This window comes from Eulemur rufifrons, chromosome 7 (assembly GCF_041146395.1).
Source record: "Eulemur rufifrons isolate Redbay chromosome 7, OSU_ERuf_1, whole genome shotgun sequence".
Lineage (NCBI taxonomy): Eukaryota > Metazoa > Chordata > Mammalia > Primates > Lemuridae > Eulemur > Eulemur rufifrons.
In genome coordinates, this window is record NC_090989.1 from 70,437,991 (window position 1) to 70,572,492 (window position 134,502).

A 134,502-nucleotide genomic window follows, 5' to 3' on the forward strand; every position below is an offset into this window, starting at 1 on the left:
ACTTTCACAAACCGATTCCACAGTCTTTTATTCAGTCATATTCTGATTCCTTTTATTCTGGGAATTCCTATTACACATTTCCAGGATCCAATCAAGGTTCGAATATTGCATTTGATTGTGTTTTGCTAGTCTATTTTATTCTGAAACAGTCTCTCCATGGTTTTGTCTTTTGACTATTTGTTTTCATGATGATAACTCTTTGGAATTGTTCAGACCAGTTGTATTATACAACATTCCCACTTCCTGATTTGACTGTTTCCTACTTGTGTCCTGTAACTCATTCCTCTGTCCCTGGCATTCTCTGTAAATAGGATATCCAAAAGAAATTTGTGAGTTTGAATTAGATTAAAGTACAACATAATCCGGGAAGGAGTAATCCCTTCTCTAGGCATCTACTGGATTAAACACCGTTTTAGGTTGTGGACACTTTAGAAGACTGTCTTTGGCTTTATAGGACTCCACCCTTAGGGAGGATCACCTAGGGAGGGACATGTGGTTATCGAGAGATAGAGAGACAGGGGCACGGTTTCCCTAGCTGTGAGAGGAACAACACTGAGTTTGTTTAGTCCTGAAATTCAACTGTAAGAACAGATACCACATTTGATCTTAGCCAAAGGCCGAGTAGCGGTAGTCCTGAAATTGATCGTTTTTATTCTGTAGCCCTCAGTGTCCTCATTTAAAAATTGGAATAATAATAATTTCATTTTTAATGGATTGTTGGGCTCAAATGAGGTAATAGAACATAAAATGCTTTTTATGTAAACTAAGATGGAAGCAGCTCTGGTTTAGGGACTGTAACCAAGTGCAGATATGCCCTTAATTCATCTCATGTAAGTGAGCAAAGTATGAATCTACATACCTTTATTTATCTATCATCAACCTACCTACCTACCTATGTATCTGTCATGATGAATTTCTTTTTTTTTTTTTTTTGAGACAGAGTCTCACTCTGTTGCCCAGGCTAGAGTGCCATGGCGTCAGCCTAGCTCACAGCAACCTCAAACTCCTGGGCTCAAGGGATCCTTCTGCCTCAGCCTCCTGAGTAGCTGGGACTACAGGCATGTGCCACCATGCCTGGCTAATTTTTTCTATATATTTTTAATTGGCCAGATAATTTCTTTCTTTCTTTCTCTTTTTTTTTTTGTAGAGACGGGGGTCTCACTCTTGCTCAGGCTGGTCTCGAACTCCTGAGCTCAAACCATCCACCCGCCTCAGCCTCCCAGAGTGCTAGGATTATAGGCGTGAGCCACCACACCCAGCCCTGTCATGATGAATTTCTGATAGTCCCAAGAGTTACTGGAAATAGTGGTAGGGTTCAGGTTCTTGACGGTGATTTAATGTAGTGGTTCTCAGCCAGGGGCAGTTTTGTCTTCCAGAGGACATTTGGCTATATGCGAATACTTTTTTTGGTTGTTACAATTGGGGAGCTGCTACTGGCATCTAGTGGGTAGAAGCCAGGGATACTGCTAAACATTCTAGGATGCACGGGACAGCTCCCCACAAAGAATTATCTAGTTCAAAATGCCAATAGTGCTGAGGTAGAGAAACCCTGATTTAATATGAGGCATAATTAAATATTGGATCTTAGGCTATAAGTAGTTGCTATAAGTTGCTATAAGTAGTCACATGGAACTTATTTCTGAATTTTTGAAATAAAAACATTGTCCCATCATCACATCAATTCCCTGAATTTTTATAAAATACTTTATGAAAATTTTATTATAATTTATTTTAGGAAAAGCAATGCCCCTTAGGAATGATCTTTTCTGTAATCAAAACTATACAATTGATTGCAATTTCATATAAGCTTTGGAGGAAACTCAGTTGAACCATAGCAATTATGTTGATTGAAATGGTTAACATTTGTATCTCCATTTTTTCTTTCTGTTTTTCTACTTCAATTCATAGTTTGCAATTTTATTGCATAAAACTTTGGTGTAAGTCACCTCAATCCCTGATATGTGAGGGCTTGGTGTAGGATTCTGGTCTAAGATCCAATATTTATTTATTTATGAGACAGAGTCTCACTCTGTTGGCTCGAGCGATCCTCCCGCCTCGGCCTCCCAGAGTGCTAGGATTACAGGCGTGAGCCATCTCGCCTGGCCACTTCATTCTTTTTATTTTCAAATAATATTTCATTTATGGATATACCATTTTTTATTCATTGATTAGTTGATGGATATTTGAATTTTTCCCACTTTTTAGTTATCATGAATAATGTCACTTTCAACATTGGTGTACAGGCTTTTGTGTGAACATATGTTTTCAATTCTCTTGAATATATATACCTTGAAGTGTAATTACTTGATCATAGGTAACTCTGTTTAACATTTTGAGGAACTACCAGACTTTTTCAAAGTGGCTGCATAATTTTACAATCCTACCAGCAATGTATGAGGTTCCAATTTTTACACATCCTTGTCAACACTTGTTATTTCTATCTTTTTTCTTTTAGCCATACTAGTGAGTGTGAAGTAGTATCTCATTTTGTTTTTTTAAATTTGCATTTCCCTAGTAACTAATGGTGTATCTTTTCATGTGCTTTTTGTCCAGTTGTATGTTTTCTTTGGAGAAGTAGCCATTGAAATCCTGTTTTATTTTTATTTACTTTTTTTTTTTTTTTTTTAGAGATAGGGTCTCACTTTGTCACCCAGGGTGGAATGCAGTGGTTGATCATAGCTCACTATAACCTAGAAGTCTTGGGCTGAAATGATGATCCTCCCACATTAGCCTCCTGAGTAGCTAGAACCACAGGCACGCACCACCATGTTCAGCCAATTTTTTATTTTTTGTAAAGACAGAGTCTGAGAGTCTCGCTATGTTGCCCAGCTGGTTTCCTACTCCTGGCCTCAAGTGTTTATTTTTAAATTGCGTAATTTCCTCTTATTGTTGAGTTGTAAGAGGTCATCATATATTCTGGACACATGTCTCTTATATATGATTTACGAATATTTTCTCCCATACTGTGGGTTGTCTTTTCACATTCTTGATGGTGTCCTTTGAAGCACAAAAGTTTTACATTTTAATGAAGCCCAATATATCTGGTTTTTTCTTTGTTGTTTGTGCTTTGGTGTCATATCTAAGATACCACTGCCTAATCGAAGATCATGAAGATTTACTATGCTTCCTAAGAGTTTTATAGTTTTAGTTCTTTCATTTAGATCTATGATCCATTTTGAGTTAATACTTGTGTAAGGTATGAGGAAGGAGTCCAACTTCACTCTTTTGCATACGGATATCTATTGTCTGTTGAAAAAATTAATCTTTCCCCCACTGAATAATCTTGGCACCCTTGTTGAAAATCTGTTGACCAGAAATGTAAGGGTTTATTTCTGGACCCTCAATTCTATTCCATTGACCCACATGTCTAGCTTTATGCCAGTACCCCACTGTCTTGATTACCGTAGCCCTGTAGTAAGTTTTCAATTTGGGAAGTGTGAATCCTCCAAATTTTGTATTTTTCAAGATTGTTTTGGCTATTGCTGGTCCCTTGCATATCTCCATATGGATTTTAGGATTGCCAATTTCTGCAAAAAAGGCAGCCAGTATTTTGATAACTATTTCACTGATTCTGTAGATCAATTTCAGGAGTGTTGTCAACTTACCGATATTAAATCTTCTGATTCATGACATGGGATGTCTTTCAATTTATTTAGGTCTTATTTAATATCTGTAAATGATGTTTTGTCATTTACAGTGTACACCTTGTACTTCTTTTGTTAAATTTATTTCTAAATATTTTACTCCCTTTGAAGCCATTGTAAATGGAATTGTTTTCCTTGCTATTACGTAGAAATAACAATTGATTTTTGAGTATCGATCACGTACTTAGGATCCTGCAACCTTGTCGAACTTATTAGTTCTAATAGTTTTTTGTGTGTGTTTGTGTACATTCCTTAAGACTTTCTATATACAAGATTATGTCATCTGTGAATAGAGGTAGTTTTACTAGCCTTCCTTTGTAATCTGGATGCTTTTTATTGGTAAAGGTTTTTTTTTTTTTTTTTAGACAGAGTCTTGCTTTGTTGCCCAGGCTAGAGTGAGTTCCATGGCGTCAGCCTAGCTCACAGCAACCTCAAACTCCTGGGCTCAAGCGATCCTCCTGCCTCAGCCTCCCGAGTAGCTGGGACTACAGGCATGCACCACCATGCCCGGCTAATATTTTCTGTATATTTTAGTTATTTTGGCTAATTTCTTTGTATTTTTAGTAGAGATGGGGTCTCCCTCTTGCTCAGGCTGGTCTCGAACTCCTGAGCTCAAACAATCCGCCTGCCTCAGCCTTCCAGAGTGCTAGGATTACAGGCGTGAGCGCCTGGCCCTAATCTGGATGCTTTTATTTCTCTTCTTGACTAATTACCCTGGCCAGAACCTCCAGTACACTGTGGAATAGAAGTGGTGAGAGCAAACATTCTTATCTTCTTCCTGATCTTAGGGGAGAAAGCTTCCGGTCTTTTGCAATTATATATGATGTTAGATGAGGGTGTTTTGTTTTTTTTTTTTCCCCAGTAGAGACAGGGTCTTGCACTTGCTCGGGCTGGTCTCAAACTCCTGAGCTCAAATAATCCCCCCGCCTCAGCCTCCCAGACTGCTAGGATTACAGGCATGAGCCACCGCGCCCGGCCGGGATATTGATCTTTAGCTTTCTTATTTTACGACAGGGTCTCACTTTGTCACCCAGGCTGGAGTGCAGTGGTATCATTATAGCTCACTGCAAGTTCAAACTCCTGGCCTCAAGAAATCCTCCTGCCTCAGCCTCCCAAAGTTCTGGGATTCAGGTATGAGCCACCACACCTGACCCTTTATTTTTCTGTTCTTGTGATATCTTTGTATGGTTTTGTTATCAGGTTAATACTGGCCTTGTAGAATAAGTTGGAAAGTGTTTTCTCCTCTACTTTTAAGAAGAGGTAGTGAAGAATTGGTATTCATTCTTCTTAAAATTTTGCACAATTCATCAGTGAAGTCTTCTGGTCCTGGGTTTTTCTTTTTGGGAAGTCTTTGGATTACTAATTTGATCACTTTACTTGTTTAAGTCAATTTAGATTTTCTATTTCTTCTTGAGTCAGTTTTGAAAGTTTGTGTCTTTCTAGGAATGTATCCATTTTATCTAGCTATCTAATTTGTTTGCATACCGTTTCGTATAGTATTCCTTTATAATTCTTTTTATTTCTGTTAAGTTAATAATAATGACCTCTCTTTCATTCTTGATGTTGTAATTTGAGTCTTCTTTCTTTTATTCTTGGTCAATCTAGTAAAAGTTTTGTCAATTTTGTTGATGTTTTACAAGAACCAGGTTTTGGTTACATTGGTTTTCTCTAGTTCTTTTTATTCTCAAATTTATTTCCACTGTAAAAAATCTTTATTTTTTTCCTTTGTAAATGTACTGTTAAGTGTTTGTACAATATCTCATTGTGTAGATGTGTTATAAATTATATTCCAATTTTGCTGAGTATTTTTGGAGCTTTAGATCCCCCCTCCATTTTCTCCCTATTATAAGTGATAGCAAAGTGATCATCTCTGTGTAAGCAGCATTTCCTCTGTTTTAGATTCCTGTATAGGGTAGCAGTTAAGAGAAATGGCTTTGCAGTGACACCATGGTCCTTCTGTTTACCCAGTTCCGCGACGGACAAGTCATTTATGTCTGGATTTCTTCATCTGTAATGTGGGATTGGTAATCCCTTCTTGGGTACCTAGGTTATGTTGTTATTATTATTATTGCTTTCTTTTTTAGGGGACAGAGTCTCTCTCTGTTGCCCAGACTAGAGTGCTACGGTGTCAGCTTAGCTCACAGCAACCTCAAACTCCTGGGCTCAAGTAATCCTACTGCCTCAGCCTCCCGAGTAGCTGGGACTACAGGCATGCACCACCATGCCTGGCTAATTTTTTTCTATATATTTTTAGTTGTCCAGCTAATTTCTTTCTATTTTTAGTGGGGGGGGGGGCTCTCGCTATTGCTCAGGCTGGTCTGGAACTTCTGACCTCGAGCGATCCTCCCACCTCGGCCTCCCAGAGTGCTAGGATTACGGGAGTGAGCCACCACGTCTGGCCTATTATTGCTTTCTATTATTGAAATACCCATGGCAGAGGATGTGAACATTTCTTAAGAAAGTTGATACATAAAGAAATATTTTCTGGCCGGGTGCGGTGGCTCACGCCTGTAATCCTAGCACTCTGGGAAGCCGAGCCGGGTGGATCGCTCAAGGTCAGGAGTTCGAGACCAGCCTGAGCAATGAGCGAGACCCCGTCTCTACTAAAAATAGAAAGAAATTATCTGGCCAACTAAAATATGTATATATAGAAAAAATTAGCCGGGCATGGTGGCGCATGCCTGTAGTCCCAGCTACTCGGGAGGCTGAGGCAGTAGGATCGCTTGAGCTCAGGAGTTTGAGGTTGCTGTGAGCTAGGCTGACGCCACGGCACTCACTCTAGCCTGGGCAACAAAGCGACACTCTGTCTCAAAAAAAAAAAAAAAAAAGAAATATTTTCTATTAATCCTTTGTATAAACAATAGGAAAAGAAAATAAATAAATGTATGTTAATATATAAGGAAGGAGTCACTTCCAAAGATCCAAGATAGTATTTCAATGGTCTTTTTTATGTGTCAACTTTTCTAGGTTATATCCCCAGTTATTCAAACACTAATTTAGGTGTTACTGTGAAGGTATTTTGTAGATGTGATTAAATTCCTAAGGGAGAACACCCTTGATAATCTGGGTGGGCCTAATCTAACCATCTGAAAGGCCTTGGGAGCAGAACTGAGGCTTCCCCGAAGAAATTCCAGTCTGTCTTTCCTTATGCCTGCTGGGCAGATTTCAGACTTGCCTAGCCAGCCACCACAATCATATAGGCCAATTCCTTGCAATAAACCTATTATCTATCTACTGATATTACTTCTCTGGTTGAAATCTGACTTTTACAAGGAGAGCCAAGGTGACTGGAAATAAAATTAAAAATTTTTAAACTTCCTTCTCCAGCATTTACTGAGGCTATAGGTTAATTTGTGAAATATTTTTTGAGTGGCTACTGCCTGCTGGTTACTGTTCTAGTTGCTGGGCTATGGGATTGAATAAGATAGAGAAAGTTCCTGCCTTCATGGGGGTTACATATCAACAGTAACATTTACTGACCACCTACTACCACTGCTGTCCCTTGGTATCCACAGGGGATTGGTTCCAGGGCCCTCTTGCACAGCAAAATCCCCAAATGCTCAAGTACCTTATATAAAATGGCATAGTATTTGTGTATAACCTGTGAGCATCCTCCTGTATACTTTAATCTCTAAAATACTTATAATACATAATATAACATAAATACTACGTAAAGAGTTACTATACTGTATTTTTAAAATTTGTATTATATTGGACCCTTGAACAACACAGGTTTGAACTGCATGGGTCCACTTATATAAAGATTTTTTCCAATAAATATATTGGAAAACTTTCTGGAGATTTGTGACAATTTGAAAAAACTTGCAGATGAACTGCATAGCCTAGAAATATAAAAAAAAAAAATAAGAAAAAGTTAGGTATCTCATGAATTGCATGAAAATATATGTAGATACTAGTCTATATGTTATTCAACTGTTTGTTATTGGTAAGGCTTTTGGTCAACACTCGGCTATTAGTAGTTAGGTTTTTGGGGAGCCAGAAGTTATGCAGATTTTTGACTGTGCAGGGGGTTGTATTCCTAACTCCTGTGAGGTCTAGTTTATTTTTTTATTGTTGTGTTGTTATTTTTTTTCCCCAAAATTTTTGATCCATGGTTGTTTGAATCTGAGGATATGGAACCTGCATAGAGAGGGTTTCACTTTGGTTGTATATGCAAGGCACAGTGGCTACATAGTTGTGGGATAGACATGTGAACATGACACTACCTTCTCTCTTGGAGCTTGTAATCAGTCTGTGAATATTTGAGTTGCTATAGAGGAGGGTAGAGCTGAGCATGATTTTTATTTGCAGGAACATATCATTTTTTTTTTTTTTAAGACAGAGTCTCACTCTGTTGCCCAGGCTAGAGTGCTGTGGCATCAGCCTAGCTCACAGCAACCTCAAACTCCTGGGCTCAAGCAATCCTCCTGCCTCAGCCTCCCGAGTAGCTGGGACTACAGGCATGTGCCACCATGCCTGGCTAATTTTTTCTATATATATTTTTAGTTGTCCAGCTAATTTCTTTCTATTTTTAGTAGAGACAGGGTCTCGCTCTTGCTCAGGCTGGTCTCGAACTCCTGACCTCGAGTGATCCTCCCACCTCGGCCTCCCAGAGTGCTAGGATTACAGGCGTGAGCCACCGCGCCCGGCCACAACGTATCATTTCTAAAGAAGAGATAAATATCAAGTATTTCAGGAATAATCTGAAAGAGCTATTGGGTACCTCTTTGAAGGAATATTTGACATCCATGGGGTCCTGAATTTTCTCTAGCACTCATATATATTTAAAAAATGAAACTAGAGTTATACATTTATTTAAAGATACCCGAAAGAAAACACATTAGCTTAACTTATAAAAGGAACTTTTTATAAAGTGCCAAGAGGTTTCACGTTGGTTGTCTTTGCTGGTAAGGTGAGCTATTAAGTGTATTTAAGGAGTATAGTGACAGAGAAACCTGGAAACAGTAAGATGTTTCTGGTGTGCTCTGCCTTAAAGTCTTGTTCCTTTTCATTTCGGGGCTGCAGCTGTTGTGGAATTTGCAAACTCGAGCTGTTTGGACTCTGTTTCCTAGGCTGAATTAGATTACAGATGGAGGTGTGTTTTGGCCCAACTCACTTCTGAAATGTTTATGAAAGAAATTCTTTGGCAATGGGACTTCCGTACTGGAGCTGGCAATCGGTATTGCCTTAATCTACCAATTCTAGTGAGGCATCTTTGCTTTGAGAAAAAAAAAAAAAACAAAAAATAAGAGCAAATTTTTTTTGTTTGTTTGTTTTAAACTACCTTGAGGATGCAACTGTCTTCAGCAAACAGAAGATAACAGACAGCCTTCTGGAGATCTTGAGACTGATGGGCAGTTTATAGGGCGGTGAAAATCTACCTACCTGCGTGGCGCAATCAGGCGACCTAGGATCATTCCACTGAGCAATTTCTTCTGGTGCCAGGAGCCCAGAGGAAAAACTCAGTTCACCACCTGTAGCTGGGCTTGTTCAGAGTCTGCTTTAGGAGCCAGAACTGCCAGCTCTGAAAATAGGTCACAAGTGACTGGCAGTCCCCGAGAAGCTCACAGGAAGTAGCTGCAAAGGTCAGGGGAAGTTTTAACGTCTGTACAGGAGGCCAGGGAAGGACAGGCTTTGAGGAGCTTCTGGCGTCTGCAACGAGCACTTAGAGGAGCTGCCTCGGAGACAGAATGACAGGTGTGGAGACCTGAGCCTGATGCCTCAGTCCCGCAAAATAAATAAATTTTGCCTTTGCTATGCTGTGCAAAAACCCCATCTCTATATAGAGGAATCATCTTGTAGGACTCAGGGGATGATCATGAGGGGTTTACAGCATTAACTGTAGAAACCTAATACAATATTCCCAAGAGGAAAGTCAGGGTTGGGATAAACAATCTGAGCTAATTCCAACTTTGAGGTGTTGGGATCCTATGAAGTCAGACACATATTTCTATGAATACATATTTTCATGGATCATTTGTTACTGAAGTTTATACCTATGCTTGAGAATGTTATTCACTGACAATTGTTAGAGTACAAACGTTAGAATATAGTTAGAATCTTTTTTTTTTCTTTTTTTTTTTTGAGACAGAGTCTCACTCTGTTGCCCGGGCTAGAGTGAGTGCCGTGGCGTCAGCCTAGCTCACAGCAACCTCAAACTCCTGGGCTCAAGCAATCCTTCTGCCTCAGCCTCCCGAGTAGGTGGGACTACAGGCATGTGCCACTGTGCCCGGCTAATTTTTTTCTATATATATTTTTAGCTGTCCATATAATTTCTTTCTATTTTTAGTAGAGACGGGGGTTTCGCTCTTGCTCAGGCTGGTCTCGAACTCCTGAGCTCAAACAATCCGTCCGCCTCGGCCTCCCAGAGTGCTAAGATTACAGGCGTGAGCCACTGCGCCCGGCCTTCTTTCTATTTCTTTAGGTCTTCTTGACTTAATGTCTTTCAATAAGCCTAGAATCTTGATATTATATTCCACTTGTCTTATTGGCTTAGCAACACAATTTTGGAACCAGCTTGACCCTGGGGACTATCAGGCTCAAATAATAATCAATGTGTCACCCCATACAAACTGGTAGGATACCACAGAGGAGGGGCTCAGCACACTTTTTCTGTAAAGGGCCAGGTAGTAAATATTTTGGGGCTTTGTGAGCTATATGGTCTCTGTCACAACTACTCAATGTGGTCAGCTGTTGTAACCCAAAGGCAGCCAGATAAACAGGTAAATGAAAGAGCATGGCTGTGTTTCAATAAAACTCTATAAAAACAGGCAGCTAGCTTTGGCTTGGGGCCCTAGAGGGTAAAAGCATGGACTCTGAAGTCAGGTTCAAATCCTGGCTCTATTACCTGCTAGCTGTGCACCTTTAGAGAACTTAGTGCTTCAGTCTCTTCATCTCTAAGTTGGTAGTAATACTTTATCCAACAGTGTTGTTATGAAGACTAAATGAGTTAGATTTATAAAGTACTTAAATGGTGGCTAGCAGATAGTAAGTGCTGTATCAGTGTCTGTTGGATAATTAAACATCCTGTGAAGTGGTAATCTTATTGCCATTAAAATTGAGATTCAGAGAAAGAAATACTTGACTTATAAGAAGGCTAAGACTTGAATTTCGTTTCCCCATGTCCAATACAATTGCTCTTTTCTCATCAGAGGTCAAATCATTACATCTAAACACAGGGAAATTCCCTGTAACAGCCCATGAGTCAGGCCTTGGCCCTTAAAACCGTAATTTAAAAAGACTGCTTGTATTTCTTTTTTCCCCATCCACATGAGGAGTTACTATAAGCAGCACTGTGCTGGAGCCAGTTTGTATTGGCTCACTAAAGCTGATTGCTAAAATTTCAGGAATTTCGTGAACCGGTAGTTAAACTGTTCATAGCTTTAAATTGGCTGTGCTGGAAGTATTTACAACATGAAATTGTCAGGTGCTACAAATCAGGACTCTGTCTCTTGGAGGGCCAACTGACCAGCACATGACTGGCTGTCCAGCAGCAGTAAGCATTCCCCTCCAACAGGGGCCCCATCTCCTAGATAGGCAGTTGGTAAATAATGTTCAGTGGCATGTGAACCACCATATCCAAGGGCACCATGGCCTCATAAAAATGCCAGGCCCATGGTTTTTGTTTAGTGGTAGCGGCAAAAAATAAAAAAAATTACATGCTTTGCTTAGCAACAGAAACGAGTCAGTGGTGGCCCTGGACTCTGATTTCTAGACATCTGACTCACAGGTCTGCTCCCTGTTCCTGTTCCAGTACACACACACACACACACACACACACACACACATACACACACACACTGGCCTGTGTGGTTCAAGCTAAGTAGAGAATGAACGGCTTAGGAGGCAGTGAAAGAAAGAGAGGTAGAGCTTGTTGGGCAAACATCATAATGGAAGTACTTTTTCTAGGAAACACAGTGAGTGCTGTGGTGGGTTTTCCTTTGTTTATTTATTTTTTTAATTTTTTTTTTTTTTTTAGCTATGTCTTAAGATGAAGTCTTTCTTACCTAAACAAATAACTTCTAACCTTTTGTGGAAGCAGCAGGGGAATACAAAAGAGGGCTGGACTCAGTGAGAAAGATTCTTAGACAAGATACTTCCTCTTGTGAAGTTGTGAGCCTCATTTTTCTTCTTCATGAAATGGGAATCCTAACCATTCCATTGCTAGTCTGACATAGCGGCTGTGACAATCAATGATAATTTGTTATTCATGTACTTGACATACTTATTATTGAGTACCACTGTGTGCTATTAGGGGCTGAGGATCCAGATGTGGCTGAGTAAGGAGGTTCTTGCTAATGGGGAAGTCAGAGCCTGGGTGCTCCAACAGAGAATCCAGAGGATGGATCATGATGGTTTAATTGAGTCATAGTGACCAAGAGTTTGGCTCTGGAGTCAAGTTGCCTGGATTTGAATCCTGGCTGTGCTGTTTACTATCTCTGTGAACTTGGGTGTGTTATTTAACATTACTTTTTCTATTCTGTAAAATGGAATTTTTAAACTTTCCTTAATTTCATCTGTAAACAGAGTAACAATAGCATCTACTTCTTAGAATTGGTATAAACATTAAATAAGGTAATATATGTAAAGTTTCCCACTTTCTTCATCTACACAAATGAAAATAATTGTAACTACTATTTTTAGTATTGGCATTGTTGTGATGATTAAATGAGATAATACATGAAAGTATTTAGAACCCTAGAAACAAAAACATGAAGAAGACTAATGGAAGACACGAGCACTGAATAGATACTTACTCAAGGTTGCAAATGCAGTAATAAAGATCTTCATAGAAGAGGGATTCTTAACTTAGCTTGGGAATTAGGGAAGGCATTTAGAGGTGATGTCTGAGATTAAATTCATTCATTCATTCAGCAGACAAATATTTGAGTGTCTGTCGTATGTCAGGCTTCATCTAGTGCTGAGTATATCGTGATAAACCAAACTGACTCAGTCTCTGCCAGTAGCAGCACGAACAGATGGTTTGGGGTGGAGGTGGGTGATGTTTTATGGGTCCCTTCTCCAAAATTCTAAAGTCCTTTTTGCATTTACAAAAATGGACAACTGGCTCACAACTGTAATCCTAGCACTCTGGGAGGCTCAGGCAGGAGGATCACTTGAGCTCAGGAGTTCAAGATCAGCCTGAGCAAGAGCATGATCCTGTCTCTACTAAAAATAGAAACAAAAATTAGCCAGGCAACTAAAAATAGAAAAAATTAGCTGGGCCTGGTGGCTCACACCTGTAGTCCCAGCTACTCAGGAGGCTGAGTCAGGAGGACCACTTGAGCCCAGGAGTTTGAGGTTGCTGTGAGCTAGGCTGACGCGACGGCACTCACTCTAGCCCGGGCAACAGAGTAAGAGTCTGTTTCAAAAATAAAATAAAAATAAATACATACATAAGCTTACACATAATTAAAATAGTGATAATGACTGTAAAGAAAAATAAGTAGAAGTCATGAGGAAGTAAAGGAAAATTATGAGTGGCTAGGGAAGGCCTTTCTCAAGAACAATCGACTCTGTATCTGTGGGTTCCACATCCTTAGATTCAACCAACCTCAGATTGAAAATATTGAAAACAAATAAAAAATAACAATATAATAATAAAAAATAATCCAAATAAAAATAGAGTATAACAACTATTTTTATAGTATTTACATTATATTAGGTACTACAAGTACTCTAGAGATGATTTAAAGTATATGGGAGGATATACATAGGTTATATGCAAATACTACCCCATTTTATACAAGGGACTTGAATTGAGCATTTTAAGATTTTTGTATTGTGGGGGGGGGGGGCGGTCCTGGAACCAATCCCCAGCATACACCCAGGGATGGCTGTATACATATTTAAACCAAGAGTTGAACTTGTATGCAAGAATTAGGCAAGCAAAAAAGGGAAGAGAGAGAAAGAACAGGTTGTACAAAGACCCTAAGGCAGGAAAGAGATTGCTGTGTTTGAGGAAGTGAAAGAAGGCCTAGAGTAGTTGGAAAGAGGTTGGGAAGGGATCTTGGGTGAGGATGGTAAGGGTGGAGTGCCAGCGACGGGAGGAGTGGTTCACACCCTACAGTGGACCTCGTACGCCGAAGTTCACATTTTATTCTGTGTGAAATGGGAAGCAATTTCATTAGGAGCCATGCTCCAGGTCACACGGGTAGTACTCAGGCTGCTGTGTGAGAATGGGTCGGAGGGGGTCAAGGGTAAAAGTGAAGAAATCAGTTGGGGGCTAATGCAGTCATCCCAGGTAAGAGATGGAGGTGGCTTGGATTTTAGCGGCAGTGGAGATAGAGAGATGGAAGGATTTGAAACAGACCTGGTATTGGGTTGGCTATGGGTGGCAAAGGAGAGGGAGATGGAAAGAATGATTCCCAGGTTTTGGGCTTGAGTGGCTGGATAGGTGAGAGTGTCTTTGCTAAGGTCAGGAGGCCTGGGGAGGAGCTGGCTCGGGGAAGAAGGGCCAGTGATGAGTTGTGGACAAGTGAATTTATGTGGTACTAGTGAAACACCATGTGAAAATGAGAAGGAAGTATGGCCCAGGGACGCTGTGGAGAGGCCTGAGATGCAGGCATCTGGTTGAGCGTCATTACTGTACATGTGGATGATAGCTACAGCGTGGCAGGTGAGGCCGACTGGGAGACAGCATGTGCATCAGAGATCTTATCCTTTTTTTGGGTCCCAGATACCTTCGAGAAGCTAATGAAAGCTCCATTTTTCCTTTGAAAGTGTTTACAAGGCCCGGCGCGGTGGCTCACGCCTGTAATCCTAGCACTCTGGGAGGCCGAGGTGGGCGGATCGTTTGAGCTCAGGAGTTCGCGACCAGCCTGAGCAAGAGCGAGACCCCATCTCTACTAAAAATAGAAAGAAATTATATGGACAGCTAAAAATATATATAGAAAAAAATTAGCCGGGCATGGTGGTGCATGCCTGTAGTCCCAGCTACTCGGGAGGCTGAGACAGGAGGATCGCTTGAGCTCAGGAGTTTGAGGTTGCTGTGAGCTAGGCTGACGCCACAGCACTCACTCTAGCCTGGGCAACAAAGTGAGACTCTGTCAAAAAAAAAAAAAAAAAAAAAAAGTGTTTACATTCAAGTTTAAGACATTTATAGATCTCCCTGAAGGCTATCCACAACATTCGTAAGGTTGATAGATGCCAAATTAAAAAAAAAAACAACAAAACCTTATGGAGAGAAGAAATGGACTCTGGGTTGAGCCCTGGCAAACAGCAACATTTAGAGGCAGCATAGAGGAAGCACCCACAAGAGGTTAAGAAGGAATAGGCAAAGGGAAAGGCAGTATGTTATCAAAACTAAGAGAAAAGTCCTTCAAGAATGGGAGATACTTACTGCTGAGAGGGCTAGATAGATGAGGCCTGCAACGTAATGTGTCCACTAGAGGTGGCAATGGTAGTGACCTTTGGGAGGCCTCGCACCATACCTGTGGAGGGTTATCTCTGCAGGAGGAGGCTTTGCCCTTCTGGTGCAAGAAGAGATGCAGGATGCAGATATAGGATGATGTATAGGTTTGTGGGTGGGAAGATGAGGATGTCCCCTCTTGATGGCCTATATTTTCTTAGTGAAATAGGAGGTAAGGGGACCGTGAGTGGGGAAGACAAGCAAGGATGGGGATTTTGAGGATGGCAGAGAGACGCAAGATAGTCTTTGTGGAAAGTGAAGTCAGAGCTGCATACTAGTAGGGCTGTTATCTATGTGCAGTTGCGATCATAGGTTGGCTCTTAAGGAGTGAGTAGGATCAGAGGAGGGAAGGGCTGATCCCAGCATGAACAGGGGCCCAGGCCCAGAATCATCATGGGCTGAGAATCAGTAAGCCTTCCAGAAACTTCTTAAGACTTGCTCCCAGTCCCTTTCTCTCCCGTCTTGCGCTTCTCCTCTTTCTCTGGCTCCTTCTTTCCCCTCAGCCTATAAACATGTGCAAGCCTTTCCTGGTGACTCAGCATTTCCTCCCAAGTCCGTGTCCAAATTCTCTAATCTCTATACCCAAAACATCTGTAGCAGTAAACTTTTGAAATATTCAATTGCTCTTTTCTTTTTCTTATGGTTTTTCCTTGTCTGGCTGTGTGTTGCCTTATAGTGGGGACTTTGGCTGTATCTTAAATTTTGGGGCTCTTTGTGGTCTTTTAAAGGCCTGAGTATATTGACAGGTTTATGCTGGGTAGCTTGAAGGTACACACTGCAGCCAGAAGCCTGGGGGATCCCTTAAGATTTTAAATAGGTGTGTGCTTTAGGGAGTTCACTCTGAAGGCTGAATAGAACGATTTTTCTGAAGGGGACTGTTAGGAGGCTGCTGCAACAGTTCAGGCTAGAAAGGATGGAGGCCAGTGAGAAAGGCCACAGGAATTTGTCTTATTAAGGAGGTAAAACAGATAAGACTTGGTGATTGGGTAAGGCAGAGGGCTGAATTAAGAATGACTCAGTCATTCCCAACTTTAATTCTGATGACTGTGTAAATAGTAGTGCCTACAGCTGAGGGAAAGGCGGCTGTGAAAGCAGAGGATGAGTTCAGTTTTGGATATGCCAAGTGTGGAGTGTCCCTGTGATTGCTAGCTGGAGCTGCCTGTCTGGCAGTTGGATGTTTGGTTCTAAATTTTGTGGAAGACGCCTGGGCTGTAGACGGCAGATTTGGGAGTTGAAGCCATGAGGATGGCAAATTCCCCAAGAATGAGTGGAGTGAAAAGAGCCATGTTGGCATAAAGTGGAGTCCTGCATTTAAGGTGCAGATTCACAATTGGTGGCACTTAAGGATGTCACCAAAGGAAGCAGAGGCCTTTACTGAGCTGTGATAATTGGGAGAGTGCATGCTTCTGGACATCAAGGTAGTAGAGAGCTTCCAGAAAGTGAAAGCCATCCAAGATGTCACATGTAGCAGAGAGATCCAGAGAGATAAGGCCAGAGGAATACCTGCCAGGTTTGGCAAAATGAAGGTCATGGCTTGCCTGAACAGGGTGAAGAAGGCTGTGAGTGGGAGGAGAAGCAGCCAGACTGCCAAGTGTGGAGGAATGGGGAAGTGAGGCAGCAGGGGAGACCACCGTTAGAGGTATGCAGAAGGAGAGAAGCACTTGGAAGCTAAATGGAGAGGACACTTCGAATGGAGGGTTGGCTTGACAGTTTTGTTTTTAGGACTTGGAGAGACTTGAGCTTGTTTAAAAGCTGGGAGGAAACTGCAGGATTCAAGGAAGCAGAGAGAGGTGGAGGAGGTTTTTAGGGCCCAACCCCACTTAGACCTGCCTTTCTTACAGTTTACTCAACACTTCCACACCCTTATCTCATTTAATCATTCAACACTTTGAGGTTGGAAACAAACGGTGTGGCTTGAAACAAAACGGTGAGCCCAGGGGTTGCCAAGACACGTGTAGGCGTGAACTCATGCCATCCAGTGCGCTGTCCACGCCAAGCAGCGCGCAGAGAAATGCCACGAAACTGTTCAGCTCCACACAGCGTAGGGGCCCGGGAGGCGTGCTCCTTGCCCCTGATGAGGCGCTACCAGTGTCGTGGACTCGAGGCGGTGTGCTGTCCCAGAGGAGGTATAATCATGTGCCACAGACCAGGGGTGGCAGTCCCGGACAAATGTCCGAAGGTGAATGCTTCCTGCCCCCGGTGAGGTGTCAAGTGTGGTGGACGGGCCACGCGCATGCTGTCCCCTGCTCTAAGACGCTTAAGCAGCTAAGAGTACTGTTAGCGGTAAGACGAAATAACAACAGCGGTGGCCCGACATCAGGGCGCGGGCCAGGTGGACCCCGGGCCGGAAGGGGGCCGGAGCCCAGGACAGCAGGTGGCTGAGCTCGTCCCGCGAGCGTCGCCAAGGGGACGCCGTGAAAACCAAACCTGAGATTGAGATATCCGGCCTGACCCCGACATAAATCTAGTCCGAGGGAAGTATTTAATTTGCCTGCGGCACGGTCGGAAGAAGCCCCTTCCCGCCGGGGGCGATTGGGAGGCGGGTGGGAGATTTCTCCTGTGTGCGCCTTCCTGTTCTCCGGCCGAGGCTGGCGCCCAGAGCTGGTTGTGAAATGAGAATCATAGTTTTTGTCTGGACGGAGGGTAAAGGTATGAAAGAGACCCGGATTGGGAGATAGGATCTGGTTTCCTCTCCACCTTAATAGCACAGGCTTCCCTTATGACCGCGAGTCTGGGCAAGTCCAATGTGGTCACTGGGCCTCAGTCTCCCTGCTCAGAAAATGGGGATTTGGACTATGACCTTGCCTTGCATGGTCAGGACAGCAAATCTCACCTCATCCTGCGAAGAAACGCCGCCTTCCATCACAGTCCCCCACCGGCTACCCTGCTCTTTTGCAATGCTTTCCCCTACCGTTTCTTTTCTTTGCTTGCGCCAGGGACTGAAGGCTGGGGTGGGCGGTGCCTGAATGTAGCCACACCCACTAGTCGGGCCCGCCCCTGACGTCCCCTCCGCGCCCCTCCGCCCTCGGCACTGGGATGAGGCAAGCACGTGACCTCACATCCGGCGCGGGAGTCCGGAGCTCGCGGCGCGCGCTCTCCGCCTGCCCGCCGGCTTTCCCCGCAGCGTGATCCGGGCGCCGCCGCCGAGGGGAGGGGGGTTCGCTACGTCGCAGGCGGCGGGAGGCCGTTTCGGAGTGCACACCGCCCCCCTCCCCTGACCGCCTCCTGCTGTCGCCCTCCCTTGTTCTCGCCCTGCCCGGCTGCACGCCGCCGCCGCGGGCGCCGAGGAGCAGAGCGCGGACGCCCCTGCGCCGGCCCGGCCCGGGCCCGGCCGCGGCGCCTCCTTCCCAGAGCGACCAGCAGCGCGCGGCGGCGGCGGCGGCGGCGGCGCCTTGAGCCGGAGCGACCCGCGGCCGCCGGCGCCGGCCGAGGGCGATGGGGCTGGGCTGAGGCGAGGCGAGGCGGCTGCGGCGGCGACAGCGGCGGCCCGGCCCCCCGCGGCCCCTTGGCTGCCCCGGCTGGGAGGCCGCCGAGGAGACGGCGCGGCGGTCGCCGGTGAGTGGCCCAGGCGAGCGGTGTTGGGCGGTGGGTGGTGGTGATGGAGGAGATTAGAGAAGGCGAATGGTATCGTCCGGGGTGGAGGGTACCAGGTGAGTTTACGGTCTGCGTGCTCGGGCCGGAATTGGGCATCACTTCTCAGGGAAGGTGTGTGGGCTGGGGAGGGAGAGCTAAGACCGGGGAATTTCTTGGACAGGTGAGGCGAGGAGGAGGGATCCACGTTGTGGGTGTGAAGGCCTGGTGTGGACACGCTGCCTGCAGGGAGGGCGAGTGGGTGAGGGGGCCGGGGAACGAGGTGGTAGTCCAGCCCATTTAGAAAGTTAGGGAGATGGTGTGGTCTTGTGGTTGAAGGTAGAGGTGTTGGCAGGGCGCTTGATGGGTTTGTGCGGGATCCTAGTTTGTCCTTAGCCACGGAGTGGTAGAGCTCCTTGCCAGTCTCCGTATTTTACAGGTAAAATACGTGAGTCTGGAAGAAAAGTGATTTCCTACTTACTTAAGGCCTCTCACTTGGACACTGTGTCAGTGAGGACTAGAAAAACCCAGGGCCCTTTAGTACTTCCGTGGCCACTCTCTGTGGCCTTTCCTTCTCCCCATTCCCTTTACAGAGTCAGGTTCTGGTGGAAGTATGACCTGTTTTTTTTTTTTGTTTTTGTTTTTTTTTTTTGCGGGTGGGGGGGAGTTGGTAGGGATGAGGGGAAACGTAATTGAGTTGGAGATTGACAGTAACTGAGTTCAGGGCTTCCCAATTTGTAAAGCTTTTGTGACAGGTGTTTATTGTTTCCTCTTCTCATAGATCTGACAGAAACATCCTAGGATCTTGGTGTTTGGACATAGGAGGTATGAATCACTCACATAATTAGCTACTTTTAATCATCAGTGTCTTACAGCTATATTTAGTGGTTCTGTTAGTGCAAAATGAATGGGTATGGAGTTGTAAACCTAGAAACAGACCTGTGTTCCTCTACACATGATTCTGAACTAGATGAGTAGAAAGTATTGGAGTGCGTAATGGCTATTTTAGATCTATGAGGCAGGAAGTTAGAATTTTAAAAATCTAAGAAATGCAGGGACCTTAAAGATTATTGCAAAATAGTTTTCTAGCTAAAACGAAGATGTTTTGATTTGATTCTTTTGAAGGGTGAGTAGATAGTTAAAAATACCCTTTGGTTAGAACTTAGCCTCTTTACCAAGGCACACATATTAATTTTGTTTCACTGGAGTGTATGTGACATTCTTTTCTCTAGAGGATTGTTGCTTTGCCAAATAGGCTTATAGTTGCTAGCATAGATGAGTGTGGGCATCCCATCCTAATTTATAACCCCCTTTTAAGGTGAATCAGTTCCTGGAAGTTGTTTGAAATAGTAAACCGGCCCGGCGTGGTGGCTCATGCCTGTAATCCTAGCACTCTGGGAGGCCGAGGCAGGAGGATCGCTTCAGTTCAGGAGTCCGAGACCCTGTCTCCACTAAATATAGAAAGAAATTAGCTGGACAACTAAAAATATATATAGAAAAAATTAGCCGGGCATGGTGGCACGTGCCTGTAGTCCCAGCTACTCGGGAGGCTGAAGCAGGAGGATCACTTGAGCCCAGGAGTTTGAGGTTGCTGTGAGCTAGGCTGATGCCACGGCACTCTAGCCCCAGCAATAGAGTGAGACTCTCTCTCTCAAAAAAGAAAAAAAACAAAAAAAAAGTAAACCTATTATTAATGATTATATAACTTTTGCTAATGTCTTTGTTTTGCATTATACACAATTAAACCAGGCTGAAAGTAACATAGTTAAGTAAAATTTCCGAACATTGTTAGAACAATAGTGCCTGTTTTTGATAAGGGGATTGGGTAAGAAAATTGACACTGGTTACTTCAACTTATAAGTGGTACGGTTATAATTAAATAAAAAATATTAAGTAGCAGTTTATTTTGAAAATAAAGTTGACTAGCTTCCAGATGGTATAGTGTTAAATTATGTTGTAGGAAGGCCAATTTCTTTGTCTATGCCAAGTAAGCTTTATTTTGGGAGACCTCTGATAATTAAAATTTTAATTTACAACTTGTTGGAGATAAATAGGATAAATTCCTATATAGGTAGGAGACTAGTTTCATAGTAATTGAAACAAAGATGTATATACCTGTATGTCTAAACAGTATCTTCTTTCAGTTTGTCTTGTTGCTGAAAAATAAGAAAAAAGAAAAACAAAAAGCCAATGTCTTCTGATGGGTTTTCTACTTGGTTCTGCTTATCAGATATTAGAGCTAAAACACATTTGCTGGTTTAGCTAGCTCTTATTAGTTAACTCATTTGGGCAATATCAGTTTCGCATCTGTCATATTTCAAGTACGGATTCTTATGTAGATAAGAAGTGTATCTTGGCAGCTACAGCATGTTGTAGTGGAAAGAGCAATGGGCTTGGGAATCAGACCTGTGTTTGATTTCTGATTTTCTTTTCTTTCTTTCTTTTTTTTTCTTTTTTTGATCAGTCTCACTCTGTTGCCCGGGCTAGAGTGCTGTGGCATCAGCCTAGCTCACAGCAACCTGAAACTCCTGGGCTCAAGCAATCCTCCTGCCTCAGCCTCCCCGAGTGCTAGGATTACAGGCGTGAGCCACCACTCCTGGCCTAGATTTCTGATTTTCTTAACTAGCAGTTTGACTTTGACCAATGCTGATAGTTACTGAGTGAGCTTACTGTATACCAGGCTCTTAATTAAATACTTTACGTGAATTATTTCACTCAGTAATACTGTCCTGAGGTTCAGAGATGTTAAGTTGCCCTGTCACATACCTTATAGACCTAGAAATAGAAACATTTTTGTCACAGTACAGTAATATAGTAACATAGAGCTAGGATTCTGGCTGTCTTCAAAGTACTTGGACTGTAAGTTGCTTAACTTCTCTGACCTTTTTTTCATACTTTATTAACAAAGAAGTATGCTAATAGCACAGAGGGTGTTGCGGATTAGCTGAGAACATATGTAAAGAGAGTAGCACTCTTCCTGGCACACAATAAATAGTTTTTTTCCTTCTTCCGTTCCACGTACTGAATGAAGCTATGCTTGTGTAGCATGGTGCTTTGTAACCACTGTGAATGTGAAGTTTAAAATAGGAGTATATGCTTTTTCCCTAAGTGGCCTGAGGTGATCTGTGAAAATGGTTTGCCATTCACTTGACCCAGAAAACTCCACAAAATCATGCAAGTTAAGAGATTCAAATCTTTATGTTCACTTTAAGAACACTGATGAAACTGCCCAGGCCATCAAGGGTATGCATGTACGAAAAGCCACCAAGTATCTGAAAGATGTTACCCTAAAGAATGGATGTGTACCATTCCGACATTACAATGGTGGAGTTGGTAGGTGTGCCCAGGCCACACAGTGGGGCTGGATACAAGGTCATTTGCTCAGAAAGAATGCTGAATTTTTTCTGCACATGCTTAAAAATGCCGAGAGTAATGCTGAACTTAAGGGTTTAGATGTAGATTCTCTGGTTATTGAGCATATCCAGGTGAACAAAGCACTCACTCAAGATGCGGCACTGAACTTATAGAGCTCATGGTCAGATTAACCCATACATGAGCTCCCCTGCCACGTAGAGATGATACTCACTGAAAAGGAACAAATTGTTCCAAAATCAGAAGAGGAGGTTACACAGAAGAAAAAGATATCCCGGAAGAAACTGAAGAAACAAAAACTTACGGCATGGGAATAGATGCAACATAAAATAAATGCAAATAACAGTAAAAGGAAAAGAAATATGAATATGCTTTAATCCTAAGATAAATAATAATCTTAGATATACTTAGATCATATTACTGTAGACATCAGTCTACTCTATGGTTAAACTCAGGGAGAACAAGCAGTGATACCCTGTGGAACTTTGTCTTAATTCTATATTTTTCCTCAGTAGTTTAGGTGACAGTGGAAATGAGAACTTTGTACTTGTAAATGACAACAAAGTGGTTGTAATTTCGAAAATCTTGGAAGACAGAGATAGAATTTCAAGATGATGTTGATAATGTGGTTTATCTAAAGTAGATTCTATTGCTGGTGTACTTGGTGACCTAAACTAACTATATAGTACTAAGTGGGTGACCTTTTATGTGAATGGACTGTAAATTAAATAGGAATTAGCAACTTATCACTTATTAAAGAGAACTCTCTTAAAACAATTCATAGTGGCCTGCTAAAAGAAGTTGAATTAGTATCTGACATCTGATGAGATGACATCTGATGCATCACCAGAAGGATTCTAGTGATGGAATGTGTACTGAATATGACATATCGCCTGTGGTTAAATCTGGATCCAAGAGGTAGCTATGAGATTTTTAGCCTTTGGTTTTGGAACATAGTTTATATGAAATGTAGCTGACTGGTCTATGGAGAGAGTAAATCTGTAGTCATCAAGACGATTTTCTAATTAACCCACCTAAATAGTTCAGATAATGTGCAAGAAGCAAAAAAATAATTGTTAGATTCTTACTTGAGTTTTGTTGATCTTTATGAGAGTAGAGAAATAAGAGAGGTTCAGAATTGGAGCACATATTTTAATTCAGACTTAGGTAAATCTTTTTTTTTTTTTAATTAGTATGGAAAATGTATTTATTACCTACCTAGTATTTTCCTTAATGGGTTTATGGTTTCTTTTACCTATATGTTTTATGGAACTACTCAGGCAAATGCCTTCTTTGGGACTCATTCGTTTTTTCTGTGTGCAGCACAGTTGAAGAATGGAGTATTCTAGTTATAGATACACTGGGCATATCACCAACTTCCAATGAATCAAAAAAACAATCAAGGGCTTTTAACCCTAAAACTTTCTAGAGACAAATTTTATCATCTGTGCTAATTCAGAAGACACAATGAAAGCCATATGGTCATGGTGATCATATTTCCCAAATCGTAAATTTATCTCATATAATCTGAGGAATACTCATGGTGGAAACAACAGGAATGAAAATTTAAATCCAGGAAGTGTGGTCCCATGAGCTGCACGGCTACCATTGCTTGCCTATCCCATCCAAATCCAGACTTAGGCACATCTTGAGGAAAGTAGATATTTATAAGGTAGAAGGTCCTGAAGGTAATGATAGTGATCCTAAGCATTATGAGCTAAAAACATTTGTATCAGTAAGGTTAAAAATAGAGGTAATGTAAGATGATGTGAGTAAATGTAGTTGGAAAAATGATGACTGTTATAGTTAAATGATTTTATGCTAATCAGTAAGAGGGGAGAAAATGGAGTGAAGCCAAAAGAGAGCTGTCCAAATAATTACATGTCTGAGACTGAGTAAAGTTATTTCAGGATAGGGATTGCTGGAAAGTTTTCATACAACAATTCTTCGGAGAGAACTACCGCAACACCAGACCTGTTAACGTCTTAGAAGCACAGTGTCATATTGGGGCCTTTGCTGGAGTTTGAGGTGGTAAAACATTAACTCAAACAGTAAACTTTAAGACTGCCAAATAAATCTGTTAATCAGAATTTTGTCTCTATTGTTCATTTGCTTCCTATGCATTTTACTTTTAAATGATCATTTAACAGTAACTAGTTAGATAAGAAATTAAATTTCTAGAAAAAGTGAGTTAACTATGTAAAGTAGAATTTCCTGATTACATGCTTTGGAATTTGCTGATGTTTATAGAATTTTTTTCAAATTTTAAATAAAAATACTTACAACTGTTGTTGGGTGGTAAAGTGAAAGATAGTTCTGTGTCAATGATAGCAAGCTAGTTTAATTGACTATTTTATTTTGTTTTTCTTATTGTCTTCACAAAGGAGTTGGACATTGAAATAGAGAGGTGTGAAACTGGAAAATAATTCTGAGAAGTCATAGATTATTTAGACTAGCCCCTTTTTTATGGAGGGGAAACTGCTGTCTAGAGAAGTGACAGCATAAAGGATCTGGGGTTAGTCTCTTAGTTGGGTATTCTTTTCACTGTCGCCTTTATTTTGTACTCTGCAGTAATGGGACATTTCAAAACTCAGCGTGTTGGTTTTTTTCAACTGAGAGCTACCTTTTAAGGGTTGCCTTTGATTACTTGACAGACTTCTTAAAACTATTTTTAGTTTGTTTTAAAATGAGTCATGGAATTGCTCCCACATATGTGTCTAGGGTGGCTTCATTATAGCATCCCTGTTGCTCTGTTTGTGAAATGGGATGGAAAATATCTTAGTTATTGAGTTATTAATTTATTTTGATATAAAAGACAAGTGTTTTGATTCCTAATTCTTTTTGATTGATCTAAAGAGCTGAATAAAGTGAAATCACCTTTTGTGTAGGGCCTTTGGGCCTAAATTGTCATTTAATGTGAAAATCCTGTATAATCAAAATTATCTTTGAAAAAGTGCTTAAAAAGGCACCAGTTTTTTAACCCTTATGCAGGGTGGGCAAAAAAATAAAATAAAAACAAAAAGAAGAAAAAAGGCACCAGTTTGAAAACCAGTTAAATTGACATACTGTCTTTCAAGTTCAACAGCCAGTGTTTCCTCTAGCTTTAGAAAGGTTACTTTTTTGGTGAGCTGGAATCCTAATAAGCTGTGTGAGATGCCTTTTGACAGGTGAGTGGGACTTCAGATTGACTGAGGAACAACAGATTTATATTTTCCATTTCATGGTCACTCTGGGATAGGGACATAAAGGCAGGCATCCTGCCACCATTATTTAAATGATTTTTCTCTCTTGCTTTGCTTTTCCCCCAGTATAGGTAGTTGAATTGGTTTAATTAAATGCATATATGATGTGACTCCACAGTGTGAATAATGGAGAAAGAAATTAAGTATTTATGAAAATCTGCTATCTCCCTAAGGTTATACCGTGCAGAGATCTAGCATAATTAAAAGGCTAGGTAATAAAGTTGGGAATATTGGGAGATTGTTAGTACTTTGTAATTCTGGGTTGATACTCAACTACTCTGAGTGTTTTTAAGAGTTAATGTCTTCCTTACTGCTAGCAAGATCTGTATTGTTTTAAAAGAGCTATATAATTTATTAATGCTTTCCATGAAATCTAAGGTGTCTGAACTTAAATATTGCTATGAGAATAGCACAGTAAGAAAACATCAGTCTTTAGAAAAAATTATGGTGGCTAAAGATTTAACAATAATATGCCCTGGGAGAGGGCATGGTATATTGGATAAAAATGTGGGCTTCAGAGTCATATACAAGTGATTTTGAATTATAGCGCCATTACTAACTAGCTCTGTAGGCTGGGTTAAGTAAATCACTTAACCTCTTTTATTTTCTTTATTTGCCAAATAGAGATGATAAAACATACCTTAGAGCAGTGGTGCTGAACCTTTTTGGCACCAGGGACCGGTTTCATGGAAGACAGTTTTTCCATGGACCTAGGGGGGAAGGGATGGTTTGCGGATGATTCAAGCTCATTACAGGGTTTATTGTGTACTTTATTTCTACTATTATTATATTGTAATATAAAATGAAATAAGTATACAACTGACCATATTGCAGAATCAGTGGGAGCCCTGAGCTTGTTTTCCTGCAACTAGACAGTCTCATCTGGGGCTGAGGGGAGATGGTGACTGTAAATACAGATGAAGGTTTACTGGCTAGTCTGCCACTTACCTCCTGCTGTGGAGCCTGGTTCCTAACAAGCCATGGACTGGTACTGGTCTGTGGCCTGGGGCTGGGGACCACAGCCTTAGAGAATTATTAGGATAAGAGTCTGAGTAAATGGTAATTTACTATTATATGTTAGTTTAGTAATATTTAAGATATTCAGAACAAGTTGGGTGTGTGTATGATTGAGGAGTGTTGTTGTTTTTCTTTGTTAACTAGAGTATCGGGCAATAATGATGTGATAGTCAAGCTTTTTTTTTTTTTTTTTCTTTGAGACAGAGCCCTGGGTAGAGTGCAGTGGCATCATTATAGCTCACTGCAACTTCCAACTTCAACTCCTGGGCTCAAGTGATCCTCCTGCCTCAGCCTCCTGAGTAGCTGGGACTACAGGTCCCCATCACCACGCCTCACTAATTCTTTTCTTTCTTTTTTTTTTTTTGGTAGAGACAAGAGTCTTGCTCTTGCTAAGGCTGGTCTTGAACGCTTGACCTCAAGTGATCCTCCTGCCTTGGCCTCCCAGAGTGCTGGGATTACAGGCGTGAGCTATTGGTGTCCAGCCTGTTCAAGCTTTTCATAGTGAAAACACAGCATGATTTTACACCTTTAGTAGCAACAGCCTAAGAAGCTCTAGATGTTAACCTTATGTATCTCTGATGTACATTTTATGTATATTTTGATCTTTCTGTTTGTGTCTCTAGTGTGTTTGCAGTTGTCTGTCTTCTTCCCTATCCTCTATGTTGCTTTTACCCCAGTGTCTGTCCCTGGCCACATTATAAAATTTAAAACTGGGTTTAATTATGTTTATTTAATAGGACTTTGTGTGCCTTATTTTCGTTTAAAAATACTGATTAGCAAAATGTTTCTACATCTTTTTTTTTTTTTTTTTTGCAACAGAGTTTCACTCTGTTGCCCAGGATAGAGTGCCGTGGCATCAGCCTTGCTCACAGCAACCTCAAACTCCTGGGCTCAAGCGATCCTTCTGCCTCAGCCTCCCGAGTAGCTGGGACTACAGGCATGTGCCACCATGCCCGGCTAACTTTTTCTATGTATTTTTTTTTAGTTGTCCGGTTAATTTCTTAATATAGAGACCAAAATTGCTCACCATTTTGTTTGATATATGTTTGCTTACTTAGCTGTCTAGCCTATTAGGCTTGGCTCCTTGAGGTTTGATTTTTTTTTTTTATCTTTTTTTTAATTTTTAAATTTTATTTTTATTTATTTTTTTAGGGGGTAGGGGATTGTGAGGAGGGGTGTTCAGTTGCCTTGGTTTGTTTTTTTGTTGTTGAGGGTCTCACTCTGTTGCCCTGGGCAGAGTGTAGTGGCATAATTGTAGCTCTCTGCAACCTTCAACTCCTGGGCGCTCTAAGCGATCCTTTTGCTTCAGCCTCCCCTGGTAGCTGGGGCTACAGATGCTCGCCACAACGCCTGGCTGGATTTTCTTTTTTTCTTTCTTTTTGATAGAGACAGGGTCTCACTCTTGCTCAGGCTAGTCTTGAATTCCTGAGCTCGAGCAATCCTCCTGCCTCGGCCTCCCAGAGCGTTAGTATCACAGGCATGAGCCACCTTGTCTGGCTGAGGTTAAAAATTTAATCTTTGTAATTGCAAGTATTTAGGCCAATAGTTGGTACATGATAGGCAATAACATTCTAACAAGTGAGTTTTTATGAAATCAGAAGTGGTAAACCATAATGATTCTTGCTAGAATGCTAATTTATATTTGCAGATGTATTTTGAATTATTAGAGTAGTTGGGCAAAATCTTAGTTTTCTTCATTTGCCTTTTTCTAGTCAAACAACAGTTTGGGGTTAGATTTTAAGGGATTACTTAGAATAAAGGCACCGTTTTAAATTTGTTGGTGAACAGATTGGTGAGATTTTCTGTCTAATGAAAAATTAACCATAAGTGATCTCTAACTAAAACAAACAGAGGTATTTGACCCAAGAAGAATGGAGGCCAGCCGCGGTGGCTCACGCCTGTAATCTTAGCCCTCTGGGAGGCTGAGGCGGGAGGATTGCTTGAGCTCAGGAGTTCGAGACCAGCCTGAGCAAGAGCGAGACCCCGTCTGTACTAAAAAAATAGAAAGAAAATGAGCTGGACAACTAAAAATACATAGAGAAAAAATTAGCCAGGCATGGTGGTGCATGCCTGTAGTCCCAGCTACTCGGGAGGCTGAGACAGGAGGATTGCTTGAGCCCAGGAGTTTGAGGTTGCTGTGAGCTAGGCTGACGCCACTGCACTCTAGCCCGGGCAACAGAGTGAGACTCTGTCTCAAAAAAAAAAAAAAAAAGAAGAAGAAGTAGAAGAATGGGTGACCTGTGGGATTTCCATAGTACTAGCTCTAGTTCTGCCTCTGCCAGTAGTACCCACCATAGCTACTGTGCACGAGTTGATAAGGAAATGGGGACACTTCAGGGTAGCCCAGTCAGGAAGAGACTGTCATATTCTTATATGGGCCAGTCTTTCTTAGTGATAGAACTGCAATGCAATGCCCACTCCCACATCCACATCCTCACCATGCTTTTTTTTTTTTTTTTTTGCTATTTAGAGATTTATTTTAGGTTTGTCAGCTTTGACAAGCTGTCACTCATTTACCTATTAACTACCAGACAGAGGGACTCTTCCCCCCCCCACCCCCCAGGGACTCTTGATTAAGAAGAAGAGGAACTAGTTGATCTGAAGAACACAGTGCTGTGATGGGGGTTGTATAGAGTTACATGAGGTCCCCAAGGGACCTGGGGAGAAGGTATTGGGAGAGCTGGGAAAGGGGCATAGGGATGAGGTATGCTAAAGACAAAACTTACTTTGTCCTAAAATTTTGCCCAGAAACAGAGGAGAGATTCCACCCCTTCCTTACCCTGGTTTTGCCTTATTTCATTCATTCAGTTGCACTACTGGGTACTTGGCCTGGTTCCCAACTGTTAAGGTTTTTGCTCTGTAAGTTGATTATCATTTGACAAGTGCTCTGCCAAGGTGGGACAAATGTGGGAGGAGTTCTCTGCTAGGAGGCTGAAGGGACAATAAAAAAAAACTTAGTAGCATGAGGTGGTTCTGGAAGGACTAGTATGAGCTTCTTCGGCCAGACTAAGTTGGAGAAGGTCGTTCTTGGCAGAAAGAATAATGTATATAAAGGAACAGAGTCAGGAAATGGTGGGGTTCTTGTGTTCTGTATGAATGGGATGTAAGGTCTGTAAGGGGTGAATGATAACCATTGATAAGTGGCAGATGGTCTTGACAACTAGGGAAGGCCAGCTTCTGCAGGATCCTATAATATGTCTTGTAATGAGTTTTGACTTTGTCCTTGGAGCCCTGTTGGGACTCCTTTCCACCTGAATTCCTCATGGTAGGGAAATATGTAGTATTGTGTGTTATAAGACTTCAAAATCTTGCTAGTGAGAGGCCTGCTGAACTTTGTTTAACTCAGTATTCAGTTTATGTTAGCAGGGGATGTCTTTAGAAGATTTTTTTTTTTTTTTTTTTTTTGGGGGGTACTCTTACCAGTTTAAGAAGTGTTGCAGCAGAAATGGAAAGCTATTGAAACTTCAGGCAGAGAGAGAAATGATCATATCTGGTTTTCTTATAGACCTAAATGAGGGAGACTAGGGATCAGGACCTGAATTAAGGCAATGCCAGTGGAGATACTTGGTGAGGTGGATTTGAGAAGGGTAGAAATGATATAGAAGATGTGGGACAGGAAGGGGTCTAAGGATGACTTCTAAATTCCCCACGTGGCTTTTTAGGTAAATCACACTCATTAAAGGAGTAGTGGGAGTTGGTGATGGGTAGGCATACAGATTTTTTGGAAGAAAGATGAAATGAACCTTTGAAATTTTAGCTGTCTGTAAACATGTATAGTGGGTAGTTGAATCTGTGGCTCTGGAACTCACTAGTGGTTACTGCTGAAAATACTGATTGGTAGTTGCCATCATAGATGGTCAATAGAGTGCCATTCTTGGTCCCTGATGAGATTGTAACAAAGAGCAGAGCTCAAGGAATATTAATAATAAAGAAGTACACAGGCCGGGCGCGGTGGCTCACGCCTGTAATCCTAGCACTCTGGGAGGCCGAGGTGGGCGGATCGTTTGAGCTCAGGAGTTTGAGACCAGCCTGAGCAAGAGCGAGACCCTATCTCTACTAAAAATAGAAAGAAATTATATGGACAGCTAAAAAAATATATATATAGAAAAAATTAGCCGGGCATGGTGGCGCATGCCTGTAGTCCCAGCTACTCGGGAGGCTGAGACAGGAGGATCCTTTTAGCTCAGGAGTTTGAGGTTGCTGTGAGCTAGGCTGACGTCACGGCACTCACTCTAGCCTGGGCAACAGAGTGAGACTCTGTCTCAAAAAAAAAGAAGTACACAGAGGGAAGTTTGGGCTTGGTAACCTGCCTACCTGCCCCAGAACCAGGCTAGTATAATTTGAATTGCAGTTCAGAATTGTGGGAGGTAAAAATGGGCATTTGCAGGTCATCTTAGGAACCTAGTTACTATTTTCCTTATGCAAAAATCTATTTCAAGTACATTTGGAGCAACAACTGCTTTTCAAATGATTTTTTGGATAATAGCCCCTTTGTTGCTGCCTACCTGTCATCCCTTAATTTGTTGGTAAGGCTTTTTGGTGTAAAGTTGCTCCATGCTTGACTTTCTACGGAAAATGAAAAATGTGAATCTTGGTTAAGTGAAGATTATTTTTTCCTGTTTTTAAAAGTCCCTATTGATTGAAAATGGGTGAGTAGAGTAGATAATGCCTGTAAGAGTGTTTTGTAAGTAAACTAAGTATCCCTGTACAGATGTCTGTTACTATTGTGGTTGATATAGTATCCAAATATATTGCTTTTTTCTTTTAAATCCTGGATATTGGATTACAGGATGACCATAGGAAGTTAGAAAGTTAACATTTCTATTCTTGCCATAAGTAAGGCCATTATCCCCTTCAGTGGCAATTTACATTACTGTATTTTTGAAATATTTGTTGAGTATAGATGTTAGGGGCTTTGTGCTTTCTTTCTTTTAAGTCAGCATTGGGTAGGTTTCAGATTGGAAAAAAGAATAAAGTGGAAAAACCCAAATTCATGTAACTTTAACAAGTTGAGCCAAGTGCCTATTAGTTACAATTATAAATTTGAGGGATTGTACTTTTTGTACAGAACAGTTTCCTAGTGATTTTTGTGTTTCTTTTTGGTTGGATCTTCAAATCATGATGTCTGGAAGAATTAAATATGAACCATACTGTAGTATAGATCATGAGTAAAATTAATTTTGCTTTCTTGCAGTCATAATACAATAATTCTGGAGTGAACCATGCTGAGTTAATGAAAACAAATTATTTTTAGGTTTGCTGTTAATAAGAAAAATGAAGATTTCAGAGATTTAAATGTATCTCCTTAACATAATGAAGACTTAGAAGTATAATCCTCTGGAAAGTTTTCTTCTATTCTTCTTTCTTTTTTTTCTTCTCTACTCTTGCCTAGTCCTGACCTTCCCCCTTTGCCCGCTTTTGCTCATCCTGACTTTTCCTCTGCTACTCTGTTTTGGTACCTTTCTGTACATATTATTTTTGTTTTATTATGTAAGTACGGGGTAATCTTTTTTGCATACTTTAATCAACAATTTAAACTCAACGTTGTATAATATTAATACTACCAGCGGTGCATATTACTTAACTGAGATGACAATAGTTTGAACAGTGAGGCCAATTTTGACCATATGTGTACAATAACCGCTGTATCATAGTGGTCACCTGCTGACAGCAGCAGTAAGATTTCATGTAAGCTGCATCCTGATTTTAGGTATGGTAAAATGTGAAAAATATGAGTCTAAGAATGAATGAATGTTTAAATTTCAAAGATTATCTTTAAATTGTTGGTTGCAATGTCAAAAGTTATTAAGAAATTTTTGATAGTGTTACAGTTTAAAAGAAATAGTCACTAATTTGCATGAAAATGGAAGAAACATTCATTTCCATTACCGAACAAAAACCCTTTCCTTACCTCTGAACTTAATGATAATTTTTAGTTTGGGCTGGGTGTGTTGGCTCACACCTATAATCCTAGCACTTTGGGAGGCCGTGGCAGGAAGATCACTGGAGGCCAGGAGTTCGAGACCAGCCAGAGCAACATGGAGACTCCGTCTCTACAAAAACAAACAAACAAACAATTTGTTTTAGTTTGGGGAATTAGGCTTACTTATGAATTTAGTTTGTTTTCACAAGCTGTTAACTGGAATTCTTGTCAGATCCTATTGTATTAAATGCCTATGCCACATACTTTCTTTTTGCTTGTTTTAAAATACTCTTATTTGTTCCAACTAGATGTTTTTACTTGTAAGTACCCACTCTCACCCTCAAAGAGTTTGTACTCAATTTCATAGGCCTAACAATGCAGAGGAATTTGAAGAAACTTTATGATAACCTCTGCCTTACAATATGTACACCTTCTGAGATAATGTTAACTATTTGATGTGTTTCTTATACCTTTCTTTTTGGTCTTTTTAAAACACATCTACAGTTATTTGGTTGTTACAGAAATAGCATGTGAACCATTCCCTTTTTCTTGTCTTTATGTATTATGTAGATCTATCTTGGTTTCTATACATAAATTTAACTCACATCCATTCTATGAGTAGGCATTCAGGTATGTTCTAGGGTTTTTTTTCCTGCAACAAATAGTGCTGCAGTATACATATTTTGTACATACATACTTATGTATAGGTAAAATGTGTCAGGGAATTTTAAAATTGAGTTTGTTGGATAAAGTATGTATAGGTTTTATATTTAAATATACTCTCAGTTTTATAAAAAGGTAGTGCAGATCCACTCTTAATAGCAATATTAGGCCATTAAATATGAAATGTCCAATTTCAGATCAAAAGTGTAGTTTATTAGATCTCAAACAAGAAGCAGTACGGTTAACCAAAGTATGTGTCTAAACTATCAACACAGTTTGTCATCCTAACAGTAGCTTGTTTATGTCAGCAGTGAAGAAGCCTGGAGGGAGAGTGAGTGGTGATGAAATTGCAAAAGGGGTTCTTCACAGCTTGTTAGAATTGAATGTTTTTTCTTATAAGAACTGGTCCAAAGTTTGGAAGAAGTGGTAGTCGGTGTAAGGTCTGGTGAGTACAGCAGATACTAGAGAGTTTTTTAGTCTAGTCTCTGTAGTTTGAGCAGCGTTGTTTGTGCGACATGTGGTTGAATGTTGTCTTGTAAGAGGATTGGCCTGTCTCTATTGACCAATCTCAGCTGTTTAATTACAGCCATTTTCATCATTTTGTCCACTTGGTTGTAGTAGACATCTGTTGTAATGATTGACTAGGTTTTATGAAGCTATAGTGGATAATACTAGTACTGGACCACCAAACAGACATCGTTAGCTTTTTTTGATGAATATTTGGTTTTGAACTGTGTTTCAGCACTTTTATCTTTATCCAGTCATTGTGTTGAACACCTGTGATTGTCAAAAAGAATCTATTTTTTTTATCACATGTGACAATATGGTATAGAAATGGTTCCTCTTTATGTTGTGACAGCAAAGAAAGGCAAGCTTTGAGATGATTTTTCATTTGATGTTTGTTTAATTTATGTGGTACCCCTCTATCCAGCTTCTTTATCTTGTGGATTTGTCTTAAATGGTCTGATATTGTAGGAATAGTAATGTCAAACTTTGTTAATGTATGCATAGGTTTAGATAGATTTGCTTACACTACAGTTTTTAATTTATTATTATCCACCTTGGTCTCCTGTTGTCCATGTGGCTCATTTTTAAGATTAAAATTACCAGAATGGAACTTTTAAAACATACCACGTGTTCATTAGCCACATCTTTTCCTAACACTTGTTGATATTTTGAGCTGTCTGTGTTGTATTGGTTTTACAACGGAACTCATATTTGAAAATAATATGAATTTTTGACTTATCTATGGTTGTATAAAAATTGTACTAAAAAAAAGTTTGAAAGATAATCACAAGTCAAAAGGTGTGTTTGAATGAATGAAGATATACCTTTACAATAAAAATAAAACGAGAAGTGTCCAAGAAATGTCACAGATATTAACTGTCAAGCTTAGTACTTAAGGAAATCAGACATTTCATATTTAATAACCTAATGTAAGGGTGCTCCTTGTCTGCTTTTTTTTTCATTAATTGAATGGACAAATAATGTTTTATCACATAATTTTATACTTTAAATAAAACCATCTTGTTCTCTAATAGTTTCATGTACTCTTTAATTGTTACTGTTCTCTCCCTTGCTTCATAACATTGTTAAGATCCCTAAATTCTAGTTTCAGACAGTGTAAATTTGGGAGTAATCTATATAAAGGGAGCATTAATATACCTACCTTCCCCCTCCCCATTCTCAGTTGTTTTGTGTTTACTGCATACCTTATTTTTCTATTGAGACACATGAATGCAGCGGCTCTCTTAAAAATGCAGCTCCTCCTTTCCATGTTAGGATCCAGTGGCACTAAAATATCTTGTATATAATTTCTCATCTTTAATCCCTATCGATGACTTTGGATAACTGCAGTTGCTCTATTTATTAAGACTCAGCCTTTTCCTTACCAATGTTGGAACGTCACCTAGTGGTGAAAGAGTATAGCAGCAGGCCATATATAATAGCCATGCTTGTGTAGATCAAAACTTTTCATGGTTGAAATCTATCATAGGAATTGGTCCACCTACTTTATTTAGTAAAGAAGAAGTTGAGACCAGGCTGAAGGAACTTGCATAATAGTTCATGTTGAAGTAATTGTCATTTAAGGACAAATTAAAGTTGACTCCTAGTATGTGCTCTTTTCATTTGTTTTGGGGGTGGGGGAAATTGTATGTCTTCCTACCCCTAATATAGTAATGATCCTGGCATATATATATACCTTACTACTTAGATGAATTAGTTTGATAAACATAATTTAGAATTTGCTGCTACTTATGCTGTATTATGGGCTAATTCTTTTCCTCAGCTAGATCAAAATGTAGAGAAGATAGAAATAAATATAATTAACTGTAGCTTAATACTTGTTAAAGGAGCCTTGAAAACGACTACTTTCTGTTGCCTGGGGTAAAATCACTTAAGAGTGAGATCCAGACAAAGGGAATATCTGATAGAGCACCATGAAGCCTTTTAAAGGTTCCTACAAATTGTAGAATTAGAAGTTTATGCATACGGTTAACCAACTATTCAATCTTCCTTCTGGCAGAAACATTCAAAAAGCATTTAAGTCTTTTCCTCACTCTCATTTCAGCCCAGAGGTAGCCATTGTCATCAATTCATTGGTATATTTGGCTTTTGATTATCTTAGGGGTAGGTGCCAGTTTTCTCTCTAGGCCATTTTGATTCTGTCAGATTTAGAATATTCAGTTTCTAGGATGGATTTTATTACTGTTTCATATTGCCTGCTGCAGTATTTTTCATGATAGATCGTAGGATTATGAAATGTATCTAGCAATTACAACACTTTAATAACACTTAAACCTTGAATGTGGAGGTTTTTATTTTATTTATTTATTTTTTTTGAGAGTCTAGCTCTGTTCCCCAGGTTAGAGTGCCATGGCATCAGCCTCACTCACTGCAACCTCAAACTCCTGGGCTCAAGCAATCCTCTTGCCTCAGCCTCCCGAGTAGCTGGGGCTACCAGGTACATGCCACCATGCCTGGCTGATTTTTTCTATTTTTAGTAGGGATAGGGTCTCACTCTTGCTCAGGGTAGTCTCAAGAACTCCTGAGGCCAGGCGCAGTGGCTCACACCTGAAATCTTAGCACTCTGGGAGGCTGAGGCAGAAGGATCGCTTGAACCCAGGAGTTTGAGGCACTCTATCCTGGGCAACAGAGTGAGACAATGTCTCAAAAAACTACAACAACAACAAAAAGAACTCCTGAGTTCAAGTGATCCTCCCACTTCGGCCTCCCAGAGTGCTAGGATTACAGGCATGAACCACCACACCCTGCCAAATGTGGAGTTTTGAATAGTCACATATGTGAGAAATGTTTAAGGGAAAGTATGAAAGTTTAAAGACTAGAGTAGCTTGAATAATTAAAATAGACAATTTCTTGTCACATAAATAGACATTTAAAATGCAAACTTTTATTATGTTGCATATAAATGATTTGTATGCATTCCTTTATTATAAAGAGAAAGTAATTTATTTTATACTTATTTATTTTGTGAATTTTGTTTGGTTTTTTTTTTTTTTTTTTTTGAGACAGAGTCTCACTCTGTTGCCCAGGCTAGAGTGAGTGCCGTGATGTCAGCCTAGCTCACAGCAACCTCAAACTCCTGAGCTCAAAGGATCCTCCTGTCTCAGCCTCCCGAGTAGCTGGGACTACAGGCATGCGCCACCATGCCCGGCTAATTTTTTCTATATATATTTTTAGCTGTCCATATAATTTCTTTCTATTTTTATAGAGATGGGGTCTCGCTCTTGCTCAGGCTGGTCTCGAACTCCTGAGCTCAAACGATCTGCCCACCTCGGCCTCCCAGAGTGCTAGGATTACAGGCGTGGAGCCACCGCGCCCGGCCAGTTTTGTGAATTTTGAATAATACATTTTTAATTTGTCAGCCCACGGGTAAGGTTTTCCTTTTTTTTTTTTTTTTACGAAATATTATACAGACAATATTTTGTATTTCTGTGGTATCAGTTGTAATGTCTCCTTTTTCATTTCTGATTGAGCTTATTTGGGTACTTTCTTTTCTATTTCTTGTTAATGTAGTGTGAGGTCTATCAATTTTGTTTATCCTTTCAAAGAACCAACTTTTTGTTTCACTGACAGTCTTACAACGTGGGGTTTCTCTCAATAAAAGTTGATTTTTTAGACTAGTGTATATAAATGATAAAGATGTATATAAGAATTTAGGCTAAACTCATTTTTCATATTGATCCTAATATAGGTAATTATATTATCTTCCTAATTATAACTTATTTTGTTATAACTATCACATTGTGTTGTAACATATAAAAAAAAGCCCAATTATACAAAGACTCCACTTTACCAGTGTAAATACAGTCCTGGTTTGGTGTATATTGGATACAATGGTCTTCCTTAAGCCTAAACACAGAAACAAAAGCATGTATTATAAGAGAAAGTCCAAGATGGGAAGTGATAAAATGGGTATTGAGTAGAGCTTTGTTAAAATTGAGCTGGTATCCCTGTAAAATTTCCATGTATTCATTAAATTATATTATGTCATTCTTATTGTTAGGAGTGATTTGAAGTTTTAAGGTTTGCCTTCATAAAGAGTTGTCAAAATTTGATTATTATACTTGGAAGATTCAGATTTTTGTTCATTTTTTTACATATTTGTAATAGATACTAAAATTGAGATTTAGTGAGTACAGTTAGGATTTTACATTTATTAGGGCATATTTTATTTCAATTGCAAAGGTAGAACTGCTTTTACAAAAAGCAGATTATCTTCTTAGTTGCTATGGATACTACAAATTTGAAAATAAAATAATATTCAGAATGCTAGCTGTGCTGTTTATATATCTTTAAAGTCCCCTTGTGTGGTCCTTAAAGTTGGGTTTATCAAATCTTTATTTAACATTGGTAGGTATGTTTAATCCTCATAAAATCTGGGACCATAAAACAAAATGGGGTGAGTCCTCATTCAATAATACAAGTTGTCACTAAAGTCTTGGTGCAGCTTTAATTTTAAAAATTAAACCCTAGAAGTATATATGTTACAAACTTATAAAAAAACACTATTGGAAGATTCAGTTAGTTGAATTTCTTTTTACTTATTCAGTTTTGTGAATTTTGAATAGCACATTTTTAATTTTCATTGTTTACTTCAATATTGCTGAAGATGGCAAATATTGACTGAAGTAAAAAATTAAATTAAAAATGTATTCAAAATTGCTTTATCTGAAGTTTTACTTGAGTTACAGATCATTCTCTAAATCACCTTGTGAAATTACCTACTTGGAAAGATCTAGGCACATGCATAGAATATTCTCAAGAAAACTTAGTAAGTATGTACATACTTACTATTATAATATTGTTACAGCTCATGAGAAACTCAGGTTTGAAGAAAGGATGTCTTAGAGGTTTGGAGATTTATGTGCCTGTTGAAGCCAACTCATCTTGTTTTAGGAAATGAGAGCTGACTAACTTTTGGTCTAGGCTAAAGGTTGTATTTTAGTTGTTTTTAGTAATTAATGTGAAAAAAATAAGTAAACTTTCCAAAACTCATCTTGTTTTAGGAAATGAGATCTGACTAACTTTTAGCCTAGGCTAAAGATTACATTTTAATTGTTCTTAATAATTATATAATGTGAAAAAAGTAAACTTTAAAAATTAACATTGCATTAAACTTAGTGAGTTTTTATTCCCAACAGCTTCACATTGTACTGTGCTGCTTTTTTTTTTCTTTTACTTGCATAGCAAATCAAGTTTATTATAAATTCAAGGAAGGGTTTGGTTAAGCACAATAGCCTATAAGCTCCTTGCTATTTAGATAACATCAAGACTCAGGCATGCACTGTGGAATTGGGACTTCAGTGAGCTAGCTAGCTAGCTAGGATTTATTCACATAATAGGAGCGCTTCCACTGACAGATGGCAGAAGGGTATATCTTCTGTAAACCCATTTAAAATTGGTGAATTAAAAAATCCTTAATTTTAATGTCTTAATCACTTTGAAAGCAGTTCGAACAGAACCCAAACAAATATTTGGTGTAAAATTCTCATTTGAGTGGATTTTTATGTTTAGTTTTATTTTATTTTTATTAAGAGCCAGCTTTCAAAAGCCCTGCTAGTATTATCAACAATTGAGAGGAATGATGATATAGTGCTATTGGTAAGAAAAATTTCTTCAATTTGTTTTCTGTGATGTATGAATTGACTTGATTAAAAACCACGTGTTCCAAAAAACCAACAAAGTTATATTTCTGTAAATTAAATGGATTTTAGAAGTTTTCTATTAATGGTTTAAATGTGTAAATGTATATATGGTAGAATAGTATTTAATATATATTTTCATCTTGATAAGCAGTATATTGTTTATGTTTATTGGTTTTTTTTTAATTGTCATGTAGTCATTGAAGTAATGTTTAAGGATTTTTATGCATGTATTTTAAATGTAAGAGCTGTTGCAATTGTCTTATTGGAGTTTGCTAAAAGTTTTTGTAAAAAATGAATTCCTGGTAATTTCCTATGAGGTATATAATATGTTTAAAGTGAATAATAATTGGTAGTTTTTAGAGCAACTTTTAATTTAAATTATCTTAGCATTTTAACTTTGGTAAAAGTTGGTAAGACTTAACAATTTTACTTTAAAAAGTAACTAAATTTTAGAGAAATTACACTTGTAAAGTGAGTAATGATATAATATGGTCAAGAATTGTATTTAGAAAAGTATGAAAATAGGTTGCTATGGACAGTAAACTGTATAATATTAATAGCTCATTTCAAAATAGAGTGTTTCCTGCTGTGGTCAGTTTTTAACTGTAGAAGATGAGATGAAAAGTTAGTTATGCTGGACTAAGATGAACTCATTCAAGAGATACTTAGGGAAAAGGTTTTAAATAGTTATAAGTACATGGGCGTAATGAAACATTGAATTTTAATGGCAATTCCTTTTCTAAAATTGTAAAACATGCTTATTTATCTACTAATACATTCTACATAGGAAAATTAGGATTTACAGAAGTGAAAAGTACATCTGTGTTTCTAGGGAGTGGAAATAAGACAAGGGTGAGGAATAGTAAGATTCAAAAACCAATAGCAAAAATAGGTGAATTAAGAGTTTATGGATAATGCCTGGTTGGTTCATAGTAGATTGAGTTAGTGGATTTGGGCAGAGTGCTCAAGATTTTATGGTTCTTTGTGCCAGGAATGAATGTCTTCTGAAAATTTCTTTCTATTTCAAAGCTTCAGATTGTTGGCTTTTATTTTATATATATATATTTTGTTTGTTTGTTTGTTTGTTTAAAAAGATGCTATGTTGCTCAGGCTGGACTCTTAACTCTTGGGCTCAAGCAGTCCTCCCACCTCAGCCTCCTAAGTATCTGAGACTGCAGGTGTGCCAGTGCACCTAGCTATTTTATTTATTTATTTTTTAAACCTTTCTATTATGACAATTTCTACATATTAAAAAGCAGAAATATTAGCATAATGGACTCTCATGTATCCATTCACTTAGATTTTAACTCAGTTTTAGCAGTTATTAAACTCATGTCCATTCCCTAACCAGTAAAGATGGGTTTTTTAATCTTAAAATTTTTTATTTGGAAGTAACAAAACCTACAGAGAAGTTGGTGTATTGGTGTGAAGTTGTTAAGTTCCTTGATTATCTTTCTGATTCTTGCAGAACCTGTAGTGATGTTATTCCTGATATTGGTAATTTGCATCTCTCCTCTCCTTGTTTTCTTTCTCTCTTTTTGATGAGGATAGTTAAAAATTATCAATTTTATTGATTTCAAAGAACCAGCTTTTAGTTTCACTTTTTTCTCCATTCTTTCTTTGTTTTTTATTTCAGTGATTTCTTCTGTGGACATTATAAACCCTTTAGTGGTTACTCAATTTCCCTTAGTGGTTTCTGTGTGGGAGTAATCTGCAGTTCTTTTTCTACTTAAGGTGAAAGCTAAGGTTGTGACCTTTCTTTTGGATACTAGAATTTAGTGCTGTATATTTTCTTCTAAATACTGTTTTAGTGACATCCCACAAATTTTGATGTCTTCATTTTTATTCAGTTCAGAATACTTTGTAGTTTCCACTTTGATCTCTTTGACCTGTGGGCTTTTTAAGAAGTATGTATTTTTGGTTCTTAATATTAATGTTTAAGAATTTTCTACTTAACCTTTCCTTTATTGATTTCTAATTTAATTCCATTGTATTCAGAATGTTCTTTGTATAACTTGAGTATTTTTTATGTCTCAGAATGTGTTCTTTTTGGTGAATGTTCTGTATGCGTGTTAAAAGAATGTGTATTCTGCTGTAGTTGGGTGGAGTCTTTTATAAATGTCAATTATGTTCACTTGTTCAGATCTTCTGTGTCCTGTTTTTGTAATCTGCTTGTCTACCGGTTATTGAGAGAGGAATATTAAAGTCAAATCTGCAATAAATCTGAATTTCTGTTTTTCTCCTTTTGGTTTTATCTGTTTTGCTTTAATATATTTTGAAGATCTAAGTACATACTTGCTTAGGGTTGTGATTTTCATCTTCATTATTTGATCCTTTATCACTGTGAAATGACTACAGTCACTTTAGTTTTATTTTGAATAGTGTTTACATAAATATCTTCCTTTTGTTTTTAGTTTACTCTATTTATTTATTTATTTATTTATTTATTTTTTGAGGCAGAGTCTCACTCTGTTGCCCAGGCTACAGTGCCGTGGCGTCAGCCTAGCTCACAGCAACCTCAAACTCCTGGGTTCAAGCAATCCTTCTGCCTCAGCCTCCCGAGTAGCTGGAACTACAGGCATGTGTCACCATGCCCGGCTAATTTTTTCTATATATTTTTAGTTATCCAGTTAATTTATTTCTATTTTTAGTAGAGACGAGGTCTTGCTCTTGCTCAGACTGGTCTCGAACTCCTGAGCTCGAGCAATACTCCCGCCTCGACCTCCCAGAGTGCTAGGATTACAGGCGTGAGCCACCTCGCCCAGCCTCTGTCTTTATATTTAAAATACATTTCCTGTGGGCAGCATATCATTAGATTATGCTTTTAAAAAATACAGTCACAATCTCTGTCTTTTAATTGCTGTGTTTTAGAACACTTATTTAATGTGATTATTCATAGTAGGTTTAAATCAGCCGTCTGGCTATTTGTTTTATTTGTCTCATTGTTTCTTTTTCCTTTTTTCTTTGTTTTGGTTGTTAGATCAATTGAGTACTTTTTAAATTCTGTTTCATAGCCTTTGTTGGCTTTTTAGCAATGAGTTTTTGATTTTAGTGGTTACTTCAGAGTTTATAGTATACTTCTTTATCTTAGTCTACCTTCAAGTGATATTCAACCACTTCGTGTATTGAATAAGAACTTTACAACTGCTTATACTTGTGTTTTTCACTGTTCTTTGTGCTATTGTTGTCATGTATATTTACCCACATAGTTACCAGTTCTGATATTCTTCATTCCTTCCAGGAGATCCATATTTCCATGTGTTATTTTTTTCCCCCTGCCTGAAAGGTCTGTATTTATTTATTTTTTTGAGTATAGATTTGCTGATGAAGAATTTTTTTCAGGTTTTATTTCTGAAAAAGTCTTTATTTCACATACATTTTTGGGAGATATTTTTATTGAGTATGGAATTCTCTCAAGTTTCTTTCTCTCAGTGCTTCAAAGATGTTGCCTCACTGTCTTTTCATTGCAACTGGATTGCAGTGATAGTTGCACAACTCTAAATTTACTATTAAAACTATTGAATTGTATATTTAGAACGATGAATTTTATGGTCTTTTCACCTGCATTGTTTTGGTAAAAACTCTAATGTTATTCTTCTCTGTCTTCGTTTTTATTAACATGTCTTTTTTCTCTGGATACTTTTAAGATTTTGTTTCATCACTTTTTTTGAGCAGTTTGATTACATGACTTGATATAGTTTCTTATGTTTCTTTGATTAGTATTAGTTGAACTTCTTGGATCTGTGGGCTTGTAGCTCTAATGTGGAGAATTTTGGCCATTATCACATATTTTGGTTTCTGCCTCCCCTGCTCTTACCTGTATATTAGAGTGCTTGACGTCCCATAGCTCACTGATACTGCTAGGATTTTTCTTTCCATGTCTTTTTTCTTTCTTTTCTGGATAGTTTCTATGACTATGTCTTCAAGTTTATTGGTTTTCTTCTGCTATGTTTAATCTCCTGTTAATCCTACCTATTGTGTTTTTCATCTCAGACATTGTACTTTTTGACTTCTTAAGTTTAATTCAGTTCTTTTTTATATCTTTCATGTCTACTTAATGTTTAATCTTAGTACTTTCTTTTTGAATAAATGGAATACAGTTATAATAGCTATTTTAATGTCCTTGTCTACCAATTTTTTAATGTCAGTTCTGGGTCCTTTTCTATTGATTGGTTGGATTTCTCACTATGTGTTGTACTATATTTTCTTCTTTGCTTGACTGTTAAGTTTTAATTGGATGTCAGACATTGTGACTTACTGAGCACTGGATATTTTGTGTTGTAGTAAATATCCTGAACTCTCAGGCAGGTAAGTTACTTGGAAACCATTTTATTCTTTCAGGTCTTATTTTAAAGCTTTGTTAGCTAAGAGTAGAACAGTTTTTGTTTGGGGCTAATTTTAGCCCATTATTGAAGCAAAAACTTTCTGAACATTCTCCCTTATTCCTTGTGACTAATGGAGTTTTCCGCTGTGGTTGGTGGAAACAGGCACTGTTCCCAGCTATGTGAGTGCTGGTGGTTTTCTCCTCTTAATCGTTTTGCATGGTTCTTTCCCTGGCCTTTGGTAGTTTCCTCACAGATAAGTACTGATCATCACTCAGCTGAAGACTTGAGGGGCACCGTCCTGTCTTGGTGTTCCTTCTCTGTAGCGATCTCTCCTCTGGTGATCTGACCTGCAAACCTAGTTGCTTTGGTGCCTCGGCAGACTCCCAGGTTCTTCTCCCCAGCTCAGTGAAACTGCTGGACTCCCTCTGCATTCCCTGTCCTCTTTTGTGATTTGTGAAGTCTTTTCAGTCTCCTGTGAAGGAAGAGCTCACCTAGTTTGCTTCCTCTCAGTTATCAGCTTCCTTTGTTATCTGATGTCCAATTCCTTGAAAACCATTACATAGTTTGTTTTGTTGTTGTTTTAGGCAGGAGGGCAAATATGGTCCCTGTTATTTCAACTCGATTGGAAGCAGAGGTCTCCAATAAAAATTGGAAGTAATTCTTTCCTCCAGGAGACATATTTTATGTGGTAGTGATAGGAAACGATCAGAATTGGTTATCAAAAATGGCCTCAATGAATCTTGAGTGATGATCCTGCAATTCATTCTAGAGCCTAAGGAAGAATCACAGACTAAAGGTTAAGAACTTCAGACTAGTATTCTTTAGTAAGAACAGTGTTAGAATGCCTTTGCCTTACCCTTTAAAGGTAGGACTGTGCAGGATTAGACCATACCTTACACATTTAGGCAACGACAGTTACTCTTTTCTATAGGGAGAGAGATGGGCTTGCTTATTCTCCATAGTCTACAGCAGCAGGCATAGCCCTGTGAGAATAACCGCCATCTCAAGTTGTATTGATTTGATGGATCATTATTACCATGGTGGAATATCTCTGGCTTTGGGACTGTAACACTGCTCTAGATGGAGAGGAACTTGTTACTAAACTGCCCAAAGGGTTTTGTATGGTAATGTGGCTTATTTTAGAGAGTTGGACCTGATACCTGTAAGGCTTCTTTTCCACAGCAGTATTTATATTGGTTTTGTTAATGATATAACATCAGGAGGTTCAACTGTCTCATGTGTGGGATTGCTTTAAAATTCTGTGTTTGTTTTTACTTGGCTTTTAATTCATATCATGTAAAAGTAGGTAGCTGTTACCATCTTAGCACCAATTTTTTTTGGTGGGGGTGGGGGTGGGGGCGGGGAACAAAGTCTCGCCTTGTTGCCCGGGCTAGAGTACCATGGAGTCAGCCTAGCTCACAGCAACCTGAAACTCCTGGGCTTAAGCGATCCTTCTGCCTCAGCCTCCGGAGTAGCTGGGATTACAGGCTTGTACCACCATGCCTGGTTAAGCACCAATTTTTTATGTTGTGTATTCAATATGTTTTTGAGTGCCTACCATGTTTCAAGCCTGTGGTGCACTAAATAGATGAATGTATGGAATCTGAAATGAGGGAAGTAATATTCCCACTGTGTCTTGCAGAGATCGACCTTGTCTAAAACAGAGGTTCTCAAAACTTTTTGGTCTCAAACCCATTTGCACTCTTAAATTTTTATGGACACTAAAGAGCTTTTCTTTATGTGGGCTATATCTGTTGATACCATGTAATGAGTTATGTATAATGATAAACTTATTACATGTTAAGTAACATTTTTTTGAAAATAATCTATTTTTAAAAAAAAAATTAGAAAACTGGCATGGTTTTTACATTTTACAGATCTCTTTAATGTGTAAAATGTAACTGAGTCTGATATTTGAAATACAGAAAAAAAAATGGAAAAATATGCCAGTGGGCTCAATGAATTTTCTCTCTGGATAAGCTTCATGGGTAGTCAGAAGCAATCAGCAAGTTGCCCAGTAGACTTGGCATGAGAATGGTGAAGTGAGTTAGTTGTGTGCTCTCCAGCAGGAGCACACCTACCACAGCAATTGACTCTTGGCCAGGGATTGCCATTCAAGTAATAGGCGCTCAGTAAATATTTGTTGCATGATTAATTTAATAATCTCTGATAGGTTTTTGGGTTGGTCTCACTGCTGGTGCTGTACCTATTTACTATACTTCAAGGGATAAATCTGAATTGTGTGAAGTACATTTAGCTCAAGATGATTAAACTAGGCCACTTATTTGAATCTGGGGAATGAAAATGGAAGAGGTTGTTTATAGTTCCTCTCAGAATTTAAATTGTTCTTTATCAATGCTGTTACTAGTATAAATTAATGAAATACGCCAAGTTTTGCGGTGGTAACATGGGTTCAGTAACTGGTATACCATTGAAAATGTCATTAGCAACAGTTAACACTTTAGTGAATACTTAAATGTCAATTAAATTTGATACATGTATCAACAAGATATCTCCCACCAGCAAGTGTTCATCATTGCCTTGGAAGAATTCAAATTTAATAAAAACATTTTAAAAGAACACTTTTATAATATAATAGACAATTGATAGGATGAAGTTTTACAGTCTACCAACATGTAAAATTAATTCACTAAAATTTGTTTCTTTTCTTCCATCAGTTATCTTCAACTGTTCTGAAGCACAAGACCTTTAAACCACTGTAGATATGGACAAAGAGGAAAGGAAGACTATCAACCAGGGTCAAGAAGATGAAATGGTAAGCAGTTTTTGTTATTTACTGTGAAGTATGAAGAATATATGTCTACACTTTATTATTCTAGGGGGAGTAGAAAAGTATAATTAAAAAACACGAGCTAACTCAATGAACTTCTTTTTTTTTTTTTTTTGAGACAGAGTCTCACTCTGTTGCCCAGGCTAGAGTGAGTGCCGTGGCATCAGCCTAGCTCACAGCAACCTCAAACTCCTGAGCTCAAGCGATCCTCCTGTCTCAGCCTCCTGAGTAGCTGGGACTACAGGCATGCGCCACCGTGCCCGGCTAATTTTTTCTCTATATGTTTTTAGCTGTCCATATGATTTCTTTCTATTTTTAGTAGAGGTGGGGTCTCGCTCTTGCTCAGGCTGGTCTCGAACTCCTGAGCTCAAACGATCCGCCCACCTCGGCCTCCCAGAGTGCTAGGATTACAGGCGTGAGCCACCGCGCCTGGCCTCAATGAACTTCTATTCTCAGCCTGTGTTTTTGAATTGGGATCATATAATATCTCTATTTGTTGGTTTTAGTTTCTATTTTTATTTTTAAAATTTTTTTCTTTTTTATTTATTTTTATTTTATTTTATTTTTTTAGTTTCTTTTTTCACCTGTCAACTCTTAAAAACTTAGGGAGCAGGCTGGGCGTGGTGGCTCACGCCTGTAATCCTAGCACTCTGGGAGGCCGAGGTGGGTGGATCGTTTGAGCTCAGGAGTTCGAGACCAGCCTGAGCAAGAGCAAGACCCCCGTCTCTACTAAAAATAGAAAGAAATCATATGGACAGCTAAAAACATATATAGAAAAATTAGCCGGGCATGATGGTGCATGCCTGTAGTCCCAGTTACTCGAGAGGCTGAGGCAGGAGGATTGCTTGAGCCCAGGAGTTTGAGGTTGCTGTGAGCTAGGCTGACGCCACGGCACTCTAGCCCAGGCAACAGAGTGGGACTCTGTCTCAAAAAAAAAAAAAAAAAAAAACCCGCTTCGGGAGCAGTATGTTCTTGCATTTGGTGATTTAAGAGGTTGTGTTAGCTAATACTTAAATATAATCCCAAATAAAAATTTCTGATTTGATTTATAAAATATTTTAAAAATCAGTGTACTAAAAAAGCTTCTCCATTTTTTGTTGGAGTGGAGCCAGAAGTATGTCAGATAAAATTTAAGAGGTCCTATGAAATGTAAAGTCAGATAATCAAGGAATAAATTTGTAGTATAAGTATGTCCCAAATGTTACGTACAACAAACAAATTAATGTTATTTACTTGAAATCTAAATTTAACTAGATCCTCTGCATTTTCATGTTTTAAACTTGGCAACCCTTGTTGGGGCCAGGAGGAAGTAACCTGAAAGATTTGAAGTAATTTGGGTCAAATTCTTAAGTCACAGTGGTATTGGGACAACTAGCAAATCACTTGCGGAAAAAAAAGTTAAAATCTTGATCTGATCTAAATGCAGTGTGACATTCTGGATTATATCCTGGTACAGAAGTAAGACATTACTGGAAAACTGGTGAAATCCTACGACTGAATTTAGTTAATACTAATGCCGTAGTGTTAATCTTTTGATTTTGACAGCTGTACTGAGATGTTAACATTAGGGGAGACTAGACAAAGAATATACAGGAACACTGATATTTTTGCAACTTTTTAATAAGCCTACGATTATTCTAAAATCAAACATTTATTTTAAAAAAACCTACCTCATTACAAAATAAATTTTGGAAGAATGAAAAAGGTATGTAAAAATAAAATTTTAAAAGTTCTAGAAAAATATACTAAATACGATACACTATGTCAGTGGGAAAGAACTATTAAATATAAAACCATAAAATATAACTTTGACAATGAACTTGTCAAAAACAGAATTTAAAGGTAAATTATGGATTGGAAAACTATTTACAGTTCATTTGCAAGACAATAGTACCCATCTGAAAAAAAAGAACTTTGGAATTTATCAGCTATATGATTTGATAATTGTGTGGTCACTGTCCATGCAGGAGATTTATGGCTACAATTTGAGTCGCTGGAAGATTGCCATAGTTTCATTAGGAGTGATTTGCACCGGCGGGTTTCTCCTCCTCCTTCTCTATTGGATGCCTGAGTGGCGGGTGAAAGCAACCTGTATTAGAGCTGCAGTTAAAGACTGTGAAGTGGTGCTGTTGAGGACTACTGTAAGTCCACGTATTTACTTATAGCTGATTATTTGGGGAGTAAAAGAATGTCTTTGTATGTAGACATATACAGGATATAATGTGGAGTGCTAATTCTTATATTTCTAAAATATGTCTGTTTGAAGTGAATATTATTACAGTAATTAGAGTTTAAAGGAATCTTAAAGATGATCAAATTTACCCCCTTCAGCTTTTGATTCCCTGAGAGATTAGCTACTTGTCTAAGGGACTGGCCCTTCAGGACTATAATTAAGATCTCTCATTCACTAGGCCAACTGCTAGAGATGCTGCTGCATCTCAGGCTTTTTTTTTTTTTAAATCCTAATTGGAAGCATTTTGTAAGAGGCTTTAAATACCTAGTGTCAGCATACACATTGATAAATTAAGGAATTACTCATGATCTTTTATGGAATATTGATGTGTCTTTTGGTGAAATATGTCATAAAATTGTGAGCACTTAGTGTTTGAATTTAACATCTTTATGAAAAGGTTTAATATTAATATTTAGTGAGTAGGAAATGATGCTTTCTCAACTAGAGATGAGTAAATAATATTATGTAAAGAATGGAAAGTAAATAAAAATAGAGGCTGTTAAACAATATATATAATTGACTTGTTACCTCTCTCCCTTCCTCTCTCTTCTAAGGATGAATTCAGAATGTGGTTTTGCGCAAAAATCCGATTACTGTCTCTGGAAACTCACCCATTTTTGAGTCCAAAATCTACAGCTAATAAGGTTTCTAATGGCCATGCAGTTCGCTTAATTGAGAATCCAGCTGAAGAGAACAGGCATGAGTTGAGTAAATATCCACAGACTCAGTTGCAACAGGTATAGTGATTTAGTGTCAAAGTTTTGTTAAAAACCAAAATTGTTTCATTTTATGCTGTCAGGTATAGCTTCTAATTTTCTGTTTGTAGTTATTACTGCTTGAGGTAAATTTACATGCATCTAAAATACTTATAACACAATTTAGGTATTAATAGAAGTAACAGATTACAGTCACAAGTGATGATATGTTTTTTCATATAACATTTGTGTATGTTCTACAGATTCGTTATTTCACCCACCATAGTGTAAAGTATTTCTGGAATGATACCATTCACAATTTTGATTTCTTAAAGTAAGTATCTTTCTTTTGTTTGGGTTATATTGTAAATGCCTTGAAAATGTTCTAGATACAAATAATTCATTTTAATATTACATAAAATTGAAGAGGTTTTTATTTCATAACTTTATTCACTTAACTAACAACTCCCTGGTGTTATTTGAAGGCTCATTAATGGCTTTAAAATAAGTCCCATGTGCAACTTGTACCGTGGCAAAATTTACATAGAAGAATCAGTATGATGCCAAAATTACTGAGTCTGAATTCTTTTCAGTTTCACCTCAAAGTGAATTTTGAGTACAGCTCATAGCCTATATTTTAACGTAGAGTATCTGAATCACCACCTTTTAATTTGCTGACAGTTACATCCAGTTGTACTTGAGGAATGCAGTAGTAGACAAATAGAAATTTGTCAGTTTTACTATGTGGATAAAGAATGGGACATTGTCAAATGTGTCACACCTTTGGGTAGGACAAATTGTAGTAATTCCTTCAAATTTATGTTATGTGGAGCACTAAATGAGCACTAAATTAATTAGAATTCTGTTTTTATTGCTGTTGTTAAAATGATTATTGTAAACACTTAAATATCATTGCTTTAGATTGCCAAAGGATTTCTTAATTATAGCAGTAAAAACAAGAATCATGTTACGAACATTCAAAATATTCGTGCCTGGATCTTTCTTCAGACATACTAAAGAACTGGAACATTCTGGAATGCATCTGGGCATTTCCACATGCCTCGTTCTAAAGACAATTCCTGATTAAGAACCATTGCCTTAAAGAAAACTGCTAGTGAGCTGCTTTTTTGTTGAATTTTTTTGACTTGGCACTAGTCCCTGCTGCCTTCTGGAGAAGTCATCAACCTCAGCGGGAAGAAATGTCAAACATATTTGCTGTGTGGCTTTTACCAGCCATAGAAACTTATAAAATTTAGACTTATCCCAGTGATAGCACTGAATCATGAAGCTTACCTTTCCTATCTGAAAAAAGGGGGAAAGGATTTGAATTAAGTATGTGTAAGATTCTCTTTGCTTTAGATTTCTATAACTGGTATCTCAGTTAAGCATAATTAAGACATTTTTGGAAAAAGTAGATATGTTAGTTGAATCCCACTTAGAATTATTACAGACTTTAGGCATTGTCTATGATTTATAAATTCTATGCTTCTGACCTAGGTGTTCCTTAGCTTAGGGAAGGATTTGGACTGGTGCTTTTGTGGAGATTGAAGAAAATGAATAGAATTTCTTAGTTTGAATAAAAAATTAAAAAGGAGAAACTACAGATAGATAAAAAGTAAAACTTGTTCATTTTTAGTTTGGAATTCTCAAGTTAGTTATGCTTTACCTCAAAGTTTTTTTAGTTTAATTATTGGTTCTTAAACCTTTGGTACAGCCTTAAAGGATAATGATAATAACTTGAGTATTTAGAGTCATCTTATGTGATGAATGCATTGGATAACTGAGAAGTTGTTGTCTTTGAGGCTTAGATTTAATTATTGTTTATCTTAATTTGAGACTTTAAAATTCTCATTCATTATATCTAAATTTTTGTAAAGGTTTCTAAGAAATTGTAAGGAAGTCACACTTTTAAAATCAGGCATATAGAAAAATGAGGCGTTAAGAAATTTGGATATTTTAAACATTGTTTAAAGTAAAAACTTTGGATTTATTTAGGGGACTGGATGAAGGTGTTTCTTGTACGTCAATTTATGAAAAGCATAGTGCAGGACTGACAAAGGGGATGCATGCCTACAGGTAATTTTTATCCAACTAAAGTTAGATCTATTCTCAAAATTCCTGAAATCACTAGTATATACAGTCAACCCTTTGCCATATAGTTATACATATTAATAGACATTTAAATATTACAGACAGAGCAGTTGAGAATGTATTGGTATTTTATTTGGGTAAGACTATCTCAGTTTTAAGAATTCTAAAAATGTTAAGGCTAATATTTTGAAGTTGATACCCCTGAAATTATACCATATTTCATCAATTCTAAGGTGCACATTTTCTCACATTTTAACATTTCTGAAATTGGCATGTGTCATACAGTTGGTGGAGTGTTACCTTTTACTTGACAGCATTTTTATCTTTCTTGATCATACGGAAAGTAATGGAATGTCTTATAATTGATAGCATCTTAGATTTTCTGAAATACCTTATTTGGGATTGTAAGCATGAGCTCAAATTTACAACAATGAAAATTTGTGAATTGGGAGACATAATCTTTTTAATTGTTATCCTTTGTTAAAGCATAAAAATATGCCAGGGTATTGCATATTTTAAAGATAAATGCCATTTTCAAGTTAAATTAGAAATTTTCTTGTACTTTTGTAGCATGTTCTTTCAAATGGTTAGAATACACAAAAAAAATCACTCATTCAGACTTCATAAAAGGCAAGAATTACTATATCATATATAATTACTATAAGAAGGAATTGAAGGATTTAAACAAGTTTTTAAAAGCATTTTTTCTTTTTCTTTTTGAGACAGAGTCTTGCTCTGTTGCCCTGGGTAGAGTGCAATGGCACCATCATAGCTCACTGCAACCTCAAACCCCTGGGCTCAAGCAATCCTCCTGCTTCAGCCTCCTGAGTAGCTGGGGCTATGGGGGTATACCACCACGCCTGGCTGATTTTTCTATTTATAATACAGATGGGGTCTCACTTTTGCTCAGGGTGGTCTCAAACTCCTCAGCTCAAGCAATCCCTCCCGTCTCAGCCTCCCAGAGTGCTAGGATTATAGGCGAGAGCTACCGTGCCTGGCCAAAAGCATTTTTTCTAAAAGTCAAATGCGCAGTGTTTTGGAATGAACACTCTTAGTACAGTATTCTTATTAGAAAAATAATAAAAGATCCCTCATATTTGGTTTCTTGCAAAAGTGAACTCTAAGATTATTGAATTGTTTTCAAGGTTGGAGAAGAGAACCTTTTGCTCATGTGGTTATAGACTAATGGGAAAGATAGTTGTCACATACAAAGATGTCAGGCAAAATGAAATAAAATGCTAATAGTAGTTATCTAATATTGACTTCTTGATTTAAATATTGTAGATAGAGAATTTGAATTGTAGAAGACAAGTATTTAGAAACATGAATTTAAGAGTAGTCCATGGTTTGAGCTTTATCTAATGCAATGCCTTTACTAAATTATACTATAATTATATAATATAATGTAATGCTATTGCTGTATTTTCCTATTATAGGAAATTGCTTTATGGTGTAAATGAAATTACTGTGAAAGTGCCTTCTGTTTTTAAACTTCTAATCAAAGAGGTAAGATTATTGAATATAACTCAACAGTTGTGATCAATAGATTTGTCAATATGGAAAGAGTTATTAAGTAACAAGATATTCTTGGTTTTCTGTTTCCCAACTTTTCTTTGCTTATAATTTTACTTGAAAATTAAAGGTGGAGAAAGAATTTGGGGCATGGATTTTTTTAAAAAAATTGTCTCATTTTGCTTTTATTAAATGTTGACTTGTGGCCGGGCGAGGTGGCTCAGGCCTGTAATCCTAGCACTCTGGGAGGCCGAGGCAGAAGGATTGCTCGAGGTAAGGAGTTCGAGACCTGCCCGAGCAAGAGCGAGATCCCGTCTCTACTAAAAATAGAAAGAAATTAGCTGGACAACTAAAATATATAGAAAAAATTAGCCAGGCATGGTGGCGCATGCCTGTAGTCCCAGCTACTCGGTAGGCTAAGGCAGGAGGATCACTTGAGTGCAGGAGTTTGAGGTTGCTGTGAGCTAGGCTAATGCCAGAGCATTCACTCTAGCCTGAGCAACAAAGTGACTGTCTCAAAAAAAAAAAAAAAAAAAGAAAAGAAAGAAATGTACTTTATTGCTAAAGCAGAATGCAGAACAGCTAAATTTATACACTTTAGCCTTTTCTAGCCGACTCTATATTTGGGTGGTATGAATATAAATGGATGCCAATAATTTAAATTAAGCTTATTTAGCAAAATTCTAGTAGTTTAATGATAAACAAGAATATGATAACATATTGTCCTACTCTTTAAGATAGAACATGTTGCCATTTGAGTACTATAGAATTTATCCTAAAAGTATCTTTTTGGTTACTTGTCAATGAAAAAGTGGAGAATCTGCGTGGTTATATCTCATTCAATTTGACTTAAAAATCTTGTTTTCTAGGTTCTCAACCCATTTTACATTTTCCAGCTGTTCAGTGTTATACTGTGGTGCACTGATGAATACTATTACTATGCTCTAGCCATTGTGATTATGTCCATAGTATCGATTGTAAGCTCACTATATTCTATTAGAAAAGTAAGTCCAAATTTATTATGGGTTTCACAACTGTATTTTGTAATAACATGTAAGCTGAGTATAATAGCTTGATATAAGGTAAATACTCAATGTAGTATTTTAGTTGTATGTACTGTTTTCTTCTCTTCTTACCTTTTTTGTTTGTTTGGGTTTTTTGGGGGAACTTGGGGACGGCAGGTATGTTTTAGAGTCAGACTACCACTTGACTGCTTAGAGGACAGAGATCTATAGTTGCTTATCACAGACTGGAATGCTGGAAGGCTGGTTCTACTGTTTCATTAAAACAGTCTCATTAAAGTTCTTATTTTGTCTTGAGATAAAACAGCAAATATTCTCTGACTCTCTGCCTCTTGACATTTTATAAAGGCAGAGTAGTATGCATTTACTGTATTAACTTACTGAGGGAGGAATGAGTTCATATGGGCTTGTTTTTAATTTCGTTTTCCTCTTTCAGCAATATGTTATGTTGCATGACATGGTGGCAGCTCACAGTACTGTGAGAGTTTCAGTTTGTAGAGTAAATGAAGGTAAGTACTTGAAGTGACCATTGGAAGAATAAACCAAAAAAGATACCCACTAAGCACTAATGTGTGAAGTAAGCCCAAGGTATTATACATATATTAGTGCATTCATTTTTTTAAGAACTAAAAATATATATTTGGATTCCTGAGTGTGTATCAAATTCATTCACTTATGTAAAATTGTATTTTTCTTTTCTATGTGACAGGCATTGTGCTAGGCTCTGGAGATTTCTTCTAGGGGCAGATGATAAACAGTAATAATAAAGTATGACAGATGCTGTGATAGCGAGAGGTCATTTACTGTAGGTATCAGGAATAGCTTCTTTGAAGTATTTTTAAGTGGTGACTTTGTATTAGCCAGATAAAAGGTAGGTGAGAAGTTGGTAAGGGGAAGGTGAGAGTGGGGAGGAGAGGGTTTTAAATGCCCGAAGGCCCGGCAGTTATTAGTAGGAATCATGTGGTCATGTAAGAACCAACAGAAATTCAGTATGGCAGATGCAGCAATTAATTGACAGCTGGGCCTTCTAAGGCAATAAATGTTAAGGAATTTGGACTCAAGCCAAAAGGCGATGGAAAGCTAATGAAGGATTTTAAGCAAGAGAGTGATATCATTTGGCTTCCATGTTCAAACTGGTTTAGAGGGGAATAATACTGAGGGCATGGCCTCTTTATCAAGGTAGGGGCTGTAGAGATGAAGAGAAGTGAGAATATGTTTGAAAGATAATAAATGTGAGTATTGAACAGGATTTGGTGAATCATTGGGTATTAGATCATGGAGAGGTGTCAGACTGGGTGGATGGATGTTGGCACTATTTAATTAAATAGGGAAACTTGGAAGAGGAGGATTGTAGGAAGGGTAATGTTTTGGATATGTAAGTTTGTCTGGTGAGATGTTGAAGAGGTAAAGGAGAGGCAGTAGCCACTTTGATTTATCCAGAATACCAAATCGGTCTCCATTCTCTTAACTCAGTAGACTACATGCAAGGGATTTCTTCCTTCCCTGTGTTTCCTAGCCACTTGCTACTTTAGCTGGGAGGATCTTCCTCCCCTAGCTGCTGTCTTGGATATATGTGGTTTATTGGTACTTCTCTTCCTGCTCTGCTGCTGCTGAAGTTATTGCGGATGCTAGAACAGACATACCTTTCAACTTGTATCTTCCTTACCCACTTTGTATAGTCTTACATATCATTGATATATTTTTTTCTGATACACATAAAAGGAATAGGATTTCAAGTGGCATTAAAGCTTTAAGGAAAGTCAAGTTTTAAAATAGGGGCCTTATTTTAAAAAAATGAAGATTAATACACCTACTATGTACTAAATATTCTATAAAAGTTCATTTCCTCATAATTTAGTAAATGACTTCATTTTTTTTTTTAGAAAGGAATGAGAAGAGTATTTGTCTTACAGACAAACATAACAAAACAATTGCTTTCTCCTCACTCTTCTGCACCTATAAACTAATGTGACTGTCTTCTGAGCACAGTGTTAACCTGAGACGGGTGTGGGGGGTGAGAGGGGAGGGGAGAATGAGAGGAAAAGAGAGAGAATGCCTAAATATAAGGTGATCCTAAAGAAAACCTTTTACCCATGGCAAGATATTTTCAAAAAGTGTTTAGCTAACTTAAATTTATAAAGAAATAATGAACTAGATAAAATATTATAATGTTTATTTAATAAATTTAGTCACATTTAAAATAATTAAAAAAAAACTAACGTATGAATATTGAGAAGGCAATGAGACAGTGATAGTGAGAAAAAGAATACTATAAAAAATGCTGTTTAAAGAATGTTAAATTTTTCAGTGCCTCTTGTTGTTTCTGTGGGACTATTAGAAATCTGAGTTTATTTTACCCGTTTCAGGGGAATCTCTTGTGTGGACTCAGAGTGTCTATTTTCTGAGCCTGCTAATAGCTACAATTGACCATTGACAGTTGTCAGGAGTGTGGGAGTTACTGACTTGCTTGGTCAGAGGGTACTTGGTGTCACCTGTGCTCAGTTGGCATCCCATCAGAGACAAACCAGCTGACACACCACGCTTTGTTTGCCTCGTAATCTTATTGGTCAAAACTTTCCATTTATTGGAATTTTCCTGCTTAACCCCATTATATTATTAACTTATTCTTGAGATCAGGGTGACCTTTGGATAGATTGTTTGCTATAGTTTTATTCCAAGTTAAAGAATATTCTTTTCAGATTTTTCTTTCTTTCTTTAAATTCAGAAATAGAAGAGATCTTTTCTACAGACCTTGTGCCTGGAGATGTCATGGTCATTCCATTAAATGGGACAATCATGCCTTGTGATGCAGTACTTATTAATGGTACCTGCATTGTAAATGAAAGCATGTTAACAGGTAAACTAAACTGAATGAGTAAATATCACACAAATTGTTTATAATATTAGGATTAAGCAGTTACTGATTAAGCTTTCTCAGAATTAGCTATGTCATTCATATATCTTTACTCATGAATGTAATTAATGTGATGGATTTTGAAGATTTTTGAATTCAGAGTAGACCAAATTCTGCATTATACTCAGCTGTGCTACTAAAGTACTATGTTGATGTTGGCCATATCTCTTGGCCTGCCACTGGCCACTCTTTTGACATTAGGAAATGGTTTATAGTAGGGAAAGAGGAAAGAAATCCCTTGCCCACAGAGAACGCAACATATAGTATTTGTTTCCCTATTTGATGTGTAAAAAATGGGAATAAATAAAGATTTTATAGCTTTCTTGAACTTAGGAGAGGTAAACATTAAAATGATTTCTCGGCCAAGCGCAGTGGCTCACAGCTGTACTCCCGATACTTTCGGACACAGAGGCAGGAGGATCACTTGAAGCCCAGAGTGTGAGGTCACAGTATGCTATGATCCGGCCACTGTACTCTAGCCAAGGCAACAGAGCAAGATCTGTCTCAAAAAAAAAAAAAAATTTATAAAATGACTTCCCTTTGGAAATTCACAATCTGGAGATAGAGCTTTATATCTTTTTTAATCACGTGATTTTTAAAAAATTATCATAGTCAATCTGGCTAGAAAATGATTCCTATATATTTTGAAACTGTTAAGAGCCTTGTTTAGACATATACATATTCCTATATACTTGCCTTCTTTGAAGCAAGAAGAGTGACTACTCCAGAGGATTAAATTTTAAGAAGAATTGGCTGTTTGTGATAGTTTGAGAGAACTTCCATACTACTTATTCTTCTCTTCGCTCCCTTGCCCAGATGCCTTTTTTCTTCCTTATTTGGGGGGCGGGGGCAGGGGTTAGAGGTAGGCCTTCACATCTTTTGTGTACTTGAGGTAACAAGAATGCTTTCCACTTTAGTTATTAGGGATGAGAGAACACATACAGTGACTATAGCAGCTACTTGGTCTCTCTTTGAAATTATTTCAAATTCTATGACACAGTCATTTCCAAATATATAATATAAACTAGTGTTACCTTTGAATCACAAATCACTTCCTGGAATTATTTTGGGAGACAAAAAATTTAGTATTTCTAGGTAAGGAAAGCAAGTATCCAAAAAGCTAATTCTTTAAGCCGTGTTATCTACACACAGAACACTTAATAGCTATTGTAAACAGTATGTAACATTTAGGATTTTTAAAACTTTAAGATTTTTTTTGTGTTTGATACTGCTTTCATTTAATAATTTATGAACTTTTTTTTTTTTCCCTAAGGAGAAAGTGTTCCAGTGACAAAGACCAATTTGCCAAATCCTTCAGTGGACATAAAAGGAATGGGAGATGAGTTATATAATCCAGAATCACATAAACGACACACTTTGTTTTGTGGTACGACTGTTATTCAGACTCGGTTCTACACAGGAGAACTTGTCAAAGCCGTAGTAGTTAGAACAGGTAGAAAACATTTTATTTAATCTCTTCTTGCATGTTTTAGCATATTTGTTACCTACTGAATGTTTAAAAAGAGATTCTGTGTTGGGAGATAATTCTCATTTTCTTATACAAATATAAGTAATTTTCTTCTTTAATTTTTTGAAAGGATTTAGTACTTCCAAAGGACAGCTTGTCCGTTCCATATTGTATCCGAAACCAACTGATTTTAAACTCTACAGAGATGCCTACTTGTTTCTACTATGTCTTGTGGCAGTGGCTGGCATTGGATTTGTCTACACTATTATCAATAGCATTTTAAATAAGGTATGTATGTAGGTCTGTTACAAGGTTTGATCCTTAATTATTTATCACCTGTAGCTATTGAAGATTTGAAATATGGCTAGTGAGACTGAGGAACTAAAATTTTAAGCTAATAATTTTTTTGTTTTGTTTTTAAGCTAACTTAATTTTAATTTAACATTAAAGTCATGAGTTTGATAGTTGTTATTTTAGAAAGCACTGTATAGAACATTTCCATCATAGCATACAGTTCTTTTGGATGGCTCTGACTTCGATGCTGTCTTTTACTTGCTCTTTTTGTGACTTTAAAGAAAAAAAAGAGGAAAAAAAGACCCCACATACTCACCAGAAGCTTTATTTTCTCTTTGACCTCTGGGATAGAATATATAGGATTAAAATGATTTTTGATTACTTAATTGAAGACATCTCTAAGGGACCTTGTCAAATTTCTCTTTTCTATCCCCTGCAGAGACTGGCATAGTATGGTGCTTGTGGAACGAGTCAGTATCTGATAAAGTTTGTTGAATTTGCTTTGAAGTGTGTCATGTGTAAAGTACATAGGACTATGAAAGTGAGAGAGAAGTGTCTTTTAAAAATAGCTGTCAGTCTATAATCCATTAACAATTCTTTGAGTTTTCTATTTTACAGACTCTCTGAAGGGAAAACATTTTAAATGGTTAATAGATGTATATACATACACACTTAAATATAAAATTGAAAATGGTTTGTAGATTTTCACTAAGGAAATGCCCACATTAAATTAGTATATATTTAATATTGGGGGTTTGACACTTATCTTTGTGTTAATTGTAGGTAGAAGTCGGGGTAATAATTATTGAGTCTCTTGATATCATTACAATTACTGTGCCTCCTGCACTTCCTGCTGCAATGACTGCTGGTATTGTGTATGCTCAGAGAAGACTGAAAAAGATTGGTATTTTCTGTATTAGTCCCCAAAGGATAAATATCTGTGGACAGCTGAATCTCGTGTGTTTTGACAAGGTTGGTTCAGTTTCATAATCATCCTCAAAAGATTACTTTGTAGCCTTTAAGTATTTAGATTAATGTTTTCCATTTTCTTTGTCAACTAATTTGTACACATTCTTTAATGTTCTCTAATTGTCTTCTTCCTCAAATTATTAGGCATATGCATCATTTTTATATACAGTTAGTCCTCAATTAACATCATCAATAGGTTCTTCAAAACTGTTACTTTAAGCAAAATGAAGTATAATGAAACTAATTTTATCATAGTCTAATTGATACAAGTGTTAAGTTCCTATGGGATATTTCTGGTCACAAAAACATCAGCAAACTTCTAAATAAAGACATAAAACATTACTAACATTAAACATTGAGATAAACAGGAACTATATACACATTTAAGAAAGATTAATAAAAACATAATTATTTACACAGTTATTAGTTTTTAGGGTCACAGGTGGCCAGAGGCTATCCTGGCAACTCAGGGTGCAAGGCAGGAACCAACCCTGGATAGGACACAGCATCCTATTTTGCAGGGTGCACGTGTTCTCTCTCTCTCTCACAGACTGTGACCATTTATTATACAAGCCCATTCACCTACCATGCACACCTTTGGGATGTGGGAGGAAACCAAAGTACCTGGAGTAAAACCCACACAGACATGGGGAGAGTGTGGAAACTCCTTACAGACATTGGCCCAGGCTAGGAATCAGATTTTTCCCCCTCATTAATGTTATAGCAAAATGACATTATTTGAGGACTTGCTGAATTTCTTATTTTCTCAATTTTCAGTGCTGTGGATATTCCTTATTTGTTCAACTCTGTAATTAACTAATTATTCACATCCAGAATTATGCCTTGTAGGAGTAGTAAGTAGTAGTAGTAAAGATAATATGATCTTTCATGTTTTTAGATAGTAATTCTTATTTAACAGAATAGGCTCCATATCCATATATTTTCTGTGGTTTTATTGCTCTTAAGTATGTACGTGTAGAGGTCTGCTATATAATTTCATCAAATATGTTTCAAAATTACAAGGGTGTCACCAGTTTTATGGTTTTATGTAAAAATGACAAATTATGTGACACATACCTTGACTTTTACAAAGGTTTCTTTTTTTCCTGAGCTAAAATTAGTTTTCCCGAAAGTTCTACTTTGAGAATTAAATCTGAACCAGAAAACTTTCCATCAAGCTCTTTTTGGTAACTGATTTGATAAGAATTTGATTTTTGTGCATTTCTTTATTACAGAACAAAAATATGAAACATGTTTTGTTAAAAAAAAAAAGGTCATTTGCACCCATAAATATTTCATATTTATCTGTTCTGGAATTATCATTTACGTTTGGTCTTTTTTGGAAACTTGATTATTAAAATTTTTAAGCAGACCCCGAAGTGGAGGAAAGGTACATGCATAATAAACTGTCATTTACTCATTACCCGGCTTTAACAGTTATTGGCATTTTGTCAATCTTTCATCTATCCCTCATTTTGAAGGGGCAGTATCAGACTTTATATTATTTCACCCATAACTACCTCAGCATGTGTCTTTAGAAGATAAGGTGTTTTAAAAAAAATATACAACCACAAAACTATGACTCTTAAAAAATTTAATAATTCTTGAGTTTTATCTAATATCCAGTTCATATTCATATTTCCCTGCCTGTCTCTAATTTTTACTATTTGATTTTTCAATCAGAATCCAAATAAGGATTACATTGCTTCCAAGTAATCTCTAATAGTTGCCTTTATTTGCCCCTCACCCCCATTCATTTTGTTGAAGAAACCAGGTCATTTGCAGCTGATTGCTTTCTCCTGATATCATTTAACTTATTCCTCTCTGCCCCCTGTACCTAAATTCCTCCCTCCTTTAATAGGCATCCTGTGTTGTTTGATAGATATGTTGATTGGTACATCCTTTCATTGTTTTTTTAATAATATAAGCACATAAATACATAGTTGATACATATGCACCCCCCCACCTTATATAGAAGACCCATACTGTATGTTCTACACCTGTTTTCCCACTTTAACCATATGTCCTAGAAGTCTATCAGTATACTGAGATCTTGACTATTTCTTTTCTTTCTTTCCTTTTCTTTTTAAAAAAAAAAAACTCTTTATGGTGCTCCATTGTATTGTATGCAGCATAGTTTTTAATGCTATGTGGTTGGTTTTGTTTTTTTGTTTGTTTTAGACTGGAACTCTTACTGAAGATGGTTTAGATCTTTGGGGGATTCAACGAGTGGAAAATGCACAGTAAGTATTAGCTAGACTTGATAATTTATTAGTTGATTTTTAATAAATAACATGCAACATTCAAACACGTAGGATGCAATATAACAAACAACTGTATACCTACCACGAAGGTTAAATCGTTGACATTATGCCATATTTGCTTCAGATCTCTTCTTTTAGAAGATTAAAATATTGCAGAATTGCTAAAGTCTCCATCTATCCCTTTCCTTATTCCTATCATCATTCTGAAGTTTTGAAAATGTTTGCATATTTTATATTTTCACTACATATATAATCTGTAAATAAATATATATGAGTGATATACTGTACATGTGTTCTGCTGCTTTTTTCCTCTCCTAACATTGTTTTCAAGATTGTTCGTGTTGATATGTACAGATATAATTTATTAATTTTAACTGTTCTGTCTTATTCCATTATATGATTAAACCATAACATCTGTTCTGCTACTAAGGGATAATTTAGTTTTTTCTCCTTTTTTCTCTGTACTTTCACAAATAGTGCTGCAATTAAAATTCTTACACACAACTCCTTGTGAGCATGTGGTTTCAGTGAGCTAGGTCCCTATGAGTATAAATGCTAGGTCATAGCATGGGTACAGATTCAGCTTTACTAGGTAGCCTAATTGCCATCTAAGTGGTGGTGCTTACTTATACTCTCCTCCTTGGGGCGGGGATAAAGATCTTTTTGCCAAACTTAATATTGTCAGACTTGTAAATTTTTCCAAATGAATGGATATATAAAGTGGGTATTTCATTGTGGCTTCATTTACATTCTCTTTGTTACTTATAAAGTTGAGCCATCTTTTCACATTTTTGGAGGAGGAAGGTCATTTAACATTCTTCTGTGTATTGTGTGTTTATTAAATATATCCTAATCTTTCTATTGTGTTGTTAAATCTTTATCTTATTCATTTTTAGAATTCCATTTTTTGGGTGGTAATCTTTTCAGTACTATATATTACAAATACACTCCACCAGTCTCTGGCTCATCTCTTTGCTTTTGTTGCCTTTTGAAGTGCAGATGTTTTACTACTATAGTTGTGTTTATGTCATTTTTTTCCTCCTCAGAAGTCTGCTAGATTTTGGTTTATATAGTTTGAAAGATAGTATTGTACAGCTAATATAATTTCAAGAGTTGTTACATTTTCTTACTAAGTAGTATGTCACATTGTGACCTTATTTATTGATGCTAATTCATGTTGCCTTAAATTCTCTTTCATCTAATATTTATGTAGCTCTACACCAGCTTTCTTTTGCCTAATATTTATGTAGTATACCTTTGTCACCTGTTAACTTTTGAGTCTTTCTGTGCTGTTGTGTTCACATTTATTCAGATATATTTGAAATTATTTCTGTCATACCTCACACCAAATGGCATACACATTTTCTTATTCTCTTTTCTCATTTTCTGAATTTATACATCCTAATCTTTTATAGTTTGTTCTTTCTTTTGAGACAGAGTCTGTCTGTTCCCCGGGCTAGAGTGCCGTGGCATCAGCTTAGCTCACAGCGACCTCAAACTGCTAGGCTCAAGAGATCCTCCTCCCTCTACCTCCCCAGTAGCTGGGACTAGAGGCACGAACTACCACCTGGCTAATTTTTTCTATTTTTAGTAGAGATAGGGGTCTCACTCTTGCTCAGGCTGGCCTTGAACTCCTGAGCTCAAGCGATCCTCCTGCCTTGGCTTCCCAGAGTACTAGAATTACAGGCGTGAGCCACCGTGTGCTCAGCCCCTGGTTTGTCCTTAAATTATTAATATTCGTACTTAACAGTTCAAAGTTTTTGGGTGTCAATACTATCTTCTACACCCAAAACCTGTGGACTGTTGTAGAATACTTTTGATTATTCCTCTTCTTACGTATTTGTCTTTTATTTTTTCCTCCCTCCTCCTTATGTATTTGTTATGTATTATTTATGATTATGATTTTGTACTTATATAGTCTACATACTTAGATTTACCTAGGTGTACAAATATCTTAACCATTGCTTCTTGTATCCCATTCATCTGGGTTAAATTGCCATCTTCTGTAACTACAGTTATTATTTTTATTTCATTGTCACTCTTGAGTGATGGTGTAACTATACAGATGTCTCAGTTGATAGTTGTGTTCTTTCAGTACTTTGAAAATGTTACTCCTTTTCTCTTGATGTCTTTTGTTACTGCTATTGAGAAATCTTAATCTCTTTAGTAATCTCTTTCTCTCTGGTTGCTTTATAAATATTTCTTTATCCTTGATTTCTACAGTTTCACTGTGATCTTTTTATGTGTTTTGCTTCTTGATTCCAAGAATTCATGTTTTTCATAAATTCTGGAAAATTTTCAGTCTCTTTTTCTTCCACTGTGGTCTTTTCACCCATACTTTGTTTTTTTTTTTTTTTTTTTTTTTCCATCTGAGAATTGTAACCATGTTTGTACAAGAAAATTCACTTGGTTCTTTCCAAATCTGCCCCCACCTCCACTCCCTCTATGATTGTCTTACTCTTTTTCTAAGTCTAACTGAAAAATGCCCTTTTTTGCATTCTTTGAAATTGCCCTTCTATTATCTCAGATTTGTGGCATTCTGACTGTGTCTTTGTTATGTCTGTTGACTCTTCCTCGTGAATTGTTTCCCAGTGTATGTTTAAATTATGGACTCATCCTTAGCAGTATTTTTCTCTGAGACTCCTTTGTGGCTGTGTTGTGGGGAGCTCCCCTCTAGAGAAGTTTTAACTTTACTTGGCCAGGCATACCAGTGGTATCAGTGGTGCCAGACACACTTATGTTACTCTATAATCTGTGGGTTTCTGAACCAGGCAGTAGCATATATTCAAATTCAAAACCCATTCTGTGTAGTGTAGTGGTTCAGAGGCCTTCAAACCAGACTTCTGCGTTTCATCCTTGCTCTGCTACTTAGAGGCTGTGTAACTTTGGACAACTTACTTAACCACCCTGTTTCAGTTTTCTCATCTGTGATGGGATCATGAAACACCTTCCTATGGTATGAGATATAATGAGTCAACAATATATGTAGATGTTCTTAGAATAATGCCTGGTGCATACTAAATATTATGTAGATACTAGCTGTTTTCTTGAACTTTGAGTGAGAGAAAAGAGACAGGCTTATTCTTAGTTATGCATTTGAGTCTGAGGGTAAATTTTTTCTAGTCTACCGTTTTCCCAAGGGTGTTTAGCTCTTCAAGAGCACTGGCTTTCTTGGGTCAGAGGGATTCTCTCAGTACCCACTCCCCAGCTATGTATGGGGCCAGGACGTTGTTTCCTGTTCCTTTGTGAGCATTAAACCCTAACTCCTTAGGGTATTGCAATGCCACCCCTGCTGCCTGCCCCCTGCAGCCCCCCATAGCCATAGCATCAGCTCAAGTTCACACCCCTCTGGTTTTCCTTTCCCTTATTTCTGGCACTTGAAAATTTTCCTTACTTATGAGCTCAGTTTTGGATTTAAAAGTTTTGTTTGTTTGTTTTGTTTAATTACAAAACCCGAAAAGGCCTTTTTAGAATATTGTCTTTAGAATATGAAACTAATTCAGTGTGTTTTCTGTTTAGATTTCTTTTGCCAGAAGAAAACGTTTGCAATGAGATGTTGGTAAAATCTCAGTTTGTTGCTTGTATGGCTACTTGTCATTCACTTACAAAGATTGGAGGAGTGCTTTCTGGTGATCCACTTGATTTGAAAATGTTTGAAGCCATTGGATGGGTAAGTTCAGTATTTTAAAGTATGAGTAACTTTACTGTAAAAGGAACTAACTGTAATTTTGTAAAGATACATCGCTCAAAAAGTGTCTGTTAAAATTTTTTTTTTTTTTTTGGAGACAGAGTCGTGCTCTGTCAATGGGGCTAGAGTGCCATGGCCTTAGCCTACCTCACAGCAACCGCTAACTCCTGGGCTCAAGCAATCTTTTTGCCTCAGCCTCCCTAGTAGCTGGGACTATAGGCATGTGCCACCATGCCCGGCTAATTTTTTCTATATATTTTTAGCTGTCCAGATAATTTTTTTCTATTTTTAGTAGAGAAGGGGGTCTCACTCTTGCTCGGGCTGGTCTCGAACTCCTGAGCTCAAACAATCCTCCCGCCTTGGCCTCACAGAGTGCTAGGATTACAGGCATGAGCCACTGTGCCTGACCAAAAAGTATCTGTTAAATTAACTCATTTAGACACCTTTAATAGAGGCTCACCCCGGTTATGTTTATAAGATAAAGCAGGGATCAGAAATTTGGGGCAGTAGGCCAGAAGTCAGTAAGAATGTCTTGAGTGTCACAAGTAAAAAAGTATAAAGTAGTCATTTGTGTTCAGTGTTCCTTTGTACCCATTGTCTATTTTCTGTTGATCCCCTTTTCTCCCCCTCCTCTGTTTTTGTTTACAACTTCCTTCTGTATTTGCCACTGGTAATTTTAATTTCTAAGTGCTTTTGTTCTCTGGTTGTTACCATTTTCAGCATTCAGTTCTTTTATACATGTTACTATAATTTTTAGAGTTCCTTCTGGCTTCCGAATTTATTTATTTTCTTTGGGGACAGTTTCTTTTTCTTTTTTTCTTCCTATGCTTGGTGTCTCTCCTTCATGCATTTGATTTTTATTATGCATCTGGATGGAACTTTCCTGTCAAGAGTGAAGGCATATTTGGTAATTCTAGGTAGCTGCAGTGAGGTTTGTATTCTTGCCTGTAGGTATGTTAGTCTATTTTTCTGAGAAGCTGATTGGGGTGGGGGTCTCAATAGGTGTTCTTCACTTTCAGAGGAACAATTGCAGAGTTAGTCTTTCACTTACTTTACTCACCCATTCTCACCACGCTTGCACAGCAGAGCTTTTTACTCTAGAATGCTAACCCTCATGTTAGCAGCCCTTATTTCTTTCAGCTGGATAGTTCATATCTCTAGAGATATGATTTTTTGTTTTGTTTACCTTTGCTATTCTGGCTGATAAGAAATGTTCCTACCTCTCCTGATACCCTCTTGTGTTTATTCTGGGCTACTGTTTACTTCACAGTTATATCTATCATTATGTTTCAGTTTATCCTTTATCTCCGTATTAGAAATTGCCTCTCTCTGCTTTGCTTTCTGTTTACTTTTACAGGATTTCTTCTCTCTCTCTCTCTCTCTCTCTCTCTCTTAACATTTTGAAAGGGAAGGAGGTGGGTGATTGTACAAGTGCTCCATCTGCCATCTTCTGAAAGCCCACAATAACTACTCTTGAAATTTAATTCCTGACAAGAGGCCCCACTTCATTTATAGAGAGAAAAGCAAAATTAGCCGATTTATCTTTGTTCTCTAAAGCTTTTCTCCAACTTTTCAGCAGATTTAGTGTTCAGTATTTGTGGATCTTTTAAAAAATTGGTTAAAGTAAATTGGTATAATGAAATATTTTATTGTCTCTGAGATGCTTTGATGCTTGATCTTACCAGATCTTATGTATCAATGGAATGGTTTCACATAACCAGTCACAACTGCTACCTGATGTGATTGATATCGTATAATATTAGATGCAACTGAGTTTTAGAGATGTTAACATGTGAAAGAAGAATATGTCTAGGAATTGTATAAAGTTGGCTAATTGTTCACAGTTCCCCTCCCCATTATTTTCTCATTGATTGATCCCTCCTATTAATTTGTTTCTCTTTTATGTGTGTTTAATATTGGTTTTTGTTTGAATTTTTTTCACTCAAAAATGTTTTTAAAGTAAGGTCAGGAACAGTAGTAACAACCAGAAGTGTTCAAGCTGAAATTCTAAATTCTATTTCTTTACTTCAGCCTATTCTCAACCCAGCGGTTCTACTAACCATGTCTGATCTCCATATACGTTCAAATTTTCTACTGTTAGCAGAAAGGAGTCCATGGATGATCAGAATTTTTGGAACTGTGAGAACCTTCTGTTTTTTGCAGAGCTAGTCTCTAAACCCAACAGCTTATAGGAATGAAATGAGAGAAATTTGTCTCTATTTCTTTCTTCTGCTTCTAATGTCTATCTCTCCTCTCCCATGGGTTGCTAGGCATCTAACTAACCAGCTTTGTTTATATTTTGTTTCACTTATGTTACTAATCTAGTAGTGCTCATTTGTTCCTGGGACAAAAAAAATTTTTTTAATTCACTGAAAATGGCCATAATGTTCCATTTGAAAATGGAATGAGTGTGTTGAATTTTATGAAGCAAGGCATCAAATATTTTCCTTTCAGATTCTGGAAGAAGCAACTGAAGAAGAAACAGCACTTCATAATCGAATTATGCCCACAGTGGTTCGTCCTCCCAAACAGTTGCTTCCTGAATGTATACCTGCAGGAAACCAAGAAATGGTATGAAATCACATAAAGCTGGATAATACTGTTGAAGCTTACTTAAATTTAAATTTAATTCTTATTTTGAAATGTTGCTAGAAGAGGGAGTCGTACGTGCTTTATTTAACTTGTATGCAGATAATGAATATTTTAACTGCATTTATCAGAAACTACACCTCTGGTGTATTGCAGGCATTCTTTATAAAAATGTTGAGATTTAATTCTTACTACGATTAATTTTCTTCCCTGTTTACTGAACAGCTTAATGTCCTGTGATTAGTCCTTTTAGATAGCATCTAAATTTCTAGAATTTAATAAAAAGAAGATATGAAAGGCTTTATTTTTAGGTGAATTTTAAAATATAGTCCCCTTAGTGTAGTCTGGTGGCAAACTTTTGTGCCTTCATAACACTATGGATTTCTCAGAATAATTTAAAGTCTGGATTAGATTAACATGGACATCTTTCCAAGCCAAGTCATAGGCTAGATACGAATGCTGGAATGTCCCTACATACTTATAAGGGTGACCAGTGTAGCTTCCCAGATCCTGCTTTGTTTGTTTTAACTCTACTAAACTAAAAGGCTTATGGACCAGGGGTGGTCTGAACTCCCTCGCTGTTTCCACCAAGGGCAGGAGCTGAGTTGCCTTTCTCCTTGGTTGAGGTACATACAGCACCACCACCCTCTTTGTGGGCCCCCCTTTAGGCCTCTCTGGATATGGGGGCAGCTCAGAACAGGTGGGAACCTGAGGAGGATCTCTTAACACCATAGTCTTACTTGGCTCCAAAATTCCTTTGCAACACTAAGGATTTTCCCATAAATAAAAGAAAACTTGTGTATATTGTAAATATATATATATATATTTTTCCCCCTAGTTTATTTTAGTAGTTAATATTCATGATACTAGAATATTTGAAAATATTTAAGAACATACTTTTTAAAAAATGGGAGGTAGTATAGAAAGAATCTTAAAGCCTGACTTTGAAATAAAGTTCCTTGCTTTTTTCTAGGTAATGTTTTGTAGGTGCTTAGTAAATTTTTTCTAACTTGAATATGTTAATAGACTTAATCTGTATTATTTCTTTATTCTTGTTTTGCTTTGTTTTTAGGAGCTGTTTGAACTTCCAGTAAGTGAAGAATGTTTACTTGTTACCTGAGTATATTTGTTTTTATTCTGAAAGAATAATAAATGCTCTGTGCATCTTTTGAAACTATATAGGCTATTTATGAGATAGGAATTGTTCGCCAGTTCCCATTTTCTTCTGCTTTGCAACGTATGAGTGTGGTTGCAAGGGTGCTGGGGGATAAGAAAATGGATGCCTACATGAAAGGAGCACCTGAGGTCATTGCCAGTCTTTGTAAGCCTGAAACGGGTAAGGAAATAACTATGCTTTGGATAAAATTCTGATATTTGTATAAGCTCCTATTAGCAATTGTAACAATGAAATATGCTTTTTCTTTTAAAAGTTCCTGTTGATTTTGAAAAAGTTTTGGAAGACTTCACTAAACAGGGCTTCCGTGTGATAGCTCTTGCACACAGAAAATTGGAGTCAAAATTGACATGGCATAAAGTACAAAATATTAGCAGGTGAGGTTGATGAGCAGCTTTCCTACAGTGTTTCCAGTATGCATCATTTAAGTTTATATAAGTCATGCACAATAACTGGCACCTGGTTGGGCATTTATTGAATAGTAATTGAATGTATGCAAATATATATAATATAGTGTCCTTTTAGGTGATTGTGGTAAGAGTACATTTTTTCCCCACTATCTAATTTCCTTTGTTTCTATGTTGACTATTTACTTATGTTTGCTTATATTATTGTAACATGGTGTGTTTTTTCTTAGAACTCTTTGAAACATTTTCAGTTCATTAGTTAAATATTTATCCAGTGCCTACTGTGTGGCAGGCACATTCTGGGAATAGTAAACATAATTTTACAGAAGTTTATTTTCTCTGAATGACCTCTCACTTTTGCCCAGTGGTTGGATTCAAGTACCAGTTTAGTCAGAGTATCATGAATCGCAGTAGCCACTCTCCTCCCACCCCACTTCTCTCCAAATCCCCTCACCCCACAAGTCAAATGGCATTACCAATGTCCCATTTCCATCTATGTATAAATATGGGTTTCATATTCAAGGGTTGTCACTTGTCTAGACTACCTACCTTTGAGGATAGCATTTTTGTTTAGAGATTTTTACATTTTATAAGCAGAAAGGAATATCCATTAGCTTTCCTGATAATTTTGCCTATTTGGGGGTGGTGGTCATACTCTCTTTATGAGTGTTTAAAAATAAAAGACAAAAATTTAAAAAAAAAAAACAAAAAACCTGTACCTAAATGATCTGATGCATATGCGTGGTTGGGAACCACAGATGTATCATGTTAACATTATATCCTAATTCCTCCGAGGGCACATTAATCTCTTCTCTATGGCTTCACCTTTTGCCAGTTTCCCCTTAAAGACTTACTAATTTACCTATAGTTCATGAGCCTTTCATTCAGACATCTTTCTATGCCATTGGATAGGCTGTTCCTTCTGTCCAGAATACACTCTCCCTCCCTGTCAACTTTCTTCTTTCTTTTTCATCTTTCGCCCGGCACCCTCTCTGTGGTTCCATTCTATCCTGTAGGAACAGGTTTTAGCATTTCTCTTAGAGCTTCAACCTTCATATCTCGAATGCTGGGCTATTCATTAATTAGGGGGCAAGATTTCCATGAGCTGTATCATTCACAGGAGACTTAGGAAACCAACTGAAGCCGGAAACTAGTGTCCTATAGCAAAACGGCTCTGTGCTTTTGACACAGTAGTTTCACGTTGATGCCACTTTATGCTTTCAAATGCAGTTTCAGTTTTCAAGGCTTTTTTCTCCTGTTACTACCATCAGTATCATTTATATTAATTTTCTCAACTATTCTTTGATACTTTTACCACCCATTGTTATATATTACTTTTTTCAAAGATGTTTAGGTTTCATTGGTATGCATTTCAAACACCTTTTGTGGAATTTTTGTGTAGAAAAATCACTTGGTTATTGAAAGTCTGTAATTCTGGCCCCTAACCTCAAGCCGCCTTTCCCCATTGGAAAAAAACACTCTATGATATAATTTTGGTAGCTTGAGATTTCTTACAAATGCAGCTATATCACTGAACAGACTTTATCTAATATCATGCAGAAGCATGCGTTATTAATATTTTTGTATGCCTCTCTGGTTGCATGTCTGTTTCCAACAAAATGGTCTTGAGAGTTGAGATCATGCCTTTTCATCTTTGACCTCCCAGTGACTAGCATAATGCTCGATGCACTGTGGATACTCAAGTCATTGAAAAATAGCATCTTGATTATTAATATTTTCAAAGACCCATCTCTGGGTACTGAGTAGATCTCATTGTTGGACTGCTAATCGTTCTTGTATTGCATTTCCAGCATCCAGAATTGTGTTATAGAATTGATTAAAGACTTGATAATGAATCTACTATAACTGTATCAAATGTGCTTGTGGTACAGTTTTTCGCTTTTAACATTTAAGTTAGGGTATGTTGTAGGGGGATAGTAAAGAATAGATTTATGCTTACGTATTTTTGCATAGAATATAAGATGAATATTCTTTAGTACTAGTGTTTTACAAAGATACATATTTCCAAATGATTTTTATATTTCATATTTCAAAGGTTAAAATTTAATTTCAAAAGTATTTCTTGGGAATTGCTTTTTCAGATTAAATTTTTTTGAGATATTAAACTCATAAATGCACACATGGTTTATTCAGCATATAGAATGCTTGAATTTATAAATATTTTAAATTGCTTTATCAGCATGAAGGGAACAAGACTTACTCTCTTTACTAAATCACTATGTATTAAAACTTCTTTTTCTGCAGAGATACAATTGAAAACAACATGGATTTTATGGGATTAATTATAATGCAGAACAAATTAAAGCAAGAAACCCCTGCAGTACTTGAAGATTTGCATAAAGCCAACATTCGCACTGTCATGGTCACAGGTTAGACTTTATAAAAGAACACAGGAAAAAATTAAGCATGACTCTTAGAGTTCAAGTTATATATTATTGAGGAATGATCAGTTAGTTACAAAAGCATATCATATAGTAGCTCCATCCTATGTTGTCCTGTTTTAGCACCAGATATTTTCCTAAGGTATAAGATAACTTTGCAGTACTCTCTTTGAGGTCTAGGAAATTCTATAAATAGAAAGTATAGTGAAATAATAAAGGGTACACTATACTTTTTGTTGTCTCTCTTTATTCATATATTTCTTATAGCTCTCATTGTACCTTGTTTTGTGTTAGTTACTTGTAGATTTGCCTTCTCTGCTAGAATATAAGGTTCTTGAGGGCTAGGAGTATGTTTTACTCATTTTGAGTCCTCTGCCATTTTTAGAACAACTAAGTGCATAGAAAATGATTAACAGATTTTTGTTAGAATTAAATTTTTATGTCAGATATTATATTTACTGTTCTAGGTTGAATTCATAGTAGTGAAAATAACCTCTTTTTTTGGTTTGTTTTTGTTTTTTTGACTAGTACATCTGAATGATTCTTCTGGTGCTACTATGCTGTTGATAACTTCAGATAACTTCTATTCCTTAGCTATGTAAAATTGTGGTAGCTCTGGTTTTTTTCCTTAGCAAACAATCAGATTTAAGATGTTTACTTTTTGGCATTTATGTGTTCAGTAAGACTTACATGAAAAAGCCTGTGTACATTTTTTTGTTTTAAACTATGAGATCCATCTAATAGCATACTTCTTGCCATGTATCTCAAGGTAACTGAGTCCATTAGCATCCCAGTAATTCTAAAGTTTCATTGGTCAAGGCACTTTTCATCTGTATCTCTTCTTCCTCCTTCTTTGCCAGAATATATGTCTTTGTGTCTCTAGGGTCGCAGGAAGACGCCCCTGAAAATAGTGTGTGAGAACTAGGGAAAGAAATACCTTGGTTCTGGTAGCAATGGGATCCCCAAACCTTTGTCTGCTTCTCTCCCTTAAGATCCTGTCCTTGCTTCTCTTCAGTTCTTTCCTTCTCAAGATGAGAAGTTGTTTCTCTTGCTTTTTGTTACATCTATTCTCATTAGCTTTCTTAGCTTTTTCTTTTTGCATAATCTTGCTTTTGTAATTCATCCTTTTCTATGCTAGTGTTCTTACACAGACCACCAGTCACTCACTCTTAGGTTATTTCAGCAAATATTTATTGAGCACGTGCTCTGTATATAGCACTGTGCCATGTATTGTGTGCATACAAATAGTGCATGACTGGAAAAGATTGAAAATTGTATTTGGCTTTAAAAATTGTGGGTGAGAATGTTTTGTCTGTTTAGCGTATACATGCTTTGCATGATTCGAGGCTTCCTTTGAAGTATTCCCAGATTTTGCTACTTTTAAACTCTAGGGGTAAGGACCATAAAACATCCTCATTCTGTGTAGCCCTGTCATGGGGACTGTAGTAGATTCTCAGTAAGTGCTTGTTTGGTACCTTCATCTTTCCATTTTAATTTTAATGCCTTTAAAATATTTTGAAAATTAGGTGACAACATGCTGACTGCTGTTTCTGTGGCTAGAGACTGTGGGATGATTCTACCTCAGGATAAGGTTATTATTGCTGAAGCATTACCTCCAAAGGATGGGAAACTTGCCAAGATAAATTGGCATTATGCAGACTCCCTGACACAGTGCAGTAATTCATCAGCAATTAACTCCGAGGTAATGTCAAGATTAATTCTCCATTTTGAAGCTTGCTTGTTTAAATTTAGTCTGAAAAACTAAAAAGTAGTTCATTAAAACACAATAAAACAAAAACTAGATGAAAATAGAAGCCTTAACTAGCTCCTCAGATTATGATTCATTAGGACTTGGGTAAACCCAGGAATCTCAATGTGTGAATTTAGTTATTTAGCCAAAATTGAGAACCATAGTCTTAAAGTATGAGAATACCGAATATTGATCTTATTTTTAAAGTAATTATCGATAAATGATGCTGGTGGTCCATAACAGTCATGGATCATTTCAAAATGAAGGTGATATTTAATCTTTAAATTTGGAACAAACATATTTAAAATAGAATTGTGTTACTTGGTTTAGATGCCTAAATTTTGTTCTGACTGTCTCATACACAGGCTATTCCAATTAAATTGGTCCATGATAGCTTAGAGGATCTTCAGGTGACTCGTTATCATTTTGCAATGAATGGAAAATCATTTTCTGTGATACTGGAGCACTTTCAAGACCTTGTTCCTAAAGTAAGTGATTTGGGTTTATGTATGTGTTCACATGACTATGTTGTGAGCAGTATTTTTAAGAAATTCATATTTTTTTTCCAGTTGATGTTGCACGGCACTGTGTTTGCTCGTATGGCACCTGATCAGAAGACACAGTTGGTAGAAGCATTGCAAAATGTTGAGTAAGTATTGTTGGAGTTTTGTTTTTGTTTTTATGAATTAATTTCACTTTCGATCCCAGAAAAGTAACTAATATTTTATTCATATATGTAATTGTCACCTGCAATGAGGTAGGTGAAAACTTTAAGTGCTTCTTTATAAGAGGCTTATGTGCTTATTTATTTTGCTAAAGTATGGTTTCTACAAGTCTTTCTCCAAGTAATACCTTTGAGGTAGAGTTCATTCATTCAGGAGCTCTATCTTGATAGAAGTGACTATATATATAGTTTTAGTAAACAGTTATACTTAAAGTTTTGGAGGTGGAAATCTTTGCTGATAACTTTAAAAATGAGTATACTAAAGATTATGTAGGCACAAGCCTTTTTGCACTAAAGATGAGGAAATTGAGACACTGAAATGATTTGCCTATATTGTGACAGAAATAGGACTATAGTCCACGTATTTCACTTGCAAGTTGGTGGTGTTTGCAAAGCAACATGCCTGTGGTCGTTGTAATAAAAGGATTCATTAGTTTCAGGGAGGAAATTGGTCTATTAGCTCTGTATAGAAATCTTAGTTAGTTAAATGTCGTGTATTTTAAGGACTTAATTAAAATCTTAAAATTGTTTTGTTTCCCAGCTATTTTGTTGGGATGTGTGGTGATGGCGCAAATGATTGTGGTGTAAGTATAGTTTTTGTGATTTAGTTTTGTAGTTCTTATTCTAGCCTAAATCATATTCATAAAACTTAACCACTTTTCTTGAAATTATTAGGCTTTGAAGAGAGCACACGGAGGTATTTCCTTATCAGAGCTTGAAGCTTCGGTGGCATCTCCCTTTACCTCTAAAACTCCTAGTATTTCCTGTGTGCCAAACCTTATCAGGTAGTACAAATTTAAAATTTTCTCATCCCTTTGTATCTTGCTCTAAAAGTACAGAAGGGAAAATTATCATAAAAAGTAACATAAATTGTTTTATTGGTGTATTAGCAGATGTCCAATCTGTAACTTATAGTAACAGATTGATTGCTATTCCTCATCTCTTCCAGTTCTACTCTGGCTTAGTTCTTTTAGTGGACAAGTGCTTTGTTGTAGCTGCTTAATGTTGATGTTCATCTGTCAAGATATAATTGTGGTTTGGAGGAGGAGTTTAAAATGCTTTTATTCGCATACCAACATTTCTTTTCACAGGGAAGGCCGTGCTGCTTTAATAACTTCCTTCTGTGTGTTTAAATTTATGGCATTGTACAGCATCATCCAGTACTTCAGTGTTACTCTCCTGTATTCCGTGAGTATTAACATTGTATACAGGGATGGCACTTGATGTTAAGACATTTAAATTAAGATGTTGAGCATACATATTTGATTTTGAACACATCCAATAAAATGGAGTTTATATAAGTTGTATCTGTAAATTTACCTTTGGTTTAATGTAGTTTGAGTAGTAGATTGAAAATCTCACTAATCTGGAATAGCATTTTTCTTAATGCGAACAACTGTGGCTTCAGCCTTGGGAATAAATGATGATTGTATTCTTTTTTGCTTTTAGTGCAGATTGGACATCTTTCTTAGAACATTTCAAAATGTCAGGCTATGGAATATTTCAGAATTGTAATTAGCTTTGCCATACATCTATAGGAAATGGCCAGAATGAAAAAAGATGTTTCAGCAATAGTTCGTAGGACTTTATGCATTTAGAGAAAAAGCTAAGCAGTGGTATCCATAGGTATTCTATTGGATTTTATAATTGAAGTGTTCTAATTGTAGATTTTTCTCTAAATGGACATTGGTGGCATCCCAAAGAATCTTTGTGAAACTATCCCTTTTTACCATTAGTAAAAAATATCAGAAGGAATGGTGTTATGTTAAGGAAGCTTCAAGATGCTAATTTACAAGGTTGAATATTTTGAGTAAAATATTTATGTTTTCTTTTTACCAGAAAACTTTTTAAAGGTTTTTTTGGAATGATTTTTAAGGAGATGCCATTTATACTAATATATTAAATTGAATGCTAAAATATATGTTATATTTGATTAATTTAAAAGGCAAACGCATTTCAATTTTAAGCAGGTCCAAGTGTCATTTTGAAGTCATCACTATAGGGGGGAAAAAGACAGAAACCTGGGGATAATGCTATAAAAATGGTTCCTGAAAACTAATTGTTTTAAAAATTACTTCTATAGATCTTAAGTAACCTAGGAGACTTCCAGTTTCTCTTCATTGATCTGGCAATCATTTTGGTAGTGGTATTTACAAGTGAGTAATTTGCTTTGTTATTGATTTTAAAGCATATGAAATTCCTATGTGACTTCTTAAACTTTGGTAAATTTACATCAACGGTTGTAACATACCTCATACGTCTCCACAATCCTTATAAATAAATAAAATTCTTTTATTACTGGTTCATATTTTTCCCCATTTGTTTTCCTGTTCTGTCTGTATTTTTTTCCTTAAATTTAAAATTTATTTAAATTTCAATTTCTTTAATTTTCCTTAAATAAAGCCATTCTCCTATGTAACTAAATACACTTATCAAGATCGGGAAGTTTAACACTGATATAATATTATCTAGCCCAAAGTTTATTTTCTGGTTTTGTCATTTGTCCCAATAATGTCCTTTATCCTTTATACCCATTTTTTCCCTAGTCCCCTAGATTAGAACCAGGATGTAATCTAGGCCTACAAATTTCATTTAGTTACCATGTCTCTTTAGTCTTTTTAAATTTGGAATAGTCCCTTTTCCTTTTTTGGGGCATCTTGCCATTATACATTTATGAATCAGTATAGGCCAATGAGTATGGTTTTGTCTGATTTATTCTCATTAAACTCAGGCTAGGAATGTCACGGAACCAATACTGTGCTCTTCTAGATGCATCATATAAAGAGGCATGTTCTAGCATTGGGACTATTAATATCAAAGTAAATAATGATAATGGGATATGACCCACTGAATCAAATAAAAATTCACAAATCCATCTATAAATAAATAATTGAAAGAGGAGGGAAAACTCTTACATAAAATGCTAACCAGTAAGTACAGAAGGACTGTTAGACTATGGAGAGATTCTGGTCTTACTGGTATTACTATAATCTTTGCTGTGGGAGCTGGTTCTGCGCATTGTAGGATGCTTAGCAGCATCTTTGGCCCCCTTCCTACTGGATGCCAGTAACACTCTCCAAATTGTGACAATGAAAAATATCTCCAGACATTGCCAGCTGTTCCCTTTGGGTGCAAAATTATTTCTGGTTGAGAACCACTTAGACAATCTTTAGTAGATGATAAAACTAGTGAATGGAAGATTGATGAGAAGCAGGGTTTTTACACCATCCCAAAGTATCTTTTTACAAGTTATTAATTACAAAGGAAAAATAGAAACTTTACAGTGGAAAAGTTGGAGGACACCACCTAAATAAGTGATCAAAGCCTCTTTTTTGTAATGTTCCTGCTTTGTTTATATTGCATTAAACTGTTAATTGTCTTTTTGAGAGGAAGAAATACGTATTTTAGTTGTTTCTTGTTAAGATGGATGAATTGTAGAGTGCTAAAGTTAGGGATTTTAGTGTACCCATCACCAGATTAGTGTACATTGTACCCAGTAGGTAATTGTTGATCTCTCACCCCTCTCCCACCCTCCTCTTTTCTTGGTTTCCAATGTTCATTATATACTTTATATCCGTATATACCCATTGTTTAACTCCCCCTTATAAGTGAGAACATATAGTATTTGGTTTTCCGTTCCTGAGATACTTCACTTAGGATAATGGCTTCCAGTTCCAAGTTGCTGCAAAAGACATTCATTCCTTTTTACTGCTGAGTAGTACTCCGTGGTATGTGTGTATACATACACACCACATTTTCTTTAACTGCTTATTAGTTGATGCACACTTAGGTTGATTCCGTATCTTTGCAGTTGTGAATTGTGCTGTGAAATATGTATTATTTTAACTGTAGCTTTGCAATTAAGGATTCAGAAAATAATGGGTACTTAGTTAAATTTATAAAGGTCATAATTAATTTTGTAGTTTTTGTGCGTATATTTAGTATTATGTTTATTTGTACTACGGTTGCCTCTTAGTTCCGACAGAAACGTAAAGAACAGATTATTCCTGAGGCATTTTTGAAACAGCCTAAATTGTTTACTTTTACAGATTACTTAAATATGTATGATAATCTGGTTTGGTTTTAGGAGATTTTCATATGAAAGAATTGTTTGACAAAAACAATTTTTTTTAAGTTGCTAAATGAATCTGATTATGTCTTTTATAGTGACAAATCAATTCCAATGCAAACCTTTCCTCTTGTCTTTTCAATATAGTGAGTTTAAATCCTGCCTGGAAGGAACTTGTGGCACAAAGACCACCGTCAGGTCTCATATCCGGGGCCCTTCTCTTCTCGGTTTTGTCTCAGATTATCATCTGCATTGGATTTCAATCTTTGGGGTTTTTTTGGGTTAAGCAGCAACCTTGGTATGAAGTGTGGCATCCACATTCAGAGTAAGTTGGTCAATCCATGTGAAAAATCTGTATAAAATGTGTGCAACATGTATGATGTAAAAATGAGTCTAGAAATTTATATAAAAGTTTTCATGGAGATTGATTTAAATGCTTAAATAGTTTGGCCTGGATTTGCTTTTGTTACATTGTAACTCCTATTTATAGGAAGGTGTTCAGGCAAAGTCCTAATAATCACTGCCAAGGTAGGACTGTAGACCAGTTTCTTAATTTGCTGCCGAGCCTTTCTTTTCTTATCTGTAAAATGAGGAAGTTGGTATTAATCTCTAGGGCCTCGTCTAAACCCAGAGCATTTGTGCTTTTAAATTTTCTTCCTCCAGTTTAAGAAATGGCATTTTAAAACTTAAAAAACAAGAGGTGGAATTGTCTTAACTCTTTCTAGAGTTCATTTGTAGCAGATTAGCATTTTGTTACCACTTACTTGTGTTTACAGTAGCTAATGTTTTAGTGATGGATGTTGGGGTCTTCTCGTACTCAGTTCCGTGCAGGCCTGACAGTGCTGAAGTAGAAATGAGGGAGAACCATAGCTAAAAACTACTGAGGCCATCTCAGTGCCAAGTGCTTTCCTGGGCATTTACACAAGTCATCTTAGTCTCCCCAGTAACCCTGTCATGAGGGAGGTGGTACCCACATTTACAGGTGAGGAAATAGGCTCAAAGAGAATAAATACTATTTTTTCAGCATTAAAGAATGATAGAGCTGGGCTGGGTGCGGTGGCTCACACCTGTAATCCTAGCACTCTGGGAGGCCGAGCCGGGCGGATCGTTTGAGCTCAGGAGTTCAAGACCAGCCTGAGCAAGAGCAAGACCCCGTCTATACTAAAAAATTAGAAGAAAATTAGCTGGACAACTAAAAATATATATAGAAAAAATTAGCCGGGCATGGTGGTGCATGCCTGTAGTCCCAGCTACTCGGGAGGCTGAGGCAGGAGGATCACTTGAGCCCAGGAGTTTGAGGTTGCTGTGAGCTGGGCTGACGCCACGGCACTCTAGCTCAGGCAACAGAGTGAGACTCTGTCTCCAAAAAAATAAAAAGGAGGGGGGGATAGAGCTGTCAAACTCATGGTCTGGTTACTTTCACTATGCTAAAGTTATTCATAAAACCAAGGGGTGCTTGATCCTGATTTTTTAACTAATTGGAATGTTTGTCTAAAGAGAAAACCCTTAATACTCTTCTACCTGTTTTATGTATCTTATCTTGATATTGTTGAGTCTTTTGCTGTAAACAGCACTTTATTTCTATTTTCATAGTGATTCAGGTTAGTTAAGGTAAAATTGGTTGCTTTTGGGAAATGAGTATTGTTTACTAATGCAAAAATTTTTTTTGTGTGTTCTAGTGCTTGTAATACAACAAGAAGCCTATATTGGAATTCTTCACATCTAGACAATGAAACCGAACTTGACGAACATAATATACAAAATTATGAAAATACCACAGTGTTTTTTATTTCCAGTTTTCAGTACCTCATAGTGGCAATTGCCTTTTCAAAAGGAAAACCCTTCAGGCAACCTTGCTACAAGAATTGTAAGTTTGTTATTTATTGTGATTTTTACCAGGCCTTCCCTGTTTATAACTGATGTAGAGAAGAGTTATAACTGTCCTTTCCACAGTCAATTAGATCTTCACAGAAAGAATGAACCTAATGATTTAGATGGTTACTGTCTTGTTTTCTTTTTGTGGTAGTTGCCACCCTAAATTTAAAATTAAGGTCACCAGCGCTAAACATTCCTGGTTTTCACATCCTGTCGCCTCTGGCTCCAATTTTTATTTCTGCAACCCATTTTAGAGGGAGTTAGAATTGGAAGCAGGAACAGAGCTTCCTCATTTGGAACTGTGGACATTATACTTTCCTTCTGGTGGTCTGTATAGCACCTGCTGTCTTTTCTTTATTTCTGACACTGGGACAGCCAGTGTTCACCTCTGGAATTCTTGCTTTCTGTCATCTTTGCATGCCACTGCAGAATGGCGGCTTGTGCCTCCGTGTACTTGTCTGTTTATGGCAATAGCATACAGCATTTTGATTGATCAAAATTAGGGTCTATGGAAAAATATCAGTTACTATATATAAATCGCAAGTTTTTAAAAATTGAGAATATACTAATGTATGGGACAACTTTTAGACTTTGCAGTATCTTGGAGTGACTAGGAGTTACTCTCTTCCTAGAATTGTGAAGAGATGTCAGTGTGGTTGGCAGAATGCGAGGTCAGATTTCAGCATGTCATAGGAGTAACAGCTATTAGCATCTCTATCTCGTAATAGAGTTTATAAAGCATTTTCACAGACATTATCTTATGTATTTATTTTTTTTACTTATGCCCCATGTGGTTTGTAGTGCAAATTTTGTTACTTTATATTTTGGACAGGTAAGATTGTAATTTGTTTTTACTGGTAATTTTTCCTTTTTTTTTTTTCTTTTGGAACTGTTTCTTCTCTAACAAATAACATTATCATATATTTATTAGTTATATATTATTGCATAACTATGCTAGTAACTGTTACTGAGTGATATTAGAACCATGCTGTGGGACAAAAAGCCTTCCATAGGTTTATCCCTGTGCTTCTAAGAGGATTTTATAACTAAAGGTAATACTATAAGGTGAATTTAATAATTAAGGCTGATATAAATGCTTTATTTTTAAGTTCATTATTTTTAAATTTCATGCAAATATTGAGCACATCCAAGGGTAGCTAAAAACATTTATGAAAGAGCATTACTTTTTTAATATAAAGAAAACTGAGGCCAGGAGTGGTAGCTCATAACCTGTCGATTGTATACTCTGAGAGGCCAAGGTGGGAGGTTCACTTGAGGTCAGGAGTTCGAGACCAGCCTGAGCAAGAGTGAGACCCACGTTTCTACCAAAAATAGAAAAAAATAGCCAGGCGTGGTGGTGCTCGCCTGTCGTCCCAGCTATTTGGGAGGCCAACGCAGGAAGATCACTTGAGCCCAGGAGTTTGAGGTTGCCATCAGCTGTGATGATGCCATTGCTCTCTACCCAGGGCGACAGAGTGAGACTCTGTCTCAAAAAAAAAAAAAAAAAAACTGATATTCAGACTGGTTCCTAAGTAAGTTGACTGTATCAAGAAAGTTAATTTTAGAGAAATAAGTAAATCTACCCTGTCCATACTCTTAGAATTAAAAGAGAAAGGGACAATATTAGTTGCGTGTTTTTAAAATGCATCTTTTATACGATTTGGAAAACATTTAAAAAATTAAATGCTTAAGAAATTTTATATTCTCATTTAATTGCTAATTGACTTGAATAAATACTACTTTATTGTTGACTACTGGACTATTTTTTTTTAAACGTGTATTAAAAATTGTATTTTAGCAGAAATACAACCACAAAACTGTATTGTCCTTGCTATAAGTATAAGCAGCTTGTGCACTTCTGCCAGTGGATAAACAGAAGTACATTCTGTTATTAAAAATGCCTCCTGAAAAATACAAAAGGAATGGGACAGCTGACATACACGTTTTGCTAGTTTTCACCTCTTTTCTGTTCGTCATTAAAGTCCACTGGAGCAGTTCTTTGCTAGGACCTGCCAGTTGTTGTTCTCTATTTATATGCAGTGTATAATGTATTAAATTTGTCTTGGGATTGTTTTTAAAAATTAATCCCAGTTTTAGATGTTTAAGGCATTCTCTCCAGAGTTTTTTGCTTTCTTCTCTTTCAATTTTGTTCTACGTATCTTTCTTTTTTTCTTTTTCTTTTCTTTTTTTTTTCTTTTCTTTTTTTTTTTTTCTTTTCGAGACAAAGTGTTGCTGTGTTACCCAGGCAGTGGCACGATCGTAGCTCACTATAACCTTGAATTCCCGGGCTTAAGAGATTCTTCTGCCTCAGCCTCCCAAGTACCTAATTTCAGTCTGTGGTTACCCATTTTCAACTAGTGCAGTTATATTTTCTCATTTGACTATACTTTCACTTCAAGGGCCATAGTGATAGGCACTTAATTCTTATACTCTCATTTAACTAGATGTGATTTCTTGGGATTTGGCTTCATTTTTTGCTGAAGTTTCTTGCTTGATCCCTGCAGTTTACTGCTTGTGAAATCCAATTCCTTTCTCTGTCTATGAAGGCATTGTTACTGAATTGCCAGTATCTCTCCTGTTCAGGGCCTATGTATCATTTTCCTGTCCATCTGCCATGACTAAATTGGTTGCAACAGTTCAGATACCTAGAGGTGGTACAGAATAAGGTGGCCTTAACAAAGATAAATGACTGTGAAAAGGAAGGGGGATGGAAATAAAATTGCTTGAAATTTGTGGTTATAGATCAGAGGCCCCAGTTATTGTTTGGAAAATGAACAAGATAAGTATATACTGGGGATGAATATTGTATGTATATTTACTTTATGTAAGGTTTTATTTCTGAGTCACTAAGGGAAATATGAAGAAAATCTTTTATGCTACCTTATTTTGATGCCATATTCCATCAACAAATCTTTCTTGGCATAAGCTGGAACATAATAATAACTTGAATTTATATATTACTTTATATTTTGAGTACTTAAAAAATCTATTTTTTCCTATGGGATTCTTATCACATCCTCATTTTATAGATAAAATAGATTGACTCTCAATGACTTGTTCAGCATCGTGTAGCTTTTTTTTTTTTTTTTTGAGACAGAATCTTGCTCTGTTCCCCAGCCAGGCTAGAGTGCCATGGTGGCAGCCTAGCTCACAGCAACCTCAGACTCCTGGGCTCAAGCAATCCTCCTGCCTTAGCCTCCTGAGTAGCTGGGACTACAGGCACACACTCCTGGCTAATTTTCCCTATTTTTAGTCACCTGGTTAATTTTTTTTTCTTTCTATTTTTAGTAGAGATGGGATCTCATTCTTGTTCAGGCTGGTCTCAAACTCCTGACCTCGGATTACAGGCATGAGCCACTGTGCCCAGCTGGGATCATGTAGCTTTGTAGAAGAACCAATCTAAAACAGAATCTAAAACTTTAGCGTAAGGAATACTCTTCCCTGGTCCCCAATGACCATCAATCAACACAGAATTTGTTTTGATAACTGTCTTCTGGCTAAGAATGTTTGCACTTTAATAGGATTACTAAGTGATCACTGATAATGCCAGAAGAATCCCAGAGCTGAGAGAATAGGCTACTAGAATTTATACCTCTCTAAAGTGAATACCCGATTTTTCCATTCTTGGTTGAAATTCTTAATTGATTTTTAAATTTGTGTGATTATGTAAGTCCAGCAGCCATCTAGCTCACATGGTACCTTTTCTCAGTAGTGCCTCTTTTTCTCTCGAGGCTAAACAAAGATAGATTCCATTTTTTGTTTTCTCCTTCGCATGGAAATCTTGTCGGATTTTTAGAGGTGAGATCAAAGGGATGGCTTTGGGAGAGAGACATGAAAATTTGAGAAACACTGTTTAGGGTAGATATGAGAAGCTTCTGAGCCTGAATCATTTTTTTCCTGACAACTTGCATGTGTGAAGAACTGGATCTCAAATCTCTTTTTGCTGTAATTGTAAAAATGCAGTAGGGTTTGAAAAGCATTCCGTATGGGTTATTACTTTATTGAAATAAAACTCTTTTGCAGTTTCCCTGGGTCTCTGTGGCATTTGTATTCTGACCATTTCCTTTTATCCTTTTTCTGATTTTGTCTTTTTTCATTTCTGTGTTTCTCTACTTCGAACCAACACTTTTCTAAGCACTTTTTCTTTCACTGACCGTACTAACTACTTGAATGACTGTACAATGTAAATCTACTTTAGTTGCTATATTTATGAAATAGTGTTACATTTGCTATTTATAATTTAGTAGAATTTTAAAAAAATAAAAATCTAGAAAAAATTGCTTTTTACCCAGCATGCATCCCACGTTTTTTCATTCTGTTGGTCAGTGGCTCATAGTGGCAAAGAATCCCTACTTTTGACATGAGCATTAGTACAACTTTCATCCTAAGCTGCTGGAACTACATACACATGTGTATATATGGTATATATAGTTTTTTTAAATAGTGATCTGAAACCCAGAGGTATTTATAGTTATATAAAATATATAAACATAAAAAATAAATACCATAGTATTGTTTCTTATAGAATGATAAATTGACCCATTGTTTTGCACTGCTATATTAGCAAAGATTATATTTGCAGATAACTCCCCATTTAAAAATAGCATTAAGACCCTTCATTTTCAGTCTATAAAAAGGACATTAACTTCTTTACCAGTCTGAAGGCTTCATGAAAAGGTTTTGATTATACATCGTCTTAGTAAAGTTTGAGTTTGAAGCCGACTTCAAATAGGAACTTCTAAATAAATGTTCAGACCAAAGTAAAAAAGGGGAAAAAGCATTTGGGGCTATTAATATAATTGGAAAATTTCCAAACCTCTCTTATGGCTTATTATTATATGAGTAGGCTTGTATGTACACACTTAGCAGAAAGGCCATGAGCAGGGAGTTTTATTTTTGACTTAGGAAAGTGAATTGAGTACTGCTGGTTGGATTTGCCATTCCCAGCCACCATAGCAAGCCATGAGGTTAGCCCACATTTAAAATAGTAAATCAACTTGAGTCTCTTGGCTTTTGGCTAACATTTTCTTTGGAAATATTTTCACAGAGTAAATCAATGAAAAAAATGGGATTCATTTAACAAAAATATATTTAAATTGAAGTTAGAATGCCTCTATTTAGGATTATGATATACCTTATACTGAAAATAAATGTATTCGACATGTTTACAATCAACAATAATTGTCATCAAATACATGTTTTAAATGATCTAATTTTTTCATATTTAGTCTAGTCCCTTATTTGTGAATTATATATTGGCCTGATTGTTTTACAAAGTAGCTATCTATCTGAGAGACATACAAATGTCCGTAAAGGTCTGTATCTTATTTATTTTTCTTTTCTTTTTTTTTTGAGACAGAGTCTCCCTCTGTTGCCCAGGCTAGAGAGTGCCACGGCATCATCCTAGCTCACAGCAATCTCAAACTCCTGGGCTCAAGCAATCCTCCTGCCTCAGCCTCCCAAGTAGCTAGGACTACTGGCATGCACCACCATGCCTGGCTAATTTTTTCTGTATATATTTTTAGTTGTCCAGCTAATTTCTTTCTATTTTTGGTAGAGACGGGATATCGCTCTTGCTCAGGCTGGTCTCGAACTCCTGAGCTTAGACGATCCACCCGCCTCGGCCTCCCAGAGTGCTAGGATTACAGACGTGAGCCACTTCGCCCGGCCTATATCTTATTTTTTAGTGCTGATTATTTTTTGAAGTACTTTTAAGGTTAAAGTTAATGGGCTTTAAATATCTGTAACATCACATCACTTACTTGAATCTTTTGGGGGCCCTGAACAATGTCTCATACTCTAGGAAATAACAGAGTGTATGCGTTATTTATTTCACAGTGTAAGTGAAAGTATTTAAAACCAGATCTAGGAATGTTGGTATACCAGTTGTTACTGGATACCTTTTTATTTAAAGGAATTTCCTAATTTAACTGTTTTACTTTCTTTTCCAGATTTTTTTGTCGTATCTGTGATTATTTTGTATGTTTTCATATTATTCATCATGTTATATCCAGTTGCCTCTGTTGACCAGGTTCTTGAGGTAAGGCTTAAGCACATCATTTATTACTGGTTATCTGATGGTTCATAGTAACTGGGATAGCAGTAGTAAGATGGTAATTATAGAAAGTTACACAGTATTGCATGAAATTTGAGTAGCTAAATGAGACTTCTGGATATCTTGTACAAGGGTTTAAGATTTATCCCCCTCCATTGCTTTTATGTTACTGGGGAAAGAGACTAAACTGTCTGCATTCCTCCCTGCCCCCAGGATCTCTTCTTTTTTATATTTTCTAAGATTCAGTTATGTTAACTCAAAGATATTTTAAAAAGAGTAAGGAACATGATTAAAGTAGCAGCTTTTATAGGCTATACCCATTCAGTCTCTGCATCTCGTTCCTTGTCCATTTCTCTAAAAACAAATTAGATGCCCCTTGGTCTTTAAAAACAAAAAAGCCCTTATTCCATTATCTGATTACTCTCTGTCCTTTACCAACCTACTTAGTGAGCAGTCTATACATGCTGCCTCTTTGCTGGCCATTTCGTTTTTCATTCTTTTCATTAAAAACTTCACGAATGGTGAAATACTTGTTTTTCATACAAAAGAATATGCATGCATGTTTAAGTTATTAAGCATAATAATAAAATTATAAAAAAAAATCCACCATGAATCCATCATCTAACCTAAAATAAGAGTGACTTTACCTGAGCTTCAAGTCAGTGACAAGAAGGGGGTGGGGGGGACAAAAACATAACCTTATCAATCAATAAGTCACACTCATGAACCTTTCTTCAAACACCTCAAGGGAACCCCTATTCTGATTTTTCCCCCTCATTCTCTTTCTTTTCATTATACACTTACTGTGTATATTTGAAGCCACAATAGATCGTTTTTGCCTGCTTTTGAACTTTATGAAAATGCTATCTTGCTCTCTGTATTTTTCTGTGACTTGCTTTTTCCCATCAACATTGTTTGTTGATACAATGTATTTCACTTTCATTGCTGTATAGTATTACATTATAGGAATATAGTAAATTCATTGCTCCGTTTTCTGTTGGTAAATAATTAGGTCCTTATAGTCTTTTCATGTATTAACTGGCTGCCATGAACATTTTTTTTTACATGTCTCTTGGTGTATGGGGGTAAATAATGGTGTACCAAAGAGTAGAGGTGGGAGAAGTTCACCCCAGGTACGAAAAATGAGGAGGTGTGCAATGCTGTAGAGAATTTAAAAACAGTAATTAAGCCTACTAAAAGCCTATCTGCATTTAAATAATTTTAAAGTACTAATGGAGTCGAGCATTTTTTCATGTTTATTGGTCATTTTTATTTCTTCTGTGAACTGCCTCTTCATGCCTTTTGTCCATTTTTTGCTACTAGGATGTTTTCTCGTTCTTACTTACTTTTAGAAGTTCCCATGTATTTGGCTATATACTGATAAATATCTTCTCCCACTTTGTGGCTTGTCTTTTTACTTTGTTTATAATATCTTTTTTAAAATTATAATTTTTTTAGTCACATTTGATAATTTTTTTTTCCTTTGTGGACTTCTTTTGTCTTAGTTCGGCAGACTTGTCCGTCTTAAAGTTTAATAAAGATATTCCTCTTTCACATTTAGTCTTTAATCCATCTGGAATTAATTTTATGTGTAGCTTTTGAATAGGGATCAAATTTTTTTCCCCTCATGAATACCCATTTGTTTCAGCATTACTTATTGAATAGTTCATCTTTTCCCACCCATCTTCAGTGATACCCTGTATCCTATATCAATTTTCCGTATATATGACTATTAGCCTGTTAGGGGCTCTGTATTTTGCTCTTTAGTGTTCTTTGTGCTAGTAGTTGATTGTCCAAATTGCTATAACTTTGTAAGGAATCTTAATGGTATGGTTAGGCATCTCACATTGTTGTTCATCACGAACTTTTTGGCTGTTCTTCTTAAATTTTAAGTTTAGCTTATCAAGTACCAGGAAAAGTCCTCTTGTAATTAGAATTACACCAAGTTTATCAAATTTGGAGGAGAATTGGTTAGTTTCCCTTTCTGTGAACATATCTCTTTCTTTCTTTCCTTTTTTTTTTTTTTTTGAGACAGAGTCTCACTCTGTTGCCCAGGCTAGAGTGAGTGCCGTGGCATCAGCCTAGCTCACAGCAACCTCAAACTCCTGGGCTCAAGTGATCCTTCTGCCTCAGCCTCCTGAGTAGCTGGGACCATAGGCACGCGCCACCATGCCTGGCTAATTTTTTGTATAGATTTTAGTTGTCCAGCTAATTTCTTTTCTATTTTTAGTAGAGACAGGGTCTCGCTCTTGCTCAGGCTGGTCTTGAACTCCTGAGCTCAAATGATCCGCCTGGCTTGGCCTCCCAGAGTGCTAGGATTACAGGAGTGAGCCACTGTGCCCGGCCTTCTATTTCTTTAGGTCTTCTTGACTTAATGTCTTTCAATAAGTCTGATAATTTTCTCTCTAAAGGTTTTTATACATTTTTTTGTTAGATTTATCCGTAGAGTATTATTCTTTTGTTCCCTTGATAAATGATAGCTATTTATTTATTTTTAGAGAAAGGAGGGGAAGTGAGGTTGGGGGGAAGAGAAGGGGGAAAAATGATGTCTATTTAAAATGACATTTTCTAATTCTTTCATGCTGGTGTATTCAATGTGATTATTTTGGATATTCATGTAATAACCAGTAAGCCTTGTCAGACTTTATTCAGACATATATATTTTAGATTTTCTAGGACTTTCTGTTTAGACAGTCATCATATATAAATAGTTATAAAATATGTATACATACATATATTTTTTTCCCCTGTGTGCTACTTGGCTTAATTACAAAATATTTGTTTCTGACAGTTACAGTCCTTATATACCCTCTCTCTATTTTTCATGTCTGTATATATTAATATATTGGTTGTAGTGATAGTTTTAATCCTTATCTTGGTCATAACTGTAAAGGGATTGCTCCTGCTATTTCATCACTGAATATATTGTTTACAGTAGATTTCTAGTATATAGCCTTTGTCAGGTTAAGGAAGCTTCCTTCTATAGTGTTGTTAACATGAATGGCTTTAAAATTTTATCTAATGCTTTTCCCACAGCTATTGAATGATCACATAATTTTTCTTCCTGGAGAATGTGGTAAATTATAGTTGGCTAATACTCAAATATTCAACTAACTTTGCATTCCTAGAATAAATCCAATTTGGTCATGATGCATTCTTTTAAACCCCCTGGATATTAGTTGCTGGTATTTTGTTTGGGGTTTTCACCTCCATTGCATGAATGAGTTCAGACTTAATTCTCTTATCTTGTATGTTATTGACAGTTTTGGGTAGGTATATGAATCTTATGGAATGAATATTCCATTTCGTGGACTTTTTCAAAAATTTAACTAGCTCTGTTTGATGGATATTTAGATTATTTCCAGTGTATTACTATTATAGATAATGCTGTATTATAAATCTTTGCACACTTTTATTGTGGACATATGTCTACTTAAAGGCTCAGTGTGCAGAAGTGGAATTGCTTGGTCAAAGGGTATCTAGAATTTTTTATTGAACTTTGGAGAGGTTGCCAGGTTATTGTCTTAGCAGCAGTGTGTATGTCTGTTTCCTTACATGCATCATTGAGGGATTTAGATAAGCACTTTAAGCAAAAGAGGAAAACATTATATTTCTCTCCCGCGACATGCCACATGTGTCGTCTGCTTTACAGCCAGACTTGCTCTTGAAATACTGCTACATTCAGCTCACCTCCCACACATTCATCTAGTCTAGCAACTAGCCCTGCGAATCTGCTGAAACTGCCCTTACCAAGGCCATTAACAATCCTCTTGTTGGTTAAGTCTAGTGAACTTGTCTCCTCCAAATGTTTTTTTCCAATCTTACTTGGCTCTCTAGCAGTATTTGACCAATTGGCTATGTCATCATTCTTAAGACATCCCCTCTGGAATTGTGTGATGCTTTGCTCTCCAGGCCTTTTCTTACCTCTATGCCGCTTCTTTTTCATTCTCTGTGTCGTGGCTCCAATCCCTCTGCCTATTCCTCAGATGTTAGTGTTCCTCACGTTTCTGTTCTTATCCTTGTCACCTTTATATTCAGGTGATCTCACCTACAGTTATGACATCACCCTCTAATCGCCATCTATGTGTTAAAAACTCAGCTTAGTTCTCACCACTAAGCTTTAGACCTGCATAGCCACTGACATACTGACTATTTCTTGAGTGCTCTACCCAATAGTAACCTCCATTTTAACATTTTAAAAACTAAGCTCATAACGTTCTCTCTCAACCCTGTTTATACTCTGTTGCTTGGTACCACTATTTATCTTAGTCAGAAGTGTTTGTGTTTGTCTGGCTATTGTTGTCTTGTCCTTCTCTTTTCATAGCCAGTCAGTTGTTAGATTCTTTCAGCTTTCTTATTCTGAATCTCTGTTGTTTTCCTAAGAAAGACAATAATGTTTTCCTAAAAAAGCGATAATGTTTTCCCCAAATCATGTTAGATCATGCCACTCCTTGGCATCTAGCCCAGTATTTTAGGTAATCAGTAAATATTTGCTAACTATAAAAGGATGAATACATTAATGTTTTTTTCCCCTTTATTTTTTTAGGCCTTAGAAATTAATCAGATTTAAAAGTAAAAACTTAGCTTCTTAGTTCTCTTATGAATTTGTCTTTATAATAATGTGAATTTTTACAATACTTCATTATTAGATTGGTATTTGCCTCATTGTTTAAAGACAGGTTTTTGTCCGGGCACAGTGGCTCATGCCTATAATCCAGGCAATTTGGGAGGCCATGGTGGGAGGATCACTTGAGGCCGGGAGTTCAAGACCAGCCTGAATAACATAGAGAGACCTTGTCTCTAAAAAAATAAAAATAAAAATCAGCTGGGCATGGTGCACCTATAGTCCTAGCTACTCAGGAGGCTAAGGCAGGAGGATCACAAGTTTGAGGTTACAGTGAGCTATGATCAGGGCCACTGAACTCTAGCCTGAGCAGCAGAGTGAGACCCTGTCTCTAAAAAAGTTAAAAAAGAAAGGGGGAAAAAAAAAGATTTTAAAGGTAGGTTTTTATTTGAAAAATAGGGACTTGTTAGAAATTTATGATCTAGTAGAGCATGGACTTTTAAGTCTGACTAGGATTTTACTCTAAGCTCAGCGAATTAATATTTTCTTTAACCTTGAGTTACTTAAAACTTTGAGTTTTATCATCTGAAAAGTGGATGGATATAATATATACATTGTGACATTGTTGAGGATTAAACAGATAATGTGTGTGAAGGTGTTTGGTATATCATAGGATTTCAGTAAATTTAGAAATTATGATATAGTGCTATATTATCAACGGCGTACAATTCTAACTTTAAATTTTTTGTCTTACAGATAGTGTGTGTACCATATCAGTGGCGTGTAACTATGCTCATCATTGTTCTTGTCAATGCCTTTGTATCTATTATGGTGGAGGTAAGCACTTCAGATAATCAAATGGCTGGCTACTTTGTTGATTTGGGATTCTTAGATAATGTAATGGTAAATGGGGGAAGAGGACAGGTGACATTATGGAAACCCAACTCAGTTTCATTTAAGGCAGATTTATTTAGCCTTCTCTTCTTACCTTTTCCTTGAACTGATAGTAGACATATTAAGGGATATGACTTAGTTGTACTCATGCAGGTAGGGGAAAATAAGCAGTGAGATACAGCAAATATTAGTGATGGGTAGCCCATTAACTGCTGAACTAGTAGCCATGAAATCAGAGTGGGCATTTCCCATCTGTGTTCTGGGATGTAAAGTAAAATCTCCCATTTAAGGAAGGAAAGAGTGAGAAGGCTTTCTCCAGGAAATATAGTGAATATTAATAGCAGGAGAGTTTATTGAAAGTATAAAATAATGACCACTATGGACTTAACTAATTTCAGCATTGATTACTGGAACTTCCTCCTTGGTATTTACTTTTAAGTGACCTCTAGAATTCTTAAGTACTCTTTTGATTCATCATATATTGTATAGTTACCCTCCTATTAGGATTGTCTTTAGGTCAGCTTCTCGAAAAGGAGCTAGCAAGTTCTCATTTGCTACTTATTAAACTTATGTCTGCTCTCAGAACTGTAATCATAATTCACTCCTACAGTAGCAATATAAGAAATGGAAGAGGGAGATATAATTGTGATTTTTAAGTTAAGGATTTCATAGCATAGGCTTTCACGTTAAAATTAAGGTAATTTGTCCAGAAATATGTATGCTTTAGTAGTAGTAGTCGCAGACTTAGAAATTATGCTTATTTTCAATTATCTCCCCAAAAAATGACTTGGTATTGAAATTTGGGATATTACGAACAACATGGATATTGTGGTACTGACCCTTTTATGGTGTCCAGTAGAATATATTTTTTCTATCTTACGGATGCTAGAAAGCACATCTAAGATACTGTATTCTAAAAGTGTTCCTTTTTCTGAAGTATAAGTTCATCATTTCAGTTAAATGCTATTCTTAATATCTAAAAATTATTTGTGTTGGATGCTGATGAAATCATACATATCTATAGCTACAGATATATAGATATAGAATTAATATTAGATATTAATTCAATGAGAACAACTCATTGTTAAGAAAAAGACTTCAAATTATATAAGCGTTGTTTTAATAATGGGAAAGACCTGAGGATTCATATAAAAACCATATTTTGTGGAAAATTTAGAAGTCCCATTTTATCTAGAATTTTATGATGATTTATATTTTTTACAAAAGTCCTGTTACTCTTTATCCTTTTGCAGTATTAACTGAAATTCTCTATATGAAAACCAAATCATGTTTTTCACTAATGATGCAGCATTGTATGAGTCTTTTAACATGTGCACATTAATAAAGAATTACTTAGTAATTATTAATTCTTAACTCACTGGAATATCTCTCAGAATTTCTTCCTTGACATGGTCCTTTGGAAGGTTGTGTTCAATCGAGACAAACAAGGAGAATATCGCTTCGGCACCACACAGCCACCACAGGTTGGAAAACAGCCCTTACTGTCAATTCTTCATGTGTATTGAGGCTCTTTTAGTTGTGTACTCAGCATTCTTTAGGCGGTTTTCTTGTGTGTTGCTTAACCTTTTTGCTTATGTCTGGCATTTCATTTCTTGTAAGGAGTCCTAGAAAATTTATGGCAAACATTTGTTATAGGCTTTTCAGGACCAGAAATTTCATAAGTCTGTTTTCCATTCCAATCCCATTCTTCTATGTGTGTAAAGGTCTTGTCCTTAAAGGTGAGAGTCAATTTTTCCATTTCTGTCTCCTTTAAATTTTATGTCTTTGGTTTTCATGGGTCCCTTAGAAGCTAAATGAGATTCATGCAAACAAGTTTTGAAATGAAAATTGTTTCTTCTTGGACCTGAGTCCAAGGCCAAAATTTTTAAAAATTTTCTTTTCACTGTCTCATTCCTTCCTAACCAACGCCAATATTTTGAAGAATTATTTGTGACTTCTTGTCAGTTACTGTGCCTTAATTTGGGGTGGCTTTTTGGCTTTCCCCAATGTATGTCTCATCATTCAGAAAATGATGGGCTCATTTTTAGACAAACTGTGGTTTAAGATGTTTGACTTTTTGGGCCTATTAAGTAGCCAGTTATTTGAAAAGTGTTACAAGCTGTGTGGTAAAAAGAGAAGAGAAACAGATAAATAAAACCCATTTCCTAATGTTAGGATGTTAAAGGATAGCTCTTGATATAGATACAGGTTAGACTTACTTTAAACCAGTACTGTTGAATCAAAGCTCTGTGAGCCAGCGTTTTGGGCATAGAGAACTTGACAGTATAAAATTTCACGCCTTCATTGCCTTACCCATTGCTGTTTGTAGGTATGATGTGCTTGTTACAAATGGGAGTTCCGAGTCTTTCATTTATCCTCAAGCCATAAGACCCTTGCAGAGTTCAAGAGGATTCCCTGGCATTTCTGAGCTCGGTCACTCACTTATTTTTAGCCACCTTTTACCTAAGTGGCAACTTTCTGAGCTTTGTTTTGGAAATTCAGCAGGCTTGATGCCCTGGTGTAATGCCACAGCATTGCTTTATAAGAGGGCTTGTAGAGTGCCGTTTGTGTTATCTAATGCTTTATGATGAATAATGATGGTTTTTTAATGATGAAATGAGTCTAGAATCAGCCTCAGTTTTTTTTTCTTAAAGCAAAGCAATGTAATACTCAGTTGTTCCTGGTAGGCAGTATGACCAGAGTTGTCTGAGGGGCTCAAGTCCTTTTCCAAAATTTTATTTGGGTCTATATATTTTTTTCCTTTTGGTTACCTCACTACATTATTACTTCAAAAGGTTAGTTCGGGCTCATATCATCAGTCCTCATGTGAAATATTTGTATTATATTCCCAAAGGGAAACATTTAAACAGAGTTTTTATTTCCTTCTAAGAGATCTCTGACTATTGATCTAAACAGGAAATGCATGTTTGGAAGAGGAGGTTTATCCCAGTTTAGTAGAAAGTAGGTATCATAAGGCCTTTTTAAAATATTTGAATTGGAAATCCCCCCTCATCTTTCACCCAGAATTAAATGGCAGAAAATTCTATTATTTGCTAAGTCTCTTTTCTAAAAATTTATTAATAAGTATCTGCCCTTGTTATTTTTTAAGAGTTGATGTCTGTCATGTGAAGTTCTGCCTCTTCATGTGTTGAGGGGAGCCAGTGAAGGTAGAGAGTTCCCAGAGCAGGTAGGCGCCAGCATGCCCCATGTGTTGGCTAAGTCTGAAAATCATTGAGTAGACAAGAATTGTGGTCTTCCACTTCTATGGTCATGATGAAGAAAGCATTTTTAAAGTATTGGCTTTAGGAAACGTCTTAGCACAAAACGATACACTTTCATCCTCTGACACTTCTGTGTGTAATGTGGTTTCACTGTTCACATTCGTGGCCCTTCAAGATCCCTCCCCCCACCCCTTTTTTTGTTTTTGAGACAGAGTCTCAGTCTGTTGCCCAGACTAGAGTGCTGTGGCGTCAACCTAGCTCACAGCAACCTCAAGCTCCTGGGCTCAAGCAATCCTCCTGCCTCAGCCTCCCGAGTAGCTGGGACTACAGGCATGCACCACCATGCCTGGCTAATTTTTTCTCTATGTATTTTTAGTTGTCGAGCTCATTTTCTTTCTATTTTTTTAGTACAGACGGGGTCTCGCTCTTGCTCAGGCTGGTCTCGAACTCCTGAGCTCAAACGATCCACCCGCTTTGGCCTCCTAGAGAGCTAGGATTATAGGCGTGAGCCACCATGCCTGGCCCTCTTCAAGATCTAATCAGTTGTATTACTATAAGGCTATGGTTCTCAATCAGGGGCCATTTTCTTCCCCAGGGGACATCTGGCAGTGTCTGGAGACATTTTTGGTTGTCACACTTGAGCGAAAGGGGTTCCTGTTGGCAGATAGTGGGGTGGAGGCCAGGGATGCTGTTAAATAAACATCCTGTAGTACACAGGATAACCCCTCACAACAAAGAATAGTCTAGCCCAAGATGTCAGTAATGCTGAGGTTAGAAAATCCTACAGTATGGTGAAAAGAAAGTAAAGGTGACAGTGACTTGCTACTCTTAGGACTTCTGTGGCTGCTGTAATTCTCCCCACCCCGGGCCCCTGTTGACTTCCGCCCTTCCTGTGCTCTTCTTTTCTACTAGACAGCAACTCCTAGCCTTTTATATTATTGTTGGGGAAGAGAAGTCCTGTTCCATCGTTTCCTTCCTTACCATGGAGACAGGGGAGTGGGGTTGAAAGCCTCAAAGCTTCAGGCCTTAGACAGTTGAATTGGGAAGTCACTTTACTTGGAAATCTGAAGTAACTATATCCAAAATACCTACAAGGCACTGTATAACATCTCCAAGATCCTCCCAATCTTAAGGCATTTCTAACTACATTTTATACATAAAGAAATAGCATTCAGTTGATTTGTCAAGGTTATGCATCTAATACATGGCAGAGTTGGAAGTTGAAACCAGTGTTTCTGATTTTAAGAGGAATTTTTTTTTATCAGTTTGCCACATTGCCTCATGTATATCATTTGTGGGACCATGAAGATATAAACTACTACAATGATCAAATGACAAAATGGAGACATCTACTGTTATCAGTATCTATCATATTAGGCTATTAAGTATGAAATGTTCAATTCCTTTAATTATTAAGTTTGACAGTTGATATCTCTGACATTTCACGTTGACACTTAAAAAAAATTTTATTGTAAAGGTACATACTCATTCTTTTAAACACACAGTTTGGCTTGTGATTATCTTTCAAATTTTTTTAGAGCAATTTTTGTGAAAACATGGATAAGTCAAAAATCCACGTTATTTTTGGATATGAGTTCTGTCCTGGAATCAGTGCTGCACAGACAGCTTGAAATATCAACACAGTATTTGGGAAGGGTGTGGCTAACGAACACATAGTATGTTGATGGTTTGAGAAGTTCCGTTCTGGTGGTTTTAATCTTGAAAATGAGCCATGTGGGCAACTTGAGACCAAGGGTGGATAATGATGAGCTGAAAGCTGTAGTGGAATCAAATCCATCTCAACCTACACGTGAATTAGCAGCAAGGTTTGACATTACTATTCCGACAATATTGGACCGTTTGAAACAAATCAGCAAGATGAGGAAGCTGGATAGGTGGGTTCTGTGTCAATTAAACAAGTATCAGAAGAGTAATTGTCTCAAAGCTTGCCTTTCTTTGCTGTCACTATATAAAGGTGAACCGTTTCTACACCATATTATTTGTTACGTGTGATGAAAAATGGATTCTTTTTGACAATCACAAGCATTCGGCACAATGGTTGGATAAAGATGAAGTGCTGAAACACAGTCTAAAACCAAATATTCATCAGAAAAAGCTGATGGTGGCTGCTTGGTGGTCCAGCGCTGGTATTATCCACTACAGCTTCATGAAACCTAGTCAGCCAATCACAGCAGACGTCTACTGCAACCACTTGGACAAAATGATGAGGATGCTTGTGATTAAGCAGCTGAGATTGGTCAATAGAGACAGGCCAATCCTCTTGCAAGACAACACTCGACCACATGTCACACAAACAGCACTGCTCAAATTACAGAGGATGGACTTGAAAACTTTCTGTCATCCACCATATTGACCAGATGTGTACCAACTGACAACCACTTCTTCCAGACTTTGGACCACTTCTTGCAAGGAAAAATATTCAATTCTCAACAAGCTGTGGAAAATACCTTTTGTGACTTTATCATCACTTTCTTTCCAGGCTTCTTCACTGCTGGCATAAACAAGCTAGCGTCAGGATGGCAAACTATGTTGACAGTTTAGACACATACTTTGATTAATTGTACTGCTTCTTGTTTGAGATATAATAAACACTTTTGATTTGAAATTGGACATTTCATATTTAATGACCTAATATTTTTATAGTAGGTACTTTGTATACATTCTCTCTCAGTGTAATGACAACCTTAAGAGACTTTATATCAGTGATTTTCAAGAGAGGATATTTGTCAAAAGTGCCTTCCACTCCACCCTAGACCTGCTGAAAACCTTCAGTGAAGGTCCGCATCATCTGTGGTTTTCTATAAAGCTTTACTCCTGTTTGAAGAGATCTGTGCTATATATTCTCCTTAGAAGCAGTTCTGCCGCCAACCTTGTATTTGGTGAACTGAGGGCACTTAATAGTCGATATGGAACTAGAATCATACTAGTGCGTAGTTTGATCCTGCCTGAGGATTTGTGCCAGACTTATGTTTTCTTTTTGGTGAAAAATGGAAGTAGTCCTTTTGCCACTTAGAATGTTATTTGAGGTTATTTAGATATTAATAGAATGCTAATACTGATTGTTTGTTGTTTTTTTTTTTTTTTTTTTTTTTTTTGAGACAGAGTCTCACTCTGTTGCCTGGGCTAGAGTGAGTGCCATGGCGTCAGTCTAGCTCACAGCAACCTCAAACTCCTGGGCTTAAGCGATCCTACTGCCTCAGCCTCCCAAGTAGCTGGGACTACAGGCATGCGCCACCATGCCCGGCTAATTTTTTTGTATATATATATTTTTTAGTTGTCCATATAATTTGTTTCTATTTTTAGTAGAGACAGGGTCTCTCTCTTGCTCAGGCTGGTCTCGAACTCCTGACCTTGAGCGATCCACCCGCCTCAGCCTCCCAGAGTGCTAGGATTACAGGCGTGAGCCACCGTGCCTGGCCTGATTGTTTGTTTTTGATTCAGGATTGGTATGGAAGAAGACTTATGAAAACCGCAGTGCCATTATAACATTTTTTTCCTTTAAGCATGGCTTTCTATTTTACATGCTACCCATGAAAACATTTCCTAAAAGATACTGCTGAGTGTAAACTGGCATTCGGGTTTAAGAATGAACAGCTTGAAATGGTCTAACAAGCAGGAGAATTTTAGCTATAGATTTCTTTGAAAGTTCCTTATGGTTTCTCTGCTGAACTATTGTAGCCTCTTTCATTCTCTGAGGGGATACATTTGGCTACTTAACCATTCCTTTCAGAAACAAACTGAAAGATCCAGTTGCTATAGCTGATGTGTTCTCCTGCTTTAGGGATTTATGCCCCAGGTGCCTTGGGGAGACCCGAGTGCTCATTCTGAGCCCCGTGCCCTGCCTCACCGCCTTCATGCTACACGGTGCTCGCCTTTCTTCCCTTGCACCCATCCTCTCCCCCGATGGGGTTCTCATGCCAGCATGCCGGCAGCACCTCTTGTTTTCCCAGTGAATTATATTGTGTTTTGAGGGTGTGTGTGGTAGTTTGTGTTTATAAACGAATAAGCCTTTGCTCGCATACAGTGCACTTTTTGTGTGTGATATTTGGGGATGGTAAGGGTAAGGACAAAAACATGTTTCTAATTATGGTGAAGCGAGGATATCCCTAGTGTTCCTCTTGACTTAATTTTTTTGAAATTGTGACAAGTATACATTGTTTTTAATAGGGATGTGAGGATTTTTTTTTTAAAAGCACCCTTACAATGAAAAGAATCCTGTTTAGTTGTGATTCTGTTTGCGATTAAATTAGTTTTAATTTTATTGCTTGTCTTTCTATATATAGGGAACAGTGAATTTATGTATATATGTATGTGCCTTAAATTTGAATACACGTGGCTTTAACTTTCCTTAACTCTGCCTGCTATACATTGCCCGTCAACCTGGCGGAGTCATCTGGCTAGACAAAGTCTATGAATGTTGACTTTTTCAAAGTCAGCAATCAACATCACCTTTATTCTATGATCCTGCTACTTGCCATAAAATAAAAAGTAACAGCTTTCAGATTGATTTAGGAACAATAATCTTTTCCACAATTAGATTGAAGAATTTAAACACTTTGGGAAAAAGCCCCAAGTATTGAACCATCATCTCACATTAAATATTGTTTTGGGTTCCTACTCTAGATAGGGATTATTATCTGTTATTTTGGATCACTTAAAGAATCCTATACCATAGTGTCTTCTGTATCCCAATGTAAATAGTTTCCTGTGGCATTCTTTTAAGGTGATGGTAATATAATAACTGTTATGACAATGAAGAGGCAACTAGATGAGTAATCTTCAAATATTTTTTTTTTTCCTGAAATGTAAAATAGCTTACTTGTGACTATAATTTTTGCCTTTAAATTCTTGGTAGCAGTGCAGCTTATTGTTTTGTTGACAAATAAACTAGAAGACCTTTAAAAGCCACTGCATCATTGTTTATCATGCTTTCAGTGGTGCAATGGGGAAGAGGGAAAGAGTAGTAGGTTCCTCCTAGTTGTTTCAGTAAGATGAGAAAGATCCATTGGGTGAACTATAAAAAAGTTTTAAGAGCTTTCATTTAAAAATATTTTTGCTGTTCTCTGTTGGCCCATTTAGAAACACACATTTCAAAATACATGTTATATAGCAAACTTGGCTTTCTTGATCATGAGGCCTTTTGGATGTTAACATTAGAAGATGTACCTCAGTCATGTTGTGCTTCCACTTTGTGGAATTACCTCAGTTGAGATTAGACCTAGCGGTAGCCTGGGTTATATGTTGGGTGGCAAAACAAAACAATCTGGGATTTAAATGTCACTTCAAGAAGCAACAGCCAGAATAATTAAGTAGTTCTATTCAGAGGTGAATATAACTACTATAGACATTGGTATGATCATTACGTTTTACTTCATTTATTTCAAATTTCCATTGAGACAAGTTATGAGGTCACTTTTTGGTCCCCTGTTGAATTTACATTTCTATCCATTAGCCAGGGACTCTTTTCTTATTCTCCAAGGATTATTTATCTAAGATCACATTCATTAAAAACATCAGGATTGATCAGAAGGATTTCAGTGACAGCAGAGTTTTTAATAATGAAATAATACTAAGAAGTAGTACTTGCTTTGCACCTTTCTATGTACCTCTTTCCAGTTGTAGAGCACCAAGGAAAACCATCATTATAAAATAAAGATATCCTTTTATATTAGTAAGGATGTGGTTTTAAAAGACATAATTGACTTTAAACATGATTTAAATCCTAATTTTGACCTAACAATATTCACCTCATGCTTTGAAAGATATTAATAGCAAGAAGGATATTTTTACACTGCTTTCTTCCCAAAATGATCAGGTGGATAAGTTGCTGGGAGCAATAATACCAAAAGATAGTTTGGGATAGAATAGGAGGGTTAAATGTTTTCTCTTTCTGAATAAAGTTATTCTGAATACATTAGATATTTTGTGTTATAGAATCCAGATCTTCAAGTTATTTAAAAAATTTTATCAGTCCACAAGAGGATAGGTACATAAAATGAAGTAAATTCCATGGGTAAGCAAAAAATGTAAAAAAATAATCAGTACCTAAATATTTGAAAGCTGCCTTTTTTTTTTTACTTGGATTTCTCCCATTTTTTGTGTTCAGAAGTCATTTTCTGTTATTTTTCTATGCTAAAGTATGCTTTCATAAACCTGTTAAAAACAAGCTCTTAATTGTTCTTTTTTCTTTATTTTCTTAGGCGTCAGTGAACCGGTGGGGAAAATGCTGCTTGTCCTGGGCCCTGTGCTGTAGAAAGAAGATGCCAAAGGCCAAGTACATGTATCTGGCACAGGAGCTCTTGGTTGATCCAGAATGGCCACCAAAACCTCAGACAACAACAGAAGCTAAAGCTTTAGTTAAGGAGAATGGATCATGCCAAATCATCACCATAACATAGCATATAGCAAAGAATCAGTCTCAGTGGCATGCTAATAGCAGTATTCAGGAGAATGTGGTTTTAGCATTTTCTGATCCTGTGTGTCAGAATGGCACAATTCAGTTTCTGTCCTTTCTGATATAGTCGCTGAATTGAGAAGTTTTTTTTTTTAAAAAAAACAAAACAAAACAAAAAGATATTGGCATGACAGTTAAATTAACAATCTGTAAAGTTCTATATCTTCATTCAGTAACTTGTTATATACATTTCCAGAATTTTCTTGATTGTTACCCTCTTTACATTGGGCACAGGAGAAATTTGGTGTTTGGTAGGTTTTTAGACATTAGCTTCTGAGACTAGTTTATCCCTTTAAATTTATTTTCACAACCCCCTTATTAGAAAAGATCTGTATTTATATACAAGCCCTAAATTTGTGATTGAGAAAATTTGTCAGCCTCCAGTGAAACAGATTGAATGCCTATTTTGATTTGATTCTAATATTTCTTCCAAAGAATTCTATATAAACATGCACCAATTCCCTTCAATGGCCTAGAGTTAGGAGTGAGTTTGTATGATGTTGCTTATAGAACAACTCAGGTAATTTCCATATATGGTTTTATATTTTCTGTACAAACTGCCTGGGTTTTATTTTTCTAATCGGCAAGGTGCTTCACTGCCTTCTTGAGATATCCCTCAAACCTATTAAATGGATCTTGTGCTATGTGTGGTGTCAGTAGTCTAATTTGCTTCAACTAACTGTTGTAGAAGAACTGTTCCTAGGAAAAGAGATAATTTCTTTTGGCAGTAGATGTCGATCCATCTTTTTAATATCTTTCAAACCTGTTTTGTTCCCCCTCAGGCTTTGTGTTATTTTAAATGTCTTTTTATTTTCTACTTCTACATTTTTAATTACCGAAAGACATAGGATAATAGGAAAGGTTTCTTTAAGTTAGAAATTTACCTCATAAGATTTTTTGAGATTTGGTCTATGTCTCTCCTGTCAATAACGAGGCTTGAAAAAAACTGGATTTGAATGACTGCTGTTTTTCAGAGCAACATGAACTTGGTAAGAGTTTGTTATGTGCCATTAGGTGGCGCCAGAGGTCAGAGCATACCTATTTTGGGTTGGAGAGTGACAAATGAGCGTATTTGGTGTGGAAATTTATGGGAGAAAAAGTGGAGGGAATAAAGTTGAAAAACAGATATTCATTAAGCCAAAAGAAATGTGGAAAATATTTTTCACCTTTCTGTTTTGCCTGAGTAATATTTAAATTCTAAACAAAATTAAAGTAACTTTTAAAATGCCTTTATAGGTAAACTCCAGCAGTTGATATTGCTGCGACATGGACACTAAACTCTTAAAACAATGTGACATTATCCTGTGTTATTCCTTAACCAGTAGCGTGCTTGTTCTTTCTACTTCCAGCTGATCATTATTTTCCTAGCATGTACTTACCGGTTTACCAAATTTTACCCAGAATTGTAGGACCAAATAAAGGGTTCTCATTCTTTATGCTGCAAAGATCTGAATGATGATTGGTAACTGTAGAGAAATGTAAGTTACACTCAGGATCACTGTTATTACTATTGCCACTGATGATTCTTACAAAAATGTAATTGAAGTTTTCCACCAAAATGTACAATATGATATTAATACACATTAGATGATAATAACAGTTGTTCCATGAATGGTTCTATGAAGCTATGCATCTTAGACCTCTTGAGCTGTGAATTAGCACTGTTTTCTAGAGTTACTTATTCACTTGATCGTTTTATAATTTCCATATTCATTTTAAATATGCTCAAGTGTTCAGTGATTTTCAGAACTGTAAATTTTATTCTTTGATTTAAATACTGAGGCATATAATTAAAGTAATTGCTAAGTAGCAGCTTAAAAATCCAATTATCAGATTGTATTTAACATCTTTAACAGCATGATCATAAAGAGCTATTTTTGACACCCCTTTTTTAAAATTTAGAGCTAATAAGGGTTTTATATCTCATCTGTCCATATTGTTTTCAAAAGAATGAGGTTTTTAGGTAGGTGGAAAAGCATATGTAGGAAGATTTGAACATAGAAAGGTGGATTATTCAGGTTGAGAATGTTATTTGAAGAATGTGAATCCAGGTGTGGGTCCTACTCAGTGCCATAGGTAGACTGAGTCCTCTGTGTAGGTCACCATTACATAGTAAGTTTGATTCTGAATTTCACATTAAATTATTTGAGTTTATACAGACCTAAATTTTAAAATCTGTACATATATTATTTTGATGTATTAAGATGAATAAATATTGCTGATTTAAATTTTATTTATGCACATACTTAAAGGACAGAAATGTCTGGGAAAGTAATTGTTAAATAATGATATGTAACTTTTTAACTTTTTAAATAAATAACAAGATTTTTAATGTGTGTCTCCCTCAGGGTTGTTTAAAGTTTTTTTTTCTCCCTCAAGTATAAATAGTGGTAACTATATGTTTTGTATCTTCGAGCACCAACTGCTGTAAAGCAATGCTGCAAATAATGCTTGAATAAAAGTGGCTAAGCCAACAAAAAAAATACAATACTTTTTATAGTAGTTTTATAATCCTTAAATTCGAAAGCTTTCCAAATTGCACTTGCATTTAAACAAAACTGTTGCAGTTTTTACTCTATTTATTTTGTTTCTCATGTTTATGAAATTACTGCACAGTTTCAAAGGCATGGTAAATAATATATCAATGTTTATGTAGTCTGTTCCAAAAACAGCTATAGATAACATCTAGCAAAGAGGAAAATTCAAGCTTTAGAAAACATTCTAATATTTCATGCATGCAATTTTGGCATATCTAAAAATAGGTTTTTGTATATTTATGATGGGAGGTGGTTGGGAACTTTTAACAAAATGGGGTGTTAATTTTTGTACAGTCTGTGGGCATTTACACATATTTTTAATGTATTAAAATTTGGTAATTATGTGTACATTAAATTAAAATAGTTACTTTATGTTATGATTTGTGAATTCCCTAAGATCTTGAATTTTTTTAAGTAACTTTATATCAGAAATGATACTGCATCTTTATATTTTTAAAATTGAATTGCTGCTCAAGAATGGTACCCTGTTGTCAAAAAGGCATACATTCATAATTGTACATTCAGCATTGTAAATAACCTTATGAAATCTTTTTGATTGAAGCTATTCAAAATAAAAATTTAAATGAATGAATAACACTTCACTCTTCTGTGTCTTTATACCTTTGTTTGCTTTTTAAAAGTTACATTAATACTGCTGTCTCTGGATTTACTTTCCTGCTTAATAATTCCCCATTTCCTCCTTCCTTCCTTTCTTCCTTCCTTCCTTCCTTCCTTCCGTTCTTCCTTCCCTTTCTTCCCCCTCCCTCCCTCCCTCTGTCTTCTCCCGTCCCCTCCCCTCCCCTCCGTTTTCCTCCCCTCCCCTCCTTTCTTTTCTTTCTCTTTCTCTTTCTCTTTCTTTTCTTTTTTCCTCCCTCCCTCCCTTTCTTCTCTTTCCTTCTTTCCTCTTCTTTAACTTTAGAGTTTTAAAGGAAATAAGTACAACATTCCACATATCATGTTTGTGACCATCCTAGGAAACCCATCAGTCAGATACAATGTAGAGCCAAATGTTGAATTGTCAGGAGGTCTAAGGGAAATATTGAAATATAAGACTAGGGACTTATACTCTATTAATAGTTGGGAGGATCAAACTAAAAAGTTAATGCCATATAAGATATGGTAAGTTTGAAGTGAAATGGCATCAGTGGGTGCAAAAGAGCACTCCAGGGAGAGGAGAGAATGTGGGGAGAGAAAATGGTCGTAAAAATCCCAGACAAGGTAGGATTTTTGTTGGGCTTTTGTGTTTGGGTGGGAATTTTCATGTATCCCAGGTTCTCCACGAGACATGCAACCTCTGCTAGGGAGTATAGCTGGCTGTGGTGTGATGGGTTGGGTGGATGAAGGCCTAGTTTGAGCCCAAGTTCTTTCCAGTCACTATGGTTTGTGCAGCATATGATCATGTCTCCACAGCCTGCCTGTGGGCATAGTTCTGCATGTCTCTCCTCCTTTCATACATCACTGCCAAGTGCTGTATTCTGAATGTATACTGCAGGGAAGGACAGAGTCCTGGGAGCTCTAGGAACTTGAGTGAGGCTGTCGCTAGTCCAAGTTGGGGTTGTGGTTACTTGGTAAGTGCAGAGACCTCTGCTGTGCCCTGGCCTCTGAGTCTCCCCACGGAGGAAAAACTTGCAAGCAGACACCTGCTCTTCAATGGCCAGACCCCTTAGGTCAGGGATCTGTGACTTTTATACAGCAGCTGCCCCTTAGGACAACAGATTTCTGACCTGTTTAATGGATAAAAAAATCCAAAAGGCTTGAAATGGTGGAGCCATCAACTTCACTGCTCCAAATACTTTTCATTACCTCATCAACTTGCTCAGTGGGTGGGCTAAGAGTGTTCCCCACTGTCTGTGACTTCCATACCCACTCTTGCCTTCCTGGACAATCAGAATGTCTTGCTCTCTTCAAAGGACAGAACTTGGAGGCCATTCTGACGGGAGGTCTTCCTGGGGAAACAGGCTGAAGAAGCATCACCAGAATTTGACTCGCCATTGTACCGTTTCACAGCTTGCCTTCCCAGTCTGTGCTGTTGACTCCCTGGCCTTTTCAGGGGTAGGGGGCACTTTCACTTGTGCCTATGCATGGCTCTGGAGTTGCTTCCCTTGGTGAGAACTGAAAGACCTCCCACCATACCTGGCAGAGGCAGTGGCTCTTCCCTGTGGTCTAGGACTGCATGACTTAGAAGAGGATTTCAGTCAGTTCAGCGTTTACTGGGCTTTGCATTTGGCTACAATTACATCAAAGGCTGATTAGATTCCGTGATGTAGGCATTCTTTATTCTGGATATTAATCCTTTGTCAGTTACAGGTGTTACAAATATATTCACTTGGTTTGTCTTTTTGCCTTTTTTCTGGTGTCTTCTGATGGAAGTCTTTGTAGGCAATATTATCAAAGAATGTCTAGAATACAGTTGTTAAAGACAGACATGTTTTGCATACAGAAAAATGGGCAAAAGGAAACCCAAATTTCTCAGAAGATGAAGCCCAGGTGGCCTTTAGTTGTATGAAAGGGTGCTCAAGTTCATCATTGAACAGGGAAATGGAAAGTTAGAACCATGCTGAAGATAGTTATATGAATGGCAAAAAATTAAATTTAGTCAGTACCAAGTGTGGGCAGAGACACATGCGACAGAGACACAGGGACTGTCACATGTGATAGCTGGCTGTGCATGTCAGACCCCCACTTCAGAGAGCAGCTTGACATTCCCAAGTTCAACTGAACATGTGAACACCCTTCAGCCCAGCAATGCCATTATTGAACATGTTCAAGAATGTTTTTAGCCTTATTCTTAAGAAGGAAAAAAATGAGTGGAACGTTTGATAATGTTTTGGGCCTTATTCCTGAATGGAGAAAGGAATTTTTTAAAAACCTACCAAAAACTGAGTGGAGAATTGATTGGAACCATGTAGCATGAAAAGGAAGACCCAAGTAAGCGTGGCCCATTTAGTAGTGTGGCTGCTGCAATGATCCAACTGTATCACTAAACTTTTCTAGCATCACAGAGTCATATTGTGCTGTTTTTGCAAAAACTTGTATCCCTCCTGCTCTTATCAGTCAGCCTCAAGAGTAGTACTGAGGTTATATATGGTGTCTTTCTCAGTTTGAAGATACTTGTCATTAAAAACCAGAACATGCCCTGTGAGATAGGGTCCTTTCCCTGACTTACTCTGGTAAAGTCTTTGTAAAGTCTTTATCTGCAGGATGCAAGGACACCTCCCTCTTCCTTTGCAAAGTGCTGAATCACATGCAAAACTCTAAGCCTTTCAGTTTGCTTTGGGGTGCAGAACCGTTTCAGGTAAGGCCAAGTATTTTTTAAATTAGTATAGGAAATTAGAGGGCTCGGTTAGTCTGTATGCATAAGAAAGAAAATTCGGCACAAGAAACAATTTGTGTAAAATTTCATTTATGAAACATTTGGCAGATTCATATTGTGTGCATTCACAGATAATTCAGTGCATGAGTATTAATTTTTATTAAGCATTTTAGAAATGGTAGCTCCTTATTTATGGTTAATTCAGAAATGCTACCTTCATGTTCTAACTATGTGACCCGAGTTAAATTACTTAACATTTCAGTGCTTTTGTGTCTTCATCCTTGAATTGGGGATAATAATACCTACCTCATCCACTTATTGTAAGGATTACATAAATGCAATGTAAATAAATAAAGCGCTGCAAATGCTGCATAGCATAAAGTGATCGGTATTATTATCTGCTTAGCTTGGCTGTTAGTGAAGGTGTTCGCTGGTTTGAGGTGTTCATTGTTTCAGTAGAGTACATTGGTACTGCAGAAATAGCATGATTGTGAGAAAAAGAATTAGATAGTGGTGGTTGCAGACTCTGCCATTCCCTTCATGACTGCTGGTCATTGCCAACCCAGGGTAAATTATAAAGTCAAGAGCAGAGCTGTTTTCACAATGGACACTGCTTTGTAATATCTTCAAGCTTGAATGTGAGAATGATCATTTTAATTAGTTTTCTCTAGGTAAAGATCTTAAAGTATCGGCTGTTTGGTAGCTTGAAAACGCCTTTATTTCAATGCTTTAAATTGAGTAGAAAATCAATTAAACAAAAGAATGAGACCTCATCGTGTAGAATGAATGTCTGTCTTTTCACCACCCAGGGAAATCTGCACTCCTAAGAAAAGAGGGAGTGAGAATCCTGGCTCTGCAAAATGTGCGGGGTTACAAGATTCAATATGGGCGTAAACGCCTTGTGTGTTGACCACTGACCTCCCACTGTTGCCTTTTCAGACATGCTGAGGAGGACCCTGCTGCTGTGCGCGGTGCTCGGGCTCCTGCGCGCCCAGCCCTTGCCCTGCCCGCAAGGCTGCAAGTGTTTCTTCCGGGACTCGGTGCAATGCTCTGGGGGCGACGTGGCGCGCATCTCGGCGCTGGGCCTGCCCACCAACCTCACGCACGTCCTGCTCTTCCGAATGGGCCGCGGCGCCTTGCAGAACCACAGCTTCAGTGGCATGACTGTCCTGCAGCGCTTGATGCTCTCGGACAGCCACATTTCCGCCATTGCCCCCGGCACCTTCGATGACCTGATAAAACTGAAAACCCTCAGGTTGTCGCGCAACAAAATCACTCATCTTCCAGGTGCGCTACTCGATAAGATGGTGCTTCTGGAACAGTTGTTTTTGGACCACAACTCACTAAAAAGCATTGACCAAAACATGTTTCAGAAACTGGTTAACTTGCAGGAACTCCTTTTGAACCAGAATCAACTCAATTTCCTTCCTTCTCGTCTCTTCACAAATCTGGGGAACCTGAAAGTGTTGGATTTATCGGGAAACAACTTGACCCACCTGCCCAAGGGATTGCTTGGGACACAGGCTAAGCTTGAGAAACTTCTGCTGCACTCGAACCAGCTAGTGTCTCTGGATTCGGGGCAGTTGAGCAGCCTGGGCGCCCTGATGGAGCTGCAGCTCCACAGAAATCACATCCGTTCCATCGCACCCGGAGCAGTCGACCAGCTCCGAGGCCTGAGTTCTTTGACTCTTTCCAGAAACCACCTCGAGTTTCTGCCCTCTGGGCTCTTTCTTCATTCGCACAATTTGACTTTGTTGACTCTGTTTGAGAACCCGCTGGAAGAGCTCCCGGGGGTGCTTTTCGGGGAGATGGCCGGCCTGCACGAGCTGTGGCTGAACGGCACCCGGCTGCGCACCCTGCCCGCCGCCACCTTCCGCAACCTGAGCCGCCTGCGCACGCTGGGGGTGACTCTGAGCCCGCGGCTGAGCGCGCTGCCCCCGGGCGCCTTCCAGGGCCTGGCGGAGCTGCGGGTGCTCGCCCTGCACTCCAACGGCCTGACCGCCCTCCCCGACGGCTTGCTGCGGGGCCTCGGCAGGCTGCGCCAGGTGTCGCTGCGCCACAACAGGCTGCGAGCCCTGCCGCGCGCGCTCTTCTCCAATCTCAGCAGCCTGGAGAAGGTCCAGCTCGACCACAACCAGCTGGAGTCCCTGCCTGGCGACATGTTTGGGGGTCTGCCTCGGCTGACCGAGGTCCTGCTGGGACACAATCCCTGGCGCTGCGACTGTGGCCTGCGGCCATTCCTGGGGTGGCTGCGGCAGCACCTAGACCTCGTGGGCCGAGCCGAGCCCCCGCGCTGTGACGGCCCTGGACAGCGCGCCGGCCTGCCGCTCTGGGCCCTGCCGGGGGGCGACCCCGAATGCTCGGGCTCCCGGGGCCCCTCTCCGCACACTCCCGCGCACGACTCCTCGGCAGCCCCCGGCCGCCCTGCCCCGGTGCCGAGTAGCCCAGAGCCCTGGGCGTGGGCGCACCTGGTGGCCACGGACAAACGTCAAGACCATAACCTCTTCTGGTGTCTTTATTTTCTGCTTTTAGCCGCTCAGGCCATAATAACCGGGATCATTGTGTTTGCTATGTTTAAAATCGGCCGGCTCTTTCGAAAATTAATCAGAGAGAGCTCTTGTTTGAGTCAATGGGAAAACCTTGTAATTAATTAAAACGTGACCAGAGTATCGTCAGATGTGGCTTCGAGGAAACCAGACAGCCTGCTGCTGTTTTCCTCTTCCTCTTCTCCCCTCCCTTTCTTCCTCCTCTTCTTTCCCACTGCCACCTCTTCTCCTTTCTCCCTCCTCCTCCTCCCTCGCTCTGCTCAGAGTGACCTTTACATTTGCAAATTGTGATTGCTGGCCTGTCTCTGTGCCCCTCAATCGTGTACTCCTGGAGGACCTCAGATTGTGTGTGACCCATCCTTACCCCACTGTGCCTGGCTGGGCGGCGTCTGGTGGAGAGAGGGCTCTTCAGTGTTTACTGCGTAGGGTACAAGCCCAGGCCGGGCCGACTCCCACACTGAGCGTCTGGTAACAGCGTGCGAAATGAATGAATGGATAAAATAAACACACGTGTCCAAGTGAGGATGGCTTTTCCCTAGGGGGAAAGTGTTGATTGTTCTCTATATCTACTTTTATTTGAAAAGTAGAACTCTTCCCATTCTTGCCCTTGCCCTGCTTTCTTCCCTTCACGTATCCCTGACCTGTGGGCTATTTGGGAGCTTGGGACTCCATTCATTCAAGAGTATTTCCAGGGTGGCCCCTGCTGTGATAGGCTGAGACACAAAGAGAACACTGAGCCTTCCCTCCAAGCTCAGTTGTGCCCACATGTTCTGGGAGCCTCCCGTGAGTTTCCAGTTGCTTTACATCACTGAACCGTGTCATTTGGAAACTGAATTGTTTTTCATTTCCTGGAACTAAATGCCACCTCACTTTGCAAGCATTTACAGAGCACCTAACATGTGACAGGTGCTCATGAATGTAATGATAAGCTTGGCTCTAGTTTAGCTCATAACACTCCACATTTATTCTTCCAATTGAAAGCACTGAAACCTTTGTTGCTGTAACTGGATGTCTGTGCTTGTGAGAGGCAGTGGCTAAAATGTGAGTTCAATCCCAGCTTCACCACTTGCAAACTGCATAGGACTGTGGGCAAGACACCTACGTATATTCTCTAAGCCTTGGTTTCCTCACTCTGAAAAGGGATAAAATAGTATCTGCTTCATAGAGTTGTTGAAAGAAATAAAGACAATGAAGCAAATGACTTAGTCCCATGTCCTGCATTTAGTACATGCTTAATAAATATTAGGTATTAATGTTATTCTTAAAGGATGAATGATTGTTGCTGGCATTATTTGTAAAGAGCTTTGAGTTGATTTTTTGATCTGTATATAAGGGTAAGAGCAAATTTTCTTAAACTGGAGGTACATTCAAATCAGTCTGTCTTCACCTATGGGTGGTCTCAGCCCTGGGTCCTCAGGCTTTGTGCTCACAGTCCAGAGCAATGGGTCCTCCCAACACCACCACTTGGATGTGGAGCAGAAAGCATTGGATCCTGGAATTTGCAGGTGGACTTTTCCTTCAAGGCCAAGTTCAAATGCCTCCTCCTTGGTAAAACCTTCCCCACTTGCCCAGCATACTAAAGTGTTCCCTGCTGGGTCCTCTCCTATGAGAGCACTGGGCACACCGCCCCCCATTGGTCCTGGTTACCTGTCACTCTAGGGTGTCATTCTAGAGTATCTGTTTAATGTGCCTCCTGCACTGTAAGCTCCTTGACCAGACCTTGTCTCAACCACGCTTTAACTACACATTCTTTCCACTGCCAAAATTTTGAAATGATTTACAGCATAAAATCCAGACTTTTTTTGATAGACTATGAACTCTAATTCTAACCACTACGCTCTCAGGCAGCTACCTAGCTCTCTAAGCCTGTTATTCCCCACCTGTAGCATGAGGATAATAACGGTCTGGACATTGTTGCGAGGAAAAAATGAGATAATCCACGTCCAATAGTTAAGTCAGTGGCTGGTGCCTGTGGGGCTCAATGGAAGTTAGCTGTTATGATAGCGCTTTCAGAATGCACTGTTTTCTAACGTTTCTCGACACCTTTGCACATGCTCACTCAATCAGCAAATATTTGTTTAGTACCTACTTTGTACCAGGCACTCTTCCAAGTGGAGGGACGGAGCAGTGGATAAAACAAGTACATACTTCCATGGGGTTTACATTTTGGTGTCTCCTCCAACTATGACATCTCTCCCAAACCCCTGGCCATTATCTTAAAACATTCAAAAAAGTATGTAATGTAGGACAACTTGGACACCTCAGCCAGCTTTATAAAATCTTTGTACTTTGCTGCATTTGTTTCAGATATTTTTAACAGAATAGAATATGACAGGTAATGTTGAAGTCTCCTGTGTGTATCTCTTCCCTCGTCTCATTCCTCTCCTCTGCTTACAAGTAACCAGCTTACCAACTGTGGTGTTTTACATCCCTATATACATTTTTATGCTCTCCCTGCATGTGTCTATGACCCTGAACAAGTGGAAGTAATGCTTTGCAGGTTTTCAAGTTTTATATAAATGATGTTATTCTGTATACAGTGTTTTTAGACTTTTTTTCTGAGCCAAAATAACTTGTGAAATTTAGCCATGATGCATTTGGCTCTAGTTCATTCATTTTAATAGCTATATAATATTCAATTGAATGAATATACCATGATTTATCTGTTTTTTTGTTGATAAACATTCATTCCTAGTGTTTTTTCTTTTCCTTTTATTCCTCATTACTACACATTCTCTACAACTTTTGATAATGTCAGAATTTTTAATTTTTTTCAATGTGATAGGTATGAAATGGTATCTCATTGTTGTTTTATATTTCCTTGATAAGTAGTGATGTTGAATATTTTTAAATACTTATTGAACATTCAGATTTCTTCTGAGAATTATCTGTGCATATACATTGACCAATTTATAATGGGGCATTTTGTTTTTTTCTTATTGATTTGTAGAAATTCTTTATATATTGAGACACTAATCTTCCACAAGTTATATGCTTTGCAATTATCTTTTTTCAGTTTGTGGCTTCTTATTTCATTTTACTTATGCTGTCCTTTGTTGAACAGAAGTTTTCCTTTTAATCTAGTCAAATTTAGCAATATAACTATGGCTTGTGCTTTTAAAAAAATTTCGTTTATGAAATTCTTCCTACTCTCAGGTCATAAAGGTCGTCTCCTCTGTTTTCTTCTAGAAGTTTTGTTTTTCACATTTAGGTGTTTCATCCACATAGAATTTATTTTTGTACACGGTGTGATGTGGGGAACCAATTATATATTTTCCAAATGTATATCCTGTCATCCCAGATCATTTATTAAATAATCCATCTTCTCCCCATGGATTTGAAATGCCACCTCTGTCATTTGTCAAGTTTCCATAGATGCAGGGGTTGGTTTCTGGGTTCTGCAGCCTAAATCATTGGTCTGTTTGTTTAGTCCCATATCACACTTATGGCCTGCATTATTGGAGCTTTAATACTTTTTGGTATGAAGTTACCTCTCCACCTTGTTCCATTCCTGGCCCTTGGCAATTCTAGCACATTTCAGGGTCAGCATGTCACACTCCACTGAGAAAACCTTCTGGGATTTTGACAGGAATTGCAATGAATTTATAAACTAATTTGGGGAAGAATTTGCATTTTTTATAATGCTTAGTGTTCTTGCCAGTAAACATGTTTATCTTTCCAGTTATTTAGGTCCTTTGTAATCTTTCAATGATGTTTCAGAACTTTTTTCATAAAAATCTTGCCTACATTTTGTTAGATTTATTCCTAGGTATCTGCCTGCTTTTTTGATTTGTCATTGCTATTGTAGATGATATCTTTTTAAAAATTATATTTTCTAATTGTTTATTACCAGCATATCAGAATGCAATTGATTTTTACATCATTATCTTACATCTGGCAATAGTTCTAACAATTTGCTTCTTCCTATTAAAATTTTTACCCATTATTTATTTATTTTTCTATTTAAAAAAATCTTATCTGCACTGGCTAAAACCTCCACTATACGGTTGAATAGAAATGATGATAGTGAGCATCCTTAAAACCAGCTTGATTACAAATGGTATGCTTCTAATGTCTCACCAATAAATGTGACATTTCTGTCCTAGTTTGCTAAGTGCATTTTAAAATCATGAGTAGATATTAAATTTTTATCAATTTTTATCTTAGCTATTAAGATGCTTATATAGTTTTCTGTGTGTGTATGAGGTATCTATTGCTGCAAAACAAATAATACCCTAGATGTTGGTGGCTTAAAACAATAACTTTATTGGCCGGGCGTGGTGGCTCACGCCTGTAATCCTAGCACTCTGGGAGGCTGAGGCGGATGGATCGTTTGAGTTCAGGAGTTCAAGACCAGCCTGAGCAAGAGCGAGACCCCGTCTCTACTAAAAATAGAAAGAAATTAGCTGGAGAACTAAAATATATAGGAAAAATTAGCCGGGCATGGTGGCTGGCACATGCCTGTAGTCCCAGCTACTCGGGAGGCTGAGGCAGGAGGATCGCTTGAGCCCAGGAGTTTGAGGTTGCTGTGAGCTAGGCTGACGCCACGACACTCTAGCCCAGGGAACAGAGTGAGATTCTGTCTCAAAAACAAACAAACAAAAAAAAAAAAACAACAAAAAAACCCACCAATAAATTTATTATCTCACAGTTTCTGGGAGTCAAGAATTTGGAAGTAGCTTAGTTGAGTGGATCTGGCTCAGCGTCTCTCATCAGGTTGTCATCAAAATTTTGTCTGGGGCTCCGGTCGCCTTGACTGTGGCTGGAGGATCTGCTTCCACAGTACCTCACTCGCTCCGTTGGCAGTTCCTTGCAGGCTCATGGCAGGAAGCCTCAGAACCTTGCCATGTGGGCCTCTTTAGGGCTGCTAGTGTCCTCACAATATGGCAGCTGGCTTCCCCCAGAGCGAGTGATTCAAGAGAGAGATTTCAAAGCAGAAGTCCACATCTTTTGTGTTCTAGCCTCAAAAATCACATTTCATCATGTCCATAATATCCTACTGGTTTTCACAGGTCAGCCAATTCAATGTGGACGGCACTACACAAGAGTGTGAATACAAGTAGTGAGGATTGCTGGGAGTCATTTTGGAGTCTGGCTACTCCAGTATGTGTGAGTTGTGTGCATGGTGTTTATTTTTAACTACTGATTTAACTTTTTTTCAGTGGTTATAGATCTATTCAATTTTCTATTCCCTCACTTTTGTTACATTATATATTTTTCAGGAAATTGTTCATTTTTTTCTCTAAGTTTTCAAATTTATTAGCCCAACATTTTTCATAGTATTGTTATTTTGCTTTAAATTCTCTGCCGTGTCTATAGTTGTCCCTGTTTTTCATCTTTAATATTGTTTATATCCATCTTTATTTTTTCTTGGTCTTGCAATTTTTTTTTTTTTTTTCTGTTTTACTAAGGGCTTTGTTGCACTTCTCTGTTGTATCATTGGTTTCTTTCTTTCTTTTTTTTTTTTTGAGACAGAGTCTCACTCTGTTGCCCGGGATAGAGTGCCATGGCGTCACCTAGCTCACAGCAACCTCAAACTCCTGGGCTCAAGCGATCCTCCTGCCTCAGCCTCTCGAGTAGCTGGGACTACAGGCATGAGCCACCATGCCTGGCTAATTTTTCTATATATATTTTTAGCTGTCCATATAATTTCTTTCTATTTTTAGTAGAGACAGGGTCTCGCTCTTGCTCAGGCTGGTCTCGAACTCCTGAGCTCAAACAATCCGCCCGCCTCGGCCTCCTAGAGTTCTAGGATATCATTGGTTTCTATTTCATTCATTGTCAGCTTTTATCTTTATTATTTTCTTCTTCTATTGTCTTTGAGTCTATTTAGTTGGTTTTTACTCATGACTTCTTAGGTCAGATACTTTGTTCATTAATTTTCTTATTTTCCTCTTTTTTTAGGCTATAAATTTCCCCTATGTAGTGCTTTGGCAGTAGTTTCAAAGTTTTAAGATGTGGTATTTTTGTTAATGTTAATTCTCTGTTTTTGTTCAGTTCTTTATTTTCTCATTTCCATTGATTTTTTTTAAATTACAAATTATTTAGAAGTGTGCTTTTTATTTCAAATGCATTATCATTATTTTTTTTACCTTTCTATGATTGATTTCTAACTCGATTGTGGTCTCTATGATCCCAATTCTTTGAACATTTTCAAGACTTGTTTTATGGCCTAGTACACAGTCATTTTGTAAATGTTCTATATGTGCTTCAGAAAAGAATTTATATATTCTCTTCTAAATTGAGCTCAGGATATTATACATCCAATAGGTAAAGCTTGTTTAATTGTGTTGTTAAGGCTTCTGTAAACTTACTAATTTTTTGGTTTGCTTGTCAATTGCTGAGAAGAGTTTGTCAATTTCTTATTATAATTCTATCAATTATATATTAATATATAAATAATATAATGTATACTATATTTAAACAGAATTTTAAAATTATGTTTTCCTCATGAATTTGACCTTTTATAATTATATAGTGTTCGTTTTTATCCCTGTAATGTTTTCTTTTTGAAGAAACATCTTTGTATGTGACTTTTTTTGGTAGCCACCAGTTTTTGATTAGCCTGTCTATGATATATATTTTTCCATTTTTTTTTTTTTTTTTTTTTGAGACAGAGTCTCACTCTGTTGCCCAGGCTAGAATGCCGTGGCATCAGCCTAGCTCACAGCAACCTCAAACTCCTGGGCTCAAGTGATCCTCCTGCCTCAGCCTCCCGAGTAGCTGGGACTACAGGCACGTGCCACCATGCCTGGCTAATTTTTTCTATATATATTTTTAGTTGTCCAGCTAATTTCTTTCTATTTTTAGTAGAGATGGGGTCTTGCTCTTGCTCAGGCTGGACTTGAACTCCGGAGCTCAAACGATCCACCTTCCTCGGCCTCCCAGAGTGTATTTTTCCATTCTTTATTTTCACCTTTTCTCTTTAGTTTTACTTTAGGGGTAACTTTTGTAAACAACATTTAGCTAACATCCTTCTGTAATAATGGAAACTGATCTGTTCACATTTATTTTGGCTTACTGATATTTTATTACTATAAAGCTGTTTTGTGTTTCCATTGTCTTTGCTATTCTCTCTCTCCTTTCATACCTTTTGGTAGGTCTATAAAGTTTATATCACTCTCTCTCTTGTTCTTTTAATTCTTTTTAGTGGTTATCTTTTTTTAAAAAATAATGCCTACTTAATTATAAAATTTCTCAACAAATTTTTAAGTATTCAATCTTTCTCTTGTCTTTTCAAACGTGACATAGATTTTACTATTTTAACTACCTGTTGAACACACAGACAACCGTCCTCAGTCTCTTGTCATCTAACTTTTGGTTTGTCCTTTTGAAATTTGGTTTTAAAAATTCTTTTGTAGGCCAGGCGCGGTGGCTCACGCCTGTAATCCTAGCACTCTGGGAGGCTGAGGCGGGTGGATTGCTTGAGGTCAGGAGTTCAAGACCAGCCTGAGCAAGAGCGAGACCCCGTCTCTACTAAAAATAGAAAGAAATTATATGGCCAACTAAAAATCTATATAGAAAAGACAGCCGGGCATGGTGGTGCATGCCTGTAGTCCCAGCTACTCGGGAGGCTGAGGCAGTAGGATTGCTTAAGCCCAGGAGTTTGAGGTTGCTGTGAGCTAGGCTGACGCCACGGCACTCATTCTAGCCCGGGCAACAAAATGACACTCTGTCTCAAAAAAAAAAGAAAAAGAAAAAAAAAATTCTTTTGTAGTTTAATTTACTGATGTTATATATTTCTGCTCATGTATTAGATTGAACCCTCTGAAATTTCTGATGTTCAATCATTTTTTGACTTAAAAAACAACAGTTTCATGTGATTCAACTTGAAAGTTCTGGCAACATGTGTCATTCTTCCAGCCATAGCATTTGTAACTTGGGATCTCACCTTGTGTCTTGCCACCCACCACAGATAGTCTGCTAATGTCTTGCTCTGTGAGTTGACATCAGTGTTCCTACTGCTTGCCCCATGTCCTCCTATTCCTTCCACCTTCCAATTTCTGTCAAGATTAGTCATTTTTGTATTCTCTTATCATAGTTAAAATTTTGGTGATTGTTGAAAAACTTGAAAATGAATAAAAAGTTGATGCTGTGGTTTCTTTGTAAATATTGTTTACTGTAGTGTCATGTAGTCAGTCTATTGCCCTTGCATTTCCTTGCTAGTACTTCTTTTGTTTTTCTAGAATTTCTAGAAACTACTCTGGGCCTCCTGCCCAGCTGTGTCCTGGGGTTCTCTTCACACTTTCCTTGGTCACTTCCACTATTTCCTAAATTCCAGGTCTTCATCTTTCTTGTTGACGCCCTCGTTTTATAACTACTTAGGAAAAGGCATACAGAGAGTGTTTCCTTTTCTAAGCCCTGGCCTGCAAATTTCTTTACTCTATTTTCTCATCCTTGATGGCTAGTTTAGCTGGGAAGGGAATTCTAAAATAAAAATACAGTCTTGCACCCAGGTCACTGGTGGGAATTTATTGTCATTATTAATAGGTGACCTCTTTTTTTCTTTGTGAAAGTCTTTAGGATCTTCTCTAAGTCCTTTGTGTCCTGATTCAGTTTGGTGTGCCATGGATTGCTCTTTATTTCAATCACACAGGCAGGCACTTCTGGGGTCCTCTGGAGACTTCTGTCTTTCAGTTTTGTGAAATTCTTATTTTTTTGTCCTCTCCCCACCTTTTTTTTTTTTTTTTTGGAGACAGGGTCTTGCTCCATCTCCTAGGCTAGAGTGCAGCAATGTCATCATAGCTCACTGCAACCTCCAACTCCTGGGCTCAAGCGATCCTCCCACCTCGGCTCCCAAAGTGCCGGGATTACAGGCATGAGCCACTGGGCCTGGCCTTTTGTCCTCTCTTTTATTCTTCCTTTCGCTTTTCTCTTCTCTTTTTAATTTTTCTTTTCTGTTTTCTGGAAGACTACTCAACTCTGTCTTCTAACACTTAATTAAAAATTTTTATTTCTGTAATTGTATTTTTAATTTCTGAGATCATTGTTCTTTAATTATTATTTTTTAAATAGACTCTTATTCTTGTTTTATGGATGCAGTTTCTTTCTGGATTTATCTTAAGATACTAGAGTTTAAAATTTTTGAGTTTTTAAAGTTCCTTTTTACTTTCTAAACTATATCTTCTTTCACTGGGATTTCTTTGTTGTTGTTTACTAGCTTGCTTGTTTCTCTTAACTCCTTGGTTGTTGGTTCATATTTTAAAAGTGGGGCAATAAAAATAACTGACTTGGGGAGCTTTTTGCACATGACCAGTGAGCTTCATTTTAGGGCTCTGGGGTAGCAATCCGAGTGTGACACTGGGAACATTTACAAGCCAGAATGTTTGGAAAGGATTGTTTCCCTAGGACCCTGTAATTTCTCTAAATAACTCTTTTGTTTGTTTGTTTTCCTAGGGATGGAAGCAGAGGCGACTGTTCCATATACTAGCTTTCAAATAACTCCCTGGCTTTTGTTCCCACAGCTCACACCTGTCCTGCCTTGTGCCTGGGATAATCAACCTTCAAGCCTCGCTGGGGTCTGATAAAAAGATGAGATCTCTCTGCTCACACTGGCTGTGGCTCCCTCCTCCTCACCTACCACTCCTTCTACTGCTCTGTTCCATAATCTTGCTGAAATCTCCCTCTCCCATTCCCTGTGACACCGTGGGTTGACACCATTTCAATTCCTTTACCACCATCTAAGCGGGGTCCTTGGAGGGAGAGGAGATAACTGGGTTCAATCAATTTGCACGTTTAACTGAAGGTCCATCCATTTCTCTTCTCCAAGTGAATAGAATTCTCCAGCTCTGGACGTTTTCTTGACTTCTCCTGGGCAGAATCGGGTCTTCTTTGTCCTGGGTTCCTCTCCTCTCCTCTCTCACTGCGTGTTGTAATTGACTTTTCTGTCTGTCGCCCCTGCAGGTCAGGCTGTGAATCTGCTGACATTGGAAGTGACCAAGTCTGGGGAGAAGTCAATCTGGGCTTCCCAGCTTTTAAAAGTCACCATTACTACCAGGGCATACCAAAGGCAGAGAGACTCCAGGACTCACTGCCCAGTAGCTGCACACACCCTTATTAGACACTGGAATGTTACAAGATGATTCCATCAATGTCATAAAGAGACAAACATTAATTGAGTTCAGTGGCTGGGTCCAGAGGACTGGAGGCTGCGATGCCTGGGGGAAAAAACAATGAACAGCCTCTGCCCAGTGACACCCGCATCCCCGCCTCCTTCCACCTCTCTGTGCATGCTTCCAGGTGCTTCCTGGCTTTTATTACCCCAGCTCAGATGCTGATGCTTCCAAGTCTAACCCTTGGGAGGGTTCTGTGTTCAGCTGCTGCCACATTCAATGAAACTTTATTAAGCATCTAATACATACCTGGCACCATGAGGTCAATTTTCCTAACCCTCACAACCACTCTGGGAGGTGGGTATTATCATCCCACTTTACAGATGAGAAAACTCAGGTCCCAAGTTGGGGTAGTGATGCACCTAAGGTTATGACTGGCAGAGCTGTCACATGAGCTCAAGTCTCTGGGCTTCCGGCCTAGAGCTATGCTAAGCACTGCCCCTCCTGTGGCTTCTCCCTGCACAGGCTGGGTCAGCTGCCCAACTCGGGGCCTGCTGGTCAGAGGGACACAAGTGCCAGGAGGACACTCACGTTCATGGTCATAGACCATCCTGACCTAGGTGTTCTAGTCCTTCCAGCCTGGGGAAGCTCCCTGGGCGCTGAACATTGTTTGTGGGGGTCTAGGCTGATGCCTAGAGGGAAAAGAAGAGGGAATAAAGAGAGGAACGTGGAAGAACAATGGGTGGGGAGAGAGGTGGATGGGAGGGAAGGAAGTAAGAGAAAGGAGGTAGAAGTGCAAGCACAGGCCATCGGCGGGGACAGGCCACCGCGGACAGTCCTGCAGGCCCAGCCAGGACCCAGCAGGAGCCATCCAGAGCCCTCAGGAGGCATCCTGGTGTGGTGGGAACCGCAGAGTTGGTCTCAGCTCTGCCACTGACTCGGTTTCCCCATCCACACCAGGCTCTTATGAGGGTCAATGAAGGTATGGATATAAAAGTGCATTATAAACTGAAGAGCTCATCGGCAGGGAGGGTCCCTATGTTACTGGCACAGCAGGAGGGCAGGATGGTGTCTGCTCCATTGCCCCCGCCCCCAGAGTGTGACCCAGAACAGTCTGGTCTGGCACAAAAGAGACCCAGGAATGAGGAGGTTAACATGGATGCAGGCCATCTTCTAGGCGAGCCTCTCCCATGTCATGGTCCTCCCTTCACAGGCCCCTCGGCCCAGAGCTCCCACCCTTTCCTCCTGACCTCCACTGCGGGGACCCCCTGCGGCTGCCAGAGCCCCAGCTTGCTCTTGGGAAGGAGGCAGAGGGTCAGGCCTCCTCCTTAGCACCAAGCCCCTGGCAGTTTATGTTCCCAGTGTCATCCAGCGAGAAATGGAAAAATGTCAGAATTTCGAAGTTTTTGTCCCATCAAGATCAAGTTCAAATTCACCATCAGTTCAAAATCTTCTCAGTTGATTCGCAGGACAGGAGGAGAGGAGAAGGCATCAGTGAAATCATGCAGACCGCTCAGCTTTGAGTATGGTATTGCTCTGTCAAGTCATTGGCCCGGCGACCTGCCCAGGTGCATCGCGAAAGAACACGGTGTATCCAGGGATGAGCCTCAGAGAACCCCTTGGGTATAGCTGACCCCGTGCACCACGGCCCTCGCACTGCACAGTACCCCACTGTGTCCAACGGAAGTCACTCCTGGGCACTGAGATCTGTTTATATGCAAGAGGGTAGAGTCAGAGACTTGACAATGGCACTGCTAGCTTTGAAGGAGAAAGGGGCTGTGAGCCAAGGAATGTGGGCAGCCTCTGGAAGCCGGAAAAGCGAGGAAAGGATTTTCCTAGAGCCCTGGCAGGAGCGAACCATGATGCTAGCTCAGTGAAACCCATGTTGGATTTATACTCATTTGTTACAGCAGCGACAGGAAGCGAACCTTCCCATTTTCATGTCTCCGGGACAGGTACAGCATCTGGCACATTTTACTTCATTCTATATGTACTGATTTCCTCAACTGAGCTCCTTGGGGTTAAAGCTACTTATCAATTAGTTTTTCCCTCACGGTGCTGGCACAGGGCTTGGCCCGCAGTAGGAGCTCAGGGTGCAGGCTCTGCCGATGGAGGGATGTGTCCCACGTGAGCCGGCATCCAGAACCGGCCTGACAGAGTCACCTCCAACACATGCTGTCTATCGGGGAGTTTCCTCTTTGGATCCTACTGCCCTTAACAGAGTTAAATATTCTTCTTTCTTATTAAGGTTTTGACAAATCAAGATTTGCCACACATGCTTAATCATTCTGAGTCACAGGTGCCCATAAATTTTCTTTCTCTGAGCAAGTGTGGCTTTCCTGCCTCGGTCTCTGGAGCCTGGCTCAGGGAGCGAAGACGCCAGATACCAGGAAGGAGGGGCGTCTGGATAAGCCACCTTCTTACGTCTCCAGAGGGAGGGGATTTGAATACTGGCCTTGGATTCAAATGTTCTGCTCCATCCTGGGAACCACAACTGATCGATGGAGAGAGTTCAGTGGAAAGTAACTAGGATGGAGGGTGGGGAGGGAGCAGCTTGGGGAAGGACCGGAGCCCAGCCCTGTGGAAATGGGCTGAAAGAGCCAGAGGTGTTCAGCCTGAAAAAGAAAGAGCTCGGGGGTGCTGGGTGCTGTGTTTAACCAGTTAAAAGGTGGTACAAGGAAGAGGGAAGAGATATTCCACGTGGTTTTAAAGGACAGAATGAGGACTAATTGGTAGGAAATGCTGGGGGGGCAGGGATGAGATTTTGAGTACAAGGAAGAACTTGGCCAGTGCTATCCAGGGAAGGAATGGGCCTCACTCACGTGCACCATCAGCTGCCTCCTGGGGAAGGGTTCGGGCTGAGACCAAGCAAATGTAAGACAGAGGAATGGCAACGTTTGTGGAGAAAGGTGTGAGGCTGGAAAATGCTCTTCTTCTGTGCCAGTCACCCCTGCTCTGGGTTGAACTGGGTGGATATGGGTGTACCCTGCTGCCCAGGCTTTGGTCACTTGAGACATTGGCCATGGCCTTGTTGAGCTGCCCTGCACCAAGTGGAAGAACGATTTGCAGGCACTCTGTTGCTTTGGGTGTCCAATGCCCTGGGTCGGTCCACATCCTCACACACACGTAAAACCAGCCTTCCCTGTCACGGGCGTTTTGCAGCTTGCTGTTTCCAGGGGAGGGGGCCTGTCACTGGCCCACAGCTGCCTCCTTGGGTTTTATCTTCCCAGCTGTCTTCGGAAAAGCTCAATTACAGCTTCATACATAGTCCTTACAGGGCCGGCCCCTGCCAAACGGAGGGGGCCAAAGTGTGGGTCTTGTCCCCTCCCCGGGCTCCTTCCTCTGGACACAGCACCCCCCTCCCCGGGGCGTCCCCTCTAGGCTCTGGCCTTTCCCTCCTCCCTGCCCTTGACATCAACTCGCTATCCCGAGTCCCGCTCCTGTCCTAAGTGACCACTGAAGGGCTCTGTGCGGTGACTCTCTCTCGAGAGGTTAGCAATGCTGTGACAGGTCACCAGGTCCTTCATCAGTGGAGAAGGCAGGGACCCGACCTATCAACCGGCCATATTCAGACTTCAGATACAGGATTAGAGAAAATGGAAAAGTGGGAAGATGTTTCCAGATGCAAATCCCATCAAGCTGCAGCTGGGTTCAAATTGTTACTCTGCTACTGACAAGCTGTGTGACTTTGAGTGAACCTGTCCCCTCTTGGGCCTTGGTGTCCCCATCTGCAGAGCGGAGTCTGGACCAGAGGGCTCTTCCGCCCTGATGCTCCGGAACCCTGAGTCTAGCTCCTGAATCGCAGTGCTCTTCTCACCCCTCACGTTCCTACCTCTGTCCATCTACCTCTGTCCTTTCAAAGACACATCCCTGTCACCTGTCCCTCCCCCACCCCCACAGGCTGCACCTGAATGGCTGCCCTGCTCACTCCCTCCTAACCCTCAAGCAGCTGCAGAAAGGGCCCTTTCCCAGAGCAGGTGGAAAAGTCCCCTTACACGTGCCTGCCCAGGCGTCCCTGTCCCCACGTGCATCCCACTGCCCTCACCACACTGCAGAAATGCGCCTGGCTGGCTGTTCTCATGGCTCCTGGGAGGAGGGGCCCTGGGGAGGTCCTCTCACAGTCCCTGGTTCAGCCCATGCGGTGACTGGGCGCGAGGCTCCTATGAACTGGGAATAGTACCTGTGTGCTCCGCAGCAGGCACCTGCCACCCCATTCCTGCCCGCAAGGTTCTCTTTGTGGCGCATCCTCGGGCACCTCAGCACAGAACCTCCCTTTTCCTAGCGCAATAATAAGAGGTCCCCTGGGGACCCTACTGTTACCCCTGTGGGAAGATGCACTCTTGGGGCACTCACAGTGAGAATATGGGTGAGAAAGTGCTTTGCCACTTGCAGAGCTCTGTGTGAGGAATGGCCTCGTTCAGAAGGTCTGCTGAGAACCCCCAGGACACAGTGAGGCAGGCTCTCCCCAGGACTTGGTCTCTCCCTGGCAGCATTTAGGGATGCACATGAGGTCGGCAGGTGCTTCTGTGTCTGGGGTCAGAGCTGTTGAGGTCAGGCCATCCCTGGAGACGCTTGGGGGGGGGGAAGGGAATAAGGGCTTGGCTGGGCCCCTCACTGCGTGGCCCTGGGCAAGTGCTTCTCTCTGGACCCAGTTCCCTCAACTGTAAAGCGAGAAGGTTCATTTCCATGCCGTAGACACCCACATGCCCCTACTGTGGCCTGGCTCTGTGGGCTAAAGGATTAACTGCTTCTCTGGGACTCCTGGACCACTCAGCCCTTGGGTGGCCCCCAAGGCTGAGGCAGCATGGCCAGCCCAGTGACTGGATGCGGGCCCCAGCGGAGCGACAGATGCCCCTGCTCGGGCTGCTCCCGACCTCCCTTGCTTTGGGGAGAAGTGGGCTGATTCCCAGGGACCCATCCCCACCACAGGCGACATGCTTCCTGAGCACATCGTCCTCCTGACTGGTCTGCCCGGTCATCCTCTTAAACAGCCCAGCCCTTTGGGCTTGGTTTATAGACTGAGTTACAGGATATCACTTAAAACGCCCAGTTGGAAACCAATTTTTACATCTCCCTTTCTTCCTGAGAAATTCCTGCTTTTGCTCAGATTAACCAAATGCTTCCTTTTCTGGGCATTTAAAGACTCTCTCTTTTTAGGCAACTTGATTTCATAAGAAAAGGTCAACTCCAGCATGGTGGGTCTGTATATTTTGGCGGAAAGGGCAGGGTTGGCCTCGTGGTCGCCTGATGTTTAAAAGCTCAGGTGAGAGGAATACTATTTAGGGAGAGATGCTGGAAAGAGATGTGATTCATCCACCCCTCCCGATAGCCTAAAATACGTCCCTCAAATAAGCCAGAGGTCAGAGAGCTGGGGCCGGGACCACACATCCGGGCCCTCAGCAGAATTTGCTTCTTGTCCCGTGGTGACCCCCTCAGCTCACAAGGAGGGATGTTGTAAGAAACAGCCCTGTGGAGCTCATGGCTCTGTCATTAGGATACCTGTTGCTGGGGACATTTAGACTAAGTGACAAAGCATCCACTGTGCAAAGACGCTGAGGAGAAATGCTCACCTGGGCCACGCCCAGGGCTGCTCGCACCCCTCTTCGGCCACTCCTGGTATCTGGCTGCATAAATGCATTGGGATTCCATTTCCTCGTTGCCCTTAGGAAGCTTAGAGGCAGAGGTATGGCCCACTTTGGCAAGGTTCCCCTCCCCGTTCCTAGCTCTCTGCAGCTCGCTTCCTCCGGCAGGCTCAGCCTCTTCCCCAGCCACGAAATGCCAAGAGCCCCGGAAGCCTCCACTCTCTCCCAGGCAGTTTCATGGGGCCTGGGCTCCAGTTGCCTTCTGTATCACAGTCGCCATTGGCTGCCTGGAACAGACTCACATGGAACAGACTTGTTAAGCCGGGATGGCTCTGCTCCCGTGCCCGCGGCTCACACAGAGGCTGACCATCCAGCGCAATGCAACGGCTCCACAGTGCTGCCCGTGACTCCACCATCTGTGGCCTGTGGCGTTTGTCCCCATGGCTGTAGCACCTTCTGCCTCATGTCTGCATTTCAGAGGGGAGAAGAGAGAAGAGTAGGGCAAAACTGCATGCTAGCCAAGTCTACCCCTTTAAAAAAAATAAGTAGACATTTTTATCTCCTAACATCCATACAGACAAGTGCAGAAATCACATGTGCAGCTGGACGAATGATCACAAAGTGAATTTTGAGGTGTTCACTTTCAGCCTTCACTGTTGTTCTTCCTCCTTTTCTTCCCACTTTTAATTTATGCTATCTTGTTATGTTTTATCTGAGCTGCCTCAAATCCTTTCCGGAGCCTGGAGAGATAAGAATAAACACACAAATAGATGAACGGGCGGGTGGGCGGATCTGTAGTTCTCTGACATGTCCAGGAAGCTGATCCAGCCAAAACTACCAGTCCTGAGGATCCCAGCTCCAACCCTGAGAAAAGTCCTCCCGGGAGCAATGGGATAGGTGGTCAGAGCAGGGTGAGCCCAGGGCGTCTCTCCCCCTCCTCACTTGTCATCTGGGTCTCCAGCCGTCCTGCATCATCCTGCACCCATCATGAGCACCACCATGACATTCCTGTCTTAGGACTCCTCTGCTGTAAGAAGCAAGGCTAGGTCATGTCCCTTAATCTGCCAGGAAGGAAATAGCAGATACTGGGGAAACCCAAGCCTGCCACTCCAAGGATTCAGGTGATGGCAGTGGAACCTAGGCTCTTTACTGTCCTTTCGCATTTGTTAAACAGCTATTGGGACTGGGCAAATCAGTACCATATTGGCAGGTGTGGTGGGCAGCGAGACAAGAGGGTCTGAGATTAGTCAAGGAGGATGCAGGTGTGAACCGTGAACAAGTTTTACCTGGCTGTCTCCCTCCCTCCTTCGCTCCCTCCCTTCTTCTCCTTCTTTACCAGATGAGATGGGGTAAAAAGATATGACTTTTTTTTATAGACTAACAGGCTGTCATAGTGGTTATCTCATGCCGTGTCCCCACTTTATGGATGGGAAAACTGATGCCCAGAGGGAGAAGTGACTTGCTAAGGGCCGTGTTCTGGGTCTCTAGCTCTCCTTGTCTTTCTTGAACCTCTTTATCTGGCCACTGGCATTTTTCTCTTCCTTTTGGATTGCTCACTGAGAGGAGTCCGGGACGGGGGAGGTGATGAGGAAGGCAAGTTTCTCAGCAAGGGGGGCAGGGCGGGGGAATGGGGCTCCTGGATCGAGCCCACGTGCCCCGTGTTCAGCGCAAACTTCAGTCATGTAGGGCATTCAAAACAGACCTGTTCATTCATGTAGTAATTAAGGAAAACACAGCAGCTCTTGCAGCTCCCATCCCGACCTTTAATTAGGTGTGGTGACGCTGGAAGCTGCTCCAGCCGTGAGGACTACCGAGTTGTTAGCTTAATCATTTCAAAGGCTGCTCTGTTTTATTGTGACATAAAATTTGGAAGTCTCATATTAAAATGTACAATTAAATGTGACTTGAATAAATTGCTTTAGGCCAAAGAGAACTTTTCCCTTCTTCCTGCTGCAAGCCCTGTCCCCTTCCCGCCCCCATCTGTTAACTGTCTGCTTCCAAACTCCCTGAATCCCTCCAGAGAAAGGAATGGGAGGGTTCTTTGAAAACACGATGCTTTAAAAGACATTTGTCAAGCTAACCAGTGTCCTGGAGACTAGGGGGACAGGAAGGCAGCCTCTCAGGTCGGGGGGTCCAGGTGGGCTGGTCTTGTGATAAAGTGAAGAGACCACCGTCACCGCCACCGCCACCCTTGCTGAAGCCAGATCACCTATGGAGAAAAGTCCAAGTTGCTCCGCCGGCACACAGGGCCCTCACAATCCAGCTGTCCGCCCACCCCCAGTTCCCTTTCCTGCTTTCGGGTCTTTGCTCCCCCTGCTCTGCATCTGGAACGTCCCCTCACCCCTGCAGCCCTTTCCGAATCCCACTCAGCCTCCAAGCTCTGTGTCTACGTCCCCACTAGCGTCCCACCATGACTTCCTTGATCTATCCTGGCTGGACAGATTTTTCCCTCCTCTGTCTCTTCAGCGCACGTTGCTTGCGCGAGGGCAGAGCTGGCGTTGCTTTGGGTGCTTTATGCTCCTTGCTTAAGTGTCTTGGTCCTTGGGCCTGGGCTCTGGGGGACGGGCTGAAGCTCGTTCCAGTTTGTCTCTACAGACCCCCAGCAGTGTGCCTGCCTGGAGCCCAGCTGATGGCCACCAAGGTTTACAGGGACTTTTGTTCATCTAGCCTGTGGGTCCAGCCAGTCCCTAGGATCCTACCAGCATGACCCGCCTGGCAAAGGAGCAGGACACTAGGGGCTAATTCCAGGCCAATTCTGGGAGGTTCCTCTTGAGAAACACTGCACGGCCCGTCATGGAGAATGAGGTCTTTAAACTAGAGAGAATTCAAGGAATGTTTTCTCCATTACAAAAATCATCAAGTCAGCTACAAAATGTGAAATAAATTTCATAGATGAAATTATAAAAGAAGGAAAGATGGCTCGTATTCTCGTCACCTGGAGACAGTCTTCCCTGAAGCTCAACCTACGCCAGCCAGACGAGGGGCACTGAGTTCCGCCCAGAACAGAGGGGGTGGTTCTGCCACCTGTCCGTGTCCACACTGAGCCAGGGACCGGCTTACTTAGACCAGCTCTCTGTGGTCTTTAATTTCATAGAATAAACTTTCGCCAGTAAAATGGTGGTCCTCCAAGCTCTTCAGTAGAATTTCATCTGAGGGATTGCTTTTTATGCCTGTGTGTGGTAAAATATATATAACATAAAATTTACCAATTTTTATTGTGGCAAAACACATAAAATTTACTATCTTAACCATTTTAAGTGTACAGTTTAGTGGCCTTAGTACATTCATATTTTTTTTGAACCATTACCACCATCCATCCCCAAAACTTTTTCTTTTTTAGACGGAATCTTGCTCTGTTGCCCCATGTAGAGTGCAGTGGCGTCACCACAGCTCACAGCAACCTCCAACTCCTGGGCTCAAGCGATCCTCCTGCCTCAGCCTCCCGAGTAGCTGGGACTACAGGTGCGCCCCACCACACTCGGCTAATTTTTTCTATTTTTGGTAGAGACGAGTCCTGCTCTTGTTCAGGCTGGTCTTGAACTCCTAAAGCGATTTTCTCACCTTGGCCCTCCCAGAGTGCTAGGATTACAGGCGTGAACTACCACGCCCGGCCTCCCAAAACTTTTTTGTCTTCCCAAAGTGAAACTCTGTACCCATTAAATACCAACTCCCCATTTCTTCTCTCCTCTAGCCCCTAGCAGCCACCAGCCTACTTTCTGTTTCTATGAACTTGACCACGGTGGTACTTTATATAAATGGAATCATATAGTGTTTGTCCTTTTGTGACTGGCTTGTTTCACTTAGCATAATGTCTTCAAGAACTTTCTTCTTTTATAAAGTTGAATAATATTCCATTGTATACTCCACAATTTGTTTACCCATCCGCCTGTTAATGGACTTGGGTTGCTTCCACCTTTTGGCTATTGTGAATAATGCTGCTGTGAACATTGGTGTCCTATACAAGCATCTATTCAAGTCTCTGCTTTCTTTGGAGTATACACCCAGAAGTGGAATTGCTGCATCATATGGTAATTCTATGTTTAATTTTTTGAGGAAATGCCATACTGTTTTCCACAGTGGCTGCACCATTTAACATTCCCAATAGTACACAAGGGTTCCAATGTCCCTATATCCTTGCTAATACATGTTATTTTCTGTTCTTTCTATAGTAGCCATCCTAATGGGAGTGAGGTGGTATCTTATTGTGGTTGTAGTTTGCATTTCCCTGATGATTAGTGATGCTGAGCGTCTTTCCATGTGGTCTTGGCCATTTGTACATCTTCGTTGGAGAAATGTCTGCTCAGATCCTTTGCCCATTTTTAACCAGGTTGTTTGTTTGAAGGTCGCTTTCTCACGTGTAAAACACTCTCCACCCACTGCTCCCAGGCATGACACTCTGACCAAGCAGCCTCCTCGGCACACTCATGACTGAACACATCATCGTCATCAGGAGCGGATGCCGGGGACCGAGAGCAATCTTATGCAACTCGCCTTTGGAGAAACACCACTAATAACCAGGTATGGATGGAGATGAGTCTGGGAGTTGTCACCGAGGATTTTAAGAAGGTGACTGTCTGCTTGTTTGTCCCATTGCTATTATTCTATATATTTTTAGTGTTTCTGGCTTCATTCTTCCCGCATGAGGATGGTGCATAATACTTTATTTAGACCAGATTTTACCCCTTTGGACAAGTGGGAATAAAGTCATTTCCTCAAACACTGCCTTTTCCCTGCTTACTAAAGCAACACTCCTGTAAGAAGGACACTCCCACTTGCTGAGCACCTACTGTGATTAGGCCCTGAGCGGGCATCTCACATGTGATTTCCTCCTAATCCTCTCATCAGCCAAGTGCAGCAAATTGTTATCTGAGTTCACACATGGGGACAGGGAGGTCAGGGAGGCAGGTCAGGACGGGCCAGGCTGGGATTTGCAAAACACCCGGGAGCCTAAGCCCTTCTGCGACAGGGAGCACTTCTGTTCCTGGCTCAAGGAATCAGCCATCAAAGCAAGGGGATGCTGGGGAACCGGTGAAGGCCCAGGCGCCTGGCGAGGAAGGTGAACCCTGGGGGAGAAGCCACGCAAGGCCTCCTGTGCCAGCAAGCGCTGATCAGAGATAACACCGACTGCCTTATGCCTAGTGACTCCAAAAGAAACATGGAAGACCTGGGCTGGGGCTGCTCTCTTTTAAATTTCAGATTCAAAAATACAGGTGACGGGCCCTGGGTGCCCAGTGGCACTGTGCACTCATGTGCGGAGGACAGAACCGAACGCTAGCCCTGTGACTGAGAGGCCTGGGAGGCTCCAGGTGGGACAGAGGAGTTTCGTTCATTAAGCTCCACAGTCCTTAAATGTCACTTCACTGCTACTGCTCCCTGTTTCCCCCTTTACATGGTTTCTGGGGACCACACCTGAGCGCTAGGTGGGCGTCAGGAGTCTGTTTCAGGAAGAAAATGGCGTTTACTCTGTCTCTTCTCTCCTGGGCATTTCCACTCTGTCTATGGACATGTTTAATTCTCTGCCATTTTACAAAATGCCTGTGTGCTGTGAAACTACTCCGTATGGTACTATAACGGTGGATACACGTCATTACACACGCGCTCAAACCCCCGGAACGTGCAACACCAGGAGTGAGCCTTGCTGTAAGCCATGGACTCCGGGTGGCCACGATGTGTCCATGTAGGGACGTCGGTCGTAACAAATGCACCATGCAGGTGGGGATGATGATGATGGGGAGGCTGTGCAAGTGTGGGGCAGAGGGCATATGGGACACCTCTGTACCTTTCGCTCAATTTTGTTGCAAACCTAAAACTGCTCTAAAAAATAAAGTCTATTAAAAAGGAAGAAAAATATCTGGATGTGGTGTATCACGCCTGTACTCCTAGCCCTCTGGGAGGCCAAGGTGGGAGGATCCCTTGAGCTCAGGAGTTCAAGACCAGCTTGAACAAGGGCAAGACTCCATATTTTTAGCCGGGCATGGTGGCGCGTGCCTTGTAGTCTCAGCTACTCGGGAGGCTGAGGCAGGAGGATCGCTTGAGGCCAGGAGTTTGAGGTTGCAGTGAGCACTCTACCTGGGGTGACAGAGTGAGACTTTGTCTCAAAACAAAAAAATCCCTATGTCCCCTCAGGACTGCCCTTCACTCCAATTCTTGCCTCCAGGACTCTGCCTCCTACACCTGCTCCTTCCACTGCCCTCTGTGCCACCGACAGTCCGTCCCAAGGGCTTCTTAAGGTCCTAGGGACCCCCATTCCCCTTAAACTCTACCCGCCTTCCACTCTGCAGCACACTCTGTTCTGGACTCTGTGGCCTCCCTCACTGCTGCTTCATGGTCCCTTTGGGGGCTCCTCTTCCTCTGCCTGCCTCGAATATTGGGGGACCCCAGGGCTGCCTTTCTTAATCCTCTTCTTACCTCATTCTGCACCCAGACTCTTTGAGCATCTGATGAAAGTGATGAGCTGTCTCCCCAGAAAAGTACACACCCATGGCACATTTACACGTCCTTTGATGCACATTTTCAGGGACTTCATGGGCTGCGTTTCCCTCTCAGGCCTTCAGGTTTGGGGAGTCTGTTTTAAGGGATGGGGCTGGTGGACTCCAGATGGAGCATGATTTCTGGACAATCTGCCCCTTCTCTATGGCTTGTTACATTTCTGTCCCCAGCCAAGACCCATCCCCTGAGCTCAGACCTGGATTTCAGACTCCACTGGACAGTCCATTTTGTGGTCCCATTGGCCTCAAACTCAGCCTGTCCAAAGAGGTCTGCTGTCCTGCCCACACTTCCCCCTCTCCTGTGTTCTCTAATGGTGCCAACCACCCGCTCAGTTACCCTGGCTGAAAACCTGGCCATTTGCCTTTATGATTTTTTTCTCTTTCATCACCTGTGGCGCGGATGGCTAATGGCCCTCCAGGAGCTGCTTACCCCTCCTTCTACCATTATGAGTTTTAATTTTGTACATGGTGCTAGAGACTACATTTCCCTTGCAGGTAAGGGCAACCACATGACTGAGTTCTGGCCAGTGGCATGTGAGTGGAAGTGATGTGTGCAGCTTCTAGGCCATGCCATTAAAGGGAAGGACTGAGCCCTTCCCTTCCTCCTTGTGCCTTTGCTTTGGCTGGAGTAGGAATGTGAAGGCTGGATCTAGAGCAGCCACTTTGGGCCATGAAGTGGCAATGATGGATTGAAGATGGCAGAACAATTACATAGATGGGGTCTCAGTACCTGATACAGTCAAGTCACCATTCTGGCTCTAGAGGGGAAATAAACATCCACTTGTTTCAGCTCTTGCTGTTTTTGGCTTAGTTTGTTATGGTAGCCTAAGCCATATCTGGCAGCCTCACTGCATCACCCTGCTCACCACCATAACCAACCCATCACCATGGCTTCTAACTCACTCCTGCTATAACCTGCTGATTCAGTCTCCTTTCTCCATCTGTCCTGTCTTGCTTGGGTTTCATCCTCTCCCATCTCTGTGTGTCTTGCTATGTTTTAAAATAAAGACTCCCTGTTCCCATTCCCCCTAGAAACCCATCTCTAATACTGATGCCAAAACTCTCTATTCCCGATACCGGTGTGACTCTGCCCTGGCATCATTGACAGTTCAGACCAGATCATTCTCTGTCGTGGGAGACTGTCCTGTGTGCTGCAGGATGTTCAGCAGGACATTGCCAAACATGCTTTTGTTGTTCTGAGAGGGGGCCAAAATAACCCTGGTTGAAACCACTGCTCTGCACTGATCTGGCTGCCTCTCCCCGCTGCGGAACCCTTCTGTGGCCTTCCCCGGCTGGCAGAGTGAGTCCCAGTGCTGAGACCCTTCACAGATTGGGTCTTGCATAACTCCCAGGACGGTGTTTGCACTTATTTTGCACATGCACCCAGGGCTGTGGTATTTTGCATGATTTGCCACATGCCGAATACCTCACAGTCATTTCATGCCTTTGTGCCTTTGCAAGTGTTATTCTTTCTTCCCAGAATGCCTGAGTGCCTCCACGTCTTACAGGCTTGGTCCGAGTGTCACCTCCTTGGAGAAGTCTTCCTCCTGTGGCCCAGGCAGTCTCCGTGGCTCCCTTGTGTGGTCCCATCCCCACACACCTTCCACTTGAACGTGACTATGTGCATTTGAGTCCCCTTGGAATGAGTTCACTTCTGCACGCCCGCACCTGCTCAGGGCCTGCCTCTTGCTGCATGCTCAGTGTGTCGGCGGAACGCTGGGGCTCCCTGGTGCCCAGTCAGGACGGGCGAGGGCAGGGCCTGTGTGTGGTGTGTCCACGGGCGAGGAGGGGAGAAGGCTTGGGGATGGGTGGCCTGCTCACGGGCCCCATGGGGTGGAGGACGGCCTGTTGGAGGAGAGGCCAAGGAGGTAGGTTTCAGCTTAATAGAAGGAAAGACATAAGGAAATAGAACTTTATTTTTATATTTCAAAATAGTTGTTCTAATTACCTATCAGATACAATTCAGGAATGCATGTTTATGTAAATGAAACATAAAACAGCACATAGTTATAAAAACATCCTTGTTTATCCCTGCTTCCTCACTTGCTACTGGGGCGGTTTTGTGTGTATCCTAGATATTTTTCTGTGCCTTCATATACAGATAAAGAGAAAGACCCACATATGTGTATATATGTGTGTGAATACACACGCACACCATACAGCCAGAGGAAATTTTCTCTCACCTGCACTGTTCTTTCCTGTTCCTCCTCAGCTGTGTTGGAGAAAGTTTTTGATAAAACAGAGTACGTCTGCAGAGACTTTAGGTGGTGGAACATTCCATCACAGTCCTTTTATGAGAGGTGGCCCTGTGAGCAAAAGGGATGCCTGTTGGTCTCTGAGATTCGCTGCTCTGAGGAACAACCCAAAATTCCTCCTTCAGAGAACAGCCAGGGCCTTGGGAAGGAGCGCCACTTAGGGCCTCAGGGCGTCGTGGCCTTCTCCTTTTCCAAGACAGGCCACGGAGGGGAGAGCAGATGGAGGAGGACTGGGGGAGGGGGCGGGAGGGAG

At 39.1% G+C, this 134,502-nt stretch overlaps 2 protein-coding genes across 5 annotated transcripts; both read left to right on the forward strand.

Annotated features, from left to right (window-relative positions):
• Window positions 1-19,414: 19,414 nt before the first annotated feature.
• Window positions 19,415-103,190, forward strand: ATP13A3 (ATPase 13A3). Of its 4 annotated transcripts, none has more exons than XM_069475198.1 (33): window positions 19,415-19,449; window positions 46,015-46,112; window positions 48,095-48,268; window positions 48,915-49,097; window positions 49,319-49,389; window positions 51,051-51,131; window positions 52,583-52,652; window positions 53,528-53,662; window positions 54,117-54,189; window positions 56,406-56,537; window positions 57,868-58,047; window positions 58,193-58,350; window positions 59,140-59,328; window positions 61,507-61,568; window positions 65,109-65,259; window positions 67,732-67,848; window positions 68,939-68,956; window positions 69,049-69,202; window positions 69,297-69,417; window positions 71,713-71,837; window positions 73,376-73,551; window positions 73,965-74,087; window positions 74,169-74,248; window positions 74,865-74,907; window positions 74,999-75,108; window positions 75,415-75,511; window positions 76,407-76,479; window positions 78,540-78,717; window positions 80,072-80,259; window positions 86,219-86,307; window positions 91,643-91,723; window positions 93,175-93,264; window positions 101,223-103,190. In XM_069475198.1, exons 2-33 carry the CDS (start codon window positions 46,062-46,064, stop codon window positions 101,418-101,420), a joined length of 3,771 nt encoding a protein of 1,256 aa, XP_069331299.1. In that variant the 5' UTR covers window positions 19,415-19,449; window positions 46,015-46,061; the 3' UTR covers window positions 101,421-103,190. The 4 variants fall into 4 exon arrangements, with proteins under 4 accessions (XP_069331299.1, XP_069331298.1, XP_069331301.1 ...); XM_069475197.1 differs by lacking the exon at window positions 19,415-19,449 and adding an exon at window positions 22,871-22,914; XM_069475200.1 differs by lacking the exons at window positions 19,415-19,449; window positions 101,223-103,190 and adding exons at window positions 22,871-22,914; window positions 94,890-94,916.
• A 5,077-nt stretch (window positions 103,191-108,267) lies between these two features.
• GP5 (glycoprotein V platelet) lies at window positions 108,268-109,976 on the forward strand. The gene is given in 2 exon segments (XM_069472766.1): window positions 108,268-109,936; window positions 109,939-109,976. Coding segments are annotated over 2 exon segments (1,707 nt in total).
• Window positions 109,977-134,502: the final 24,526 nt, after the last annotated feature.

Coding starts and splice junctions, on each gene's coding strand:
- ATP13A3 (XM_069475198.1), top strand. CDS start 46,062: ATGGACAAAGAGGAAAGGAAGACTATCAACCAGGGTCAAGAAGATGAA. Junction 69,418..71,712: donor AAAGTACAAAATATTAGCAG/GTGAGGTTGATG, acceptor CTTTTTCTGCAG/AGATACAATTGAAAACAACA. Junction 91,724..93,174: donor TTGTATCTATTATGGTGGAG/GTAAGCACTTCA, acceptor AATATCTCTCAG/AATTTCTTCCTTGACATGGT.